This window comes from Triplophysa dalaica, chromosome 1 (assembly GCF_015846415.1).
Source record: "Triplophysa dalaica isolate WHDGS20190420 chromosome 1, ASM1584641v1, whole genome shotgun sequence".
In the NCBI taxonomy this organism is placed as follows: domain Eukaryota; kingdom Metazoa; phylum Chordata; class Actinopteri; order Cypriniformes; family Nemacheilidae; genus Triplophysa; species Triplophysa dalaica.
The window spans coordinates 33,458,643-33,570,109 of NC_079542.1; the positions used below are offsets into that span (position 1 = coordinate 33,458,643).

General features: G+C 37.6%; 6 protein-coding genes, 3 non-coding genes and 1 pseudogene across 13 annotated transcripts in view; 4 read left to right on the forward strand and 6 right to left on the reverse strand.

Annotated features, from left to right (window-relative positions):
* Positions 1-12,664: 12,664 nt before the first annotated feature.
* On the forward strand, positions 12,665-15,410 carry ankrd53 (ankyrin repeat domain 53). 4 transcript variants are annotated; one of them, XM_056739085.1, is made up of 8 exons: positions 12,671-12,745; positions 12,859-12,919; positions 13,070-13,217; positions 13,334-13,536; positions 13,730-13,894; positions 14,389-14,500; positions 14,680-15,019; positions 15,104-15,338. In XM_056739085.1, the coding sequence occupies exons 2-8, from the start codon at positions 12,915-12,917 to the stop codon at positions 15,184-15,186; spliced, it is 1,056 nt and encodes a 351-aa protein (XP_056595063.1). In that variant the 5' UTR covers positions 12,671-12,745; positions 12,859-12,914; the 3' UTR covers positions 15,187-15,338. The 4 variants fall into 4 exon arrangements, with proteins under 4 accessions (XP_056594981.1, XP_056595063.1, XP_056594820.1 ...); XM_056739003.1 differs by having other exon boundaries at positions 12,665-12,745; positions 13,733-13,894; positions 14,680-15,410; XM_056738842.1 differs by having other exon boundaries at positions 12,672-12,745; positions 14,680-15,335.
* A 1,357-nt stretch (positions 15,411-16,767) lies between these two features.
* On the reverse strand, positions 16,768-19,979 carry tex261 (testis expressed 261). Its single transcript, XM_056739859.1, has 6 exons — positions 19,797-19,979; positions 18,844-18,923; positions 18,407-18,560; positions 18,219-18,286; positions 17,843-17,945; positions 16,768-17,680 (listed from the first exon to the last, which is right to left on the reverse strand). Exons 1-6 carry the CDS (start codon positions 19,864-19,866, stop codon positions 17,565-17,567), a joined length of 591 nt encoding a protein of 196 aa, XP_056595837.1. The 5' UTR covers positions 19,867-19,979; the 3' UTR covers positions 16,768-17,564.
* Positions 19,980-23,749: 3,770 nt separating this feature from the next.
* Positions 23,750-26,621, reverse strand: LOC130417617 (uncharacterized; annotated as a pseudogene).
* Positions 26,622-27,974: 1,353 nt separating this feature from the next.
* On the reverse strand, positions 27,975-37,825 carry shtn2 (shootin 2). Its single transcript, XM_056738353.1, has 18 exons — positions 37,731-37,825; positions 37,036-37,079; positions 35,959-36,019; positions 35,770-35,864; positions 35,131-35,317; positions 34,941-35,038; positions 34,211-34,292; positions 33,846-33,940; positions 31,273-31,419; positions 31,004-31,157; positions 30,536-30,701; positions 30,237-30,292; positions 30,017-30,117; positions 29,840-29,869; positions 29,399-29,452; positions 28,880-29,033; positions 28,214-28,351; positions 27,975-28,120 (listed from the first exon to the last, which is right to left on the reverse strand). The coding sequence occupies exons 1-17, from the start codon at positions 37,735-37,737 to the stop codon at positions 28,215-28,217; spliced, it is 1,668 nt and encodes a 555-aa protein (XP_056594331.1). The 5' UTR covers positions 37,738-37,825; the 3' UTR covers positions 27,975-28,120; position 28,214.
* An 11,575-nt stretch (positions 37,826-49,400) lies between these two features.
* Positions 49,401-68,438, reverse strand: vax2 (ventral anterior homeobox 2). The gene is made up of 3 exons (XM_056739479.1): positions 67,526-68,438; positions 64,193-64,380; positions 49,401-52,562 (listed from the first exon to the last, which is right to left on the reverse strand). Exons 1-3 carry the CDS (start codon positions 67,761-67,763, stop codon positions 52,068-52,070), a joined length of 921 nt encoding a protein of 306 aa, XP_056595457.1. The 5' UTR covers positions 67,764-68,438; the 3' UTR covers positions 49,401-52,067.
* A 4,499-nt stretch (positions 68,439-72,937) lies between these two features.
* LOC130414246 (adipose secreted signaling protein) lies at positions 72,938-85,473 on the reverse strand. Its single transcript, XM_056740100.1, has 6 exons — positions 85,340-85,473; positions 83,302-83,382; positions 77,027-77,163; positions 75,053-75,191; positions 74,820-74,945; positions 72,938-73,972 (listed from the first exon to the last, which is right to left on the reverse strand). The coding sequence occupies exons 2-6, from the start codon at positions 83,318-83,320 to the stop codon at positions 73,872-73,874; spliced, it is 522 nt and encodes a 173-aa protein (XP_056596078.1). The 5' UTR covers positions 83,321-83,382; positions 85,340-85,473; the 3' UTR covers positions 72,938-73,871.
* Positions 85,474-93,350: 7,877 nt separating this feature from the next.
* Positions 93,351-93,423, forward strand: trnak-cuu (transfer RNA lysine (anticodon CUU)). The gene has a single exon. It is a non-coding gene; the product is annotated as a tRNA-Lys (tRNA).
* A 2,055-nt stretch (positions 93,424-95,478) lies between these two features.
* trnan-guu (transfer RNA asparagine (anticodon GUU)) lies at positions 95,479-95,552 on the forward strand. The gene has a single exon. It is a non-coding gene; the product is annotated as a tRNA-Asn (tRNA).
* A 426-nt stretch (positions 95,553-95,978) lies between these two features.
* On the reverse strand, positions 95,979-96,052 carry trnan-guu (transfer RNA asparagine (anticodon GUU)). The gene has a single exon. It is a non-coding gene; the product is annotated as a tRNA-Asn (tRNA).
* A 3,567-nt stretch (positions 96,053-99,619) lies between these two features.
* helz2c (helicase with zinc finger 2c) overlaps positions 99,620-111,467 on the forward strand; it is a 13,920-nt gene continuing 2,072 nt past the window's right edge. The window contains exons 1-12 of one of the 2 annotated variants that reach the window (XM_056736578.1): positions 99,620-99,936; positions 100,503-100,573; positions 102,751-105,780; positions 105,857-105,945; positions 106,101-106,223; positions 106,372-106,539; positions 106,694-106,838; positions 106,993-107,091; positions 107,316-107,505; positions 107,722-107,856; positions 108,007-108,219; positions 111,136-111,292. In XM_056736578.1, coding sequence (XP_056592556.1) covers positions 102,788-105,780; positions 105,857-105,945; positions 106,101-106,223; positions 106,372-106,539; positions 106,694-106,838; positions 106,993-107,091; positions 107,316-107,505; positions 107,722-107,856; positions 108,007-108,219; positions 111,136-111,292 — 4,312 coding nt within the window. In that variant the 5' untranslated portion in view covers positions 99,620-99,936; positions 100,503-100,573; positions 102,751-102,787. The remainder of the gene's footprint in view (positions 99,937-100,502; positions 100,574-102,750; positions 105,781-105,856; positions 105,946-106,100; positions 106,224-106,371; positions 106,540-106,693; positions 106,839-106,992; positions 107,092-107,315; positions 107,506-107,721; positions 107,857-108,006; positions 108,220-111,135; positions 111,293-111,467) is intronic. The other variant, XM_056736658.1, reaches the window with a different exon arrangement.

A 111,467-nucleotide genomic window follows, 5' to 3' on the forward strand; every position in this document is an offset into this window, starting at 1 on the left:
AATATTTAGCTATCTTTAACGGCATGTTTGTTTATTGCTTGCTCGCTCTATCTGGTTCCGCCCCACTGGTTCTATAATGGGCGAACTTGTGGGCGGGGCTAGAGAAGTAGTCTTTTATATTTTTCTGTGGAGGCGGTGTTCAACCTATTCCAGAAGCTTGCATTCGCTGTCATTAACAGATGTAATTTCAGTAACAAGGCCGTGTTCTGTTCTGACACTTACGTGATGTTACGTGAAAATGCCTTCATTACTGTTTTCACTCCAGGAAAAAGTGTGCGATGCACAGTCAACAGCATCCTTATGGTGCGCACATATTTACTGCAAGATTATTTTTATTAAATCTGGATAAATGTGTGGAAAACACATACGTACACTTCTATGCCCATTTGAGCATACGGCTCGTTTATACATTAGGCCCTTTGTCACCAGTCTAGCACCGTCTACCACCTAGCAGTGATTCTGCTGCACACAAATGTATTTTTGACAACTGGCAGGTAATGGAGATGAAATGCCGTCCATTTTGGTTTTAACTCAATTTCCCCCATGAAAATTTGATGTTGGTGTTGGGATTGCACGGTAGAAAATCTCTTTCTGGTGATTAAAGATTGATCATGTACATTTAATCTCTCACCTCAAAGAAGGCTGAAGGTGTGTTTATTACTTGGAGAGACAAGTAACCCTTCCACTGATCGAGCATGGCTGATCGATGTGATATTATTTGAAATGAACAATGCTGTTTTATCACAGTAACCTACAGTGTGGTATATAATACTTAAACTTTGGTTATACAATAGGAAATCCTTCAACATGAACAAAACACTCCTATTTTTTGCTAAATTAAACCGTGGTTGTTTTGGTAAATGTGAACACCGGACTCTCATTGAGGCTCTGAAACATCTGCTCAGATTGCTTTTGTTTTGATATATCAGTGTCAGAGGTTCCGTGTTGTCCGCCTGGACAGAGAAGCTCAGTCAGGACACAAAATGGCCTGGCAGTGCTGACTGTACGTGAGATTTTTATGAGCGATTTCATGACACGCTCATAATGAAATGAACTAATCACACACAGAGATAACAGGATAACAAAATGTGTTTATCTGGTGGCAGGCACATCATGTTCCTAAAGTAATTGAGATATTATTAAATGAAACAATTATTCCCAAAATGTGTATACATGTGCAGATTTCAACAGATTTTGACGATATGAGGAGGAGAAAAATAGTGTAAATGTGTCTGAATAAGATGTCCCAGCCTTTATCTGAATAAAACAACTAAACTTGCGGTGAGGATCAAAATAACTTTAAAACCATTGAAATAACTGCAACATAAACAAGGTGTGTCCATCACATTGAAATAATCAGTTTCTTTTATTTGATTTAAGATGGGATGAAATTATTTCATCGTTTTTTCACCCTCATGTGATTTGAAACCTGTATGAGTTTCTTTCTTCTTCAGAATACATCAGAAGATGTTTTGAAGAACGTTGATAACCTAACAACACTGAACCCCAATGACTTCTATTGTATAAACACTAAACCACAGAGACATTTCTCAAAGTTTCTTCTGTTTTGATCCACTGAAGAAAGACTCGCATACAGATTTACAACCACAGGAAGGTAAATAAGTAACGGTTATCAGGTTTTTTTTTTATTCTGTGAACTGTCCCTTTAATAATGATAAAACAACCAAATTAATAAATGAATGACGCTACTGAAGTCCTTTATGAAAATTAATCTACAAAATGAGTATTTGCTCTAATGTACATCTATAGTTTTTAAGAACTACAGTATCTACACCAGTCCTCGGTTTTGTATGTTAAAGCAGTTAAAATTGTATAAAGTATATAAATTAGATATAGATTAGGTAATATATTTAACAACACAGTATTAACAGAACACAGGAGACATCCAGACACTGCAGTATACATCTATTTTTGTAGGCTGTTTGTAACAACATCAGAATGATTTCATGACATATTTTCTAATTCATTTGTTCATGTATGAATTATTCACAGTGCCGGGAAGCAGAAGAGGAGATGATTTGATTTTAGACGAGACCCGGACGCATTTTCACGCCCAGTCGCTTTCACACGGTATCACAGGACACACAGCGAGCCGGCATGAAGGTAATATATACAATATTGCACATTTTTCTTAGTTTTTTGTTTATTTTCTTTGTGTTAGCCATTTCAATTATCTAGGTTAATGTTTATGTGAAATATTTGCTGTAGTAATATAAAAAAGGAGAATTTCTAATGGTTAAAATGGGAGTTAATGGCTTTTAATGGAAACTATAATGGTCTATGTCTTGGGCTCTATTGGTGGAATTTTATAATATGGCGGAACCAACAGAACAACGTTAAATCCTATTGGACCCAAAACACACTAGATAAATGAATTTTATTGGTTTTACTGGTGAACAGTTGATGGTCCATTTTTACGGTTGCATTTATTGATATGGCATGTTTTAAAGGAATGTTAAATAAAATGTTTGGCTTTTTCTATTCTCTATAAGAAACCGAGTGGAGAGCCGCAGCGCATCATCTCCTGATGTACGGTGCATTCACAGTTCACCGGCGTCCGGACGCTAATGCGATGAGACAGGGAAACCTTTACAGCAACAAACGGGGGTATAGTATCAGAGAAGGCTGACCGAGCCGTGAACCACAGCTCCAACACGGAGCAAATTAACATCGACGAAAATAGCACCGCGTTTTTAGATCGCTTATGTGCGAAGCAGCAAATGCAGCCGGCGGTGTCAGGTCCTGTCACATCAGGGATGCGTAGCAAATGCCCCCACGTACACGACTGGTGACAGGTCAGGACTTCAGGACACGTGATATAAGAATAAAGCTATAAAGCTACGTTGGGAGAAGACACAGATACATCCCTAGACAGCTAAGATTTTTGATTAAACTGGTTATTTTAGCATCTAAAAGGACACATTTTAGTTCGTTCAGACAAAATGTTAGATGTTTAAGCTGTAAGGTTTAAGACATCTTGGGATCTCAAGAAAATAGCTGTACAGGGAGATCTGAAAGCTGGTCATGTCGCCATAGCGACAGAGAGAGAGAGAGAGAGAGAGAGAGAGAGAGAGACCATTAAGGAAAGGCCGAGCAGTTTAAGGCGGGTTGGGAGGGGATCTTAAAAGCTTCTGCTGGATCTCTCAAGGTGAGATGTCAGGTCAGAGCACATCTCATCCTCCTGAACTCACACAGGCCTTGACAAACTGCATCTCCTCAAACAACACCTGAAACACAATCTGCATGAACTTTGGGTACAGAGGAAATATATATATATTTATATTTATTAGTTAGTTTGTTTGTTGTTTATTGCATTTGCTTTTCAGTGTGAAGTGACTTTAACAGGCTCTGAGTTATCACTTTGCAGCCCGTGGGCTTTATTTAGCATTGAAAACGTTGTTCCGGAGCCAAAACCTGTCATATTTTAAATATTGATTTTCTCGCTCTATACTTTTTCTATTCCAGCGTTTCCAAGGTCATCTGCTGTAAAGAACTGTAAAGAGAGAGAGAGAGAAAAACTCTTAATATCTATTCTGAGGGTTCTGTTTAACAGCGTCGGCTGATTGAAATCCTTTAACTATGTTTTTCACATGTCTCTCCCTCCTGTCCCTCAGATTAACACCTCACCGAAGATCCATTACTGAAATGCTTTAACCGACCAGACTTTCTCTATCTCCAGACAAAAGAGGGACAGAGACAACTGTGTCACGAGGATTATCCGACTTTTGTTAAATATTTATGTGCGTTTGCATGTGTGTGTGCCTCACCTAAATCTATGTGTCAGGGTTGAGCAAAAGTCAGAATTTTAGTTTTTTCTCCCTACACATAAATTCACATAAATTTGGGCAAATATAAGAATACATTCATGCAAATTTCATGAGTTCATGATCAAATGTATAGATGGATATGTGAAATACATTTTTTAAGAACTGTTTATATTTCAATATGTGTGTAGTCCAATGATTTGACATTAAAGATATTAATATGACATATTAAAGTATGAAAAAAACAGGGGCGCGGGAAGAGGTTTTAGGTTGGGGGTGCTGTCTGTGTGCGTATTGTGTGTGAGGTTTTCCACATTACAAAAAATATGTCAAACACAACAATCGTGAAATAAAAACAGTTTAAACATTGCACAATTTAAACACAGGATCCTAAAACAATGGACCAGTCCACTGATAGTAAACAGAGCTTTTAAATTAAAGTGTTATTGAGCTGTTGTTTAGACAGTCATATGTCATGACAAAAGCAAAGCCTTAGGTTTTATGTGGAGGAAGGCATCTTGGCCCTGTTGGCCTTCCATATGCTCTCTCCAGTCTCGTCTTTGGCCTCGCACCTCTTGTTCTCTCGCTTCCCTTCAGTGTTTCATTGCCTACACCTGCCCATTGTTAATTATCCTTTGTGAGTTCCCCTATTTAATGTCCTTGTGTTTGCTGTCCGGTGCTGTTTCGTTTTGGTTCTTGCAAGGTATGTTATACTTACCTCAGTCTAGATTCTCGCAGTCCCAGTCAAACCTTGTTCCTGTTAAGTGTATTATGTTTGATATCCTATCTCTTGTTTTTGCCCCCTTGTGGGACGTCCTTGTTTTGTTAAGTTTTGAAATTTAGATTGTTAGGTTACAGTTTTACCCCATCGTGGGTCTTTTTGTTTGCTTAAATAAATCTCAAGTTATTGCACTGCTGTCTGCGCTTGGGTTCTCCTTCTGTGTCCAAATCTTGACATTCATATATAATTATAAACATAAAAGAACAAGCACTGTTGAAAAAAAGCAGCATATGCTTTGTGCTGGTCTAAGCTGGTCATGTGCTGGTCCTTAGCTGGTTTAAGCTGGTCAAACCAGCATCAAAACATACCTGACCCAGCATATGCAGGAAGGCATAGGATTCCTAGGTCTGAGGAACTTAAGGACATTGATGGCTTATACAAGTGCTGGTCATATAATTAGAATATCATCAAAAAGTTGATTTATTTCACTAATTCCATTCTAAAAGTGAAACTTGTATAAAGTATACATTTATTTTCTATGGGGTTAAGGTCAGGAAAGTTTACTGGCCAATTAAGAACAGGGATACCATGGTCCTTAAACCAGGTACTGGTAGCTTTGGCACTGTGTGCAGGTGCCAAGTCCTGTTGGAAATTATCTCCATAAAGTTGGTCAGCAGCAGGAAGCATGAAGTGCTCTAAAACTTCCTGGTATACGGCTGTGTTGACCTTGGACCTCAGAAAACACAGTGGATCAACACCAGCAGATGTAATGGCACCCCAAACCATCACTGACTGTGGAAACTTTACACTGGACCTCAAGCAACGTGGATTCTGTGCCTCTCGTCTCTTCCTCCAGACTCTGGGACCCTGATTTCCAAAGGAAATGCAAAATTTACTTTAATCAGAGAACATAACTTTGGACCACTCAGCAGCACGCTGTCTGTTGTTCAAGAGCGGCTTGACACAAGGAATGCGACAGCTTCTTGAACACTGACTCCAGCTGCAGTCCACTCTTTGTCAATCTTCCCCACATTTTTGAATGGGTTTTGTTTCACAATCCTCTCAAGGGTGCGGTTATCCCTATTGCTTGTACACTTTTTTTCTACCACATCTTTTCCTTCCCTTCGCCTCTCTATTAATGTGCTTGGACACAGAGCTCTGTGCACAGCCAGCCTCTCTTGCAATGACCTTTTGTGTCTTGCCCGTCTTGTGCAAGGTGTCAATGGTCGTCTTTTGGAGAACTGTCAAGTCAGCAGTCTTCCCCATGATTGTGTAGCCTACAGAACTAGACTGAGAGACCATTTAAAGGCCTTTGCAGGTGTTTTGAGTTAATTAGCTGATTAGAGTGTGACACCAGGTGTCTTCAATATTAAACCTTTTCACAATATTCAAATTTTCTGGGATACTGAATTTGGGGTTTTCATTAGTTGTCAGTTATAATCATAATATATTAAAATAAACACTTGAAATATATCAGTCTGTGTGGAATGAATGTATACATTATACAAGTTTCACTTTTTGAATGGAATTAGTGAATGTAGTAGAGTAGGCGGGGCGAGACCGTGGTTCGAGTACGGTGAGTAATTGTGAATGAGCGCCAGCTGTGCGCACACCGGGCTCGAATCACGTAGGAGATTGGGAGCATATAAGAGAACAAGCGACCGGACCGTCGAAGAGAGAGGACCGGGCCCGGACACATGTTAAGTTTATATTTATGTTTGTGTTTTGTATTTATGTTTTGTTCGCCGGCGGTCGTCCTTGAGGGGCTGCCGGCTGTTATTATTTGTATTAAATCTTTGTTTAAATGTTTGCCGGTTCCCGACTCCTTCCTTCCATATCTTGAATCTTATTACAGTGAAATAAATCAACTTTTTGATGATATTCTAATTATATGACCAGCACCTGTATACCAGGAGGAGCTCTGCTAAATAGGAAGGGGCAAGTCCATCTAGTACTTTGTGTACATATTCCAGAATTTTAAAGCTAATTCCATCTTGGACTGACGGAAAGCCCAAGGAAATCAAAATAGGGAATATATGGTTATAATTGCGGGTCCCCTGATTTTTGGCAGACATCATGTACAAGGAATTACAGTAGTCAAGTCGGGAGAACACAAAAGCATGAATCAACTTCTCCAGGTCCGATAAAGATAGATATTATTTGACCTAAGCCAGTAATCTCCGAAGAAAAAATGCTGACCTCACAACTGAACTTATCTGTTTGTCTAACTTTTAATTCACCATTCACCAGCACCCCTAAACTGGTCTACAGAAGGGGGTCAACTCAACTAAATTGGGCCTTTCATAGGGAGCAGGTCCCCCAAACCAGACAAGCTCGGTTTCGCTTCCATTGAAATTGAAAAAAATACTAGAAAGCCAGGTTTTCACCCAGTTTATTCTTCAGAATCGGCATCGCCAGATAACTCTGAATAATCGGCTATGGGTATTGTTGGAGAAATTTAGTATCACTGCATCAGTGCTGTTGTTTCTGTGATGTTTACAGAGGTAAGTCTGTACGGCTTTTAGTATGTCATTTTAGCATCTAGATTTGCTTTATATTATTAACCTTAGTTTTCATCTTGGTTATAATGATGTCTTTATCTGCACATCCCTCTGGACCACTGTTCATATGCAGAAGTCTCATTCTCCGTTCATTTGTGATTGATGTGCAACCCCTGCTATGTGCTTTCTGAATCTCATGACTGTATGTAATTAATCTAATGTGGGTTGAGAGAGAGAGAGAGAGAGAGAGAGAGAGCGCAACACATCCATGCAGTATTAATCATGAATTATATTATATTCTAACGTCTGTATCCGGCTCCACCCCTTTTCTATATATCCAATTGTATTCACCCACATCTGCTCTTCACTAATTACATCTCATCTCTGGAGAAAGCTGAGGGGATCTGGGGGAAGAGATGGAAAAGTGGATGAAAAATCCTGCACCCTTAAATCAGGTCAGTTCAACGCATGGACACAGAGGGATGTGAACTCAACGTGACCTGAATTTGTATTATTCTTGTAACGTTCTGGTTTTGCTGCTTGTGTCTCCAAAGATCTTTAGCAAAAACAGTCCATTTGGTCGAAATCCTTGGGGTTGCTTTAGATTGGGTCGAAACGGTTTTGGCTCCAATTTTATTCCTTTCATTAAAGTTTTTGCCTTCATAACAAAATAGTTATAGCAATTTATTTTGTTTATATATTACTTATTACACAAACCAAACATAGTAGATTGAAGGTAGATCATATAAGTTAGATGGCCTAATTAACTTTAGTTACAAATTGCTACGAGATTGTACACAACATACTTCTGAATTTTTATTGTAATAAAAAGTAAGTAAAAATAAATAAATGAAATAAATACAAAATGAGAACAAAATATGTAATAGTTTACGCTAGCTTGGAACTTTACATGTAGATTTTCAGCTCTTTTGATGTTGCTTCACCGAAAACCGGTCATGCAGACTCAATAGATGAGTATATTATCGACCGATCATGACTGTTTCTCATTGGCTGACCTTGTGCTGACCTCACAGTTCATGCTTTCTGATGGCAGTGTCTGCTTCGGTGTTAACACTCGGTGAAGATGGTGACAATGTTCACACTTCTGAAGCCGTTTGTGTCTGGTGAGGGCAGAATGATCATGTGGATGGGCAGTTTTGTGAATCGGTCGTCACAGGTGTTATTTTAATCTCTGCTTCTGTTCAAGTCCATTAACTCCGTCGGCAAACAACGCTTTTCATTAAATGTGAAGTATTTGGAGCTGGAGATGAAAAGTTTGGTTCGTTAGTCAAGCCCATCCTTTAACAAACACAAGATCTCTTTCAAAAGAGTGATCTGCCTCGCTAGACAACATTTTAAGACAGACATTTCAGATTTTCACCAGACAGCAAGGCAACTCTGTAGGTTTCAGAACAGAGACAAAGTTTTCTGCGATCCTTCACACACCCTAAAAATAAATCTCATGAGACATCCCCCACCCTAGGCGACTTTCTGCCCACCCTTCTTCTTCTCAGATATACTGTTTATCTGCTCTCAAATATTGTGACACACATCATGACCCAACACATGCTCGGATAACATCCTTATCTCACACAAATAAAAATATATTAAATCACACAACATTTAAAGGAACAGTTCGGCCAAAAATAAAAATGATGTCATCAGTTATTCACTTATGTGTTTGTAAACCTGTATGTGACTCGTTTTTTCAGTCGACCACCAAATGAGATATTTTGAAAAATGTCTCTGTGGTTTTTTGTCTACACAATGGAAGTCAACGGGGTTCAGTGTTGTTTGGTTATTGACATCCTTCAAAATGTCTTCTTTTGTGTTCGAAAGAAGAACGAAAGACAATCCCAACTCCTGTTGTTGTTTACTTTATTGTTTTCTAATGATTTCATTCTAGACTACACTTTTTAGAATAGGCCTATTCACATATTAATCTTTCCTAAAGCAGTCTTTTTGCCATAAATATTTGTTGTTTAAAAGACAGTTTGTCAAACTATGTCATTTTTTTTGGTTTGGGCATTTTAGCAATTTAGTCAATTTAGGCATTTGGCAGACGCTTTTATCCAAAGCGACTGACATTGCTTTATCCTATACATTTTACATAGGTATTTGCAATCCCCTGGGATCGAACCCACAAATGCAATGCTCTTGCTCAAACCACTGAGCTACAGGAAAGCTAATTTTAGAACAGGGTGGATGAAAAAACAAATGTATTATAGTGTATTCCCTATCAAAGTTACAATTTTGCTTGAGCTGAAATTATTAGTTATGTGGTATTCATCTGTGCAATCTACATATTTTATAAAATCTGAAAATTGTGCTCTGGAATGGGCAGGACATCTGTTAGCTCCTCCCCTTCAGCTGTCAGTCTGCTCCATTTCTCAATGACATGCCTACTTTCATACATCTAATCACTTTGCAGTGGGAAAATAACAAGCCCCGCCCTCTATTTGCTCATTCAAAATGTCACGATACAGAATACAGTCGACTGTAACTTTACGCAGACAATTTTCCTTTTTTGGGCAGTCACTTACCGGTCAAAGTCATTAGTAAAACAAATCTTCTGGGTCTCATAGTTTAACAAATCCTTGATGTGAACAATTGTAATTGCCATATCAAAACAGAAACATGATGTTTTTATATTTGTGTGTGTGTGTTTATGATGAAATATCTTTGGTTTGGTTTGGTTATGTACACCGTGTCCAGGTGGGGTTTAGTGAGAGGGGTCAAGAGGCGGTCACTGGGCATGAGAGGACTCAGAGCTGCAGAATATGCCATGCTGCATTAGTGTTGCGCTCAACACTAGGAGGGGGTGGATAAGTGAGGTATAAAAGAAACCAGCACGTCTGAAAACTCAAAGAAACGATGAGAGAGAGCTAAAGGAGGACATGAGCACACTTGCATATGCACCCAGCTCAGAATCAACCTTACCAAATGTCGTTCATCAAATATGTATGTGCTTTTTGTAGATCTTTTGGGATGCTTTATTTCATTATCTTTCTTCATCCCTAACTGTTTTCATCGTTAAAGCTAATAAAAACCACTAAGCGTTGCATATGTTCAGCCCAGGGGTGCCGCCAGAAATTCTGGGCCCTATGGAAACCAAAATTTCTGGGCCCCCTACATTTTTTACAGATAAAATTTAACCCAATAAACATGCCCTGTATACTTAAAAAAAGATACTTAGCACATTGCATAGTTAAAATGTCTAAAGATGAGTACAAAGCCTACAAAAACAAGAATTTTTTTTAGAAATATGTACTTGTTTACATAAAAGGGAGAACATTTATTATCTCAATTGCAATTGCAAGCACAAGAGAACATTATGTATTGACATATACTTTACATGAACAAGCTTTAGCTGGGTCAAACTGCTCATTCAGGAAACATCAGCTACAGTAGAGACACGTTTTATTCAATTTTATATTATATTTTTCTGGGGCATTTTATTCATATTAAGAACGTCAGGTTTGACAGCATCGATCTTAGCAGCCGCACTGTCACTTCACAGAACACACGACACGGCAAACTAATTTTGTAATTTTTGAAGCGTGTAGATTACTTTTTGTTTTGCGAAGTTATCATCATGTGGCGAACACAGTAGATAAGACGTGTTTAGAGGCTTCAATCTTCGCGAAGTTTCGCGCTCAGGCTCACCTTGTTCGGCTGAGACGGGGACGGGGGGTGGGGGACGTGGGTGTGCAGCAGCCGCTGAATCTGTGTCTACGAGACATGATAACCCGTCCCGGAGACAGCAGAGATGTTATTATTGTTGGATGTAAATCATAATTCAGTAATTATTTTACTAAGCTCGCTAGATAAAAGCAGGTCATGTAGCAACAAAAATAAGTTTTGGAATACAGGAATATGGCAAGCTACCTTACTTTTTGAAAAACTGTGTGACATACTGTCGACTTTGGCGTTCTCTGTCTTCTCTTGACTTCTTTTCTTTCCGTTTTTGTTTCCCTGACTTTTGATGTGACGTGTCTGCGTGTGTCACTGTCTGCGGCAAGTCCAATAAGCAAGAGACGCTACACTAGCGAGCGCAGGTGGAATGAACCATTGTGAGAGGGAGCAGGGAGGGTTGTGACCGAAACAGTAAATACATTATTTGTTTTTTAAATATTAAATCTATGGTCAAAACGGACAAAATACACATTTAGTGCACGAGGGGCCCTAGCATATTTAATGTATGTATTAAAAAAAGAGAAAAGAAATAGGAAAATAAAAAGGGGGTCTGCTCTTCTGGGCCCTAAATCAGGCTGGGCCCTTAGAATCGTCCTAACCTTCCACCCCTTTACGGCGCCCATGGTTCAGCCCAACACCTCAATGCTAGGGTGTTCTGGGTGGTTGTTATGGTATTCTGGTAGTGGTTTGATCTCTGGCTTTAATCAAAAACTTCCAACGGTCCTTTTCTATAGTGCACCCAACCTGCCATCAGCAAGAACTATTGGCAAAACATTACATCGCCTAATTAATATTCACATGCCGACATTCCTCTCATCAATAAAATATAATTTCCACCTTCACTATATCAAATCACTGTAGTTTGCTGTTCTGTGATCAGAAGGTAATTCGCTGTAGTGTCCCTTTACACCCTTCAGCTCTTAAACACAACCTATCCCGGATCAGAGATCAACACTCTCAATGGTCCCGGACATCATCCATGCCTTGGGCTCATAGTAGATGCAGCTACATGACCTTACCAAAGCAAAACCCTGAAAAATGACGGATAGTTTGGGGCGGTTAAAGACGTTAGGATCAGTTTCAATTGACATTTGATTAGGGCGAGCTCTTCATGTGCCTTCAGGCTTAACACGACCTAGAAACATTACAGTTCACAAGTTCACGTCATACAGTGAGGTCTCTTTTACTGTTATATAAAAATATAAGTTGTTGTGTAACATCATATAGGGAAGATTAAAGACTTTGAAGTAAAGCATCAGTTAGAAAGCAGTTCTGTTAATTTTTCATCTCTTTTATTGATCATCATCATCAAGCGACTGATGCCTCACACCAGAAAGCATTGATCACTGAGGAACCACAGAGAGACGGAGAATAATTCATTATGATCCTAACTCATATATCTTGCACACTGAATCAGATATGGTTAACTGAATCAATGAAATTGATCAGTCGTTGCACGCAGTCATCGGATAAAGAGGGAGCAAGATTCAAATTTCTGATTTTTGTTGCATGTCTTATACACATTCTCCTCAACATCTGTCCATTTCCTTAACTAACAGTTCTCAACCATTTAAATGCAAATAATTTGATATGAAATCAAATTACTATACAGATACAGTAAATATGTGTTTATAGGCTAAAATGCCTGACATTTCTTTATTCAAACCCATACTTCTGAAAATGTTTATTAACCCACTGGAGTCGTATGGATTACATTACATTTATGGTGAATGGATGTGCTTGGTCGAACTTAAATTGTGGAGAACCAACATATTTAAAAATAACAGCGTTGAGCTGAAGAAATTCATATACAGCATGAGGGTAAATTAAAAAAGATTTTAAATGTTTGTGTGAACTCCCAGCAAACAATTTTTGGTTCCCAGAACGTTCCCATAACGTCAGTCTTTGGTTCCCAGAAGGTTATTTTCTGGTTCCCGTAACGTCAGGGTAACGTTCTGTGTTAGCTGCTGTTCCTTTAAGAACGACCACACGTACAAGTAAAAAACATATGCGTCAAATATTTAAGACTATTTATATCTATGGTAAGACACAGCACGAATTTAACATTAAATTGTAACGTTTGAAGCAAATTTGGGTTCTCATTGATGAAGTTTTGAAACGGCTTCACAATGCTGAATGACTGTTTGATTGACAGAAGAGCAGGGTGTCCATGGAAACAGCGTCAACAAACGTTAGCCTGTCTGAGAAGCCATGAGGTAAAAGTTTAACTTATCAAACTCTTATTAATTGCCTTAGTAGTAACCTACTATTACTGAGATGTTTATGTATAAGTTAAATACCCATAATGACGGAATAAATATCAATAATATGTAACAGAAATAAATCGGTCGTTTTTTGTCATATAGTGTCCCGGGTAAACCGCGTTCAGTGGTTCGGCAGCCGCGTGAAGTTGCGCGCGACAGTGACGTGTTTCACGCCGCTACGTGTGGAAGCCTCGAGTGGTTGAGTTTGAGTCTGAAGCGAGCGCAGAAACCACTGCACACTGACAAACACGTGTGTACTTCTGCTTCATCATCTACAGTACACACTTCATCAACTCGTCTGCACTTCACATACACTACCCGTCCACAAGTTTATTTTAGTCTTTTATTGTGTGTGTGTGCCCGCAGGGTCTTAGTGTTCTTCATATAGCATCACTCTATGGACATTTGGAGTGTATGAAGCTCCTGCTGAACGCTGGTGATGTTGTGGACGTCAATGCTGTCTGTCCTCGTGGACGCAGACCCATACACATGGTGTTAACTGCTCAGAGTCGACCCAACACACACGCCTGTCTCACTTACCTGCTGGACCATGAAGCACAGACCAATGTGTATGATAATCTATCAAACAGTCTTTAATGATCAGCACAACCGATAATGACTGTATTTAGTGTAGCATTTTAGATTTGATTGGTGGATGAAGATGATCATTTATGATTGTCATTTTGTAAGCATGTGAAATTAAAGTGTGGATGAAAAATCCCAAAAAGTTAGATGAGAATTGTGCGTTTGTCATATTGACAGAAGGACAGATGAAGGGTTGAGTCCATTGCATCTGGCTGCTGCTGAAGGTCTGAGAGACTGCACTGAGACACTTGTGAGAAATAAAGCAGACACACACGCTCGAGACAACAGAGGTCACACGGCGCTTGACCTAGCTCGCATCTGGGGTCACAGGTCCATTGCCAGGTACCACCCACTGAAAGTCATGATCTGGTTTTTGATCCTCAAATATAGACCGTTTCATCCTAAGGCTAGTGTCTAATAATAACTTTTTACTTAATTTATGTTAATATTCATCTAAATTATTATTTTATTCTATATTAATTGAATTAAATAAACAATTATTTGTTGAATGTGTCCTGTAGTTTTAACGCATTTAAAGTAACCGTATGGTACCTTGACATCTAGGGGTTGAAATTGGTATTGCAGTCAAAGTTCAAAATATTGTAGAAACAAGTTTAGCCAAGTAACGGTTCTTCCCGGTTTCTTTGATTTGTTATCAGAAATAATTTACAGGCACTTTATTATTTGTGAATGTGAATTTCAGTTGTGCATGCGCAGTAACGTTTGTCTATGTTGTTAAGATGAAACCGCCTTCATGATTCTCAAAATAAAACGAATATAAAGAGCAGAAACTGATAACGTCCTCGGATATGAAAAGAAATGTGTTCCGCCAACAGGTTTCTCAAAGATGCCATGTGGAAGAAAGACAAAGAGCAGGAGAAGGTGAAACACAAACAGCTGCATCAACTCCGACAGGACCTGCTCACAATGACAGAGAGCAGAGAAAAGGTCTGTCCTTGTTTCGTTTTATGTTATTTTGACCAGAATGATGCAAGCTCATCTTTTGTCAGATATTTCTGTGGGCGATCCTTCAAAAAACCTTTGAGCTTCTCACATGAAGGTGATCTATAACATATATGTACTTAAACATGCTTGGTTGTTTCATCACATCTCCTTGGTGGTTTCAGATGGTCAGATTGTGTGTGAAAAAACAGACAAGGAGGCAACGCCCCATAAATGTCAAGCAAACCCCCCGACATGCCTTCTGTCAACCTGCTGAGCTAGAGTCGACAGATGATCCCAGAAAATGTCACCCTGGCAAACAGACAGAAAATTGTAGCATCTCAACCATCACTTCCAAACCTCCTCCCGGGAGCATCGGTCGATCTCGGGGGGTTCCATCTGCGACAAATTTGCATCATAGTGTGAGGCTCGACTGCTGGAAAGATGGCCGCTCTCGCTACATGGCTTCATGGGATGGCGTTGAACATTCATTGCCCGACCTGCCACTGAACGATCTTTTGAAAGGTCTGCTTCCATATGCGTTCCCATCCCGGATTGAATCTCCTCTGGATTTTCAGAGTTCTAGTGTGCTTGATGTGCCTCGGTTAGGCCGGACCTTAAAACCTGATGGATCACCGTGGACCGAGGTGGCCATGCATCTTACAGAGGAGTTCCAGCCAGGACACTATTAGACCAGCTGAAGAGATCAATAAAGAATTTATTGCTGAAATGTTTTTCTTTCATAGTTCAGGAGATTTGATGAGTAATATCAACTTAGTCTCAGATGTTTCTCTGAAAAGAAATAAAAAGAGAATCAAATGAGAGTGTTGAAACACATGAATAGTCTGGAAGTATAAATGAATGTAGATTGTAGCTGTCAAATCATCTGGATTTGAGAGAATTTGATGAGAAATCTTTGAGTTCATATTGAGATCTTCAATAATATTGACTTTTGATTGCAGACTTGACAAATCTAAACTCCGTTTGACACATTGTTGAGATTACGTATGAGACTCGAATGACAGAGACATTTGTGAGACTGTTTTTTCTCAGGAGGAATATCTGAGACGATGATGAGACTTAACCAATTTATAATTCAAATATGCCAATCTTCATCTCTGGAAAAATTCTCCTTAGGGTGTGAGTGCGTGAGTGAATGAGTGAGTGTGTGTGCCCTGCGATGGGTTGGCACTCCATCCAGGGTGTATCCTGCCTTGATGCCCGATGACTCCTGAGATAGGCACAGGATCCCCGTGACCCGAGGTAGTTCGGATAAAGCGGTAGAAAATGGATGGATGGATGGATATGCCAATCTTCTTTTTTTAAATATATAATTGAGTAGTTATGTACCAGAATCATTACTTTTTAAAATACTTTTTTTTTGTATTCTTTATGAAATTTAATTACTATGATTTATGATTACAAACTGAATGTTCTTTCAACATTACTGTATGAAACAATATTTAACTTAAATCAACATTAACAGAAAGTATGCATTAAAATGAGTCAGAATTGGATTAGAAATTGTGTAGAAATTCATATGAATGACAATTTGCTAACAACACTTCCAGTATGCTATTCAGAATACAAGCTAATGCTAAACATCAATGACACATCAAAAGAGGACATAACAACCCCTCCACTGCTGAACTACAGTGATGTTGAACGAAAACTCTGAATAAAGATTGTCAAGGTCAGTTCCACCACGACTCGGGTCACTGGACAGAAAACTCTCGGCTGTCATCATCAGAGTTCCCAGAGGACACTTAACTCCATTTTTGGACCGGATAAGAGCATCACCACGATCGGTTGACTGTATGTTAGCTTCAGCTATTATGAAACAAACCACAAAATAACACGCGGGCAAACTCGTCCTCCTAAGAGATTCATTCCCAAATATGTTGTGTTATGAGCCGACCTTTCATCGTCCTCACACTTCACAAAGTCTTTTCACTCATCCTGATTGTCCTCCACTGACATTTTCTGTAGCAAATTTTTACATTTAAAGTTTGGAAAAAAATCTTAACTCAAAAAGTAATACATCACAGTTAAACAAAACTGAAAACATAAAATATGTATATGACATACAACTTACATCTTTTTAAACCCCAAAAGCTTTCTCTTTAAAAAATAAATAAAACGTTTTTTATTTACCTCTTAGTGTCCCGTTTAAACATTCAATAAGGTTTCAGATGCTCAGTCTCTAGTTAAACATATGAAAACCTTTGAGTGAAGTTGGAAAGATTTCACCCAAAAATTATTCATTAACCCTGTCATTCCAAACACAATTTATTTAGTTTGTTTATAATAATTTTACAAATACTGTAATCTTTGTATTGACCTGTTTAGGTTTTAGAATAATCAATTCAGTTTTAAACCCAATGTAGTGAATAGTAAAAGCGACAATGTCTATTGTTTTTTGTGTGGAGACAGACATGAAATTAACAAACTGGTTGTATGAACTACCTTTTTCATCTAGTTCGAGCTAATTCACAATTTATAGTAGATATATCTCTCTGTATTCCACAGAATCACACTTTATTCAAAGCAACAATTTTTTTTTAAACTATTCTTTTGAGGTTTGCACGATGGCTAACAGAAAAATAAACGCTAGTTTTGAGATAAAACATTCCTTTTAAAATGCAAACAAACCCCCAGACACATGTATTAATTCATGAGCGTTAACATTGGCTTTTGAAGTGACACAATTAGAAGAAAATCAGCAGGAGCTTTAACTAACAGCGCTGCCTTCACAAGCAAAAGCTCCGTCCACAATCATTCACATACACACATCTTCAAATTTATCAAATCACTAAGCCTTTAAAAACTTAAAGACGTCTCAAGTCCAGTCATTTAAGAGAAATCATCCTGCGACTCGACAAAGGTTCATCTCAGGAGTTCGTATGTGCATTTGTTCAGATCTGGTCCTCTCTCCCTCGGCTCCCATGATCAACTTCACCAAATCCTCTGACGAAATCATGATGCTTTTCAATTGAAGGGGCAGGTGGTCTGAACAAACCCACCGCCAAAGCCCTCTGTCATCTGGTATGTATTCACTTGAACCGCTTCTTTAGTACATCTTTTGTCGACTTGGCAAAACGGCTTCCTTCAAGAATGAGAATATGAGAAGAATGCCCGAACGCTTGCCCCGCTTCCCTTTGGTGAAATAATTTGAAACGACATCATCTGAGAAACGCAAAACAGAAACGAATGTGAACATGTCAATATATGAGTCTTTGAACAGCAACATCCATTAAGACATGCCAATATAGCTTTATATTTTAAGCAGTATATAGTTTATCGGTTCATTTTGAACGAAATGAAAACAAATGTATGTTTGCTACTTACCACCCTGTTGCATTGTGGATGGGAGGACGTTCTCTCCAGCAGAAAGAGACACGAAGAACGAGAAAGGAATCACCCATAAGCAAATCGTGAAATAAGCGAGAACCTGACAACAAAGAGACGTCAAAATAGCTGTTTACTTAAATATAGATTCTTCAGCAAGAAAACAGAAGAATATATCACATATTTCTATTATATGAGGGAAAACAATATATCACATCAGTTTTCACTGTCCAAAGAAAATCATGTTTGTTTTCATATAATTTACTGCAAATTATGAATTAGGCCGAGTTCCTTTACATCGGCAATACTGAACATGCAATGATCAACTTCCACCCAGGATTAAAACAGAGGATCATATAAATACGTAGGTTCATACCTCTGAAAATGGATAATACTCCTCTGCAAAATACTGGAAGGCCATATAGTGGTTTAGAACAACCAACACTGGACAAGAGAAAAAAATAAGGATGAGAGAGTAAAAAGAAAACCATAAGATCTAAGTTTAGCTTTTTAAAAACATGCAAAAGTGTTTGCGCATTTATCTATTCATCCTTCGTAACTCACCACATGAGAGGATAAAGTTTGGTGAGGTGAGCAAGATGTAGGGAAATGTCTGCAGTAAACCAAAGTAAACCAAGTTAGTGAAGAGACCCACTCCGATCATGAGCGTGGGGAAACCCTCGAACAGATAGAGTCCCACCAGAACTGCTGTGGAGAACTGAAAGACGACAATCTGGGTAAGTAGTCTGAATATGCATAAATGTCATTTGTCTTTCTAAAGGCATGCATTCCCTGCACGAGTAAATGGCAGGGCCTTCCGTGCATGTAGCAGAAGCTGGTCAAACACTGAAAATATCAAAATCATGTGATATTCTGTGAAACCTGTCAACGGCAAAAAAGTCAAGTTGTGTATTTCAGCATTTAGGTGGCAACGAGGTCGAGGTTTTCAGACACCCATGAGCTTGACATGACGTAAACTTCACTGTAGAGGCGATACTCACCAGTATCATATATTTTATAATGCGACTGGTGGCGACTGTGTACTCCTCTATTAACTCTGCCAAATAATACAGACCCGCAGCTGTAGAGACAAACAGCAAAGTAAGAAACTTAACACCAGTAAACAACTAAACTCACAAAGTTACACACCGAGCTATCATGGCATAGGAATTGTTAGAAACTTAAAACGTTTAGAAAAAGCAGGATGTATATCAAACAGCAGTAGTATAAGGCATATCAAGTAATGATGTGACTGTAGCTCAGTTGGTAGAATATTGTGCTTGCTGCGAAAGTATTTGCTAAGTATATGAAGAATGAAGTGTTGTACACAGGTGTAAGTGCAGGCCAGGCAATTACATCAGTGTCAACGTGGACAGTTTTGCTCTGTACTGACATGTGCAGTGTTTTATCACATCTTTACAGTGTTTACCATGTGCCAACCAGTCAGAGTTCACAGGTTAAACCTGCACATCATTCACGTGATTTACCACTTCAAATTATTTTTCTAAAATTAAATAAAACTTGTGTCCTCAGGAAGCTCGTATTACCATGTGCAGATTATATTGAAATGCCCGAAGCTATTAGGTTGGATAGTTAAAGTAACCTAAGCAAATGATAACATAAAAGCACAAGCATGTTAAAAGTAATGCTGCCTTCACGTGCTCTCTGAATTAACGTTTACAGTATAACAGTTAACAAATTCCCAATGCACACGCAAGCACAAATCTGGCGTCCTCCATTCTGTCCGACAACTAAACACAACCAGCTCGGAATCATGACATCAGATGTGGGAATTATCACATTTCCGAGAGCACGTGAAGGCAGCATAAATCAATGCAGCTAACGTTAAATTAACTGAGAAAACAACAAGTTTTTGCAGTTTTATTCTTCGCTTCAGTTTAACGTTAGTGCTAAGGGCTAGCCGCTACGCTAACAGCAACAACACGAAACTCACCTATAGCGAGGGTAACGAAACATATCTGTATCACAAGCGACAACCAGCTGAGTACATAAATAAACCACATCTCTTTATAATTACTAGTCAAATAAATAAACTGTTAGTAAAGGGACATTTGTGTGCTAGTTAACAACTGGAGCGGTCAAAGTTTCTTCAGACGCAGAGCAAGACCGACGCACGCGCGAGTCTGATCACTGAACGGAAACAGCGCTTACTGTGGCTGGAGGTGCTATTACACAATCGCGGTGTTTTCACATTCAGTAATAGCGAGTGATAAAGAATTTACAGTTTTTCTCAATTGCTTTGGCTCAATTCTCAAATGAAAATTGTTTTTTCCGAAACAATAAGATCAGATCTCTGAACAATTAGCTTATTGTTCACATCAGATTAGAATTTCTTATTGATTTGAGCAAATTGCAAATGCATTGGCACATGTGTGCAAACATTAAGTACAATCGTCTACAGTTTGCACAACAAATAATTTCATATGGCTTGTTGATCAAAACTGATGAGTCATTTTTCGCTTAAACTGTCAAACTTTTCACAACTTCTCAATAATTTTTCATCTTGTACGCCATCACATTCAAAACAATCCATTCACTTATCAAAAACTGGTATACACACATGTAAATTACATAAATATCTGACATTGATATTGTTTGTAATGTCTGCTACAATGGCAAATTATGTTGTTGTCTGGGATAATGTCAGCTTCCACCGAACCAACATTGTTAGGGAGTTGTTTGCTACACATGAAAGGATAACAGTGGAGTTCCTTCCACCATACTCTCCATTCCTAAACCCAATAGAAGAGTTTTTTTCTGCTTGGAGGTTGAAAGTATATGATCATAGACCACAAGATCAGATGTCTCTGTTGGATGCCATGAATGCTGCATGTGAGGACATCACAGCTGATCATTGCAGGGGATGGGTGCGGCATTCAAGGAGATTTTTTCCCCGGTGCATGACAATGGAAAACATAGGATGTGATGTTGATGAAAATCTTTGGCCTGACCAACAAGAGCGACAGGATGTCCGACAAGAATAATTAGTTTTTCATGGAGGTTATTTTGTAGTTATTTACTATTGTATTTTTGTTGTAACATACCGTAAGAAATATGAAATGTACAGCAATTGGACAAGCAAGATTTCAGTTTACATGTAATACACATACAAACATAAATGTACTGAATAAATGGAAATGTTCATTTACTTTTTTTTCTATGTACTATTGAGTCTTCTCAATTTTTTTTTATGAAACCTTTATTTCCATGGGTGACTGTCATGGTGAAAAAACAACTAAACATTTTGACCAGTGTGGCTCACACGATGACAAAAGTACTTTATATTTTGGTGGCCTTGGCCAAATTACTGACAAGATAACTAGGTTTTGAAGCATGAATTAAAGGTTTGGGTGAGTAACTTCATTTTGCAGAAATGCAATAAAGTTGTAAAGTTCCAGCAAGCAGTTGTGACATTTGCACTCACAGTTTAGAGAATGTTACAGTAAAATGCATCGACATTATATGTATTGGTCTACTTAATCGAATTTATGGCATTTCGGATAAAAATGTTTATAATGTCTCATTCGAGTGTGTCGAGACGTATGAAAAGATAGATAGATAGATAGATAGATAGATAGATAGAGATAGAGATAGAGTAGAGATAGAGATAGAGATAGATAGATAGATAGACAGACAGACAGACAGACAGACAGATAGATATAGATATAGAGATAGAGATAGAGATAGATAGATAGATAGATAGATAGATAGATAGATAGATAGATAGATAGACAGACAGACAGACAGACAGACAGACAGACAGACAGACAGATATAGAGATAGAGATAGAGATAGATAGATAGATAGATAGATAGATAGATAGATAGATAGACAGACAGACAGACAGACAGACAGACAGACAGACAGACAGACAGACAGATATGGAGATAGAGATAGAGATAGATAGATAGATAGATAGATAGATAGATAGATAGATAGATAGATAGATAGATAGATAGATAGATAGATAGATAGATAGATAGATAGATAGATATAGAGATAGAGATAGATAGATAGATAGACAGACAGACAGACAGACAGACAGACAGATAGATATAGAGATAGAGATAGAGATAGATAGATAGATAGATAGATAGATAGATAGATAGATAGATAGATAGATAGATAGATAGATAGATAGATAGATAGATAGATAGAGATGGATGGATGGATGGATGGATGGATAGATAGATAGATAGATAGATAGATAGATAGATAGATAGATAGATAGATAGATAGATAGATAGATAGATAGATAGATAGATAGATAGATAGATAGAGATGGATGGATGGATGGATGGATGGATGGATAGATAGATAGATAGATAGATAGATAGATAGATAGATAGATAGATAGATAGATAGATAGATAGATAGATAGATAGATAGATAGATAGATAGATAGATAGATAGATAGATAGATAGATAGATAGAGATGGATGGATGGATAGATGGATAGATGGATAGATAGATAGATAGATAGATAGATAGATAGATAGATAGATAGATAGATAGATAAATAGAAAGATAGATAGATGGATAGATGGACGGATGGATGGATGGATGGATGGATGGATGGATGGATAGATAGATAGATGGATGGATGGATGGATAGATAGATGGATAGATATTTTTTTATTTAATAGTTACTTTATTTATCTGTTAGGATAGAGAGATATCAACTCCACGCTTGTTTTGGTCATGCATATTACATCCCCATCAGTCCATCTCCTCACCTCCTGCCCTTTTCACACATAGTTACAGTCATACACACACCTAAATCAGACACCTTTCAACTCCGGGGCCGAGACATGAATTCTTTATAATGTTTGTAAGATGAAAAGCTCTCATGGGCAGGAGGAATCCTTACAGAATGAAATGTTTTTTAAAAGGATAGCGGCAAAAGTGTGTGAGAGTGGAAAATAATTGTATTCCATTTAAAATGCTTTTATCAGAGAATAGGAGTGTGGAGGTGTTAAGGAAAAAGCCTGTGCTTTTTCATTTCAGCTGATTCTACTAGATGGATGAATAAACTAACCCAAAGGCGTTGACACTGTCAGCATATCAATCTTAATGTGTTTCATAGTCACAAATTGAACTGATTTTTTTTCTTTATTTTTTTCAGTGCTCAAACATTATTTTGCCAAAAAAATCTTGATATATCTGAAATGGCTTGTATTAACCCCTTTCATTTCTTGTAAAAACAACTTTTGCCTGTACATTGCGCGTGCACAGTGTGAAGTTTTGAGTATAGGAGCTTTTCACACATCAACTACAATTTAATCATAAAAATATTTTAACATCAAGGCAAACATTAACTAGATAATCACCAATTACACACTTTATACAAATTGCTTGATGTTGAGTCCAAATTGGGCAGTGACTCAATGACCAATGATGCTTCACCATCTTGTCTTCTTTGCTGAGATGGAAATGAATATTGTGTGTATTTGAATGGTCACATTAGACTGGAGTAGTGACCATTATTCATAAAATAGACCCTTATAACACCAGCTATCTCCCGCTCTTATACTTCCACTTTCATCTGATTATCAAATCTCTTTTTTGTTCCTTTGTCTTCTCACCTTATCTATGGCAAGCCAATTTAACATTTAGTCATTCTCAAGATATTAGTATTTTTTCTATCCACGACTTAATTTGTATTAGTAGATTTTTTAAATCTTGATATCAGACATTTTCACTTGCAAAAACATGCATTCTTGAGTTAGTTATATAATACATCTACGATGCTAGCATACACCCATTTCTAATGGATGAAGCCTTGGCCTGGAAGAGAGGTCATCGGGTGGTCCTCAACCTTCACTGGGTGTTTCGACCCTTAACCACTACACCCTCCAGTTGGCGGGTCTGCAGTGACTGGCTAGGTCACTGCCCCTCTCCTCCAGGCTTCCAGCTTGTTTCCTCTCTCTTGTGCCAGAGCCAACAGGAGGCTCTCTCTGACGCTTCTCCCAACCTAAGAACGGCTGCTTTCCTCAAGTGGCCTCTCAATCCAACCTTTGTCAATAGATTCCACACAGATTGAGCTGGGAATCCTCGACATCCAACCTCCACCGTCATCAGCCATGTTGCCCACCCCTTGTCCCGGCTATCCTGGACCAGTTGCTGGTATTTGGTTTTCTTCCTCTCTGCAGCTTCCTCGCACCCCTCCTCCCACGGCACCGTAAACTCCACCAGGATGATCTTCTTTCCCTCTGGGGACCACATGATGATATCGGGCCTTAGAGTTGTGGACAGTACCGCTTCCGGGAAGTGGAGTTTCCTCCCAAGATCAACCTCCATTTCCCACCCCTGGGCCGACTGCAAGAGATTCTGTTTGGCTTGGCTGTGGGTGACTGCTCTTTGGCCCTCCTTCACAAAGGTGATGGTGCTCAGCAATGGTCTTGCTTTGGCTGTTGGTTTCTTCCTCCTTTCTTGCTCCAGAATGTCTGCGAGCACTACCAACACCTTGTCATGGCGCCACCTGTACCTCCCTTGTGTCAGTGCGGTCTTGCACCCTGACAGGATGTGCGCCATTGTTCCTTTCCCCCCACACAGCCTACACAGTGGGTCCTCCCTCCACCCCCACCTGTGCAAATTTACTGGGGTTGGTAAGGTGTCATAAACTGCTCGGAGTAGAAAGGATATACGAAAGGGCTCTAGCCGCCACAGTTCACTCCATGATATTGATCTCTTGGGGAGGTTCCACCTTGTCCAGGCTCCTTAAGTCGCGAGCTCGGTGGATTTGGCTCTTCTCCCTTCTTCTCACAGTATCGGACTTAGTCCTGGATCATGGCTCTCTTCTCCCTAGGTGTGGACTTTGACCACTGCTGGAAATGTGTTGTTCCTAGGCCCTGTCTTCCAGTACACAGGTTTCCTATGATGTCTTTGGTCCTGAGGGAACATTCTGCCTCGTTAATTGCCATGCTGGCGGCCCACTTACGGCAGATCTTGTTCTGACTCCTGCTTCCCTGGTGAGTTGGTCTTGAGAGTCCCTATATGTCAGGGCCAGTCTGCATTTGGTGACTTTAAACTCCTCTACCACTGATGACAGGGGAAGTTGGAGCTGGCCCGACCTTATGTAGAGCCCCACGGATGTAAAGCTTGGGGGTATCCCCAACCATCTTCTAAGGTGCTTGTTGCACTTCCTCTCCATTTCTTCGATTTTTGATAGAAGCACCTCATATACAGTGAGAAGCCACATGAGTCTCGGGAGCAGGCCATGTTGGTAGATCCAGCACTTGTATTTCCCTGGCAAGCAAGACTTGTCAATCTTCTTGTTTTCTGGTGCTGGAGATCTGACAGGGAATCATCGTACCACTTTCCAAGGCTTTTAATTGGGGTCCCCTGAATGTTCGGGATCACTTCCCCTTGAACAAATAGCTTGAACCTTCCTGTTGTTTTGCCCTTTTGGATCACCAAGCTCCTTGATTTCTTGGGCTTGAAGACCATCTTTGCCCACGTGGCCATACGATCCAGTTCTTCCAGGACCCATCTTGCCTGCACGTGAGTTGGTGTTATCACGGTAAGGTCATCCATGAATGCCCTGATTGCTGGCTGTTGACATCCTGCTGCGGTCTTCGGCCCTCTTGACTTTCTGCTTGCCGCAGAGATGATCAGGTTCATTCCCATGATGAACAAAATGGGAGAAATTGTGCATCCTGTTACTATCCCCTTCTCCACTGGCTGCCACTTTGTTGTATACTTGGTGGTCTGGAATCGTAGCTTGATGTCTCTCAGGTAACTGGTGATCATGCCCTGGATGTTATGTGGGATGTGGTAGTAGTCCAAAGCAACTTGGATCAAGCTATGGGGGATCAACCCATATGCATTTGCAAAGTCAAGCCAGACTACTGTTAGGCTGCCTTTCTTCTCCTTTGCTTCTTGGATAGTTGGCTAAGGACGCCTGTATGCTCCAAGCACCCGGAGAAGCCTTCTACACCGCCCTTCTGGATAGAGGTGTTAATATATCCATTCTGGGTCATGTAGGTGCTCATTCTCTTTGCAAGCACAGCAAAGAAAATCTTTCCCTCCACACTAAGTAGGGAGATAGTTCGGAACTGGCTGATCTGTGTGGATCCCTGTTCTTTGGGGACAAAGCACCCTTCCGCCCTTCTCCAGCTTGTTGGAATGGTTCCCTTGGACCAAATTACCCGCATAAGCTTCCATAGCCTTCAGAGGAGCTTAGGGCATTTTTTATATACTTTGTATGGTATACCGCTGGGACCTGGAGCAGAAGATGATCTTGCATGCTTGACTATCTCTTGCACCTCCCTCCATGATGGACACTCTGTGCTGAGGGATTTGGTAGGTGGATCGATGTTAATAAGCCCATGATTTCCTCCAAGAGCTTTGTCTCTTGTAGGATCACTAAATGCCTCTCCTACTGACTGCTCCACCTCCTCTTTGGAACTTGTTAGAGTCCCAGATCTTGCCTCCCCCAGAAGTGATTTTGTGAAGCGGTAGGGGTCCTTTATAAACTGGGCTCTTGCAGCTTCCTGCTTCTTCCGCTTCTGCTTGACCCTTTCAGCTCTTCTTGTTCTGATAAGCTGCTCGCGGAGGCTGGCTGTCAGCTCTTTTATTCCTTCCTTTTCCACTGCGCTTGCCTGTTTGAATTGCTTCCTCAAGGTTTGATCTCCTTCCTCAGTTGTTTGATCTTTCTCTCTCTTCTGTTGTCCTGCTTTTCTGGTATTGCTCTATTCTCTCTTTTTGGTACTATTCCAAACCGTTCCTTTGCCACATTGTAGGTGATGGCTGTCATTGAATCCACCTTCTTCTCCGCTGATCCTGCTTGAACTCCTCCAAGCACTTTGTCTAGATCTTCATCCAACATGGACCACTCCTTCTCATCGCACAATTTGGGCCACTTGATTCTTTCCTTCGTTGGCTGAGGTGGGCATTCTGGAATGTCGTTGGAGGCTCTCCTTGTGCGATCTTGGGGGATTGCCTGCACTGAGAGATCTCTAGGACTATGGTGTGCTTCCTGCCTAGGGTTGTCCTGCGTCTCACCAGACGGTTCGTCTGAGCGGTGTGCATGCATCCGTCTCTGTCCGCACGTGGACTTGCTCTGGTGTATTTTGAGCCCTCTTATGCCATTGCAGATTCTTCCACAGTTGCATTTAGCTTCCGGTGCCTCCCCGGTCAAGGTGGTTTGTCTGAGCCTTCTCTGCGTCTGTGTCACTGTCCTTGTCGTTGCCATTGAATCTGTCCTGGTGAGTCTCTCATCCTCCCCCCTCTCGGGAGACTCTTGGGGTATTGTTCATTTGTTGATTCTGTAGCTTGCTTGGTGCCCTCTTGCGAGTGCTGTATCTCCAGCGTCACCGACCTTCCTCGGTTGCCATCCAGACTTTCCCGGAAGTCACTGGTTACCCAGGGAGTTCAGTTATATAATACATCTACGATGCTAGCATACACCAATTTCTGATGGATGAAGCCTTGGCCTGGAAGAGAGGTCATCGGGTGGTCGATATAAACAATCCCGAGAACATTTGACTGAGTTTGACTTGTCACCACCTCTTCACAGTCCAAACTTTCTTCTCAGTCTTTCCCACACTTTTTTATTATTTGTTTGGCAGAATTCTCTTGGATTTCATTATTAGCAAAGTCATGATAGTTTGAACAGTTTCATAAAATCCATTCTCTTTACAGATCATTAAAGGACACTACAAACAGTGCAACTTGCAGCATCACTAATGTGTATTTTTAGTAGAGAAGTTTTATTAATGAAATAACAGATTAGAAGTTAAAGATCATATATATGTGAAAGCAGAAATAATATTACCGCTCTGCGTTCACAGCGGTAGGTTTAGGGCCAGGGGTTAAGGCTTCGTTATTGCTTTTTCTCTTAAAGTCATCCTTTTTTTAACCATTTCACATTATACAGATTCACATTTCATGTGAGAGTTTTGAGAGTTTGTTGTTGAATAATCAATTGAAGTCAAAGCCGTACTCAGTGCTTTGAAAACAAAGCCGTACTCAGTGCTTTGAAAAATTCACAGCTGAATGTCTTATTCAAAAAGGACTGAATAAGTCATAGGTTCATTGTACAAGAATTCACATGGAAAACTCAAAGCATTAACTGTATGTCCCAGACTACAGGAAGACAAAGACTGAGTGATATGCAAAAAGAAAAGCAAAAGAATGTCTTTTATTTCAATCATAATTCACTTTAAATGCATGGTCCTTGGCTTTTTATCCCAGGTTAACAGGGTTAAAGTTTTATTCAGTCTTCTGATATTTACTCTAAACAAATTCTGGCATCTGGGGAAGGGAAAAAGGCGTCAAAGTTCTACTTCGTTCAACATCACATTTCTGAAAAGTGCAGAAGTTCAGATTGTAAGAATCCTTATACACCTTACTTATCCTCCCATATAATAGATTCAGAGGCCTTTATGCGAGAAGCTCTCTTCTCACGGTTCTGTTGAAGTCTTCTGAGGACAGGGGCGCTTCCACTCTGACCGGCCCAGGGCGAAGAGATCGCTGCAGGTGACTCTGTGAATAAGCGAGCAAAGATTCACTCAACGTTTGATCTAAATGACTCTGTCACAAAAAAACAAATCAATAAACATCAAAGACACGCTTTTAATCACAATCTTAACAGAAAGGCTAGATTTATTTGAACCTATACAAGTTTTTTTTTTACACATAAACTGCATAAAAACACATTCTATACTTTGTTTTTAAATTTCTTAGGCAACATTTTCTTGACAAATTACTAAACATTTTTCTGTGAAGATTGAAAAATATAAGAGTATTTATAAATAAATACATTTTAATTGAATAACTGAATATGAATTCATTTTGACTTGTATCATTGTCAGATTTTTCTTGTTTGTTTTAATGTAAATCTCAATATTTTAATTTTTTAAATTAATGTTTTTTTTTATAGCTATTTTCCGCTGATGGGGATTTTTTTCAAACAATTGGTTAATAAATATGATTAATTTTGTATGCAGCTAGTCTAATTAAATTCACGTTCAGATTAAATTAAGCATGCCAGGTCTATGACCGAGTAATTACCTTTGGGCTTTGGTGGAGCAGATGGGGTACCTTTGTCATCCCCGATGGCCCGCCTCCGTCTCTGGAGCACCATCTGAAGCTCCGCCTCCGCAATATTACGGCTGCAGCGTTTTTTAGATTGGCTGCGGCGGGGGCCAGACCTCTTTATGGAATTCTGACGTGAGCCAAATAACCAAGTTAACTTCAAGCAATAGTTCATGACAGACTTTTTCACACAATAATGCAAACCCCCTCATTTCAGATTGCTTTTTTGAACATTGGCAACAATAAAAGGCTCAATTACAATAAAATTACAATAAATTCATTACAATTACAATAAAATTACAATAAATTCATTACAATTACAATAATAGGCAATAATACATCATACAATATACATCGTATCTAGAAAGACCATTGTATAAAAAGTATGTGGACGATGAGTTTTAGTCTTATTGTTTCTGACTGATGGTCTGCCATTAGCAGCAAATATACAATAGATGTATCGTGGTGGACAGTGGTTGAGTGATCTTGTTTTACCAGCATCCCCTGCAATTCCAGAACAGCTGATTTTCGGTTCTCAGATCTTTGTTCCTTAAAAGCAGTATGTAAAAAAAGCGTAGTAAAATATCAATAATTTCTAAAGATATCTGTCACCATCATTTAAAAAAAAAATCTGTGAGCTGGAGCGACAGCAAAATACTGTAAACTAGATTTTTTTTCGTGTAAAATTACAGGATGTAAGAATGTAAATAATAAATGGTTTTCCGTGTCCTTGTAAATTTGCAGACTTTTTCTGTCATTTAAAGTTTTTTTTTTTACTGTTTTTCAAAAATATATTAAAACTTTCAGTGGATAAACAAACAACCCTTGAATAGAGAATTTGATTGGGCAACCCTGTATTTTTGTAAAACCACAATAATGTTCGTTCATTACTGAAAACTGAAACTGAAAACTGAAAAAAATTGTAGGACCAGTTACCTTCCATGCATTTTCATCCTCTGATTCACCCTGAAATTAAACCAAATGGTTAATAAGACGGTTGTAATTATGAATCAAGTCTTTGGTATTTAATGCATCTCAGGAAGTCTTGATGCATTTCTTTCCTCAGCAAGAGCTCAATTTAGTGCAGCGTTTTATTTGTGCAAAGTGACAAACCTGTGCCGGTTTAAGAATAGGTCTAAGTATAATTCCTTTTTTGATTCTCTCCATCATCTCATCCACAGCTCTGAACTTTATATTCTCAGTCATTTGGGGTTCTGTGAGACAGCATGTTTTCAAGATGAGGATCATATTAAAAAACCCAGATTATTTTTTTGAAGGCCATCTTTATATTTAATTTAGAAACAAGCATGATAGACATGTAAAGATGTCATACTTGCAGTTTCAGTGGCATCTCTAACCTTCTTTTTGTCCCTCAAGACCTTCAATGGGCTAAATATACAAACAGATGCTTTTATTCTCAATAATCCTACATTTTGATTGCTAAGTTTTCACATTCCTTCACACCATGCAAAATTTAAATACACATTCATCCATTCTTTACATCACAGGTAAAGCTGGAGTCTATCCCAACTATTATATAATAACCCAAAATAACTTTAACATATACAAATACTTTTTCAGTATGTTCATCCTCATATTGAATTTATTTTTCTGAATGTTTTGTGTTCTTACTCTGTGACTGTTAAAGATGGCGGAGGCGGTGGAGGTGGAGGAGGTGGTGGAGGCGGAGGAGGTAGGGATGGCTGACCAACTAGAATTTCATTTTCCTCTTTTGATTGGTCAGATTTGAGAGAAGAAATCTCCTCCATTTTTCTCAGTTTATCCCGGAGCTGTTTGGCTGCATGATGGTCAGATGACATGGCAGTTTTCATAAAGGAAATGATGAATTATTTACTGCTGGTTTATTTTTCACAGCTCAGGAAAATGTATTTATGTTTATTACATCTCAGATGTTATTGGGAAAGTTTTTGTTGTTTTTCTCTATTTTCACACATACAGGAAAAATCAGATACGCAAGTTCAATAACCTTTTTTAGGTTATTAAGATAAACATAAAGTGGGTTTTTTTCATGTGGGCTTTTTCATGAAAGATAAGTCCTGTTTCAAACTCAGAATGCTTATAATTGCAAACATCACTTACTTTCCTCTTGGAGTTCATTTAAAGATTGTTGTGAGTCTTTTAGTTGTGTTTCCAAGTTGCTTCTTTCTTCCTCGCTGATCTCCAGCTTTGTTCTCACAGCTGCGAGATCTGATAAACTGTTGAGCTCCTCAGCCACTGTCTGTGACTGTTTTAGCTGTATGTGTGTCCAATTAGAAAGAAATGTAAAACTTTTAAAAAAAATAAAAATTATGATTTATGCAGTTATGATTTGACAAACATAAATAGAGTTTGATCTTGTACGCACTCACCTGGGTTTGAAAACACAGTCGTATCTCTTTCAGATTTTTGCCAATATCAGACACTTGATTCAGAGCTTGTTGTAGTTGTTTTTCAGCCTCAGCGTTTTGTATGAGTTTCAAAGTCTGTCTCTCGTTTTCTCTCTGTTTCACCAGCATCTGAACGGGTCAATAAATCACTTGTTCAATGCCCATGAATGACTAAAATGTTTTGTGAAATGTACTTAATCTGAAGGCACTTTAAATTGCTTTGGGTTAAAGCATCTGTCAAATTTATAAATTCATGATTGTGCAACCTTTACAATTTCATTTATTTGATTTGTTGAAGTGGTAGTTCTTTTTTTTCAAAGATGCAAATCACCAAAAGAAAATTGTCATTTCTGTTATAATTCACTCTTAATTTTCACTGTTTTAAGCAAATCTCCACAATGTGATTTAACGTGATCTCAGAAACATTTAACAACAATAATTTTGCAAGGTGGCTAATTTGTATGAATTAATACAATGCAAATTTTATTGTTGTAAAAAAGAAAAAACTAAAATTATCCTGCCCATGATCCCAAAAATCTCTACAAATTCACCACCTCATAAAAAATAGTTACGCATTGCCATTTTTTGTTGGGTTTTTGGATGTCTCAACATAGAAAAAGAAAAAAATTCACATTGAATGTACATCACAAAAATTCAACATCCAAAATATCTCCATATTTGAAAATGGTAAAGATCCGATTATCTTTAATGTTTTTTTTAATTATTTAGAAAATATGTTAAAATATTATTATCATAATTTTTTGTAGCATGAGAGACAAAAAGATGCATGTCTATCTTATATTTGAGATAGCAAAAAGGAACACAACAAATGCTCATTCAAAAAGGAGAAATAGGAATAAGAAATGAAAGTTGATCATGTTCCGGAGTGTTTCGCCTCTCGCTTCTCACCAACATTCAGAGGCTTCTCGTTCGGCTGGCGAGAACCGCAAATCTAAACTGCCAAGTGAGACCCCCGCGGTGTCTCAATTACAGGGCAAGACGGGCGAGCTTGACAACTACCCTTTGTGCGGTGACAGCCTATATTTTCTCCCTTTCGAATTAGTCCGTCATTACAGCCGTCAGTGCCAATGCAAAACACTGACTGAGAAAACGCTGAATGTGTTTTGAAAACACAAGAGAGAAACACCGAAATGGATGGGGCGGCGATAAAGGATGTCATTCACGCTGTGCCGTGTGTGGCCTGAGTGCCGTGTGTCTCTTTCACAGGTGAAGCCCCCCTGGTGGGACCCCCATTATGTCTGTGTCTCCACATGGGGAACAATGTACACAAAAGCGACAATGCAGATGGCGGATAGGAAGTGTCGAACAAAAGCTGGCGGTTTTCATGTTGCCATCTTGATGGCCGCTCATTACTCGAGGAATAGATGAGGCATACCACTTTTAGGATGAGATGCTCATTTAGTCTGAATGAGGGTTAAACGTACTGCTATTAACATGGCCAGATGGACTGTGTGTGTTTGTGTTAAAATAAAGTTCCAGTGTCATTCCTGTGTGTGTTTTCATCTTTGAATGGGATGTTTTTACAAGATTCACAAGCCCGAGCGTGACTCTCACGGCCCTTAAACACAGTTCAGTACTCGCTTCCGTCTCTTGGTTCAGAATCACTGACATATTGTCTTGTCGGGACTCATGTCTCTATTGGCTAGGAAATCCAGTCTGAAGATATTTAGTTTACTTTTAATGGTCTGCAGCTGCTGTGCTGGAATACATGCCTTCAATATAAAAAAAACACAATACAAACAGAACAAATCAAAGAAAAAGAAATAAACACATGAAGATAATTATTACTATGTTTATATTTAAGTTACAGGAAGAATAAATGGTGAAGTATCTGGAAGTGTTGCAAGCTGGATTCAAACTTGCAGCGCCTATAATGAGGGGCAAAGGTCAACGTGACAGATCACATGTGCAATCAAGATATGTCCATTTTACAATTAAATGAGCTGTACTTTACATAGACGTGTCAAAAAGCAAGGTGTTTTTGGTCTATAAATCCGCAAGATACTTACATTTTGCCAGGAATTCATAACCATTTTACCAGGTGGCGTACTCAAAAATGTATACAATGTGAATCATACAAAAGCTTGAGATTTTTGTAAAAGAGCAATATTGAAGCCACTATCCTATATAAGATTATATGAATTTACACAAATTGACTTATTTTTTTTGCAGCATCCATTCCACACTTTACCGACAGTAATTATGTCAGAATCAAAAATGATTGACAATTACCATACAGTTCAGATTGGTGGCATGGTTCGTTCTGTGCACCCATAGGACAAATAGAACAGAACATTATGTAACACATAATTGAGACTTAAGAAGAGGAAAATCAGAATGTTGAATCCTGACTTTAAATGTGAGGTGGAGTTGGGGATGGAGTAGGGTAACCTCTATAAGCAGCTGATAGCTGAATGAATTTAAAAAGAAAACTTGACTCATGTGACAAGCCAGAACTAATGCTATACGCTTGATTTAAACAAATATTGTGTTCGTCGTTGTTGTAACTCTAGAATATGCAGTTCTTGGTGTACCTGATGTGCAAAAACTTCAGCATGCTGTCTGAGTCCTTGCTCCATTTCAAGCTTGTGTGACATCTCGGCAAACTCTTCTGTAACAAGCTGTGATACTGCAAACACACACAAAAAAACACACAAAGATATGATGTGAATGTGCTGCTCTGCAGGTGTTCATGGATGTCAGACTTTAAAAAAATGCCTAAGGAGCATTTACTCAAACATTCTCATTAGAACCATTTCTTTCTCAATTTTTTTATAATCTAAAGAACCCTTTCCCACTCCAAATAACTTTTTGTGAAGCAGATGTTAAAAGTTCTTTATGGAACCATTAAGCCAAAAACAATGAGCACCTTAAATTTCTGTGTCTGATCATCACTCACCTCTTTTCATTTTATTCACAGTTCTGTTGTGCTTGCTGAGTTTCTTCAGAAGAGCCTCCTTCTCGCCGTCCTCCAGCAACAGCTTGATACAACAAAAGTGAGAATACGAATTTCAATGTTGTTAACACAATGTAAACTGGATCAAATTTGCTAACTTGGGAAAAATGTATGATTATTTTGTGAATGCCAAATGCAAAGTCAGATAAAAAAATCACCTGCAGCTAGTCGATATGTCAACGTTTCTTCTATGTCGGGTAAATTCAAAAAAATTGAGGATGGTGGGAAAATTGATGTGAATGTCAGCTGTAAATATTTATATCAATCGCCACATTCTGCTAAACTATTCAGTGAATAAAGGCCCGTTCAATGTACATTATACAATATGACGTTATGTTCATTTCACATTTGTAATACGTGAGCTCTTTAGATTTATAACTGGCTGTCAATGTTTTATCCGTCATCAGATGAAAAACACTTTTTCAAAACCGATACAAATAAATCACTTCTTTGTATTTTTTATCATCATAGTTGTAGTGTGGACTTCGGTATTTATTTTTTTAATTGAAAATGAGTTTTAAAACTTTATGTTTATAATGATCATTCTCGTGTGAACGGCCTTAAGGTGTATTTTGGTATGAAGTTTTGGCTGACAGCAGAGAGTGCAAAAATTCTCCCAGATTATTATTCAACTGTCTGTGAAAAGTTATATGTATGCCTTCGAATGTCGTACCTTTTCCTTTAGTTCTTCTTTCTCTTTCTTAAGGAGTTCCACCTGCTCACACAGTTGAATCTTCTCTCCGAGTAACCGATCCACTGATGACTGGAGCTCTGCGAGACCAAAATGACAAAAATCATCTTAAATCTTACACTTAAGGTTTATTCTTCGACCAGAGCTTGTTGTTTATGTGATGAAGTTTCACCTTTAATCTGATTCTGACTCTTCAGAAGTGGATCTTCGTCGCTCTCTTCATCTGGACCCGGCTCAGAGTCAGAGTCTGGGTCAGTCTTCAGGTCAAGGTTCAGGACAGAGAGGTTTTCCGGCATCTCAGGGATCAGAGGAAGAATGGCTTGGCTTTTCCTCTTTAATACCTTGAAATCCTTTGAAACCTGTTGGGTTTAAAACGGTGCGCATTCTTGGTTTGAACCATAAAACGTCAGGTTATTTTAAGTACTTTTTCTTCATGTGTTGAAGTAAAATGACATCAAACTGACATTTCCAATGGAACGGACCCGACAGCTCATCTAGTAACTCATTATTATGATCTCGCCATTGTGAATCTCTGAAAGAAGATGTTTTTTCTAAACACTGATGTTTTTGCTCAGTAGCTGATTGTTGTGCACTTTTTAATGAAAAAGAAAACCATTATGTGAATGTTAACATTACATGCAGTTTTGTTTGAAGCAGATGAGCTTCATGTTTGCTGTTTCTTCATCATTTGATTGATTTGAACTCAGTTTGGAGAACATTATTCAGCTTGCGGGTGAAACGGGGGATGTGAAAACACAGCGAGTACAATGAGACGTTTGTTTTATATGTGAGAAAAAGGAAGTTTAGATACCTTCAGTGCAAAAGCCTCTGCGGTTTCCCTGCAGGAACGCTCAATCTGAAACTGCATCTCTAACATATCCAACTCCTTGAGCAGCTGAGAAGATGCTGAAACAGAGGAACAGAGAAACACTGTGTATCCATTCAGAATGATAGACAAAAGAGTTTTTCTTGAAAATGATAACAGCAAAAGATTTCCTACCTTTCCCCATCATTGACAGTTTTTCATTGGCATCGTCTCGCTCTTTCTCCAGAATCTCACACTGTTGAACGCATTATATGATAAATAAAACATATTTAGAAATTAGGGGAAATGACTTAATTAAAGGGACAGTTCACCCAAATATTACAATTCTGTTATTGATTCACCCTCAAGTTATTCCAGATCTGTATAAATGTGTTTGTACTGATGAACACACAGAACGATATTTGGAAGAATGCTAAGAAACATACACTTCTTGGCCAGCATTGACTTCCATAGTAGAAAAATGACAATGATAGTCAAAAGTGCCCCAGAAGTGTTTGTTTACATTCTTCAAAATATCTTTTGTGTTCAACACAACAAAGAAATGTAGTCAATAGTGGCCAAGAATGGTTTGGTGAATGGAATGGATTCTTCCTAATTTCTTTATCTGTGTTCAAAGACATTTATACAGATTTGGACCAGCTGAGTACTAAATGAAGACATTTATGGGTGAACTGTTCCATTAAGCACATTTTGGTTCGCTGAGATTTGCTGGTTATGTTCAGAATGGCTTTGCTATAGTGTTTCTGTCGAAAGGTACAAACTTTCAAAATGTAGCTTGTTCTAAATACACAAATGTATTTTGTCAAAATATACAATATACACAACACAATCTCATGGCAATTCAAAGTGAATTTGCATTCATTCAAGTGATCTCGTTGTTGGGGTTTCAGAATTGCTTTCTAAAAATTACTATTACTATAGTAATTTTTACTATTACTATTACTATTACTATTAATAGGAATTAGACACCTTGTAAAATACTTACGTATGTTGTCATGTAGGATGCAAAGGCAACTGCAACGGAACACTAGCACTATAATCAATCCCATAATGCAATGCGTTCAAATTGACTATTCTGCTGTCATTCAAGATTCTACTCATTTCTACTCATTCAGACCTAATACATTTGTGTACAAATGTAAAATGTAAATGTTGAAATGCTTGTTAAATAGTGAATACTGATTCACATGCTTTAAAAAAGTCTATGACTGAATTCTGAACAGAGTCTCAGAGAACTGTAGCAAACATTACCTCAATGTCTCTTTCATCTTCTGAGATGCTCTCATCCTCTGAATCTATCAGAAAAACAGATGAACATTACACGCTGATTGTCTTTTTCATGGACTAGAATACTGATGCGTTATGTGTCTTATAAAGAGAACTACTAAAATATTAATACAAACAAAGGGTCTATGTGTTTTGTGATAAGTGTATGAAAAAAAAAACTTTTGTTCATTCTCTCCTTTGCTTACTCCAGCTTTAATCCTTCTAGTAGCATGGCCTTGTAAACTAACGGCACTGTTTAGCGTGTTGACAAAATGTTTATACGCTCTCCTCCTTGTAAGTCGCTTTGGATAAAAGTGGCTGCCAAATTAATAAACGTCAATGTAACACATCACATGTCAATAATACAATATTAAAAGCTATCCCGGTATTGAAATACTCGATTTGAGTCAATGACCACACAAATCTTCACCTTTCTGTCAATTTTGTCAAAACTAAATAAATGACTGTTGTCCTTGGCAAATAATATGTGCATGACTGTGTTAGATTTATATCGCTCACTTCATTATTCACTGTTAACTATATTATCAATATTTAACATTCATTCATCAAAAAATTATTAAAATATATATAAATTAGATATTAGTAAGCAGTTCATACATACAATGGATTACGTATTAATTGAAAGACAATTTAAGTAAAGCAAAGTGAATTTATCATACCTGACATTTTGGAGTGAGTCTGACCCAAGTTTTTAAAACTCGGAGAAAGCCAAGTAAGAAAGGTTAATGTGTGATCTTGTGAAGTGCTTTTTCTGTTTCCGTTAGTCTCTCTGCTAGCAGTATAGAGAACTGAAACCTTTTTACAGCTTTTGAACACCACTAGTTTTCACCCTTCCCATTTTGTTGCAAACACTGATACAAGAAAATCAGCTTTATGCTCGCTTAACAATGGCGCTTGAGAAAGAACATGATAAAATAACACAAAGTCATATGTCAGGACAGTTACCAGCCTCTGAGAAAGTCTCAGCATCCCAATTCTGTACGTGAGCATGTAATAATTGAAGAGGATCTTATGTTTCTCTGTCTTTTTTTATACAGTATATAACATTCATATTTATTTTCGTATAAAAACCTACAGTATTATAACTGAATATAGCCCATATTTATCTTAGCATTAGTTAAAGTAAATTATGATGAGAAGTGACTGCCTGTGAGGGTCACGGGTGGGTCATTGGGTCTTGTTATCGTAGCATGAGAGGGCTCTGAATTATTGAGGGTGTAGCCAAATAACATTGACTCATCGGTTGATATCAGCTGTGCAGAATGAGTCACAAACACAGTTCTTTATCTCATTTTGAGATGTACTAAATAAACCTTAATGACAGAGTATAGAGAGGTAGAGAGAATGAAGAGGATGGAAGAATGATGAGAGATGATGTGACAGATACGAGCGGCCCTTCGGTGACTCACCGAGATCTGCTAGAAACCTAAAGACACTGTTGCCAGAAGATTAAGAGATAGTCCCTAATCTTTATTTGTAATATAAGTCACCTTGCAATAAAATAGTTTTCAAAATAAACATTTTATTTACATTACTATATTAGGTTTAACCTCATTTTGCCTTAAACATTGCTTTAATTGTTTATTTCACAAATTTAGTGTGTCAAAAAATTACATACTGTCCAGACCATTTAAAGGTATAGTTCACTACGCCAAAATGAAAATGATTTCATCATTTACTCATCATCATCGTGTCATGTCAAACTTCTGCAGAACAATTTTTTTTTTTGAAGAATGTTGATAACAGTGACCCCTATTGACTTTTTATCTATCAACACAAAATCACTTAGATATTTCTCAAAATATCTTCTTTGTGTTCCTCTGAAGTAAGACTCAGAACAGGTTTATAAGCACATGAACAATACTTAAATACTTAGATATGATGTTGAATCTACTGTAGGATTACATTTTGATCATACAGATGTCATCTGGTTCTTCGTTTTCTTTCTCATTCCTCTGGACTACGTTTTCTCATTTCACCAAAAATAACTTTTGATCATAAAAGTTGTGCCTAGTCCATTATTTGTATACTTATAAAAGCCTACTTCAAAAATATGTCTATTATTTTACTTATTTAAAATTTTGCTAATTAAATAGTGTGAATGAATATGCAGTTTGACGCAAAATGTGAATATTCCTCTAGGTGGCGCTCTGACATTACGAACAACAACCTGTTGCTCGTCTCTTACCTTCTATTGACTGTCAACAACTTCAATTTTAACTCAACATAATTTTAACTTCATTTCTTACTTATTGAAGCAAAATGTAAAGTTTTTTATCAAGAATTAATTGTACTGAATACAGATATTAATAATGAATTACTATTAAAATCAATGTTATGAAAATATTGCACCCTAACAATATTATTATTGTCAGTGTTGCTGTTTTATAATTTTACAACAAACATGACTTAACATGAGTCTGGTATATGGATGAAACCCTGTTACTAAAACATAAAAGAAAAAGGGTAAGTGACAGTGACCTCTCTTTTCCCGCATGGAAATTAAGTTTAGGCTAAACTAGGCCTCTTACTATAATGTTTGCCCTAAAAAAACTTTAAATCTAATATTCTTTCAATATAGGTATGTCATAGACATAGACAAGTGTTGTTCAAAAGAAAATGTCACGTATTGGATCTTTACGAATGATCTGCTTTTGACAATGCATGCATATGAACACAGATGTTGTTTTTTATGTAGTGTTTTTTGTTTTGCACACAGTGTTACAGACAGAATGTCTGGATGATGATGGGCGTATGGGACAGAGGAACATTTCCAGACAGACACATGATGACATAAACAGGCCTCTGTTTGTCTCTTATTGATGATGTCACAGGAAACGGTGTCTGAGCCGACCGGCACACAGTGGTACAGTAACCAGACAGTTGTGATTCATGGTAAACTTGAGAGAGCGAGCTGGACGTCCCAGCTCTTTTACACCTGCTCCAGTTCACGCTTCAGCAGCAAAAAATTACAACGTAATACAGTGAACAAAAATCCAATTTGGTCGAGATGGGGGGATATATTCAGTTGTAATGAAAGTGCGAGATCACATTAAGAAACTGTGATTTTTCAAACAAATTATCATGGTAATGAAAGGTCAAGGCGAGGGAAACAGCTTCTCCCTCATTCTGCGTTGGGACTCCCTAAAAGCTCCATTAGTTCTGACATGCAGAAGCAGTGATTCTGTAAGGGTTAGGACCCACACAGCAGGGTTCGGCAGGGTTTTAGTCCGGCATAATCACACATCTGCGTGCCAGAGTCCAGTGCTGCCCACTGAGTTTCCCTTCCTCTCCACTGGCCTGCATTCAACATGCTGACACTCTCCAACACTCCTGAATCCTCTCCAACCAACCCACCCACCGCTCCTGCTCTCACAAACACGCAGGGATAGAAACTGTTGAAAAGGCCAAGTTTCATCTTTGTGCATGTGGCCAGTTGACAAACATGAACGTTGTTTGTGTGCTTGTCTCTTTTAAGGATTTTAGGGCAAAATTTGCAAATGTGCAATAAATATGATCTTTTTGTCTTTACCGTCTTTATTGTAGTCTTATGTACAAAAGATTTTCTCTCTACAAACTCCTGTCATTCAACCCACAAAACATCCTAGATTGAAATGAAATTTACAAAAATTAGCTATGCTTCAACCAAAGTTTGTTTTTGTTTGCGTTTTACGTTTAGTATAGTAAGCACAAATTATTTCACTAGAATAATTATAGTTTACCAAGATAAACATCCAGAAAATTGTTTTCAATAGCCTAACAGGTCAAATGTCTAACAGGTCTCAAGACAGAAGCATTTAGACAGCAGTCTGATTAAATATAACAATATGTTTATGTTCCTATAATTTACACATTCATAAAAACTGTATCTACATACTGTACCTACATCAACAATGTTTTAAAAATAGCAGTAATTGAATGATCATGACCGAAAGATAGTACTGTACTGTATTTTAACTGCGAGCAGAGTGCAAATGAAGTAGTGTAAGCAAGAAATGATTTAAGATTTATCGGCTTTAAAATATCGCCATAAATTGAATTATCGATACCGATATGGCCGATAATTTAAAATGATCTAATTTATATAAAAGTGTGGTATGCTTCTAATATAATAAACCATGTTAGCTGCACTTTTTGTCACGGGACAAAAAGAGAATCAAATGCAGTAAAGCCGTTTAAGTGAGTTTATTAGTCTCACAGAGCAAAAATAGGATCAGAACAAAAGATGCCAGGGAACTCCAGGCACACAGCCGAAAACAAAGGTTATCCCAAACTGGAACTAGAGGTGCCAGTTATTGAAACTGCAAAGTGGTGGGGAGAGAGGAAAATCGGCAAACGAACAAAAGGTCCAAGTAGATCTCTCTCAAAACAGCCTCACCGAAACAAGATGAGGAGATCAGGATCCTGGACACATTGCAAAAGAAACAATAAGGTAAACAATAATCCATGAGATAAGGCTCATATAAAAAAAAACATTGTTGCACTGAATGAATGACAATGAGAGGTAGAAATAGGGCAAACCAAAACAGTTAACAGGTGACAGCAATCATCCGTGACAAAATCCTAAAGGTACAAGCAGGAATCAGGTAAGAGAAGAGTTCTAAGAAAAAATGGGGCACACGTATGATATTGAGCACGTGGGACCAAAAAATAAGACCAAAAAATGAAATAAAAACCACCAAGATAGACAAGAACACTTTTACTACAGTAATAAACACATTTACTGCATTTTTAATGTAAGAAAACCCCGTCCACTATGCTTTCACTACAAATTAAACCATGGTAGGCTTTTACCATAGTAAAACACTGTTTATTACACTTTTGCAGTAATTAACCATGTTTGCACGTTTACTCTAATAAAACCACGTTCAATTTGCTTCTACTCTAATAAAATCTTGGTAGGCGTTTGCAATAATAAAACCACCTTTACTACACTTTTACTGTAATAAAGCCACAATTACTTCCCTTTAACTTGAATAAAACCAATATACATTTTTACTATAGTAAAACCATTTTAATTGCACTTTTAGAAATAATAAAACCACATTAACTGTAATTTTACTGTGATAAAAAAACGCTCACCATGCTTTTACTCGAACAAAACAGTGGTACACTTTAACTGTAATAAACCATGTTTACTGCATTTTTACTATAATAAAACCACATTTACTGTACTTTTAGTACCACATTCATTATTACGTCAACTAAAACCATTGTGCACTTTTACTGTAGGCCTACTAAGACCGTGGAAGGTTTTCAAAATAACAAAAACCACCTGTACTGCACATTTACTGTACTAAAACCATGTTCACTATGCTTTTACTCTAGTTATATATGCTAGTTATAAAACTTTGGTAAACTGTTACTGTTACAAACTATGTTTACTACACTTTAACCGTAATAAAACTCCTGTTCATTTGGTTAACTTTGGTTTGTTAATTCTTTTATTAATTTTCCTCAGGGATAATCTCCCCCATGTGACTCTGGTCTGTAAACCTGCAGGTCTTCTTCTTCTATCATTGTGGTGGTAAAACAAGACGCCATTGCCCTCTCACAGCTTACATTACAGTCCATTACATGAGATGGACACTTCAGTCCTGCTCTGCTTTATTTACTGTGCCACTAAAGATTATTTCCACAGTCTATATCTGCACACCACATTCAACAATTACACTCTCATTTGTTTAAACAGATATGTGATATCAGCGATGAAACTCTTCGAGTTCCGGCATCCCCCCAAACTCAGGCCGTGGATGCGCTTTACTGCTCCCTGCCATGATTTTGGTCTCCATTGTGTGGCTTTCATTGTCTTTCAGGTCGAAAACTTGCGGTCTTTCCTCAACCGGCCACCCCTCTCCTCGGCCTCCGCACACCTGGCCCTGACAAATTAGAGCAGGGAGAGACTGAGGGGGGGGCGAAAAGTTAATGATGTCGCTTCTGCAGTGCTGTTGCCAGGAAAAACTTCACAACATTTGCCAGTGAACAGTGCCAAAAGGAACCGTAAAAGACCCAAAGAGCTTTTTTCTACTATGACATGTGTTTATTTACTTTTAAAAAGTGTATTTTCAATGCAAAGTCATCTGATCTGAAATGTGAAATATTACATCTAGAATAAAGTCTTACTCTCGGGTAGAATTGAGAAGACAAGCAAAATCAAAAACGTGTTTGCTTCTATTATTCTTTCGTACTAAATAACTGAACGCACTTCTCTCGCTCTGTCGTTCTTCTTTAATAAAAGCTGTACGCCCGCCTTCTCCACAGGCTCTAATCTGGCCTGACAGCTTCCTCTGATAATTGGTGCTAACACCCAGATGGACGGGCCTTTAATTTGCTGTTCCCAATAAAGAGAGGCGGCTGAGGGGCGGCGGGAAGGGGGAGGCCGTGATTTGTTGGTTATAGATACAGAAGCCGTAAACACCCCGGGCCTGGAGGCCGACAGTTCGAGGAGCCTCTTGTTCACACGTTTTCTCAAAAGAAGTGTTCTTCTCATCTCTCCCTCTGACGTTCGTGACGCTCTCTCTCTCGCTTACACACACGCACAATCTGTTTCTCTTCGTCCTTCACAAAACAGTGTGGCTGCTGTAGCAGCAGTGACATGCGGACGAGGATGGGTGGCCGTAACCTGAACATTGTTTTCAGGACAACTGCGTGACCTCCATCTATTAATGAGGTTACAGGGAATGAGCGCTGGGTCAATGGTCAGATACACAGATGATCTGACCACATTTGTAACATTTATATTCAAAACTTTCACACAGCCTCAAAGTTGTGCTTTACTATTCTTTTCAATCATCTTAGTTAGTTACAGACATTCATTTTGTTTCACATTTTGGTTTGCGTTTTAAAACAATCCTGAGACATTTGTGTAAAAATCAATCATAAGGTGAATGCAATGATGAAAACAGCATTTCTTTACAGTTTTGATAGTGACCATGAATGCCGCAGTGGATCTTTTGTGAAACTGTTATTTACCAAAAGAGATCTAAAATCGTTTGCTCTCAAATCACACAAGCACTTTAAACTTGACTTATCATGATAACAAGACATTCACAACTGATGTGTGTGATTTGAGCGGTCAAATATGAAAAACCTCGGCTGCGGAAAGCCATTAAGCCACAAAATATCAAACATAAGGAAAAATTAATCGATAAATCTTAAGCTTTGTGGCAAGTACAGTTTTACATTAAAACAGAAACATGTTTGAAATATATTTTATTGCATAGGAATGATGACGTATATTTTTATAAAAATGGATAATATATAAAATACAGTTTTATTGATATTTTTGTCTTGTGGTAAATGTGGCAAATTTTGGATGCTGGGGAAATAAACGCGTGGCAGAGCTAAAGACAAATCTAACAGAAATATTGTTTGATGGTTGATTTGTTCTTAGAAACAAAAATCACCAATGAGATCATCGATTAGACATCAATGAGATTAAATGGAGAGTGAATAGAACCTTGAGTTTAAAGGAGTAGTTCACTTTCAAATAAAAATTTCATGATAGTTCACTCACCCATATATCTTTCCGTGTTCTAAAATTTAACATTTTAAATCTCATCTGTTTCTCAGTTATTTCTCCTCAGAAGAAAGAGTCCGAAATGTGTCTGTCATTAAAGTTTCTGAAGAGATGTGAACAATGTATCAAACTGAGCTTAGATATGTCAAGTCTGCATCAAAAGTCAATATAATTCCCTCAACAATCTACATTCATTTTACTCCTCGTTGTTTTTAACAATTTCACCCTCATTTGATTTATTTTGAAACATCTGAAACTAAGTTGATACTTACAAAAACAACAACTGAGAACTCCTTCAAATATCCTAAGCTATAAAAAAGCAAACCCTCTGAGCAATAACATTTTCCTCATGTAATTCAGATCCAAACAATCCCAACATTGATCAAACAGAACATTTCCAGCACAGAAACAACCACAAAACCCCCAGAGAAGAAGCAGCTTTTCAAACTCTTGTGTGAGGTGTATGGGTGCAGTAGCACATTTCATTGCACTGGATAAAAAGCTAAACGATTATAGACATGCAAGGTTTAATTGGTTTTGAACAAATGTGAGGGGACACAAAGCAAACTCACAGCCTCTTTTGAATGAGACAGCTGGAGAAAAAGCAAAATATATAAAAGACTGAGTCGTCCTTGGGTTTTATAGTTGCACTACATGTGAAAATTGAGGTCACGCGGTCTATGAAAGATTGGTTTGGGTGAGGATTCGGCTTGTTGTCAAACAAAAGGTTACAAGACACGTGTAATTCACCACACTGATGTGACCATTCACACACAGCCAAACCCATGAAAAATGTAACTTAAAATTACATCAGTTTGATAATATCCACAATCCCTAAAGTAAAAGAAAAAAAAGTAATACAAATGTGTGACAAAAAATCATAAAAATATGTCAATATCATTTCATATAGAAAACAGTAGTCTATCGAGACTGTTTCCCCTCAGATGTTTCTTCAGTAATCTTGCATTAACTAAAACCTTTTTTTTTTACTGTAATCAAAAGTCATATTTCAATCTTAAACATTCCCTTATTTAAGAGAAAAATATCAGATCTGTCATTCAGATTCATTTCATAGTTCATTAACAGGGCCGGGATTAATATCAATCTGAAAATTTGAATAATTACATATTAAATACTTTTGTATTATCTATAAACTAATGACCTGATTATTATTATTATTATTATTATTAATATGATTATATTATACCTGCCCAAAAAAAAAAAAATTGAGCCAGAAAAGTACTGTTCAGTAATCTTGATGCATGTCAACAATTGACTCATTTGTGTCCAGTTTTCTATCATCAGGAAGTTAGGGAGGAAGAACGTTTTAGATGGATGTATTCAGACATGGGCACACAAAGAAATACAATTTTTGTGTGTTTTGAACACTGTTGTAAAGTGAAGAGAGTAGAGGCGTCCAAACCACAGATATAGAAACAACGATACGTGGAAACGATATGGTGAAGAACGATAAAACATCGACAGCCAATCATGATCCATTCAAGTATAAAATAAACAATGTTATAGTACATTAATGTGGAACCTTTTTTGTTGCCATCTTTATAGACATTTGTCAGTGTGAATGAGCCTTTATTTTTTCAACATCAGTGTTCTAAAACTGTTGAGGTTTCACTTAACAACTCTGAATGGAGGTTTCAATATCAATTGGACAACTACATTGTTAAAGATTACCCAAAACTCTGTAATGAGGCATGAAACATCTTCAGTGTAACTGAACACACAATGTTGTTTTATTTTGACCAGGTGGTGGCTCTGGATCTTCAGATCAGTAGGTAGCTTCCGTGTTGTTGAGCGAGCAGCTGTCTTTATTCAAACTCCAGCGTTTGTTTCACATTCTTGTTCTCCGTGAAAGAGACTCGGGTCAGGAGCGACTTGAGAGGGCTAAAGAGAATAGAATAGTGGGCCATACCTTTCAACTCAATCCAAACAAAACATGTATACACGTCCCGTGGCCTTATGAACCACAGAAAGTTCATTTGAATGGAAACGGTGAAACAGGACACAATCCTCATCATGAATGACACAGATAAACAATGAACAACTACATCGTTGATGATGGACAGCTAGATTATACATTCTCAAATAAAACATCAAATGATAATGTTTAAGGCCTAAAAGGGACGGTTCACCCAAAAATACAAAAATCTCCCATCATTCATTTCCCCTCATGTGGTTAACAACTTGTAACCGACTCTACACAAAAGAAGATATTTTGAGAAATGTCTCAGGGTTTTGTGTTCATTCAATGTAAGTCAATGGGGTTCATTGTTGTTTAGTTACCAATGCTCTGCAAAACTTCTTGAACAAGTTTGAAATGACATGATGGTGAGCATTCTGTGTGAACTATCCCTGCAATAAAGCTAAACAATAAACTCAATGCTAAACGCACATAATTTCTCTTAAAATAAACCTTTTAGCGCCCTTATTTATCGCTTTCGAAAACCAGCTTTTCGAGTCACTCTTTACTGAACCAAAATCGATGCCCTGTAGGACATATTCTCGTCCATTTCATCTCCTCGTATTCCTCCAAGAAGCCTCCGAAGGCTTTTTGGGAGGAATGCGGTATCATTCCTTCACGCCGGGGTCAGCCACTTGTGTGAAGTATGTCAAAACATGCAGCCTTCATCTTTCCTGAGCTGTAAAGATTGGCTCATGCTAGGGGGCGGCAAGGCCTGGGGGTCTTCCTCCAATTAACCCTTCTGCATTCTTCTTCCCAGCAATCCCCGTCTACCTTCTCCCGAAGCTTCACAGCTGATCCGCGCCCCTCCTCATGCCCATCACGTGACCTTCGACCCGCCGCACCTCTTGATGGGTCACATGACTCGTGCAGGTGTGGAGAGGACCCCGGCCCCGTCAGCCCCCAATTAGAGAGCCTAATTAGTGATGTAACCTCCTGCAGGGTCACTGGAGAAAGAGGAAGGTATTGAAAGAGAAAAGAATCGGCGAGGGTAAAGGGAGGGTGCCAGCGGTACAGTGATGCGTGCTTAAAAGCTCCAGGGCCGAGGGGGTAACGCGGGTTGCCAGAAGTGCACTTGTTTTCTCGATGGATGGAGTTTGTTTAATGTTATCGTTTGAATCATTCTGATGATTGTTCTTATTAACATTATTGTAACACTTTGCTAAAGGAATACATTTGTGTTGTAACACAATGCTGTGTTATTGGGTACACAAAATAGAGGTGTTAGAGCAAACTGAGAGAACAAGAATTTTGGGGTCTTCTTTACAGACGGTTTCAGCGGCAACAACCTAAACAATGATAATGTGATATAACTTAACTTCCAGTAGATCTCCACAAAAAACTCTATAGCTGTGGAGTAGTTTTATTTTTAATACACAATAAAAAGCTTATATAAATGAATATAAAGTAAATTATCTTATAACCAAACACAGAAGTTAACTTTAGGCCAGACGTGTGCGTCTGATGAAACCCCAAGCCAAGGCGACATACTTGATGTTGCTCTCACACAAATGAAACAAAGTTTATGCAGAAGGTCGACCTAAAAATGAGTAGAAAAACTCTTCAGTCAGACTTCAATGAGCATCGTCCACTCTTGTGACATCACATTTGGCAGCCCACAAAGTTTAGTTTTTTTAATCTAATTGTAACATGTATTCCTTTGATAGAGTCATTTCTTTTCACTTTTTTTAGTGAGCAAGCATAGCGATGTAAAAAACTCACTTTCTTGATTTCCAGTATAATCATCCGAACAATATTACATGATCATTCTTAAGAAAATGTATTGATGTTTTCATTCCGGAGAAATCAAACTGAATTTTCCTTTTTTTTCCAAAAATAATTTCATTTAAAAAGCAGCTTTTTTTTACATTGTTTTTTTAAAGTTAACTATTAATTGTCACAAGACGAGATTAATGCTTTTGTTGTTTTTTAAATGAACATCTTTTTTTTAAGGAAAAACAAGACCAACCTGAATAAGAATATATTTTATTTATACAGTTTATTTTGTTTTGTGTGTTTTACAATTTATTCTATTGGATTCAATTTCTTTTTTTTTACCATTTCTTTTACTTTATACAATTTTTGTTTTTATTTTATTGTACTGGATAAGTATTCAAAAAGGAAAGTATTTAATATGACCCAAGATGTCGAAGAGAAAACTGTTGCTACCCCATTATTTCTATCAGGCCACCCATCCAGTCTTGATGCCCCCCCATTCGTCCACTCCCATGAAGATAAGACGCCAGTCATTTTAATTGGCACCCTGGAGTTGATTGTCCCGGAGCAGCACAGGAGAGAGAGAGGGAACTACACATGTGGTCCACAGTTTCCTAAAAAATAGATGTGCCGCCCCATTAGCTCGGGACAGGGCTGAAGGTTTTCATCTAGCAGAACAGGTTGATGCCTCTATTTGTCAAGTCTGTTCTTCAGAATATCAAGAGAATGCATTTTTAGCCACCAAAAGAATTATACTTAAATTGTAACAGCACAAGGACGGTCTTATACAAATCTCAACATTTCAATTAATCAAAACCCTTGCGTAAGTCATGTAATAAAAACAGCAATGTCTTGTTTTTAAAAGGCTGCAGGGATTTTGTGAATGACTGAATTATCTTCATCTGGAAAATTGTAAGAAAAACACAGGAGAGAGAGAATTACATAGACATATATTTATATGAATAAAAACACATGTACATATTTGTACAATATGTCGGCTTTTTTTAGCCCAACAATGAGAAAGGCTGTTTTGCCACAGAACACAAAGAAACTTTTCTTAAATAAGTGCAAATAGTTAATGAGACAAAGAATTGTAAAGCATTTATATTTTTTCCATTCATATTTTTCAAGATCACATAATACAACATGAAAATACTGTGCAAAGAATCATTGAATATGTACATACTGTTTAAGTGTTTTCTTTATTTGTTAGGAGCTGGTGCCACGATTTCTTTTCATTTTAGCTTCGGACACGCAAAAAAAACAGTTTATGGCTTTCTTACTCGGAATCTTTGACCAATGACCCTTTTAAAATGCAAGGAAACATGGACGTGAGAGCAAAAAAATAAAAAAATGCCACAAACAGTAAACTGACCTTAAAGTGAAATGGTTTACAATCATGTCTGTGGCAATGTCATCCCAAAACGAAATCAGACAAATTATTTAAGTTGACGATCTTAAGCACAAAGTCAACAATACATTTTTTCTCAGGTTTGCTCGTTTCACAAAAAAATGTCACAGATATATAACAGTGTTGCTTGTCCCAAACTCTACAGTCACTGAGACTGCGAGATGCTCCATTCCTACATTTTATTACAACACAGGTATGTTAAAGCAAACAACATATCAGTCTTCTTAAAAAAGAAAAACCTGTAAAGGTATGTTTGACTCTGTATCTCCAAATTTCATTAAGCTATTTGGGTTCAAATAGCTATTCAAACTGAATAACTGAATCGTAATAAAAAATAACAGTGTTGACCACCATGATGACAATATTCAGAACCAAAACCACTTCCAAGCGTTTTTCTTCATCGGAAGTCTTAATCAACGCCATTCAGAAACAATGACAGTGCTAGTTTTTAACATAATTGCTGAGTATCGATCCAGTATTAAAAAAAGTACAATGTTTTTGTTGATGTCGGATTAGGTTACAGGTGGATCTGTGGAGCTTTCAAAATGTTGTTTCAAACAGCTGACAGACTCGTACCGTCTCAACCATTTTTGATTTTGGGGCATCATTATTTCAGTCATTTCATTTGGTGATGCTGTTGTCACATGTCTACTACATAACCTAAACAAACTTTTAAAATGTTTTTCACTGCACACAAATTCACATACAATAGCTGTCCTAAATAGTTTCTGAAATATTGTCCCAAATTGTAGCATGTAGTATAAAGTGAGTATGCTTCAATTTACTGAAAATGAGAAGAATACACTACTTTTATTATTTTACGTAACAAAACAGTATGTAATTTAAGGGCATAGCATAAGTATGCAAATTAGGATGCAACATTTGACTTTCTTGCAACCAGCAAAATCTGATTCAATTTGATATGTATGGTAGCATGCGCTTGTGAGGCAGAAGACAAAGAACATAAAGTGCATCGGGGTAAAGGTACTGAAAGACCGCAGATTGAGTCGTGCAGTAATAATACAGTCATTTACGATTAGAGTTGTAAATAAGCACCATATTAACCCAACAACTTTACCAAGGACGATGCTAGTCGCCTGTCATCCTTAACTCCAATGTAAAGGTTTTTCCTAAAACAAATAGACAAAATCAAATCCTATCTGCATAGAAAGCATTTCAAATCCCAGGTAACACACAACTGATCATAGGTGTAGTTTGAATGCACTTTAAATCGCTTTAGATAAAAGCATCTGAAGAATGTTTTGAAAGAAAGCGTGTGGCTGTAATGAATGGCGCGTATAGTGTGTGTCACGAGCTGGGGACACGGATTCAATGCATGTTCAGTCATTACTTTAGCATAGAAATGTTGAAAACTGATGTTGAATGACTCCAAACGACTGGAAGTCCTCTGTCTCGGAAGTCAATGTAATGAGCCCTTTGTGTCAATTACATTGGGAAGGTCAGGTTAACTGGTGACAAACATGTTTCTGAGCCTATGAGGGCAACGTGTGCAACGTGTCCCAAACTGAATTTGCTATAAAGAGACTAAAAAGAGATATAAAGAAATTTTAAACGATTCTGGTCTTGACAAGAAATACATTTATGATATATATATTCATTAAACAGATTCATTAGATTTATATTAATTTACGGCTGGTACGTTTACACAAGCTGTCAACGGCTCTAAATGGATCAAGATTCAGTTCTTCTGAACTTTCGTATAACTGATTTGATGGTTTGTCTACCATCAACAACCTCCGGTGCGAATGAAAGAATGTCAGTGCTTTCTGTACGTGTTTACTTCTCAAGGACAAGGAAAGATAATTCTGTCGTTCTTACACTTTCATGAGGACACACACTAATATTGACCAAAAAAACTCTCCCATTTAGAGCAGCATGAACAAGCATCACAAGGTTAATCAAACAGAACATTTACATCATATTTTTCGTCCAATTTCAGGGTTTTTTAAACACCCATTCGAGTAACTTAAATAAAAAACAGTAACATCGATTTTTCCGATGAATATGCTTTCTGCGCCACACTTCAAAATGGAAGGAAACAGTGTAGTTGTGTGAACGAGACTTCCCAAGTACACTAGATGGAGTGATTCTAAATTACAAGGCTTCATCCTTCGTCTTTCATAAAGCTCCACACAAAAGATGGAGTCTAACTGGCCGTTTCCACACATTTGGTTGTAGGCACTAGCGCAAGGACAGGACGAATCCGATTAAAAAAATGAAGACTTGTCAACGTCTTTCAATCTCTGTTTGTTGGAGCCTTCGCAAACTAGCGCTCTATCCAACAACAACTGGCTGATCACGGCACAGGTGAGAGCCCTGAGACAGGCAGATGGCGACGGGAGGGAACGCTTTTAGGAAACCGTCTTCTTGCCACCTAGCTCCCCATCTTTTCGCTCTATCCTTGTGTAGGGCTCAAACGCTGATGACCCGCACCCATATCCGGAAGGCAGTTCGTGATGGGCACCACCCAAAAGAGGCATGGTAAAGCAAAGCGAGGGAGGTGGTATCCCCAGCCGCGGTGAAGGTGGAGTGCCCCCCAACGAGGACAGTGACAGTCCAAATGTCCCACCGCCGCCTGACATGGCACCGGGCGGTGTGGTGGTGAGACTCACACCGGAGGAAGTGGACACTGACGGGCTTCCGAGGAGAGAGCCATTGCCTGGGTGCGGGTGTGCCAACAATGGATTTTGTGGAGGTGCCGGGACGGACAGGAGTCGCCCTTGCTCCAGGAGACGCAGAATGTTGCACGTAGCGAGCGATTCAGAGGTGGACGACGTCCGCTTGTCCATGTCCTTGGTCTGGTCCTTCTTCTGTTTGGTGCGGCGATTTTGAAACCATACTTTCACCTGTGGAACAACATTGAAATATGTAAGTGAAACCAAACTTACTGCAACAATTCCATAAAAAGAAGTCTATGCCCTAAAGGTTAGTCATTGGTGTCCATTAATGTACCCTGGCAAGCACCACAAAGACAGTCAACCTTTACAATCACAGGTCATCATAAGCGAATCATGCTCAGAAATAAAACGCTGCAGACCTCGGGTTAAAAAGTTCACTGAACTCTGCATGTCCTCGTCCTCCATGTTTAATTGATACAGAGCTACTTTAATGCATGTTCCGAGGGTTGACGCCGGGTCGAAATCAAGATCCACTCATAAACAGAGAGAAAGTTAGGCCTATGAAAAATTCATCTCATCCTGACCGGAGTTTTACCTGTCACCTGCTGCTACGCCCAACCCTGGGGACCACAAGGAAGGCCAGCGACCGAGACCCATTTACAACTGTGTGCATGCACGCAAATGCATCAACACATCGTAAGGTCCCAAAAAGTACATTCACGCTCATTTTCTCACTTTTAATGTTTATAGCTTGAAACACGGCATGATTGAGGTTCAGTCTCACTCGGGCGACCAACCATGGTCATCAAGCGAAGCACTTAACACTTGTCTGATCCAAGAACACCTTTGTCACTTTTTTCAAAATCAACGATTTTTCTGACTTGTGTTCTGTATGTCCATTATATGGCAAATGCTTCAAACACCAGGACATATTATTTCTCTCTTTTTGTTTAAGAATGATAGTGGAGGGTTAACGTGAATTAACATTAACAGTTGATTTTTCTTTCTATAATAGGGTAGATTTATGTAGAGGCACTGCTAGGTATTCTGGGCCCAGTCTATGGCGCTCTGAACACCCTTGGTCAGTCCACGATCGTGTTTACCACATTGTTTTAAGGTCCAATCGGCACAGAACCCCCGCAGAGGCCCCCAAAAGCGGGTGGGACCTTAGAATTGTCCTAACCATCATCCCCCTTACATCGCCCCTGTATTTGTGTGACAAAAAAGTCCCTGCCTTGTATACACTTATGTATTGGTTCAAAACAAAAGCGACCTTATGTTGTGCTCATGCCATGTCGGAATAACAAAAATTATGAGATTCTGACTTGTAAAGAGTATTTGTGTGCTTGTCGTAATAACGCAAAGTCTGAATTTTTTAAAAAGCTCTGACTTGGAAAACAGAAAAGTCATGCGAAAACGTTCAAACTGGCAACAACTTACAAATGTAAAATGCAGTTAAATAGTTTTTTTTTTAATTCATAGAATGTCTTTTGTCAATTTAGACTAATGTTTAAAAAAAGTTGTCAATGAAACATAATTCTTGATAATGAGGTCCAAGTGGAACATCACGGGTTGTCATCTTGTTATTACACTAAGGGTGCAAACTTGTCAACAAAATGTTGTAACTTTGCTATTCCTTAAGAAACAACATGGCACGTGCCACAATATGACCAGGAATGTTTGTTTTGTAAACAGGGTCTTCAGCCTTCATGTGTCAGAACAGCGTTTCAGTGCTTCTACTAATGAATATGAACAAAGTGTCCAAACATTATTCTCAAGGCTTAACCATGAGGTCTTTATTGTTAACATTTAATGTGAACATCCGTGACAATTCTATCCCACAATAAACAACAGATTTTTCTTTTATAAACTCCAAAAATACTTCAAAACCATTACAAACCCAGCAAGTCTCTTATATATGAACAGGAGCCTAACCAAACACCAGTTTATCAAGCTGATGTCTGTAACAGTTTGAGCTTTTAAGTCTTTTCAGAGAATACATTTAAAAAGTGGGTGAAAATATGGGACTTGAGGAGAGAAAGGCGACCACAAATCTGCTCCATTGTACATCTACACTATTGGAATGAAATCCCTGTTAATAAGATCGAGGGTTCATAGCTGGGGCACAGATTACTAAACACAGGATCTGCATGACCTGGATTTGCTCCCTCGCCCACGGCATCTCAATCCACTCCACTTTCAGCATACTCCACTAAACATACTATAAACCAACACTACTCTTCACTAGAGAGCAGAATATCCTCTTATATTAAAACTTGTCAGATATCGGTCTCTCAACGAAATCGGGAAATGACTTGAACACTGCCCTAACAAACCACCAACTCACTAAAGAACTCACTAACTTCTCAACAGAAAGAAAAAGTGAAAGAGAGAGAGAAAAAGAGATTGCTCTTGTTGTCTCAGTTTGTTTGGGTGTAATGCTGTATACAAAATGTAATGTGACGTAAAGACAACAGCAATGTAATGTTTTATCATGCCACACAACAACCACAGCCGGAAAATCTTCATAATTTTTTAAAGCAGCGTCACTATTGTCATAATATTGTTAAATCTGGATAAGTAAAACTGAACATTACCATTGATGTGCCATTTGTATGGACTATTTTGACGACATGCATAAATAAAAATATCTGAATATAACAGAATCCCAACCTGATCTAACGGGAATGCGTAGCTATTTTACGAGGTGGCTTATTCGTTTGCATACATCCGTTGGGAATTGTACAAAAACGTCAGATTACTGGAAAAAGCAATACTAAAGCCCCACCCCTACCTCCAACCCAAACCTCAAGTCCCTGACACGAAACCAAATCGTACTAAAATGTGCGAAAAATGTGTGAAGCACTACAGAGAATGAGAGAGGATTAAAATGTTGTCACGTTTTGGCTTCTTTACTGAAAGAGATAACATATTTACAAAACACATTGTGTAGAGTAGTTTGTCTGTTTAGGGCTTCTGTGGAAACAACATGGCGACATGTCAACAACATTCTATGTAAGGGGACCGGTACTGTATGTAGATAAAAGTATATCATTCCAAGGTAAGAAAAACATATTACTTCGTTATTTAAGGTTATACACATAGTTTTGGATATCAAATTGCATTTCTGTCAATAGATCCTCCCACAAAAACTACACACTGGACCTTTAAGTACTGTTAACACTGAAACAAAAACATGAACACCACACATGGGTTAACCAGTTACCATTGATTTTAATTTAATCATTTAAAAAGGTATTTTTTCATAATACTTTAAATTGACAAATATTTCCTGAAAAAAACTGTGAATTTGGGCATCCAAGGTTTCTGAAGGACAGTGACGATATATTTACTGTATATAATAAAACCACAGTAACCACAAATTTTCTGTAATCTTATTATAGTAACCATAGCTTAACTCTTTTGGTATTAAACGATACCATGTTTAAACTGTTAATATAAAGGTTAATCAATCAGCCAAAAACCCTAATTACTACATTTTAATATAATATAACTATTTTTACTGTACTTTTACCATATTTCTTAAGGAAAATAGGTCCCTTGTGGTATCTCACAGTTCACTAAATAACTCCATGCTATACTTAAGCATTAAATTGTGACTATTTAACAACTTGAAGATAGTGAAGTCATCTCATGGTCTGGCGTTTCAGTAGCTCTTTAAATATTATCTTCCTGCACTTTCTGCATAAGCGCCATCTGTGCATGGCATTCCACTACATTAAAACATGCGACTAATGGTCACTAAACTCTAATCTTTTACGCAGGTAAAACCTCTATGGAGGCACATGCTGATCTTTCTGACACTTTCATTGACCTCATCCACAAGCCAAACTGTCCTTAAACTGCCCTGTTGATCCCACACATGTGATAATAACTTGAAAAACAATGAAGGTTATCTGGCAACAACACAGTGACCTCCTCCTCCTCTTTAAAGAGCTTGTGCCTCAATCTCATGCATCTTTACAGGAGGATTTTTCATTTAGCCGATGCCTGAGTCGATGTCTTTACAAACTCTCTCGGCACATATGTCGTGACATATGGTTTGTATATGTAACATATAGTTACTGATTTCACATGTAAAATTAAGCGTCGACCCATTATCACATTTGTGCATTTTTTGTAAAAAATATCCATAAAACCTCAACATTTTCATATTGCAAATTAAAAAAAACGTTTTATTTCTAAATGTCTCCGGGGTCTCACACATTTAGAAATTGGCATGAGATTAAGTCCAATACATTTTTGACCCAGTGATGATTAGGTTTGGGGGGCGGGGTTAGGGGGGAGCTTTAGTTATGCTTTTTGCCAAAAATTGTGAGAATTAGCCACCTTACAAAATAGTTACACATACGTTACGAAAATAGTTAGAAAACATTGGCCCTTTAATTTGTCTTTGTTGTTGATGTCAGTTTGTGGTTGATGTGTGTTTGATGTCACCCAAACCAGTGGAGATGGAACCTATTGTTTCCTTCTTTATAAGACACTTTCTTTAAAATCATAGTAGATATCAAAGATTTTAATTCGAAGTCATTTTAATTTTTACATCCACGCATGACATAAACCATCATGACAGTTCAGAATATTCCTGAAGATCATTTAAATTCTACTCTTCATCAGTCTATCCGAATGTTTTGTCGAAACACATGCCCGCGCAGGGTTCATCCAGGGGTCAAAAACCCAGTCTTACCGCATGGTTGGTAGATGCGGCTCTATAATCCTCCTTACGGCAAAAGCACTCAGACTATTATTAGTTCCCATCCTACAGCTCTAGTGCGTGGCTCATGTGCATATGTGATCAGGCAATTAATACTTAGGAAAAAAATATCACAGTTCTCCTTGACAAGCCAATGCATCATCATTTGAGATAAAGTTGTACGCTAAAGTTCATTACTACATTAAGAAGTTCTTCAACTCCGTGTTTACTGGATTTACCCATCACTTCTCTAAAAACAGCTACATCGTATTTATGATTGTGTTGATCTCCGTTCCTGAAAATAGTCATTGAGTCAAGTTTTGAATTTGATTCAGTATTTATGTCTATAATTTGTACATCTGTGTTTATCAGATAAAATATTTAATTTCACTGTTGAACACAGAAAACAATTATGTTAATTTTATAGCCAATAATATGTCACAAAATATCTAATAAACCATTACTGTAACAACGCCCATATAAAGCCTTTATTAGTTAAGTTAATAAAAGAAAGTGTTTTCATCGTAGCACTAAAACAAAGTGGATATTACTGCGAAATATCTGCCGTTCAGTCACACTATTATTACAACCTCACATTAATCTGTTTTCACCTTCAGACTGACTGAAGTCTCTGTATTTGTTAAACTGTGTTTTTGAGGTTCTTTGTTTCCAGTCATCATCTAATGTCACGTGTCTGATCCAGACGTTACATGACTTAATGTCTAGCTGCAGTAAAGAACAATGCACAACAAAAGCAACAGTTAGGTCATAAGCGCTGTCTGTCTATCCATTAGGGTCAAAAGTTTAGTTTGACTTATTCTTTTTTCACATTTTAAAAGAACGGCAAAGTCCTCAATAAAATAACACAAATGGAACTATATAAACTTTTTTGTGACTAAATAAAGCAAAATATAAAAACTATACTGTAAACGTCGGTTCCATCTAATTTGTTTTTTTATTTGATCTCATCCAGATAAGTTAAGCACATTCAACTTATTAAGTTACACAAACACAATAAGTTGAAATGGCACTTTAATTCTACCTAAAAACCTAACTGGGCAAAGAATGATTGACAGTATATTTTGCATCTTTGACATGCGCTTTGCCTGGAACTAATAAATATATATGTTTTTCAAGATCTCACACTGTAAAAACTATTCTGAGCATTTTGATTTATCTATTCAGTCAAAGTCATTTATTTCAAAATGTCTAAAGTTTTACCTTTGAAAAGAAAGTAATTGAAATGTTGGCATCCTAACGGTTTTAGTAATTCCAAGCATGCGTCTTCAGAGGGACATTTGACCTTAACGTTTCACAATATACGTCTAACACAACATTATAAACAATAGTTCAACCGCCGGTAGCCAGACTACATGTACAGTTACAAACATAAACTTTCTACAGTTTTGACATAGTCATGCGGCTATCTCGTAGATGAACCGAAAGAAACCACGGAATGGCACAATGTGTTAAATATGACAACGGTGTCAGGACCACACACACACACACACAAATCACATGTCAATGCAAACTATTCACACATGCTCAAATTCGGTTTACACAATAAATTTAATCTATACATTAATTGATTTTTAATGATTAATCAAATGCTTCATTCTATGCTATTTTAGTCCTTACAAGCTTAAACCCAAGTCAAGGTGTCTGCATTCATTACTCACTAAAAAGAAACCAGGTTGGCAAATACTGATAATTGTCCATTCTTTAACAGTCTGAATGTGATTTAAACTCATTGAGGCAAAAGCATTTATTGACAAGCTTCAACCGCTTTGTCCTTGAGCGAGAGAAAGTTAATTAAGAAAACTACAGGATTTACTTAATATCTTTTGTAAATTTGCAGATGTTTTGCACATCATTTTTGAAGGTTATTTTTAGTGTCAAGTTTTTGCACATAGCTTTTTTAGGTCAAATTTACTTTGTAAATTTGCGCAAAATGTGCACACAGATTTACACAGAAAAAGTAGATCCCCGAAAAAAACCTGTGGCCTATATTTCCCAAAACAAATCTGATGCGGTCTACAACTCGCTGCATAAAGACTTTTTACACCCTGATAAAACATAATCTAGCTCGGCTGCCTTTCATCACTAGCTCTTTGTTTAAGTGAACCCTGCGTTCTACTTCACTGCTTGGAGGTCAGTGTGATGGAAAAGACTCATTGTGTTTAACTGCGGCCCTGACGACAGACACGTTGAGGTGAACGCGGCTAGTGAAAAACCTCTTACGTTCATCAACATATAAACCCCTATTTAAAGCGCTTTACTTCTTTTATTGTGCTTAGAAAACCTGTGCAAGTGGAGTTCATGCATATTTATATGAAAGATAAATTCAGTGACTGGACTGAAAAGAGGTTAAAAGTGTAAGTATAGCTCTGGATAAAGGCCACAGAGTGAAGACTCAGTGTGTTGACAACATATCAGGTTGGTACGGCATAAACCGTATGTGCTCGATGACGTCAGGTGAAGTTTGGCTACCCTGCTCTGTTACAGTGGAAAGGGGAGCCACCTGCTGGGGCAACCCATATTTTAATGGAAACAAATAGGCATTGTTTTTGTTCATTAACGCTTGACTAAGGTGAGTCCAAAGTCAAAGAGACAAAGGAACAGTTTAATCATCGCAAACACCTTTAAAATATTCAGGTCATTCGAGTCATTTACATTCATATGCATGTTATGTTCCCTCATTCAGATTTCAAGGTGCAGTAAAGTCCCTAAAAGAAATGCTTTTCATGGTACAGTCATGGTATCAGATGTAATTGAAATATATAGGCTATTCATATACCACATTTACATGGTTTTCCAAACTACCTCGAATACTGTGATGCTTCCTAAAACCATGCAGACGCAAAACAAATAAACGGATGGATGATTACATTGACATTGCACAAGTTATTATTTTTTTTTTACTGGGGTTGGGGGGATTGTTGAGATTGGGGGCTACAAAAGTAACAAGTGTATTAGGTTTAAAACATGTTTGAACATGGTTTAAATTTGAACATTCTATAGACGATAAATTCTCTTTAAAATTACGATTATAGACGAAATTATAGACGAATAATGCTCTCGACAGCGTAGTTTAAGGCGAACCATCATCTTTTAAATGTGAGATCAAGTAATGCCTCTTCACAGATCTCACAGCTCTTTCTCACAATACCCTTCCTGTATCACATAAGAGGTCGAAAATAAACAGTTTCGTTCCAAAATCATAAAACGTTAGTTCCAAGCATGCAAGACATCGCCAAATATATTAACCATGAAGAAAAACTATACACCCAGAGTTTATATTGCACAAATATAATGAAATGCATGTCAATGGTTTTAATTTCTGCACATTGTGTCAACAACAACTTCACACATTTGATCCCTAGTAAAACTCTCTTTATATTATATTATATATTATAAAATAAATACATTTGATAAAGAGTTATTTTTAATAAAGCTACTTTTATCATTTGTTTACATAGGGGTATTTCATTGCTATTGGTGCCAATAAGCGTTTGAACAATATGGCCCCTTTTAAGCAACTCAAACGCAATTCAAAAAAATATTAGGCTTCCTTCTACAAAACAACGCGTGCATGATCCAGACTAAAAACGAACTCATTCACACGAACTTCATAACTGCTTTACGATGTTGGACAAGTGCATGAGAGTGCATTCTTTATTTGCAGCTACATTTTAAATTGTGTAAATAGAGAGAAAAATGTGTTGGATTAAAGTAAAATAATAATTTAGTGCTCCAACTCGGGTCTTTATTGTACGTTTATCATAGTGGACAGTTGTGCGTCGCAAGTATTTTACAAGCTTCAATGAATATGCATGAGCATTAGCAATCCGGGTTATACATGTAAATTTTAAAAGCAATTTCATCAAGATGAAAATGGAAACATACTTTGTGCTATATAACACGATTGATAGAATGCCTGAATTAACACATTTGGGCATTTTTGTTTCACTGTTTACAACGTCTGTTCAAGAAGAAAATACATTTAAGGAAACGAATTATAGATGTTTTGTAATTAATATTACGTTCTAATTTTTTTTTAATCTTTGAAAATATAATTAAAGCTTAATAGACCCTATGTCGCAAATAAATATGGAAAAATGTGAGTTTTGAATCAAATCAAAGGATTTTGTCTATTAATTATTTACATTTACGCATTTGGCACACGCTTTTATCCAAAGCGACTTACAGTGCATTATCCTATACATTTGTTTCTAAGTATGTGCAATCCCCTGGGATCCAACACACGACCTTGGCATTGTAAGCGCCATGCTCTTACCACTGAGCTTTTAGGTTACTATATTTTATTATTATATTATTTTTAATGGTATTTAAAATCTCTGATAAAGAGTTGTGAAATACCTTGTTAGTGTTCAATAACAGTTTAATGACTTATGCAAAATAACCAGAGGCAAAAAACCTATAAGTCATTTGCACAGAGTTTCTAAACGTGGTTGCCAGGTATAGACCTCTTCGGATGACATAAACAACGCTGGTTCTAATAATTGATTATGCATGAACAATTTAAATTTAAAACCAATAAAAATCAAGCCGGAAGTTTCTCTGCTCGTTACATCCTTCTAAGTGGTCTATGCTTCCCAAAAAAGGAAAACATAGTAACTATGCCAGCACTAAACAAAATACGAGCGTTCGTTATTTTTCCAATGATTAGGTCTATAAACAGATAATTAAATGATTTTAAGATTGCACGGGAAACCTAGGGCAGTAACAGAAAAAAAGAAGGCTATAAATAAGAAAAAAAACGTCAATAATAACGGTACGAATTATCACATGTTTCTGTATCTTAATAATATCCTCAATAAAAAAGCCCTATTGTTCTATTGTTTGGAAAAGCTACTCAGGAAATGAAACATTGCCCCTAGATTTTTCCTTGGGTTTCTCTAGAAATGTCCAGCCGACGACTAAAAAAAGTAAATAACAATAATAATAATAATAATAATGAGTGGGAATAATTAAATAATTTAACAAAAACATTGTACAAAATTTACGGTTGTCAACAATGCAAGCTTTTCCGTGTTTTTTTTTTGTTTACTCAAAATAACTAATTTACTTAATATAAGACTACAAAAACGTTTTTTTGCTGGATCAAAATGATTAAAATAGTAACTTAATTTAACAAATTCGTAACTATTTTAATTAATTTAATGAATTAATGGTTTCAAAATCACTACTAGGTTTCAAAATCACTGCTAGGTTTTGACTTTTAATCATAACTTATCAAAACTTTACTAGGCTATAATATTAATTACTTTATTATCTTTCTCAATTATCTTCTTAACAAACTGAAAATCACGTTCTTTGAGATGTAAAATGACAAGGCTTCTGCGTATTCATTTGGTATTTTCTACATCAATGCTGAACTCAGCATGGCACCCCTAGTGTTGTATACCATTCCTCCAAGAGAAACTTAAATTACGGCTAATGACAATTGGTGGATTAAAACGCATCCATGCATAATTTTACACGTAAAACTAATATATATATATATATATATATATATATATTTATTTATATACACACACACACACATATATTTTGTTTTTAAAACAAACCAATCAATCAGGTGCCTAAATAGGAACACAAACACTTGTAGATCATAAATGGCTCTATGAGGCTATTTTAAATCCCCCACTTTTAAAACCATTTTCTAAACTCTTGAATTGCGTAAATTGAATGAGGTCAGTTTATCTGTTCAGGTGATGATCCACAATAAAATAAATATGGTATCCCCCATCTGTTTTCCAACGCACCGTTCTGTTGGGAAGAGCCCACTTTCTAACGAAATGACATTGCTTTGACATTACAAAATCATTTAAGGCAATAGAAAATGTATTGAACAAATTTTGAGATTTGAGAAATGGGTGTTTATCATTTTGCCTGTCCACCCTAATTTTGTACATTGAAAGGTCATTTATAAGATAAATATGGGCTTACATTCTTCTCTCTGTAAGATATTCTGTATTTCAGAGACATTTCTACATGAAACTACATCTGAATGATAAGCAATTGATCAAAGATGTTAACAAATTGCGACCACAACTTGAAGTAACCAACTGACCGTCCATGAATGACATGACCCTGATGTCCGGGTCTTTATTTCATCACGTCATGATAAAGGAAATCCCCGCCTATAACGCCCACTGTGTGAATACTAATTATGAGTATTGTGTCCATAACAATGCAGGCTGACATGCAACATTTGCTGACAAAAGCTGGCGAAATCTCACGCATGATTGGACGTCAATGCATTCGTTATATTTTTGCCACTTTGCTACACCAACTTGACTGTAATCTGTTGCCATTCCTTCTGCCAAAAACACACATTATTATTTTATTTATCTGTCTTTTCAGCTCGATTCAAATGGACAAATCTCGAAATAAACTAGGACATCTTTGGGAGTTTAAACAGAAATATTTATATTGCATTGACTTCTTCGATGTCTTTAGCGGTCAAGTAAAATCATGTATGTTGCGTCTTTCTTTTTCATGAACAGCACGTAAAATATTTACAAAGAGCACAATCACGCGTTTCTGTGAAAAATAAACAAATAAGGACCATTTGATAAACGCAAATTTATGCTAATTCAGTACTACAGACAGCATCTCGAGCCGATATAGAGCCGATCTGTATATTATTGCTACAGATACACCAACACATAGAAAAAAAGGCCTAAACAAAACACCCCGCACCCAGCGCCAATACGACAATTCAACAGAGACAAATGTAAGTAAAATCGATAACACGCAAATTATATGATGTTTGAAAGAAATTAACAATGAACCATCCTAAATAATCAGATAACAAAAAAAAACACGTTAGGCTACATAGTAAAAGGACTCACTAAAGGTTTTGGTCGGGGTTTGACTTTTTTACATTCACTGAAAGTTTATCGCACTAAAGTCTTTTTGTAGGTTTTACAGACTATCAAAACGTAAAGAGATTCTTCTTTAAGGAAGCTTTGACTGAAAGGTTTTATTGAGGACCAAAATTGCTTCTTCAACTACGTATCTTTCTTTATAAGAGAGTATTAGTGACTAATATGCATATCAAATATATTTAAATAAAAACATTGTTTTACTAAAAATAAATTGAACGAAATGATACCTGAGTTTCTGAGAGGTTCAGCTGTCTGGCGAGCTCAGTGCGCTCGCGCCCTACCACGTACTGACAGCGCTGGAACTCGAGCTCGAGACGATACAGCTGCTCCGCAGTGAAGGAGGTGCGCGTGCGCTTCGGCCGGTCGAGGTCCAGACCTTTGGGCAAAACAATCTCCCGAATAGTGCCCTTGGCGTCTGTTTACGACACACAAAAGAACAAATAAGTAACTTTTCTGCTGAATTATAATGCTCTCGCTTTCAGCATGCAGCTTAGTTGGGGCAAGAAAACCCTTTATTTGATATTGGTTTTTAATATCTATATATATATATTATATCTATATCTATATCTATATATCTATATATCTATATATCTATATATCTATATATCTATAGATATATAGATATATAGATATATTGAAGCATGCTCTGACTGCATTATTCTTCTTTTTTTCCTATAAGTTTTGTCAGTTTAACAACAAGTCTAATAGAAACACTTAACCTGATCAGTCTGTCGATCTTTTTTTTTGTGCAATAACAACCACCTGGGTGTGACAACGCAGACTGCTTTATATGTTGTTCCTTTGTAAAAAGCAAAAACTTTTAGCAATGTAAAATGGGTCACTTAAGCTTCAATATTGTGTTTTGCAGTAATAATATTACATCGTGTTCAATACAACAAACATTTCAATTCTACAAAGAAAGAGATTGTGGGTGCATTGGATAAAATCATAATAATTACCTTCATGTTTATCCACGTAGACCAAAAAAATAATTATATTTGTCGACAATTAGAGTAGATGATTAGTTTCATTCAACATGAAACATTTGTAATTTAAATATTTTTTTTTTGTTAAAAATCCTATTTGATATTTGCCCAGACCAAATGATCATGTAAACCCGCCATATAATGTCGTGAATATTAAACTTGATATAAAAAAATACTTTGTAAAATGCTTTGCTAACTTAAATTCAATCCCATACAAGAATGTTGTCCTATATGTGTTTGTCCATGCTATATGTTCAGCAGACTTGCAGAATGAAATAACGTCTATTTAGGTTGGTCATTTTAAGGGCTGCCTCCAAAACTGAGAATTCCCTTTTTTTATATTCACAAAAATTAAGATCATGTATAAACTAACATAAATACCATTTGTTAATCATTTATTTGAAAAAAAAAATATTTCAGCCAAGCCATCCATAAGATGAACACGCTCACCATAACCTATGCACATCCTTTTTATTGGTTATTAAGGTAAGCAAACATTAGTCATACAAACTGTAGCAGCATTACAATGTACAGTTAAAAATGACTGAAAATTAAATGTACATAATATACATGCCATACTTGTTAAGTTCAAGACAAATATTACACCTAAGTCGATCGTTTTTTTCCCCTTTTCACAACTGCTGATAAACGATATCAAGCACAGTAATATTAGAATGAGTTTAAATGGCTAAGTTTGTCTAAATGAAGTGGTGCAGTATTCAAATTTTTGATGTCGTTGGTCATAGCTCCACCTATCTAGGTGTCTGCCTGACAACCCAAATTCAGTAATATATCGGTTGATTTACGTGTAATATTGCATTGCCTTTACTGGTATTTATAAATATGATGCACTAGTGTGTATATGGCGGTATCTTTATCGATCGATTTTTTTGCCGTTTTAAATCGACGGTATAGCCCATCGGCCCATAACACAGACTTGCTGACCCTTCACTGACCTCGGCTGCTCACGAGGGATCCGACGGATTCAATCGACAGCTTTAAAAACAAATAGTGACACCGGGGATTGTGGGTTTAGCCGATCCACGCCAAAACCTCTCAAAGCCCAAATTACAGCCTCTATTAATATTTGCTTTGTGTCGATGTGCGTGAATCTAGATAGGCCTATCATCTTGTATGCCGTTTCCTCAGTCAAATCTGCCACATTTTAAGTACATATACGCATGATAAAGGCAAAAGAGGATGAAGATTGAATCCTACATGTTGCTCTTATACAATTTGTTTCAGCCTTTGGCAGTTTTGTTCATACTTTAATGTCATTTCTTTTGGTTGGGTAAATGTGTATGAATTTCATTAAATAACTGAAAATGTATGTGGAAAGTTATATAGGTGTATACAAACAGTTTGGTTCCAAAATAAGAGAATGTTCTCATGTTTTGCTGGTGTGTTAGATGTATTTTTGTTATTATGGCTTAGATCGGAACAAACAAACTGCAGTTTGATTTATATTCATTTGAATGCACAATAAAAAAAGCATGATTTTAGATGTTCTTATTTTGGAACCAAATTATTCATATGTAAACCATGTTATAATAATGACACCAAGTCCACTGTTAATACACAGAGCAATATTAGAATGATAGGGTATGCTCTCTAAATCTATTTAGTCTTTCTTCAAGAACACAACAGAAAAACATAATAAACGCTACCTTAATCATTCGGGAGGTTAACAAAAAAGCTACATTTTGTTACTCATCTTCATTCGATGGTCTTCAGGTGAAAGTCACTAAACATTATCTAAAATTCCGTTTTCATATTTTTATTTATTACCATTAACTTCATATTATTTGGATTTGCATTGGTTTTTATTAACATTGACTTCCGTTTATTTTTTTTGTGAACCGTTTTTAGCTAATGCAAATTCGTTTTAAGAAAAAATAAAAACTGTATTCTATAAATAACACCTTCTGTACAATAGAAACGTCTACAATACAGACCTTATAACAAATATTTAGATATTGCATTGTATTGAATTTCAAAGAACGTGGGCTTCTTTAAAGAGAAACGTAGCTTTGATGTTTCCTTACACCTAATAATACACACACACACAAATATACTGTAGGCTAAATATTCCAACCAACTGCTAAACACTCTGATGGCTTAAAGCCAGTAGTTTGTATGATATTATATGCATAATCCCTTACAGATATTTAAAAAAAACTGAGCGCATTTAAATAATTTCCCCAATTCTTTACGTTTAGGATCTTGGAAATTTATTTTCAAATAATTGTGTGTTTTTAGCACATTATGGGCATTTTTTATTATATTATGGGCATTTTTTTCAAGAAAGTGTTGTGGCCTTTAAATATAATTTTGGCATCAGATTCTTTATGAATGTTTTGATAAAATATGTGGAATTCTAATATGTAGCTAATAATATTTATATAGCCTTTTTAATCATAATAATCACAGGAATAACAACGAACAGTAATAATGTATGCCATTATTTCCCCCCTTAACATATTTACTCTTTTTAAAGAGAAATGGCCACGTTAAATAGCAGTAAACATTTTTTTCAAGTAAAACATTGAATATTCTCAACTGACTATCACTCACCTCTGACAAGAATCCTTCGACAGTAGTCCGGATCGACTCCTAAAAGTTTATCGTGTCCATCCTCGCTGGATGAAGTCGGTGTGGACGCCGATGTGCCCGGAGTGTCGCTAGAAATCTGAACAGGTGATCGGTTACCAACATCGGTCCGGCTTTTAGAGTCTCTGCCTCGATCATCGGATCCACATTGGTTTCGATCCTCGGCGATTCCATCGCCCATACTCGTGGTTTGATCAAACATATAATTATATTCAGCTAAGTTTTGGTGAGCTTTTATACGTTTACGAACGTAAATTCTGTCTCCTATAAAAATCGGGAACTACTCCCAAAAACAGGATAAAATACAATCCAGCCACAGAGTCCAACGACCGAACCGAGTTGATGCCAAAGTATTTGAGTACGATTCGACATCCATACAAGTGCAGAGATATCTATTGGCTAGAGAAGGAAAGGAGGTTCAGGTTGAAGGGGCCCTATGGGCGAATGGAAGGACCCTCATCAGCTATAGTATCGTCCTCAAACCAAAATGCATTCTGCATATATGCACCAGGCTTTAGGATCTATGACCGAGGCACTGGGAGGCGCTTCACTGCTTAACCACGTATAAATAATTCCACAACAAACCGCGAGCACCGAGCACAGGCAGCTTTCCCTTTTTATCGCATCACTTCTGTAGTAAATGTACTCGTTGACTGCTCGCTTTCTCGTCGTTGCTCTGGGCTGCCGAGCTGTAGCAAAATATTTGCAGACGCCTAAAATTGAAATTTTCTGCTGGATCAGAGGGTTAAATCAAAAATACGCTATTATCAAAAGATGATAAATAAGTTTGCCATTTTCGTCGCAAATCAACAAGCCGCAGTGTCTGTTTTAGCCGTCAAGTGAGTGTATTTTTTCCAAAGTAGGCTATACGTTTTGTTTTTAAATTGTCTGACGGCATTGGCGTCACTTCCGGGTTGTAAGTCTTCCGTTGATTGGCCAACAGAGACGGCTGGGAGCACGAGGGAGTTTAAACGCTATAGCGGTCAGATGAATCTCAGACAGATTCTGACGAAGTTTGCTTCTGGAATTATTTCGACACGTCATTATGCTTAAGCAGAAGAATGAATTCAACAGCGAATATCATTGTTTAAGTTAAGTAGGCCTGCAGCTTTATTATTTCGCCTCTTTCTTAGGCGTAAATGCAAATCTTTGTTTATTTATGGGAAATCCTTTATTTAGTTTTTTTTTATACTTTAAAATGCATTCGCCCGATTAGTATACGTTATTGCTGCGACATTTTGCTGTAAAATCAAGTTGCTAAAAACATTTTTTATAGGGTCGGTACAGAGCAGATAAAGGAAAAGATGAAGCTCGTTTAAAATGTGTCGTCATTACGTTTGTTGAAAGAATGACAAGCTTATATGCCAAGAGTAGCCCATCTTCCTGACTTTATAAGATTTAATGTAATAAACTGACCCTTATGGAAAATAACCACGGCTTTCATCAAAACCTATGTGTTAAATAACATGGGTTGCCTGTAGTATAACCTTGGTTAGAGTAATCAACGCACCAAAACACGATTACACACTTTTACCACAAAAAAGGGGAATATAATAAACATGGTGTCGTTTATTGGGGTCACAATATAATTCCCATGATGGTTTGGAGGTGTGTCCAAACTTTCGACTCGTTGTGTGTTTGTAGCCATTTACCATCATTGAGTTGTTGCCATAACACACCGCAACAGCATCACAGTCTTTTATCACTGTGCGCAATGACATAATTGCGGTTTTCAGGGGCGTTAATAATCATTCATGTCTCGTTATTGAATTCAGCTGCTCAGCACAGACTAAACAGTGCACGTGATGAATGGAGCTGTCACTCACTTTTTATAACCACAGTATACTATCAAGAGATGTTTCGTTGTCTTCAGTGCTCTCTCTCTCAATCAGCCCATTCCACCAACATTTTCCAAATAAAACAAAAACATCCCAAAAGTACACAACGTTCCCTAAAAAACAGAGAACGTTTTCTCGAGGATGTGAATCCTCTCTACTCCACTTCGGCTGCTGTTCTATTTCGCCTCCCACAGGGCTCCAGCCTGAGGGCAAAGGGCCAGGGGCTCAAGCCACAGAGCCACCTCGTGAACATGTTCCGGTTCCCGTCGCTCCGGGAGTTTCACGGGAGAAATAACTGAAATACGGGAGTTTCACGGGAGATATAACAAAACTGGAGGGTGGCGGGAGATGGGTGTGAAAAACGGTAATATCGACAGGTATGATGCACACCTGTATGCTTTTTTGTAAGGTATATTTCTTAAAATGACTTAAAAATGCTTATTTAAGACCTAGTCCTGGTTTAATTAATCCCAGCCCGGGAAACCGCCCCATAGAAGATTTTACAAATTCAGGTTTGATCATTTACACAAAAAGCCTCTTGGCCTTTTTAGCCTGTTTACTAAATTTGAGGTCTGAAAATAAAAGATGTTATCATTATAACAGTGCATAAAGTATCAGGTATGGGAGATTTTTTTGTTTGACTTGTCAAACACATTGAGACTTTGTTATGTTGAAAGAATTGCTTCAGCCGTGTGTGCTGTTTTCGAGAAGTGAAGGCTGAATATTGTCATTTGTTTATCTCTTGTGTAAGCAACAATGTAAGACTGTCGCGATTAACTATTTTTTATATTATAATGCAAATGTTTGAAAAGCCTATATTAAGGTGATAATAAAAGCAGCATTTCATTTTATTTTATTTTCGTTCAAATATGAAAAGCAACTTTTTTCTGAAAGAAGCAGTTCACCTAAAAAAATGCTGTCGTCATTTACTCACCGTCGAGATGTTTTAAATCTGTATAGATGTCCTTGTTCTGATGAAAACAGAGAAAGATATTTGGAAGAATGCTTATAACCAAACCGTTCGTTGCACCCATCGACTACCATAGTAGGAAAATTGCTGCATAAATCTCTTTGTTCTGTTTAACTCAAAATAAGTTATTCTGAAAAGCAAAGAGCTCTGGGGCACTTTTAACAACTTAAATTGTATTTTTTCCTACTATGGTACTCAATGGTGCCTGAGAACTGTCAGTTGTTAACATTCTTCCAAATCTTTATTTGTGTTCAACCGAACAATGAAATATATACAGGGTAATTCATGAAAGAATATTCATTTTTGGGTGAAGTATCCCTTTAATTCAGTCTGCACAGGTTGTGAGGTCAGCTTGCCTCTGCTGGAGGGGATCTGTGATCGAGACTTTTTTCTTTTATGTGGTGAAAATGTCAAATGTTTTTCAGCATTCGGGACATTATGGTTTGTCTATGAGTGACATTTGAAAATAAATAATTATTAGAAAATGATCACACAAATTCATGGACGATGTATGCTTCTAATAAAACATCAAAGTTGTCCGATTGTTTGTTGTTTTCAGTGTCAAGTTGTACTGCTGAGGTGTGTCTGAGCTTTCCTGTGGCTCAGTGGCACTAGAAATGCTAAGGTCATGGGTTCGAACCCGGGGGATTGCACATAGACAGAAACAAATGTATAATACATTTGCAATGTAAGTCGGAAACAAACTCTGCCAAATGCATAAATGTAAATGTGTGTCGTAACTCGCACTAAACAGAAAACATTGGCGTTTTATATAGCAAACGAATTGACTTGTTCTAAATAAATAGTCTAATTGTTTTAGCACCCTCATAGGCCACCTTATATTTAAATTTAATAATATATACTTAAATGTGCGAGTAATCGGCAATTTACTGCAGAGCCATGACGTTCCATTATGATGAGACCATTTTTACATCCATTAATCCGTTTTGGGGTTATCAATCATTGCCACGATCCGAAGTCAAATACTTTTGATATGATTGTAAGAAATTATTGTAACGCTTTTTCTTCTTTAAATCTTGTGTATTGTTATACAGAGTTACAGCTCACGGAGGTTGGTGGTCCTCGGAGGTTGGTGGTCCTTGTTATTTTCACCCCTGTAGTTATAATCTTGAACAGGTAAAATTGATGGTGTGACTGCTCACTCCGTGTTATTATTCTACTCTGACATTGAAAAACTCGATGCATTACAATATTTGTAATCAAACAGTATTGAATTTAAAATCATTTACAATGAGGTAGGTTTGACTTAGTTCATTTAGTAGAAAACCATAGTGAAATGTGTGCCGTTTGAAGTAAAGGTTTAATTTATGTTAATCCTGATGTCAAGATTTATGAAGTTTGTTTCAATTTTCCTTGTGGTCCAGGCTGATACGGAAGTGGCCTATTCCTCATTGACACTGTGTCGTGTGGACTGCAGCTTCAATAATGTTGTTGATGTCATCTTCACCATCATCTGGACAACAAGATAAATGCCTTTATAACCAATGTGAATGTTTTTTGTCAGGAATCTTCTGTGCTTCAGTTTAAATACCATGACAAAACAACTGTACTGACCCATCAGAGTGAGTTTGTCAAACGACAAACACTGAAACACCTTTTGAAGCATTTGATCGTTCTCTAGTAAAGTACAAATACTCAGTTGTATTGTTAATGTAGATAAAATGACATTTGGAAAAATAATTCTTATTTTTTTAAATATGGACCAAACCAACGATTGCCTTGGGTTATAAATGAACCCATGCTGGGAGTTCATACAGAACAAAATACTTGGCTGCCTAGATTAAACTGCTCTCATTTGTCTAGTTTGGATTTTTGAGGAGGGGAGGTTGGGACACAATACTTGAAAATATTTTACATTTTATGCATCATACAACAAAATAAAAACTGTGTAAAACTCAATATTTTTAATTAAAACAAAATCGGAAATGCATTCCATTTTTGGGTAAAAGTGTTTAGTTCACCTTTTCTTTTTAACACCTTTTCACGTTTCTTTTCGTGTTATTGTTATATATTAGTTTTCAGCTGCATATTTTCTATTAAATTTGAATCTTCCATCGAAAGATAAAAGTGTCTCATAAAACTCTTACACCGTATCATACACCTTTTTATATTTATTTGCTACATTGTTTTCAAGGAGAGGGTAAACATATTAAAAAGTTATCCCGTTCTTCAAATAACAAGAATTGTGTTTTTACATTTTTGTTCACACACCAGCTATCCTTGCGATATATTCGATCATATCTATTCATAATATTAAACTTCTAATTTTTAATCTTCAACCACCATGAGAGCTCACATGTAAACTCTCATAACATAACACTGGTATCGTAAAGGTCAACTCGACCTCATCTTACCACATTAAACTATTTAATGAACAGATGGATATCGCTACAAACGTTGACAAAAATTGTCATATTAAAAGTTAGAGAATATAAAGAAATACAGTGAGACGCAATTATCAGATATTATTACGCTGAAAGTGCCGTGAGTTTATTTGATGGAGTTGACTGACACCTAGTGGATGCTCGACGCAATGACTCGTAAATATTTTGAAAGCATTTCATCTCGTCAACTTTATTTGTTTTAAAAGTAAAAAAGTAAGACACACATCTCAACAAGGCAGACCAGTAGCTAACATATCTTGCGCATTTCTGCACATCTGATTTAAATTGTAACTGTATGTATTAAACCTTTCGTTTCCAGATTTCAAAACACTTTTAAAAGTTCACTTTCATACTACACAACTCGCAAAATCTTATGCCATACAAACAAAATCCCGGACATTCAGTATGAAATGGCTTCAACGTAACATGCTGTCATTAAGAGGAATAAACATGAATGTAGCCCATATATAGTTTTGAGGCACTTTGGCTCTACAAAAAAATTATGAAACTAAATGTAAATTATTCTAAAGAGCACTTTATGTGTTGATTTCATTATTATTAAACAGGGCAGAAACCATTTTATGAAAGACCAACATATGTGACTAAAATAACCCGAGCGATTATACTTTAAAATTCAGTAGACAAAATAAAACATTCGCACTCTTTAGACGTGAACAATTCCAACAAGTTTCATATCAAGTAAAACCCTGTTTGGGATCAGTCCCTATTATTTCATTCACAGTAAGCTTTACGTTTCCTTCTCAACAGTTATAATCAGATTAGAATTGCGTAAGAAAGTGCAGTTACACGTATAAAAGCAAACCTCTTCTTTTAAAACTAACATTCAGTGGTTACATTTGGATTCAGTTAGAGAACAAGCACAGTATTTGATTGTATTCTTTAAAACCTGAAAAATCACAGAGAGCTACACGTATAACAACAGACCATTTCTGCATTCCACTGTAACAGTACAAACAAGCGTCCTCTTTGAAAACACATTAAGACCCTTCGCTGGGTTCTGGATTGTTGGACGTTTTGTCCCTAGCCCTCATATACGGGACAGGTGTCGCTGACGAGTAAGTCTGAGGGTCAGAGGTTTAGTCAAATCCCTGCCAGTCGCTCTGCTCAGAGTCGTACTCCAGCTCTGCTCCCATACACTGCACGCCTTCCAACAGCATGGGAGTGCCGTGATGACGGTCTGACAAAGAAAACATATTCAACAAGAGAGAAAAAGTGAGTATTTATAGCCGAAAAACTATGAAATTAAATCAGGCTTCTTAACACGTTGTTTTTGAAGGAATTCACCCCAAAAAAATGAAAATTCTGCCACTTCTGCCATTCTTATGACTTCAAAAACCCACAGGAACATCAAAGTTTGCTGATCAGAGCTGGATGGTCAGTTTTTTTCTTTAAATAAATGTCCTAGGGCTGGGACTGTCAACAATGTTTACTTTTTAACCTTTTTATGAAAATATAATTCAAATGTGTACCAGTAGCTCCGTAAATTAGAAACGCAAATTTCACAAAATGCACATACAAATGAAACGAAATCAATATCTTGAATGCGCTGGCGCTTTAAGTCCCTTTGGAAATAAATGTATTTTAATCATGCATTTACGTTTTTATTTGCCGTTTTTACACAGGAAGATCTTAAAAACAATTTCAAATAAGTGCATGCTGATACTTCATCACTGAAGTATGAGCTACATGACCAAATGTACTTTTTAGATGTCATTTCTCAAAAAACATAATATTTTTCTGAATTTTAGAGTGTTAACAGCACTATGCATTTGCTTCACAGTCACAAAAAGCATTTTAACACTACAACCTGTGCACTCTAATCCCAAAACGTATAACAGCTCTGTAGGAGAAACAAATGAAGAGGCATAAACTTGAGACAGATCCAGCTCAATTATTTTAGTTTTCGAAGTTTTCGACTGCCACCGAGCAGTTCTCAAGTGCACCAATAGAGGGCAACAAATGACCTTACAATCACTGTTGATATGACAGTTCCTTTAGAAACAACAGTCTGATGTACTACTTACCCATGACCCGGGCATGAACTTTGACCTTGACACACACATTCTCTTTACTCTCACTGAGAATCTGAAGCTCCTCACACAACACTCCCTCCTGATAGGCCATATATTCACACGTCACCCTGAGACCACCTGTCACAAGAATCAATATTTTGTTCATTCTGTTTTTAGGGAGTATGTTACCGATTGACTTACAGCTTTAGGTTTCTTTGATCAGATTAGTCAAGAGTCGAGCTCACCATCTGAAGTGGGAGTTAAATGAGTGATGCGGAGGTGTGGATTCGGGATTGGCGCCGGACACACGTCTTTCCCAAGCTCTGGAACTTGAGGAAGCGTAAACACAATCTCGTACCTGTGCCTTGTCTTCAGGAAGCCCACCTGTGTCAAGTGAGAGAGAGAAAAAAGTCTTTTGATGATACATGAGCAGTCACCAAACAATTTAAACTGATATTAAGAGTCAACAGTCACTGTTCACTTGTGTGCTTTTTCAATTTCTGTCGCAATAAATGTGCAATACTTTAATATTTTATACTTTATGCTGTATCAGGGCCTCTCAACGATATTATAAAGTCAAAGACTGGTTTTCCTCACATGAGCCCTCATCACTTTATTTTAAACACACGGAAACGGTCTGTTTCTATGGCAACACAGGGAATTAACAGGGCAAGTTAGCTAAAGTGTCACTGACATGCATCTGTTCAGGATGAGAGTGTGTGTATGTGTGTGGTGTGCGCTGTGTGGTGTGCCTGCGTGTGTGTGTGCATGCAGGGTGTGTTTGCAGGGTGTGTGCTGCACGTTTGCTGTGTGTGTACGTGCACGGTTGTGTGTGTGCGGTGTGAGGTATAAAATATACTGTTAGTACAGTATAAAAATCATTTCTCCCATGGACTGTCTCCTCGGAGATAATAAACAAGATGTGTTTGTGTGCGGTGTGCTTTTGAGATTCTAATTGTGTATCTGCTCTCATTGAGAGTTATTTATGAGTGGTATGTCGGCAAACAATGGAGTCTGTATTTAAAACAATTCTCAAAATATTTTTGTTCTCCCAGCACCTACGCACATGTATCAACATGTACGCAAGCTTTTATTGCTGTTGCACTACCCGTGTCAAAATAAACACAGGCACATGTTAACTGTGATTTGACTTTGTTCATTAATAATGTGTGCACGCATTTGCCATAAATGCGATGGATACGTAAAATCTCTGGTGTGCTTTTGGTCAGCCAGATTGCATGAAATTGACATTTAAACGCAGTCGTGGCCTAATGGTTAGAGAGTCGGACTTGTGACCAGAATTCGATTCTTGAGCAAGGCACCTTACCATTACATGCTCCCCAGGCGCTGCAGTGATAGCTGCCCACTGCTCCGGGTGATGGTGTGTTCACTACTCTCTGGTTGGTTTAAATGCAGAGGTCACATTTCGGGTATGGGTCACCATATCTGACAAATTGGTCACTTTCGCTAACTTATCCATACCAAAGTTAAGCAAATGAGAAATTACATTCACTGCAGTCCTGTTGTAAATCTGAGTCTCCCACAGCAACAGATATAACTCCAGAGAGTAACGTTTCTCCCATTAGAGGCAACTCTCTGCTTAAAGGCTTTAAGTTCATCGACCCCTGTACTACCGCCTGATTGGCCCACACTTCGTCGGTGTGCATCAGTTCTCCGCTTAACTTCCACTTTCTTACCAGACCACTACTTTTAAGTTCATTTAAAGTGCGATTTTCTAATCCCACCGCATTGAGAACATCAGCCAAACTCTCCCACTCCTTGTTTTTTGGACAAAGTTACAATGTATTTAATTGAGGGAGGAGACAGGGTGGGGTGTTGTGCTCGTGCATGTGCGCTCAATTTCGCGTCAATTGTGATGTCGAAAGAGAATATGCGTGGGATCCTGCGTACACAGAGATTCATACAGTTTTTTTTTGTGCGTACGCACATTTACAGCTTTGTCCGTACGCAATGTTTTAGTTTGGAATCAACACAAGTCTTCGAATCGAATATCAGTTTCCCTCAAAAACACAATACATTACATTCAGACAAACATTCAGTAAGGCAAAAAACACACGTGTAATTGCTGAAAAAGTTTCTTCCAGTTTATCATTTTGTTGTGAAACGTTTGACATCAACGCCCTTCCTATTATGATTTCATTTCCGTCCATGACAGATAATAAAGAGAAACTCCTAAATCGAGAAATATAACTCCTCACCTTAACCAGGAAGTGTCCATTTGACTCCAGTGTCACCATGATGACGGAGTCGTGCAGTTTCTCGTCGAAATGCACATGAGAGTGAGCAGCTGCGGCGGGTTCCTCTGTGAAACGAACGCCTGATGTCTTACAAGACGCTGCAGGAGGAAGAAAAGCCGACGTGAATTACACATAAACAGAAAATGAGCTCTCTAAACGTCCTGAACTGTATTCACAGACGATAAACTGAACGTTTCTCATTTTAGCCAAGCAAGGCATACAGCGTGTTTCAGGCATAAGATTAGATTAGATTCAACTTTATTGTCATTACACATATACAAGTACAATGTAACAAAATGTAGTTTAGGTCTAACCAGAAGTGCAATTAGCAAGTGCAGGATATACACTGTGAATAAATACAGAATACAATATAAGTAAAATACTTTACAATGAACATGTACTATGAAAATATGACAGTTAGTATGTACTATGAATAATATATACAGAAGGCTATATACTGTGAACATTAATGTACAGGTGGTTATGAACAGATAACAATTTAGACTATACAATAGTGCAAGTGAGTTAAGTGTGCATTAAATATAGACATTTGCTATTAAAGATGCAGTGCAATAGATGAGTAGATGCAGTTATTAAGGTTACAGTGCAGTAGATGAGTTAATGCAGTTATTAAGGTTACAGTGCAGTAGATGAGTTAATGCAGTTATTGAAGTTACAGTGCAGTAGATGAGTTAATGCAGTTATTAAGGTTACAGTGCAGTAGATGAGTTAATGCAGTTATTAAGCTTACAGTGCAGTAGATGAGTTAATGCAGTTATTAAGGTTACAGTGCAGTAGATGAGTTAATGCAGTTATTAAGGTTACAGTGCAGTAGATGAGTTAATGCAGTTATTAAGGTTACAGTGCAGTAGATGAGTTAATGCAGTTATGAAAGTTACAGTGCAGTAGATGAGTTAATGCAGTTATTAAGGTTACAGTGCAGTAGATGAGTTAATGCAGTTATTAAGGTTACAGTGCAGTAGATGAGTTAATGCAGTTATGAAAGTTACAGTGCAGTAGATGAGTTAATGCAGTTATTAAGGTTACAGTGCAGTAGATAAGTTAATGCAGTTGTTGAAGTTACAGTGCAGTAGATGAGTTAATGCAGTTATTAAGGTTACAGTGCAGTAGATGAGTTAATGCAGTTATTAAGGTTACAGTGCAGTAGATGAGTTAATGCAGTTATTAAGGTTACAGTGCAGTAGATGAGTTAATGCAGTTATTAAGGTTACAGTGCAGTAGATGAGTTAATGCAGTTATTAAGGTTACAGTGCAGTAGATGAGATAATGCAGTTATTAAGGTTACAGTGCAGTAGATGAGTTAATGCAGTTATTAAGGTTACAGTGCAGTAGATGAGTTAATGCAGTTATTAAGGTTACAGTGCAGTAGATGAGTTAATGCAGTTATTAAGGTTACAGTGCAGTTGAGTTAATGCAGTTATTAAGGTTACAGTGCAGTAGATAAGTTAATGCAGTTATAAAACATTTTATGTGTGGGGTGAGAGGAGTCCTAGAGAATGCTGCGAGCTCGACGCAGACAGCGTTTCTTCTGGATGTCCTCAATGGAAGAGAGTGTAGTTCCTGTGATGCGCTGGGCTGTTTTCACCAACCGCTGCAGTGCCTTGCGCTCAGCAACAGAACAGTTCCCGTACCAGACTGTGACACAGTTGGTCAGGATGCTCTCATTTGTATGTACATACAAATGAGAGCATTTGGGTACATTCAAATCTTATTTACAACATTTTGTATGTATTCACTCCATGTAATCTGTTTCAGAGGGATAAATCACAGGTATGTTGATTTTTTAAGAAGATTTATACGAAATGTTTTGTCCTGAAATATATACGGCTAAAGAAAGAAACCCGACAAATTATCTCAGAGAATTAAAATAACTAGGACTTGAACTGGAGGACGAAGTGCCCTCTAATCCAGTAAAGTCTAGTGGTACTGTAGAGACACCCAATTTCATCTAAAACATCACACTGTAACCATGGCAACAAGTGAAATGTGGCCTGAGAGAACAGGTTAACCCCTGAAAATCTGGACATGATTCTTAAAGGACACACTTTAGTGTTTTAGGATCAATTTAATGGTTTGAAACACAACAATAGCGCTTTGTGCAGGTTGGGAATTAAGATGAGCTAGGATCAGGAGATCAGTTTATGTTTCACAGCGGCTTGCCCTAAAGAAACAAACAGACGCACTGGAGCTGATGCTGTAATACACCACAACATCGCAAGCATCCCTCAGTGATCATCAAAAAATACGTTTTGAATATGTCGTTTTATAGATTTTGTGAAAAGTTAAAAACTTTACTGCTTGTAAAGGGACAGTTTAGCCTCTTTTTTAAGTCAAACACAAAAGAAGATATTTTGATATTCTTTAAATGATCTTCTTTTCGGTTTTGCTTTTAAAATGACACGATGATGAATAAATGATAAAATAATTTAAAAAAATCAGCTAAATTGACTATTTATTGGTATGTGTTCAAGTAAAATGTTGTTTCATTCTGTGAACTGCTAAAAAAAATCTCCCAAATTTCAATTAAAAATATTGTTTCTATTTGCATTTATTTGCAGGAAACGATAATATGCTCCATGTTTTTTCAGACCTCAAATAAAGCAAAAAAATTTGTATTTTTTTTTTTTTATGTGATAACCTGGAGTTTTAAGACAGATTGCATGCTGCCAGTCTTTCACATTGATGTGGGATGACTTTGTCACTCCTGAGGTTCGACACTGGACTGTAATGAACACAATACATCTAGAAATACTAAATAAATAAACACTGGAAATGGTCTCTTAACTTTTTCCGTGGTTACATACAGTGTTGTGAAAAAGTATTTGCCCCCTTCCTGATTTTTTTTGTTGCATAGTGTATCCGGAAAGTATTCATAGCGCTTCACTTTTTCCACAATTTGTTATGTTACAGGCTTATTCCAAAATGGATTAAATTCATTATTCTCCTCAAAATTCAACAAAGAAAACCCCATAATGACCCCCATAATGAAAGAAGTTTGTTTGAAATCTTTGCAAATTTATTAAAAAAGCACATAAGTATTCATAGCCTCTGCTCAATACTTTTGGTGTTGAAGCACCTTTGGCAACAATTACAGCCTGAAGTCTTTTTGATGCTACAAACTTGTCACACCTACTTTTAGGCAGTTTCTCCCATTCTTTTTTGCAGGACCTCTCAAGCTCCATCAGGTTGGATGGGGAGCGTCGGTGCACAGACATTTCCCCAAGTTCTCTCCAGAGATGTTAAATCGGGTTCAAGTCTGGGCTCATGCTGGGTTACTCAAGGACATTCACAGAGTTATCCTGTAGCCACTCCTTCGTTATCTTGGCTGTGTGCTTAGGGTCATTGTTCTGTTGGAAGATGAACCTTCGCCTCAGTCTGAGGTCCAGAGCGCTCTGGAGCAGGTTTTCATCGAGGATGTCTCTGTACATTGCAGCATTCATCTTTCCCTCGATCATGACTAGTCTCCCAGGTCCTGCCTCTGAAAAACATCCCAACAGCATGATGCTGCCACCAACATACCTCACTGTTGGGATGGTATTGGCCAGGTGATGAGCGGTGCCTGTTTCTTCAAATTTAACGTAGCGTTTTTCTAGCTAGATAGCACTTTGTCGCCAGCACAGAGAGTACAACGAACCTTAATATTTTCATCTAGCAGACACAAACTCGTGACTGTATTTCCAGCTAGAAACGCGCATCTCTCTCCTCCCTCCATTGTTGTTTACGTTTGTGTCGCTGCGTGGTAGGGGCTATTTCACGTGAATTGTCCTCATGCTGAAAACGTGACTTGTCACATAATGCTACGTGACTTCACTCCCTGAGATGCAAGAAGAAAGCGAAAAATATATATGTTTACTAAGGAAAATTACAAAAATAGTAACGCACAGTGATTTGGATAAATAACTTTAATCTGATTAATGGTTTGGAAAAAGTAACGCGTTAGATTACTCGTTACTGAAAAATGTGCTCAGACTAGAGTAACGCGTTACTTAGGCATCACTGCTCAGTATTCATAAAAGGAATATCATACCAACAGCCAAACATGGTGGAGGTAGTGTGATGGTCTCTGGCAGCTTCAGGACCTGGATGACTGGCTATCATTGATGGAACCATGAATTCTGAAATCTACCAGAAAATCCTTAAAGGGAATGTCCTGCCATCGATTTCTGACCTCAATCTTAAATGCACCAGGACAATGATCCAAAACACACCAGCAATTCCACCTCTGAATGGCAAAAAAAAGAGCAAAATAAACGTTTTGGGGTGGCCTATTTAAAGTCTGCGCTTAAATCCAAATGAAATGCTGTAGCATGACCTTAAAAAGACTTTTCATGCTCGAAGACTAGGGATGGGTACCGAAACTCGGTACTTTATCGGTCCCGGTGCTGAATTATAAAAGACCGAAGTATCGATAAGCTCTGACGTTAACGGTTCTGCTGTTGGTACTGGATAAATTAAGAAAAACATTTCCTATTTCTTGTTGCTAAATAAATGTACCTAGCATATTTTAACTGACCAACCATTTCTAATATGCGGTAATATTAAAGACATTTACTTGCATTTTCGTTAATCGCAATCTCGCACGCGAAATGTCCGTCAGTCCCACACTAGACAGAGCTCGTGCACACGCGCGAACAACACGAAAGTTTGCGCTTAATAAAGTGACGATGGCGGAGAGAATCAAACGGTCGAGTGGATGCAGACAATGCTCGTTGCGACAAGTGAAACAAGATTTTTGCTTGAAAGAGCCGAAACACAAGCAATCTGACAAAACATCTTTCAAAAGTGATTAATGTGCAGACAGATAAATGCAAAGATTTCGACAACCTAGCTACTAGTTCATCATCTACGTCCTGAGGTACGTAGCCTACCGCCGACATAAACATTGCATATGGTTTCTTTAAATTAGTATGTAATAATTTAATAAACACACATCACATTAAAGAATAGCCTATATATAAATATTTAGAGTTTTTTTTCTGCAGTAGCCTAAATAAATCTTAAACATAAAAAATGCTTTCACAGTACTGCATTTAAAAAGGGTGAATAATGGTAAATTACGCTTAAAAAATTATAAAGCAGAGCTTGCCTAAAAATGAATTTGTAGTGATGAAATACATAAACTTTGTGTGTGTGTGTACATTGCAAGAGGTTCCAAACCTGTATAACTTTTAAGCCCAAACATGTTACACTGCACAGCCAGGACAAGACCATGATTTGAAATGACATCTGGGCATCTGATAGCAAGGATTTGAATGTATAAAGTGTCTAAGGCATGAACCTGACAGGGCCTGTTGCTGATGCATGTGCATGTGCTACACTACACACATCATCACAAAAGAGAAGATCTCCAGCCACAACACATCATTGGAATACCTTTTCTGTATTATTAAACAACAACAAAAAACACAAACAAACTTAGGCCCCCATGCATTTTTATTTTAATTCTCTATGAATAATAGGCGGGAATCAGTCATCTTTTACATGCATTAAGATATGTAAGGTCAGTAAAGAATGTTTTAAATAGTGAAAACAACTCCAGCTTTAGTTTTATCTTTCATAAAAACACAACAAAAAGTACCGATAAGAGTAAAACAACTCCAGCTTTGGTTTTATCTTTCATAAAAAAACACAACAAAAAGTACAGATAAGAGTACCGTTAAAGTACCGGATCGATAAGTGGTACCGATAAAAGTAGTAATACCGTTAAAACCTTAACGATACCCATCCCTATCGAAGACCCTCGAATGTTGCTAAATTAAAACAATTCTGCAAAGAACAGCGGGGCAAAATTCCTCCACAAACTATCGCAAACGCTTGATTGCAGTTGTTGTCGCCAAGGGTGCACAACTAGTTGTTAGGTATAGGCGGCAATTTTGTTTTCACTTAGGGTCAGAAATGTTTGGATTGTTATTTCCCTTAATTAAAAAAAACATAATTTAAAAACTGCATTTTGTATTTACTCCGGTTTTCTTTGTGTTATTTTAAAAAGTGTTTGATGATCTGGATCATTTAAGCATGACAAATATAAAAAAAAAACAGGAAGGGGGTAGATACTTTTTCACACCACTGTATTTGGCACAAGAAAATTACCTAATACAAACAAAGATTTGCATGCAGTGGCATTGTCAAAATCACCAATGAATGGCATTAGAAGGTATCAGAAGAGAAAAGCTGAAAAGAGAAAAAATGAAATAAATAAAGAGAAAGCATCATACCTTTCTGAGCAGCGGCCATTCTGGTGTAAAACCGAAGAAAACAGAGGAAAACCTCAGTCACAGACTCATCGCAGTTAAAACCTGAAAGAGAAATGAGTGAGAAAATGAAGTTAAGAGTATAAACATGAGAAATGTCTGAACATATCTGGAGGGATTACATGAAAGCAAACTGAGGAAGCGGTTCCTTGTCAGGATTTCATTTGAACCCTGTTAAAAGGCTTGAATTTTTTTGGTAAAAGCTTAAGCAGGCGTCTACAGTCTAGAAACTCGTAACACAATCATACACTCCATAGAGAGCGTTTTTCCAAAAGCATTAATGTAAATGAAATGTCGTCTCTCTGGCGGTTGGCTGCGCCTTTATACGGTTTCATCTGTAACTCTTCAGAAGCGCTGTGACTTTGACGGGCTTGAATGAATGTGGAGAGTCTCTTCATATTTTACAACCCATACTCCAGAACTTTGAAACACACACATTGAAATTAAGCCAAATCATCGACTTATTCCAGAAAGAAAGCGAGAGCAGGAGCTTTCACAAACACCTCCTCAATGTTAAGTGAAAAACTGAGAGCTAAAACAAGATGCAAAGTTGCCAACTAAGTTAAATGAGTGAGAAGAAATGTGATGATGTCATTCAATGAGCAAAATGTTCAATTCATGAGAAGGTTTACATTTAAATGTTTTCATTTGACAGAAGCTTTAATCAATAGGTTGGAAAAGATCAAGAATCTAATACTGATTGCACATTAAACTGAAATATTAAAATATAAAGCACCATGTGTGTGTTGACATGCAGAAGACAAGCCTTAGGGCTGGGAGGTGTCAACATATCATTCCCACGAGATTTATAACATTTGATACTAATATGTGGACGTGGCTAACTGCACAAGTGAGGCGCTGAATTGCAAACTGCGATTAAGAAACCTGGAAAAATATAGGACGACAGAAACCTGAATAGATTTAGGTTGGGCCTGTATATAACTGGGCCTAGCAACCACACAGAACACCAAATTAACCACAAGGCAAAAACAAGAGACTCACAACAAGCCAGAAACTCTGGTGGGGTTTGCATGGGCACAAAAGCACTACACTTTCTTCAGAAATCGTTGAGAATTGTCATGCTATCCCGTAGCTGGTTGCACAAAAACACAACTTGTCAAAGGGTGTGGTTCCTCCTAAATTCTTATCTGTTTTTTTGCCGTTTACACAACCTGACATCAACATTTAATGACATTACAAACAGAACTTTCCAGCACTATCATATTTAACGTTATTTACACGGGTTTTCTAGCGACACCATCATAAACAAGTCCATAAAAACATGCTCGCGCAAAGCGATGCGATGGAATAAAATAATTGTATCTTCAGATGGGCCTTCTACACTCTGCCATTGGATGTTGCAGGATCCCAGATTCACGAGCCCCATTTGCCTCGTGCCACCGGTCTACATTTTAAATAGTGAACTTGCGCGCGCAAAAAAACGCGAAATGTGAATCACCCCTTAACAAGTTTATTTATATGATGTACCGTATTGTTTGGAAAACCTCTTATTAATCAACAGAAGTTCTACTGGATGTAATGGTCATAATGTGAATTGCATTGGTTTAAATGTAAATAGTCTCTACTGGTAATGTATTGGTGGTCTGTTGATGCGATCTGCCATGTTAAAAAAATCTAGTTTTCATGAACTTTAGTGACTAGTCTAAAATTGAAGACTGGAGACTGGTCTTCTTTTACTTCTGATTGAAGAATTAGTGAACACATTTTATCATGCTTTTACATTAGAAACCATCATTTATCGGGATATTTGTGGTAAAACTGTGTTCAATCTGCAAAAATGATACACTTCCACTTTTAATAAAATTATTTCCCCAGGCTTCGAAGTTTTTCACACTTAAACAATGAAATTAAACGTGTAAATGTAAAGACAAACACATGTTGTTTTAAGGTTACGTGTAGTTTACGCGGGTGCAATGCATCGGGTCGAATTCTTGAATAAACATTTCAACGAGCGTCCACGTGGTATAACATGTACACTTACCTGTGATGGTAAAGTGGTGACGCTTGTCAAGTATTTGAGATTTTATTCTACGATCACGTAAAATCAACTACGTACGCTTCACAAACACTGTACCCCGTAAATCCAGTCAGTGGGTTGAACGACTTGAGATATTTGAACCACAGCTTCCGGGTTAACCACGTGACCTCCTGCGCATTGAGCGAAGCGGCCTGATGCTGCGATACGCCAATAATGGCGCCATATTGGATCAGGCAAGACTGCTCTAGAACACATGCAAATGAAAGGGGAGCTGCGTTTCTTCTGAATTAAAAACGTTATCATATTAAATGGTCTGCGGGGAGTATTGACATTTTTTCGTGTGGAGTCATTTTGTATCTCGATTGATATTCATTGTCATGAGGAATTGTGACAAACAACCCCTGACAAGCAGTAAGTTGGCTTTTTGTCATCATAATCGTCATCGTTATTTTCAGTAAATTATTGTGAAGACAAGATAATAGAACTTAGCATAGGCCTATTTTAATTAAATTATTAACATCTTAAAAGACAAAGCCCTAAGTGAGGGATTTCCTGAGGAGGTTTTTTCCCTTTTTGTAGGTTTGTTGTTGGGCCTGGAGGGGAGGGCTAAACATGCATGGCCATTGACATTCAGTATAGTCCTGAGCTCATTTTTGTTGCTTTCATCATGCTTAATGTTTTTGATTAAGGATTAAAGTGCAAATGAATTAAAAAAAATATTGGTGTGCATGGACAAATTAATTGTAATAATCACCACAACACTATGTAAAACACTTAGAATTTTCCTATTTGATTTCATGGTGACTTTAGGAGCGTTGCAACAATCCTTCACCCTTAATTCGTAGTATTCCATGATAGTTTCAGTCTTAATACGGCAATATAGAAGCAGTTGCAATAGTTACTCTGTAAAACATACATACCAATGAGGTTTCTCTATAAAACACACACACCATACACTTTATTATAATTTCTAATATAATATTTATATAAAACATTTGAGTTGCCAGCAATATTAACAATACATTAAAAAAAGATGACACTAAAGCCGCTAAAGATATTCTTTTAGATTTTTCTTAAATTAAGAGTTTCATGCAACCGGGCACTGATATTCTACTAAGAATTATGCTTAGTGTTTTCTTAATCTAGTTATACATGCACATTCATACAGAGTATTATGTATAATAGTTAATATCTTGAGTAGTGTAAACAGAAATAAGGAGGGGTCTTTGCTTGTTGCTAGCAGGCATGAATTAGATTCACTGAAGTTCCTCCTCGTAGGTTTGGGTACTGGCTAAATGTCTTATTCACATCCAGAATATTTCCTGAAATCAAAAAGTTTGACTATTATGTTTTTGAAGTGCAGACAAAACAATCAATTTATTAACGGTGTTTACCATCAAAAACAAGAGCCATTTTCTCTGGTTTCTTGCCCATCTGTTCACATGCCTCATTCAGTAAAACAGAGATCCTCTCAAATGGAAACACGTCCACCGTCAGGTTCTTTCCAGCACATTTTACAATAATGTTGATGCGGTCAACTTTAGAAATTTCTTCAGGTTGAGGAGTAAAGGGGAGAGGCTGCTTCGGTGCCTGCACAGTAGCTGAAATAATGGAAAAACAAGCTTGCCATGTAGATATCGTTTTAGGTTTCTGCATTTGCACATATAATTATTTTATACAATGACAAATATTAAAAACTACTCTGTACTAAATGAGAACAAATGTATTTTTCTCCCTGAAATGACTGAATTAACTACATAGGTAGGTTTTCTAAAAGAAAATGTTAGTGGTGCTTGTCGTGGCAAAACTCTAGACTGGCAGTAGTTAAAATCCTCAGGATAGCACACCCCATGTCTCTACGATGTTCTTATGCAGATATTTCATACATGGTTGCTTGGGTACTCTATTTGGTTGCTAGGGAGTGGTCTGCCAGTTGACAATTGATATTGCTCCAAGCCGCAAGTGAAACGAACCACAGCCATGTCTCTATGTTCTGTTGCTGAGATATAGGTTTTTCGAAATGGTTCCTAAGGCACTCTGTTTGTTTGCTAAGGAGTGGTCTGGCTGCTGACTGTTAATGATACTCCAAGCCACAAGAGAAACTAACCTACTCCCATGTTTCTATGACACCGGGCTGCAAAGTTGTTGTGTGGCTGGTGTGTGAGGCTTACATTTGCATTTAGTCATTTATCAGACGCTTTTATCCAAAGCGACGAACAAAGTAGGGGAAAACCATAGAAATGATTTGTGCAACAAAAGAACAATAATGCATAAGTGCAGTAAAAACTGGTTTCAGTCAGCCTATCAAAGTATATGAAGCTAAGAATTTTTTTGAGGCGTTAGAAGACTGATGACTAATGGCTCAGATGTTGACGGAGATGTGTTTTTAGCAGATTAAAGACAGCTACAGAATCCACTTATTTTGCGGCAAAAGGCAGATCATTCAAGAGTCGTGCAACACATCCGGAGAAAGTGCGTGAGATTGATTTTTTTCCCTTTGTGGGACGGCATCACAAAACATTGTTCGATTGCAGCCTGCAGGGATCGGCGGGTACCTAAATCTGAATTATAGTGAAGATATGGGATGCAGAACCAGTAGTGGTTTTGTAGGCCAAGAGCAGAGATTTGAGTTGGATATGAGCGACTTTAGGGAGCAAGTGCAACCTGACGTAGAGAGGAGTGATGTGCGCTCTCTTCGGTTCATTGAAGACCACTCTTGCCGCTGCATTCTGGACTATCTGAAGAGGTCTGGTTGTACAAGCTGAAAGACCAGTCAGTAGAGCGTTGCAATAGTCGAGTCTGGACAGGACGAGAGCCTGGACAAGAACTTCCGTAGCATGCTCAGACAGGAAAGGTCTAATTCTCCTAATATTGTAGAGGATGAATCAACAGGACCGGGTTGCGTTAAGAAACCATCAGATATAGGCTGAAATGATAGAGCTGTGTATCATCCGCATAGCAGTGATAGGAAAAGCCATGTTTCCGAAAGACAGAACCTAGTGACGTTGTTTTTAACTTGATACACACTTGAAGTTAAAGGGACTTGATAGCTTTATGATGATTTATTATTATGATTTGTGAAATAAAAGTAAAATGAGTCCACCCCCATGTCTCTATGGTACTGTGCTGCAAAGATATGCCACAATGGCAGTCCCTTCACCATTAAATGTCCATGGACAAATAACAATAGTGATGTTTTGCATTCTGTAAGCACCACTAATTTAAAAAAATACCACTGATAACATCATTAATCAGAAGTGGATGGTCTGGATAAAATGAAAGTTTGCCATACATATGTTTGAACTCTCTGATGGCTCTCGCTCAATAGTCAAAGTGAAGTCAGCGGGTAAGCTGCAGCTTTCCGGCTCCACCGGCTCACTCTAGAGATCAAAGAGACACCATAAAAGCATTATAAAAAATAAAAGAAACAAAGTATTATTATTAAGTGAAAGTTTTCAAAGCATTTTAATCAGTTTAGGGTACTGTGACAAATGACACATGATAAGAGTCAAGATTTTCTTACCTCACCAAAGAAATAGCTGTAGATGACACCCATGTTGGCTTCAAATGTGTTGACAAGCCTTGTGTTGAGCCTTTATCTATGCCGACTGGCTGTGTTACTTTCATTTTCATTTAAAATACAAAATGTAACAGCATTCAAAGAGTAGGGAAGGAAGGAGGCGGGAACTGGCGAACATTCAACAAACTTTAATCAAGATCATCAAACACTAACACGGTTCTAAAAGGCCGGCAGCCTCCTCCCGGTCGCAGGAACAATTTATGACGTGCACTTGAGACACTGAACATAAATACAAACTAAACACATGTCCAGGCCTGGTCCTCACTCGTTGTACATTCTGCCGTTTGTCCTTTTATGCTTCCGATCTCCTCAGCGAGAGATGCAGAGCCGCTATCACCTCATTATTACTTGCGTAACCGGCCCTGCGTCATTCCATCAAAAACACAATATCTTTGTGTTCATCAGAACAAATATATGTATGATTTGGAACAACCTCATGGTGAATAAATGATGACACAATTTTCACTCCGGGTGTACTGTCCCTTAAAGTCCCTGTTTGTAGGTTTTGACTGTACTTAAGAAAAAAATACCATTGTACGTTCATAGACATTTAGAATCATTGTAAATTCAAGTAAATCTCACTTTGGCCACGAAAGGCTTGCAATCGATCTAGATCAGATATTGTGGATTTCACCCATCCCAATAAAGCTTACATTGAAGTCATGGTTAAATGAACAGGTGCTAAATTCAATCCACCACTTAACACCAATCAAACCTGTTATGGCAGTTTAAAAACATTGCTTTGAATGTGTAAAGACACCCTTTTACCTTTTATATGTTGTTTGCAGGCCTTGTGTGCTTACCCCTCTGTTTTAAGTATCGGAGTATGTAATGGTTGGATGGTTGGTTTTCATATTATTATTTTTAGTATTATTCGTCAGTGATGGATTGGAGCCGTACCGTTCTTTCTCTTCCACAAGAAATCAACTATTTTGTCTTTATCCGAACATTGCTGTGCAGTAACAGTAGAAGTATCACAACAGATGTGTTAAAGTCTGTACAAAGTTGGTCATTGCAATCCTTTTATAATAGAAATGACTGGCTGGAATAACATACAATCTTATTGGAGTAGGATTAATGAAACACTACTCAAAGGACCTATGTACGTAATGGTAGTTTTTATGAAACCCGGTAGAATTTATTTTCTTTAAATTTGTTCACGCTTGGGACCAACTTGCTGTGAAGTGAAGACCTGCCTGAATATTGTGAGGCCCTTTTCTTAAATCTTGGTAAACAGTCATTTCAATGGTGTCAACGTGCAGTCCAGAAAAAAACTTTCATTACCAGTGTAGACCCGGAAATCTATGCATGGTCATATAAGGAATTTTAATTGTGGGTTAATACAGGAAAAGATTAAATAACACAAAACAATTGACTAAAATAAGTAACATAATAACATATTAAATCACATAAGATAATGTCATGCCAAATCTCAGAACATTCAAGGCAATGGTCAAGAGGTTATCAGTCTCCTAGACGTACACAGGTGTGGTCACAAGACAGTGGCATGCCTGCTCGGTCAAGAATTTTCTGTCAAAGTGTCAACGTCTTTATTTTTCAAACAACTTTTCAGTTCAGTGGACATGCCAACAACAGACAACACAACTGTGTGTGTTTACTGTGAACGTCATGGGCAAATTCTATGAAGAGTGAATTATGTGACGGCGCTGTGCAGTGACAGTTAGGACATGGGATTAGAATGACAGTGTTTAACTTACACGCTGACAGAATTCTTCTCGGCTTCTTTTGCTTGTTGTCAGGCTTTCTATTGTTTGTGAATGTGTAGTTGAGGGCAGTACACAAATTTGCACGTACGCAGTAACGTTTGTTCATGTTGTCACTTTGAAATCGTCTATATTCCTACATTATACTTTTAGTAAACATGGAATATGGAGGCTCTCGTCCCGAATTGGTGCTGTACATCTGCTAGCAGGCATGAATTAGATTCACTGTAGATCCTCCTCGCAGGTTATACTGACTCACTGTATTATTCACATCCAGAACTTCTCCTGAAATAAATAAGGTAAGCTATTAGTTTTTTGTAGTCCAATTGGGACAGAATTCAATAGGATCCATTTATTATCAAAGTTTACCTTCATAAATAAGATTCATTTTCTCAGGTTTCTTCGCTGCCCGATCACATGCCTCCTTCAGAAAAACAGAGATCCTTTCAAATGGGAACATATCTATGGGAATAGTCTTTCCAGAACATTTAACATTGAAGTTGATCTTTTCCACTTGAGAAATTTCGTCGGGTTGAGTTGATGAGGGGACCGACTGCACCGCCACCGCTTCATGTTGATCTGAAATATTAAAACAACATAAGGTGTAAGGTTTTCCAATTAAACCCACCTTTCTTTCATACAATTACAATGAAGATAAATAAAAGAATAAATAAATAACAAAACATACTATTCAGACTGCACATATATACAGACACCCCAAATTACATCAACAGTCAGAAGTGCATGGATAAGATGGATAAGAAAAAGGTTTCGTACGTTGGTTTGAACTCTCTGGTGGCTCTCTCTGACTTGTCAGACCGGGGGGAGTGATAAAACTGCTGCTTTCAGGCGGAGAGATCTCCTGCTCTGTCTTCACAAAGACATTTAAAGTTATATTTTCAACAAGTGAAAAGATTTAAAGCATTTTAAAGGGCTCACTCCCAGACAAATAATACATTTTCAATTTCCTTATGTTTATTATAACCTAAATGGCATTATTTTACACTATTTACAGTGCATTCAAACTCTATAATAATCAGTATGCATGCAAGTTATTTAGCACAATCTTCTTTAAAGGTGAAGTGAAAAGCAAGAAACTGGTTAAAAAAAATGACGAGGACATTTAGTCTAATTCTACACACGTGTGCTGCAGTCTGCTCTGGTGTAAAAATAATGCTGATAAAGAGAAAAGCTCAATGATATTTAGCGGTCACTTACCTCATAGAAAATGCTGTAGAAGGCCCCCATAATGCTTTCTGTAGGCACGGAATGAAACCAAGACTCGTGTCCACCAATATATAATGTACACACTGTTACTTTCACTTTCTTTTTAATGCAAATATTTCACCAAAGTTCCCCGGGATTCCCTCTGATAAAAACCCTGCGAGCTCGGATTACTGGGTGGAGAACATTTATCACAGAATACAGAGCACTCTAGAAACATCATGAGTTAGGTGCATTGCTTGCAGGTGTTTAATGTATGCATATTACATTATAGAAATAGTTAACATTAGTTACCATTAACGAACTAACAGTACTTCTACAGCATTTATTAAACTTGATCAATGTTAATCAACAACTCCAGCGTTGGATTTGACACTTTTTTATAAGGCGTAATTATACGAGCTTTATGGAAGGCCAAGTGGGTCAAATACACGTGCATTTTAACACGTTAATTACACGTCAACGACGTGTATTTCACACATACTTAACGTTTACGTTACGTGTTGTTTACTTGTGAAACATTTACGTGTATTTGAGGTGTATTCAATACGTACTTAACGTTTTTAATACACGTAAAGTACACATAGAATACACCAGTTTCTAATTTAAACAGGTCAATATCATTGGCTGGCTAAGAATTGGGTCAAACGATTTCTGCAAACCTGGCGGTTGCCTGCCGTTTATAGGCTACCTGCTTCCACCATTAAAGAACCTCCTGTTTATTTGTCCCTTAATCGTGTAGTTATTTATTAGTGAACGGTATATTTATTACAAAGCCCATTTTGCACATTATTAAACATTCTGACTGCAACACCGTTTAGCACAAAACACTGACATTTGGTTAATAAAAAGTTTACAGATAGTGGTTCTTCAAATTTATGATACAGACCATTGTAATTAATTTTCATTTTTAATAAACAATGTAAACTTCATGTTAAGAAAACATTCCGATTTAGACTGAGATCTTTCAAACTCAGTGTTCTTAATCCATTCACAGTGGTTACTAAAGAGATAAGACACAGATTCAGCGTTTTGCTGTACGTGAGATGGTTTGATAATTTTAAACATGGATATACGAAATAAGAATCATTCCTTATCTGGCCGACTGTTTACAAATGGTAACGTACAGTAATAAATCAAACAGGCAGTTGTCTTACGCAGTAACGTTATGCGACGTTGTTTGCCTACCCCGAGACGTCATACAGTGGCGTTAAAGTTTTATGTACAAAATTGACCGTTTCACCCATGCACATCCACAGTTATGATATTATTATTTGTATGATTATTGTGGATATTCTAAATTATTGCATGATGTATTCTTCTTATGTGATCATTCATGTTTTCTCACAAAAACCACGTTTACGCATTCTCGTGCTAGTTTGTTAAACAGTTTATGAGACTGCGTCACAAAGTTCATGATAAATAAACTTCATTTGTCACCATGATCTTAAAATATATAAAATCAACATTGACATAAAATTAGCAAGCCCGGCTAGCTCAGTCGGTAGAGCATGAGACTCTTAATCTCAGGGTCGTGGGTTCGAGCCCCACGTTGGGCGCTAAGCTTTTATCTATTCAAAAGTTCGAATCAGCGGTAGGCCTGATTCTAAACTCCTGCCGACGTCACTATTTTGCACTAGCTGACTATATATATTACAAAAAAACTTATCGAAATCTTTCCTATGATTGACTTTGTGTCAGAACTGGGATACATTTGTTTAAGTTGTGAAAGCGTTTTTGACTGCAGCAAAGTGGAGACTTGTGCGCCGTATTGTATTTAACGTTTCAGCAGAGAAGCTGCCAGAGCTTTGCGTGTTTTATTCATAGCTCATGTTGACCAATCAATCAGAAGTTTAGATGAGTCAGCGGTGACCGATGATGAGAAAAACATTAGCGTGCAGATGCGTTCAGTCAGACTCGTAACATGCAGTCAGCTTCATTCATTATAACGTAAGATTAAAATAAATCAGTAACTGTAAATTATGTGACATTTACAATCATAATTACAATATCAAGAGCAATAATCGATTATTTACAATTTATTTAGTCAAATAATAAAATATAGATACATTGAGAAATATGAAAATTCTGTACACTACTAACATTTCTTTACAGTACAGAAAAAGAACTGAGATATGAGGATGATGTTGTCTTGCTGTGTAGATGCAGCAAATCTAGAATCACTTCTGAATTCACTTTTAAAACTCATAAACACCAAAAATGCAAATCTGATTCAACTCAAATGATGAGAGACGGTGGATGTAAAATTCTGCAGACTAAAGAGTTTAAAATCAGTGCGATAATCTGAAATAATTGCAATGAATCGATTTTTTGTAATTGACAGCCCTACTCTAAACTTTTGATAAAACTTGTGAGCCCTGCTCGCGAGCCACACGTGTCTCTTTGCAAAAATCATATGGCCATGTGTCTTACTTCTCCCAAAAATATGATCGTTATGAAACATCATAATAATATACAATATATCAGTGATATACTTCAGGTGTCCAGGTCTAATGCACCTTCAGTGGTCTGCGCAAGTGTCACGACACTATTAACGGAATACTACGTTTCTATGGTAACCTCAGATTCAAGCTGCGCAGGTCGTGAAAAGTACAGGTGAGCGTCAAGAACTCGACGTGACTGAAACATGTGCTTGAAAGTCATGGTGCCCTAAAGATATTGTCTTGCTTAAAGTGTCAAATGTTTATGTTTTAAAATGCACTTTGCAGCAAATAATCTGATGGGAGATAACAGATGGAAGTACATCTTCGTCAGTAAATCATGCGCACTTTATGGATGCACTGTGTTTAACGCCACATTTGAGATCTTTCTGTCTTTTATGAACAATATTAAGTCCATGCAGCTGTCACGGTAGACAGAGTTTCAACACCGGTATGTTACATCTGAGCCTTGATACCTAACAAATGGCGGCGATAACCATAATGCACTATGATTCTCGCGAGTGTGACGTCACCTGACAAAGACCGATTAGCAGGATGCTAGGTATGTTTGCCCTTGTTATAATGATAACAAATGACAGTTCTGGGACATCAGTGACTACCATAGTAGGCAAGAAATATTGTTTTTTTTTTCAATCCGTTGAACACAAAATGAGATATTTTGAATAATTTAGGAGAGCAAATAGTTCTGGGGCATTTTTGACTACCTGTTTAATTTCACCTACTATTGTAGTCCAGTACGTCCCCGAAATGTCAGTTGGCAACATTTTTCTTTGCGTTCAACCGAACAAATTATTTTTTTACAGGTTTGGAACAACTTGGTGGGGATTAACTCATGACTTTCATCTTTGTTTGGAGTAGGTTTTCCCTTTAAAGATCCATCAAATCTGTGACAACATTTTGCTGAAATACTTTCTATTTTCTTGTCTTACTACTAGTATTTAATAGTCTGCACTGCCATCTGGTGGCGTCGTAGAAAGTTACGTCCTGTTTTCTACTTGCTCGATATACATAAACTACTCCAGATTTAGCTGTAACTGTTGAATCTACTTTTAATAAATTTGGAATTAGCACTGTGTCCACTTAGCTTCCCCTATATAAAACTATGGATTCAGAAGTATATCACAGATATGACGTCATAATTTGAGACATCTTGTCTCTGTGGCGCAATCGGTTAGCGCGTTCGGCTGTTAACCGAAAGGTTGGTGGTTCAAGCCCACCCAGGGACGACGTCCGCTTTTACGAAAAATCATATAAGTACGACCTCACAATCAACATACATTTAACTACTTGTCTCTGGATTGTTCTGTAGCTATGTCGTAAAGCATTTTATATTATGGACAATCACGTGTCTTTTTACTGAATGAGAGGTCAAACCTTATAACAGCGTAGTTCAACCTATATGAGTTCAAGAACCCCCCTATTGTTGACAGTGACACAAATATTTTGGAAAATGGCATGACTGGATAAGTACTAGATGTTATGAGACCATGCTTAAATTAAAGTTAATTTAAAGTTAATAAAAAAATGCACTATGTCTACACTTCGCTATTTAAATATCTGGATTAAATTTAATAATAAAATAGTATTTATAATGAAATTATAATATTAACATAAAAACACAGATTTTGCCGATAAAAAAAAGCTAAATGTTGCGTCCCTGGGTGGGCTTGAACCACCAACCTTTCGGTTAACAGCCGAACGCGCTAACCGATTGCGCCACAGAGACGAGTTATTTCACATGTTGACGTCATGTCTATTTACCCACTGCAAAAGAGCTCTTACGGTGTTGTTTAATATTAAGCCACTAGATGGTCCTGCAGACAAACAGAAAAGTTAAAACGAGAGAGACAAAAGCCAAACTCTGATGTTAGAACATATGTCTGCCTTTTCGCATCAGACAATTGATTTTGTTAATTTAGCAAATGTATTGTATTTGAAATTATACCCTACATCCTGTTATTTCCTTGTTTTTATATATACTTCCTCTTTACTCATTATAAAATGTGTCTTCTGTAAATCTGTATATAGACCATAAATCTCTGATCTGTAAATCTCATATCAAGATTATTGCACAGGTGTGCCTTAGGCTGGCCACTATAAAAGGCCACTCTAAAATGTGCAGTTTTACAGTATTGGGGGGTCCAAAAAACCAGTCAGTATCTGGTGTGACCACCTTTTGCCTCACGCCGAGCAACACATCTCCTGCACATAGAGCTGATCAGGTTTCGATTGTGGCCTGTGCAATGTTGGTCTACTCCTCTTCAATGGCTGTGTGAAGTTGCTTGATATTGGCAGACACTGGAACACCCTGTCGTATACGCCGATCCAGAGCATCCCAAACACGCACAATGGGTGTCATGTCTGGTGAGTATGCTGACCATGCAAGAACTGGGATGTTTTCAGCTTTCAGAAATTGTGTACAGATCCCTGCAACATAGGCCCGTGCATTACCATGCTGCAACATGAGATGATGGTTGTGGATGAATGGCACAACAATGGGCATCAGGATCTCGTCACGGTATCTCTGTGCATTCAAAATGCAATCAATAAAATGCACCTGTGTTCATTGTCAATAACATACGCCTGCCCACACCATCACCCCACCGCCACCATGGGCCACTTGATCCACAACGTTGACATCAGCAAACCGCTCACCCTTACGACGCTGTCTGGCATTCTCCTACCTTCCTGGGTTTCGGCACCAATTAAACGGGGTTCTTTGTCACGGAAGGAAGGAGACAGGGTCTGCGTGGCTGGTAAGGTTCTTTATTTGGCAAAATACAAAACAAAGTAAAGGTAAATAATATATAAGTGTTTCCTCCTGACACATGTGTAATCCTCTCGATTCAGTCCTTCTCTCTCAGACGCCGTCTCGTACTCAGCCAAACTCTCTCTCTCCATCCTCCCCTCGTGCTGGCTTTTATCCTCTTCCCGCCAATCACTGTAATTACAGACAGGTGTTTACAATCGGTCTTTGACATAATTATTTCTAGGGATGCACCGAATTGAAAATTCTTGCCCGAAACCAAAAACCGAAAAAGAGGAAACCAAGGCCGAAAACCGAAACAAATGATGCCAATTGTAAGTACCATTGCATTTATCGCTATGACCTTGTACTAACTTTACTAAAATCAAGGCATTTCAATTGCATAAATTAATATTAAAGTTTCAAAGAATAAATCAACTACAAATTATGCAAATATCTATTTAGCACATTGCTACAATGCACAGTATAAATAAAACTCAAGCTTAAATGTTTAACTTGACCCTACTCATTAAATAATAATGTACAGCACTTCTGGGAAAGGGACTTCAGACGGATAAACATCTAGCTGTTGAGCTTGTCATCTGCCTGACATTTTAGAAAGATTTGAGCTAGTGTACTTAAATAGGGCCAGTGCATAATTGACATTTTTATCAAATAAAAAAATATCTAGCAGAAATATGGCTACAATCTTATAGTCATATAGAAGCCTAAGAACATAATAGACTACCTATTATTTGAGGCACTTTCTTGCAGGATTTCACTGAACATATCAGACAACGGGGTGCATGTCTGGTGCAGAGAGACGAGTCTTTATTCTGCGCTCTGATCTCCTTCTCCTGCGCTTTGCGCTTCTCCGTCTGCACGCGGGTTCTCCGCATACATCGCGGCCCGGATCGCGATGACCTTTTTGCGATGCGATTGACGCAAATCCCGTGAGTTGAAAAATCTGAATTTTGGCGAAAATTTGCGCCGCAATAACCAATCAGGAGCTTGCTCTAGTAGGGCCGTAAGCGCGACAGAAGCCCCTCCCATGACGCAAATTCGCGTCTGTAATGAAGCGAATTTGACGAGCAAATGACGCGAGTAAACTCAACATGTTCAAGCGTCCAACTACACGCGAATAGCGCGATTTACAGCGTTTGGTGTGAACACTCTAAGAGTATCTAATAAGAGTATTTACGAGATTTACTGAAATACGTCCTTCATGTCGCTTCAGACAAGTACGTGCGCGTCGCGGTTTCTGTTTGCGTCATCACAACATTTCGGCCGTATTGTTTCGGTGATAAAAGTGTTTCGGGCCAAAACCGAAAATGCTATTTTCGGCCGAAAATTTTAGGTGGCCGAATATTTGGTGCATCCCCACTTATTTCCCGCCGATTTCCTCTCTCTCTCTCTCTCTCTCTCTCTCTCTCTCTCTCTCTCTCTCTCTCTAGGCTCCGCTAGACCACGCCCCCCTTGCCACAACTACACATTCAAGTAAACTTAAATTTTGTCATTACACCTTATCGAGCAAATCTCCATCATAAGACTTGAGTACAAACATATTTACTAAACTTTTCTATCAGCATAAGTCAAGCTGATGTGAGTGTCTCTTTTAGAAGTTTATTTCTGAGAAATACATTACAATTTGAATATATAGGTTGAATCTTCATATCATTTGAGTATTTTATAATTGTTTTGAATGAATTTGACTGGGCGTTGGTGCTGGAGTTATTTACAGAAGCTGTATGAAAAGAAGGAGGTGTATTTGTCCACTGGTATGTTGAGGTAAAGAAATGTTATAATCAAGTTAAAATCTGATGAGTTTCAACTGACCAAATTTAGAAATTCAAAATCAAAACGCTGATAAAACCATGATGTAAAAGAACATCGGTTCTATGCTATTTTTAACATAGATCAAAGAACATAGATCTACTCATCATACTTCTGAGAATGAGGGCGAGGTGCAGGAATGTATTGAACATTTCATCTGAAATGCCATTTTCAGTTCACAGGAAATAGAAACAGAGAAAAAGTCACGATTTATGTGGAAAGGGATTTTTCATTTAATGTGGCTGAGGCACATGCATCAAAGAGATCACATTTTAATATTGTTATAATTTATATGATCTTGTATTTATTCAGAACCAAAGCTCATTGACCCTTTCCTGTCACTCTTCATTCAGTGGAACACTTAAGATCGTTTTCAAATTTCACAATTTAATTGTCATCCATTCATGACATACTATGCAATTTTTCCATTGGGGAATTCACAAGTGAGGAAGTTAAGAGTCATTAAGACGGAAGTCCTTCAACAGAACATACCTGAAGAACAGCACATGATGATGTCACTACGATTTTGTCCTCACACGTCATTTTGTGAGATCAATGTTATCTTCTACACTAGCAAATCCAGTAGCGTTCAGGTTAAAATCAGATCTTTCGACAAGGGCGGCGTTTCTGTTCTTCTAAACATATAATTATGCTGATAAAATGAGGGTGAGGCAAATGAGTCAACAAAGAAAACTCGTACTACAGGTTATACTGTTGGCCGGAGGAAACGTCAATTATTTTTCTGGGGATTTGTAACCGGGGTTAATCATGTCAGTGGTTTAAACAAACGTCAGATCACAGATGTGCCTGCATCATTAAGAGACCTCGTGGATTGAAGGAGGAGTAACACATCACGTCTGTAGTAATGCTGTCACCGCTGCCTTAAATCTGCCACCTCGTCTTCTCTTCTGATATTATGAAGATAGAATCCGGTTAAAGAGAATCCTTTTTAAAACTGGAAATAATCTAATGCGTGAAGATTGTGAGGATTGACAGCTCAATTAAAGTTGAGAAGGTACTGCAGCACAGAGGTGAGTGTGTGGTTATGAGAAAGCTTGATTTTGGCCCCTTGTTCAGAGGCTTCTGGATCCCTCGGCTTAGTGAGATCTGTCTCTTTTAAAATCTGTCAGATTAATAATTTCAAAGTCGTAGTTCAATATGCTGTCATCATTTATTCACCGTTTCAAACCTTTATGACTTTCTTTCTTCCGCAGAACAAAAATGAAGATATTTTGAAGAATGTTGGTAACCGTACAACACTGCCACGCATTCATTTCTTTTGTGTGGACTCAGAACCAATGGAAGTGCTTAACAACATTCTTCAAAATATCTTATTTTGTGTTCTGCTGAATAAAGAAACTCATACCGGTTTAAAATGACAAGAGGTTAAGTATATGGTGACAGAATATTTTTTAGGGGTGAACTATCATATTAAGAGTAAATGTGGAGGTAAAGAGATTGATTTCTTTCGAGACAAACTAGTGTTGTTTTTCAAAACCAATCGATCACACCTAAGTTGTGTCCTAGCAACCAGATGCTACTTGTCATTCACAGAGTTTTGCATGTTCTCCACCCCTTTTGCGTTTGTTTTTTTCAGAAATATACAGCGGGTCACAGGGGGCAGCCTGGAGGGCAGGAGAGGAAAACAATGAGAAACAAACCAAACAGGTAAGTCACAAAACTACAACTAAGACTAGAATTTAGATAAGACAAGGGATGGGTCAAAGCGCTACACGAACGACAACGATCAGGCGAAAGACGGTGAAAACACAAGGAATAAATAGGTGTGAGAATCTGGATTTCGTCCTGTCCTCCACAAATACTGCATTTGTGTTTATTCCAATATTCATCATATGTATTTATTCCTATATTTTATTATTCACTTCTATTCATAATGTTTGCTCTTTACTTTCGTGTTGTTTAACCTCGTTGAAAGTTGTATTATGTCTTATGCTGAACTAAAAAGGGGCAGAAATAGATCTCGGGTGCAGACAGTGACACAATAACAAGCAAATTCACTGAAAGAGGAGAGGGCGGGGAGATGACGACGACACATTGAAAACTGTCAAAACATATGGAATGTGACTGAAGACAACAAAACCTTCCAAACTGAACATACAAAAAACTAATTAAATATATGTACTGTATATATATAGAGAGAGAGAGTAGCAAAAATAAGTAGCTACATTTGTCGCTCCAAAGTCCCAAAAAGGTGCAATAAACCTTTGGATGGATATCAGCCTCTGGTTCATTTTTCTGACATAAAGTGGTTGAATTATCAGAGGTCCCTAAACTTTTATGTGAAACCTAAAACATGACGAACACTTCCTGAACTTTACCCAAGATGCAACATTAGATTATATAGCCAAACCTTGTTTTCTGTGAATGACTAAATGTCATAATATTAAAATAGTTTTTAACAAATTAGTATGAATTTTTTATGTCAATATAAAAAAAGTATTTAACAGAGTTATAAAAATCACAATTGTTGAAGAAATAGTTCACTCCAACACAAAAGTTCTGTCCAAATGTACTCACTCTCATTGCTGTTTCAAACAACATGATACAGATATTGTATGAGTCGACTCTTTTACATGATAGAGACAGCTCCGGCAGGCAAAGGGTCTGAAATATGATACCATGGCTGCTCTCTTTTATTCTTTTGGACAGGTATGTACATGTTTCGAGAAGAATTTAATGGATTTAGTTTGTTAATCGTTGTGTTTGGAGAAGGCCCTGAGAATTTCATAGAGGGTGGGATTATATTTCAGTGTTACCATGCTAAAATTAGCACCTTTCCATATCACCTTTAACAAATCGAACATTTGCAGATGCATTTTATAGAGAATGGAGAGCGATGAAGACCTACAGCGCAGACCCCATGAACACCAGTTTATAACACTAGTCAGATACTGTCCTCTTATTGTTTGTGCAATAATTCATACTTTACTGTTGTATATCTTCCTACTGTAGCCTATACATGTGATCTAGCCAGAAGATAAATATAAATAAATAATAAATCAGATTATTAGAATTTAATCTGATATCTTTAGTACATTTTCATAACTTGTCTAAATTTGAACTATGGTGAGCATTTAAATGAACTGTAATTAATAAATAAATTAAATAAATCCAAGAAAATTTAGCTATAAAATATAGAATTATAATATGAGATTATGGTTAGGATTTTTGGTCATTCACCCCTATGCAAGGGACAGTGAGCGTGACAAAAAATTTCGTCCAGCACTGCCGGAATTTTGTTACCACGTGCACAGAGTACTCGCAGGAATTAGTATAACCACCAGGTTGCAACCGTGTCCTGGGAGTGTCGATTCAAGGTAGTAGAAGAACACCTGACCCCTGTAGGCCCATAGAGTTATTGCAATATGTCACAGTACACATGCGTCAAAAACCCATATGTAGGTGATGATTCGAAGGAAGTATGATTTGCATGGCTTTCCGTTCGGCTGTATAAAGTAAGAAAAAAGAGGTATACCACAAGCTTAATACAACAATTTCTTCCAACTACATAGTTATTAGTTGGAACAAAAAATCTCAAAAATAATTTAAATGTATAATTGTTTTCTCCCACTTTTTTCGATTGCTGTATATGCCTTTGCAATCATCAACACGGGTCCTGTTTACATCCTTAAAACGGACATACCAAGAGATACTTGATGTAATTTTATAGTCAGAGAAGGAGATTATGTCGTCTGGGAAGGCCTGAGGGTGAATTAACTTGAAAATAAGTGAAATTCCATATTTGTGTTGCATTGCCCTTTTTGAACCATTCTAGTCTGACAAGAAAAATGCTTGTTCATAAGTGCCTCAATCTGTGTTTGCAGAAGATACAAGCAAGAATACTGAGACTTGATATCAGACATGTATTTGTTGAGGCCAGATATGAAGCCTGAACATGCGTTTTACCAGGAATACAGCAAGGAAGAATTGGAAGAATTGATAGCCACCAATCCATATGACTACAAACACTGTAATCTAGAAATGAAAAGACATGATCTGGCATATGCAAGGCCAATTCATGAGCCGGACGTCTGTATTACAATCAGTGGAAGAGACAATGTGGGCAGATCTTTTCCTGGTGATGAAGTCTGTGTGGAGATTGAGAGACAAGAACAGTCTCCATGGGAAGGTGAAGAGCTAAAGGGAAAAGTCACTGGATTGATGAACAGAGATGTAAAGAACCTGACCTTTATCTGTAGGATGATGGAAAACCAGTCTAAAATTGTCACGCCTGTTCACAATAACATGACCAGAATACTGACAATTCAAAAAATGTCTGGACACATTGAAATACGAGAACAGAAGGATGGAAGGTGGGGGACGAAGGAATTCATAAAGGATTCTGGGGATCAATTGTTATTTGTCAAGGTCATCAAATGGGAAAACAAAAAGATTTTTCCACTCGGGGTGGTTACAGCAGTAATTGAAGATGCTGTTCAGCTTCTCAAGTTTAAGCTTGATTATAAAGATCCGCCATCATTCAAACCACAAGAACCTGAAAATGCTATAAAAAGGAAAGATTTGTGTGACGCCATAACTTTCACAGTTGACCCTAGTACAGCTCAAGACCTGGATGATGCCATTAGTGTTACTAAAATCAATGATGACACCTACCAGATAGGTATTCATATCACAGATGTGGCGAGTTGCATTAAAAAAGATAGTGAGCCAGATGAATTTGCTAGAGAACTTGGCAAAACCATTTACACTCAAGAGAAGGAAGAGGTAACCTTCATGTTTTCAAGAGAACTGAGCGAAGAGCATTTAAGTTTGAGAACAGGAGAAAAACGTAAAGCCATATCTTTACTGATAGATATTGACAAGGAAACGAGCAAAATTGTCTCCTGGGTCTATGCTTTAACCTACATTATGTCTAACAAACGTCTTTCATATGAAGAAGCGAACAAAATAATTCTGGAATATTGCTTCGATAACACGGAGCCTCTGCAATTCTCCGGAGTCGAGGACTGTGTAGCTGTTGCCTGCCATTTCTCTGAAGTGCACAGAAAGTTTAGGTTGGAAGGGGGGTGGCCCTTAGAGAAGCAACCAGGGCAGAGTCGCTCTCACGCCATGGTGGAGGAGCTCATGAACCTCTACAATAACGCTGTAGCTGAAGAACTTCTCTCTAATGACATCACAAGGGATCTCACACCACTGAGGTGCCACAGACAGCCAGATCCTGAACAACTGGAACAGTTTCAGGAGAAATACTGTGACCTAATTCCCATGTCACTTTACTTTTCAAGTATGTGTGAAGCAACTGAGAGTGTCGAACAGTGTCAAGAGGAGGTTTGGTCAACAATAGAAAACAACAATATAAAGAATATCCACAACAATGACAAGGGGCAAGACATATTGTTGAACATTTTCACCTCTATCTTTGAGAAAATGGAAGCTTTTGCACAGAACCAAGACTACTACAGACTGGTGCAATTATTAACTTCAGACGAAATACATCCTACCCTTCGGCCCATGGTACAGGAGTTTCATGAAATTCAAAGAAAAGCTTTCATTCTCCGGTCCTGCTCATCAACGGATTCCAGATTGGGTCATTACGACTTGCGGCTGAACGCATACACCTGGGCATCATCTCCTATGAGGCGTTATCTAGACCTGATCCTGCAGAGGCTTTTGCACACCATTCTCTCTAAGAATGAATTAAGACAACCAGATTACACAAAAGTTGAAATCGACGAGTTCTGTCAGTCTGGAACGGAAGTAGAAGAGAAGCATGATGCTCAAGTTTTGATGCTGAGGGAGATTCAGCTTCTGTCTTTTAAAACCGTTGTCAGGCTAGCAGTGGTGGACCAGCTAATTCAGGATAGGCACAATTTCACAATATCATTTCCACTACATCCGATGTCAGAGGCTATCCAAATCATGTACAGACACCTTAAAGTTGTGTCTCAGCCTAAATACAACGAAGAAAATAAATCCACTTCTCTTGTTTGGAAGAGGCGAATATATTCATTCAAGTCTTCCCAGATTTCATTTATATCAAAGCCTATCAAAAATGTGATCCCGGTATCAGGTAACATGTGGCAGAAGTTGTTATCTGTCACGAAAGAAGAGGACTGGGCCAAGATAGGGCAATGCCTGCGTGACATGAAAGCAGAGGTAGAAAAAGAAACCTCAAGCCCTGTGAAGGATGAGACTTCCCCAAAAGAGAAGCACCTTAAGGTACTAACCATGGAACTGAAGCTAGGAATGGATGTTCAAGTGCAAATTGGGACCGAACTCAAGGATGGTTTTAAAGCACCTGTAGTACAACTGCTCAACATTAATGAAAACTTTGAGATCTGTTTGGAGCACTCAAGAAACCCTACTGAATGCTTCTCCAGAGTAGTATGCATGGCATCACAACCCAAGTATAGAAGCTATAAGGAGTACCAGAACATCTGGAGTCGACTATGTCAGATAGACACAGCTTACAATGCTCTTGAAGAAAACAACAGTGTCATAATAGAGGATGTGCCTATTAAATGGTTCGGGGACAAAAAGGGTAATTTTCGTATAACGAAGACTCAAAGAAAATTATGGTCTCTAGAGTTTGACCTTAGGAACTGCTTTCTATGCATTCGGCTAAGGCATCAGAAAGAAGGGAACTGTAAGAAAGGAGTGAAACCATCAAATTGTTTGGAAGATTTGGATCTGCAGGGTCCACTACCTTTAACCTGGGTTGTACATGGAGTAGCCACTAAATCAACGGAGCCGAAGGACAAAAACAAAGAGCAAGCATCAGGTCAAATTAGTTTTGAGATCATACAAAGCTCTATGCCCGCCATCCCACCTAAGGTTCTTGATAGTAAAACAAGATTCACCATTGAGGTCATTCCCAAAAAAATCCCATACCTGTAAGTAGCGAACCTTAATAATACATATCAGATTTGTTCCTAGTCTCGTACTTTGTAATGAACACAATTTTTGCAGACTTAGGGAACAAGCTGTTGCAAAGTTACAAGAGGCTAACAAACTGGTGAAAAGTGTTGCCACTGGACAAAATGAAGGTGTGATTTGGGGTAAGTAAACCAACATGAAATAACTCAATTCTAGCAGGAACTATATATTTAAGGCAATCTTTCATCTTTAGAGTTCTAAGGGATTTATTTAAAAATTATGAAAATTCCTTTTATCAAATCGCATCATTTTGATTTACTATTATTTGATGATGCAGATCCAAAAATCAGATTGTACACCATGGACAAGAGCCTGAAACTACCCCCCTTGAATAAAAGTCAACAAAGAGCAGTTGATGATGCTCTAAGGAAACCTTTCACAGTGATCCAAGGCCCACCAGGTACATTTTCAAAACAACTAGAGGTCATTGGTTCAGTGCTTCTCAGAATTTCAGTTTTCGGGATCCAACTCAAATTATTTTATTTGGGCTAATACCCGAGTTGAACTAGTGAATAGTGGGCTTATATTCCGTTTAATTTGTCAAACAGGAACAGGGAAAACGGTTGTTGGTATTCACATTGTTTACCAGTTTTTCAACAAAAACAAAGAGTTTGTGCCCACTTCCTCCGATTCGTCGTGTGCAGCTCAGAAACGGCAAAAAAAGCCTGCTATACTGTACTGCGGACCATCCAACAAGTCTGTTGACATTGTTGCAGGTGAATTTTCATTTGGTGACCTTCATTGATAAAGTAAACATTGTCACGCTTCCTTTAAGCTAGACTTTTTTCGGGGTGTGGATGTGTCGGTTTATTGAGAGTATATAGCAGGCAAAAATGTTTTTTTTTACCAGATACATGTTTTGTGTTCCAGAGCAGTTGTTGAAGCTAAAAGGAGTCCTCAAGCCTCTGAGAATCCACTGCGATCAGATGGAAATGCGTGAGTTTCCATATCCAGGCAGCAACCTAAAGCTTTGTCACAAATCCCTTCGTGAAGAAAAACCAAAAGAGGAGCTCAGGTAAGATCTTTGAGGAGCAAACTAAGGTGTCAAATGATGATCAATCTGCTTAAGAAATTAAATACAAAAAAACACACTTGATCAGATATATATTACAAAGATTACAAATATATCTATTGCACTTCAAATTTTCTTATTTGTCTCATTATCTCAGAGATATTATGCTGATGCATCTTGTCCGTAAGCCTGAAAACCCTTTTTCTGAAAAAATTAAAGACTTTGAAAAAAACATGACAGAGGATCAAATAGACAGGTAAGTAACACCAAATATGTATAAAAATGTGTATATAATGTATAATGGCAGAATTTATTTTATGTAACAATTAAAAAATTATGTATTATTTAAGGATATTTTATTTTCCATGATTCGAATTGCAAAATAGATCTGGTATTTGAACTAAACTGTATTTGGTAGTAGAAAGACTTCTACAGCTAATGACTTCTACAGCAATGAACATGTATAACATTTTTTTACAGCTACAGGAAACTCTTGAAAAAAGCTCAACAGCACGAGATTCAGAAGCACGACGTCATTCTGTGCACCTGCTCATCAGCACTGAATCCCAATCTAAAGGTGATGGACTTCCGGCAGATTCTCATCGATGAATGTGCCATGGCAACGGAGCCGGAGGCTTTCATTCCTTTAGTTGCCCATAATCCACAGCAGGTGAGTGATGTCATGATATATCTTTCATGACTGTCTAAGGCACAGAAATCTTTTGACAGAATCCATGGTTGGGTCAAGTACTTTCTTGGACAATCTAAACCAGCAGTTGTGTATGTCCATGTTTAACCCAGCCATGGTTTGGCACAAACCAATAATTTTAGAGTCTATAGCTAAACATTTACTGAAAAGGCTTTTCTCACGGTTTGTCTATTTTAGATTGTCTTGATGGGTGATCACAAGCAGACACGACCGATAGTGCAGTGTGCCATTGTTAAAAAGATGGGGATGCAGCAATCTCTGTTTGAACGTTACATGAAATTGGCTATAATGTTGGACACACAGTACAGAATGGTAAGCACTGAAACAATTGTCTCTGTGTTATTAACAAAACTGATCAACACAACAGAACTTTATCATGACTAGACTGTAGTTTGGACAAAGTACTTTACATGCAATGTTAACCATAATTTGTCTCTTTTCTTCTCCAATCGTGTATGTAAGCATGAAGAAATTTGCCGGTTTCCGTCGGAGGAGTTTTACGAAGACAAGCTAAAAACAGCAGCTAAACGTGGACCCTGTTACCTGCTTAATAAGGACAAACTTCCTACGGCCATCCTGTTTGGCCACGTCGACGGGAAAGAAGAAAGTTTGGTGGTGTCCACAGAACAGGGGAATGAGAACTCAATGAAAAACGCTGAGGAGGCAAAGCAGGCTGTAAGTCACGGTGGAAGTCACAATCATTCAGGTTAGGGCTGGGCGATTAATCGTAAAGTAACCGAAACCGACATTCAGGACCTCTAATCAACGTTATTTCCCCCTTGTCGGATATTTCAATTACTTTCCGTTTAAAATCCATGTCGACGGGTGCCACTTCCTCGCTTTTTTCTTATCAGAGCAAAAGAGACTTCAAATACAGCATTATTTCTGGGCGTACACATGTGTAAGATAGAATTAGAAACTGTAAGTACTACTTTTAAGTGTGTACACTCACAATAAACAATACATTTTTTTGAGATTTTTAAAAATAAATCAAATCAACAGTGCACGTTATCAGCCATTTGTCTCCAATCCCATGTTTCTGAAACCATCACTAAACTGAAAAAAAACTCTGCAGATACTTTTCACACAAACATAAAACATATCTCTAAAGAAAGCTTAAAATGTCTACTTTTAAATGGTCAAATTCAGATGAAATATTCCGTGTTTATTTAATATTCATGGAAGAGGGGTACAGGTACTCCTCCCGTTTTAGCGTTTCTTATGACTGCAGGACTCGTCTCCAGGGTCTAAGCAAAATTTTTTATAAAAACAAAATAATGGTTCAGCAATCATAATGGAGAGAAAAATTTAAATTAATTGTACAGCCCTTATTCATGTCATGAGATGAATAAATATAAATTCTGTCATCATTGAGTGTTACGGAGTCTTACTACGATTATGCTTTATAAGCTGAAAACAAGTAAGGTCATGTAAACGTTCTTTTATCGGCGAAAGCTCATTAAGGGCGGAGGCAAAATCTGCCTCCGCCTTTTTTGCCCATTACTCTGATTATGTTATGCATGTAAACGTCTTTAATGGTTGTCACTGGTTTTGTTTAGTTGCGTATGTCTGACAGCGTAACGGTTAAAGACCCAAACGGATGTATCAGTAAAATAACGCATGAAAGTCCGCTCTCGAATCAAACTATTGTTGCATTTGTAGTGTTGTGCTGATAGACGATGACATCTTCCATCACCCATTGCCATAATGATGTTGGGCCGGAAAATCATGATTACCCAGCATTCACGCTTTTCCGCGGTCGAGTATGATTTGGAAGCTCCGCAACGTGTTTAGAAGTACGAAGGGAAAGCAAACAGTGAATCATGGTAATGTGCTCACGTTGTGTGTTTAAACTTGTCAAAGATGACCTGAACAGTGCATGTCCACGATGGCAGCGGGAAACACTAGTGTCAGTGATGCGTAACCCACGCAGTTGACTAATAACACACCACACATGAAATAACAACTGGACAAAACCCTAATTTGCAGGTTGTACATTCACGAGTACTTGTCAAAGTAGTCATGCTGTCTTGAAAACTGGTCACAAATTACGATTAAGTTGTAGTCTGGAGCATTGATTTAATTATTTTTAATGGCCGATTGCCATCTAACAGTGTTGCCAGATTGGGTGGACAATTTCCAGCCCAAAGGCTCAATAAAACCCACTCCAACTTAAACCAGTCCAAATTTTAACTGCCAAAATTATGTGATAGAAATGTTTTTCAATGTCAATCAACGATGATGACCATTTTATCTCCTTAAAACGAACTATGACAAGATGAAAAAATAATTAAAACATGACAAACAGGTCAAACTGATCAAACATAGCATTAAAGAGAGTTAGAAAATATGACTAATATGTCCAGAAACCACTTCAAAGTGACAATCAAGAAATTAACCAATGACTTTAACCCTCAAAAAACACAAATTGTCCAAAAATGCCGAATTCGGAATGCTGAGTGGGCATTTTCCCCTTGTTCATGCACACCATTCACACACCTTCATTATAACCAGTGGGAATGCTTTAGAATAACATACAAATAAGTGGGATGAAGCAAGGCATCTCAACCAACCAAAAACAGTAAGAATAACAGGGTGCAATAATAATACAATGCAGGGATTACTGTGGTTGTTTTGTCTCTAAACATTTTATGACATTTTTGTGAGTTCTAGAAATAATACACTAACGTTAGTCTCAGCCTCAGACGTCACGTCCAGGGACCGTCTGCAATTTCTGATGCATAAGGCACACCTTTCTGGAAACACTTTAACAAGTTCGAAGTCGTCATCTGATTGGTTGAATAACATGTGTGTCGCGTTCTTTAACGGTTCGCCTTGAAACAGCAGGAAGCCGTCTGATCTAAGAAGTAAGCTGTCGTGTTTACTGCTTGTCACTCCTGGGCCTTGTTGCTGAAACCACCCTCGCCTAGCTCAACGTCATCAAGTTAGCTCAGTCTATAAGACCTCATGCGGCGCCGCAAGTTTAATTTTTGTTTCACATTTTATGTTTATTGTACTGATCTTAATGCAAACAAATAGGTATTTCTATCATATTCACTTAATCCGTGATGAAGAAATGAATATCCTGTGGTCTGCTGTAGGTTTAGCTCCCTACAGGAAGCATGAAGTGTCCGACCTGACGGCTCTCTTTTTACTCCTCACCTGCCTGCTACCGGCTGATCTCGCTAGTATTGGTCAACTGGAACAAGCCTAACGCTACATGCTACTGGTATTTTAACATGGGGTGTCTGTGGAATTGCCAGCCTCTAGCAGGCAGTCAATGAATTGCGGTTTAAGTCCCCACATGGTTTCATGTGAGAGACAGAAAGGTTGCAGCTCGGGCTTACATGAAAAAATGCATGCAATACAATAAAAAAAAATACACAGAATTACACACACGCCAGTCACACTATTTTTGCACTTTATTTTTCTGACTTAATATCATATCATGTTATAGCGACAAATTCTGTGATAAGAAGAATGATTTTAGTAGTGATTGAAGGCAGCATAAAATCTTTCTGAAGTATACGATCATGAAGTTTATTCTCAGTTAGTCCGACATACATCCTTTCATTAGATTTTTTTTTACAGGTCAATGTGGCAGATCTTTTGATCAAACGTTCAGGTGTCAGCCCTGATCAAATTGCGATTCTGACTCCATATAATGCACAGGTGTCTAATATCCGAAAACACCTGAAGGAAAGTGGCATTCAAAATGTCAATGTTTGCACAATTATGAAAAGTCAAGGTGAGTTATTCCGATTCCTTGATTCTAGATTTTCATAAAACGCATCGCAAGGTCGACACACACTGTGTTCTAACTTATTTATATATATTTAATTGTCATAACTTCACTTAATTTTCAATGTACTTAATTTTGAAATGTATAAGTCAATAAAACGGATTACTGGCAAAAAAGCACC

What these genes read in the sequence shown, in the direction of transcription:
- ankrd53 (XM_056738842.1), top strand. An exon ending in CACTGCACACTGACAAACAC is followed by an intron (nt 13,218 to 13,333) that starts GTGTGTACTTCT and finishes GTGTGCCCGCAG; the next exon opens with GGTCTTAGTGTTCTTCATAT. An exon ending in CATGAAGCACAGACCAATGT is followed by an intron (nt 13,537 to 13,729) that starts GTATGATAATCT and finishes TCATATTGACAG; the next exon opens with AAGGACAGATGAAGGGTTGA.
- tex261 (XM_056739859.1), bottom strand. Translation starts at nt 19,866, where the DNA reads ATGTGGTTTATTTATGTACTCAGCTGGTTGTCGCTTGTGATACAGATA. An exon ending in TTTCGTTACCCTCGCTATAG is followed by an intron (nt 18,924 to 19,796) that starts GTGAGTTTCGTG and finishes TTGTCTCTACAG; the next exon opens with CTGCGGGTCTGTATTATTTG. An exon ending in AAACTTTATCCTCTCATGTG is followed by an intron (nt 18,287 to 18,406) that starts GTGAGTTACGAA and finishes TCTCTTGTCCAG; the next exon opens with TGTTGGTTGTTCTAAACCAC.
- shtn2 (XM_056738353.1), bottom strand. An exon ending in CAGAGGCTTTTGCACTGAAG is followed by an intron (nt 35,318 to 35,769) that starts GTATCTAAACTT and finishes TAAACCCAACAG; the next exon opens with GTTTCAAAGGATTTCAAGGT. An exon ending in AAGAAGAACTAAAGGAAAAG is followed by an intron (nt 34,293 to 34,940) that starts GTACGACATTCG and finishes TGTTGTATCAAG; the next exon opens with CTGTTGCTGGAGGACGGCGA.
- vax2 (XM_056739479.1), bottom strand. Translation starts at nt 67,763, where the DNA reads ATGTTTGATCAAACCACGAGTATGGGCGATGGAATCGCCGAGGATCGA. An exon ending in TCGAAGGATTCTTGTCAGAG is followed by an intron (nt 64,381 to 67,525) that starts GTGAGTGATAGT and finishes TGTCGTAAACAG; the next exon opens with ACGCCAAGGGCACTATTCGG. An exon ending in TGAACCTCTCAGAAACTCAG is followed by an intron (nt 52,563 to 64,192) that starts GTATCATTTCGT and finishes GTTGTTCCACAG; the next exon opens with GTGAAAGTATGGTTTCAAAA.
- LOC130414246 (XM_056740100.1), bottom strand. An exon ending in ATGGACACTTCCTGGTTAAG is followed by an intron (nt 75,192 to 77,026) that starts GTGAGGAGTTAT and finishes CACTTGACACAG; the next exon opens with GTGGGCTTCCTGAAGACAAG. An exon ending in AGTTCATGCCCGGGTCATGG is followed by an intron (nt 73,973 to 74,819) that starts GTAAGTAGTACA and finishes TTTCTTTGTCAG; the next exon opens with ACCGTCATCACGGCACTCCC.